This window comes from Vidua chalybeata, chromosome Z (assembly GCF_026979565.1).
Source record: "Vidua chalybeata isolate OUT-0048 chromosome Z, bVidCha1 merged haplotype, whole genome shotgun sequence".
NCBI lineage: Eukaryota > Metazoa > Chordata > Aves > Passeriformes > Viduidae > Vidua > Vidua chalybeata.
The window spans coordinates 28,610,982-28,755,160 of record NC_071570.1 but is presented as its reverse complement, the minus strand read 5'-3'; the positions used below and the strand labels follow the sequence as shown (position 1 = coordinate 28,755,160).

The window sequence follows — 144,179 nt, the reverse complement described above, 5'->3', positions numbered from 1 at the left end:
AGCTATAAATAGGGAAATATATACATAGTCTACTGGACTGGGTGTGCCACAAAGAGAGAAAGCATTATCCAGACTGAAACAGGAAAATTATTATGAAAGAGAAATTAAAGTGAAAAAGTAATTTTTGTTGTTTTATTTCTGAACTGCAGTTATATATTTTTGTTGCTTTTGATTATATAGATTTTTTTAGAATTTTTTTAATATTGATTTGATCTGTTAAGATAGGTAGATTGGACAAAGATTATACTAATAAACACAAAATGTTTTCATAAGCTAAACTTCTTCATCTGAATCCAAGAGTAATACTAAGAAGAGCATTTCTCCAGATAGTTTATTACATTGCCTTGATTTAGGCTGTGCCAAGAGAGATGATAAACAGGCTTCAACTTGATTGAAACACTCTTGCCAGTGTTAACATTTCATGCAAGAAAGCAATGACTGTTTTTACAAATTGGAAAAAAACCCAAATCTCTAAAAATTTGTGGTTTTCATAAGCTACCAAATATAGTTGATTATAAGTTATTCTTTTTAAAAGCCCTCAAGAACCTTTGGTAAATTAAAAAAATAGCAAAAAAAGCACAAGACTGGATAAGAAACCTCTGAATGCTGGTCATATGCTCTGTGTCCTTCTCAATATCCAAGGAATTGACATCTCATGATAATTTAGTTATCTTCCTAAAGCCTTTGCTGCTAAACTTTAATGACTGCATAAGAAATATATATTTTTAGGTCAATAAAATAAAAAACTTGTTGCCTTCCTGGCAGTGGATCTTTAAATAAAGTCTTCAGGTGAGAGTTGAACAAGCAGTTAAAGTGCATTTTTTTTCCTTTTTTTTTTTTCTTTTAATCTTTCCCAAATCCCAGCAAGGGTGTAAATAGGGCTGGAGTATAATTTACACATATTTAGGTAAATCAAAATTCATACTCAGTTTCTTGTAATCATGGGCAAGTTTTCATGTTGTAGGAGCTATTAAACAGAAGTAAACAACCTCTACCTCAGAAAATCCCCAAGGACAAAGTATTAGGGCACAAGAAGTATCATTCCCTGATTGCTTTGCATGTGCTTATATTCCTATTTCAATATTCTTAGCCAAAGAAATTGTTTGCAAGTATTTCCAGTGGACACTGTGCTTTGCAGACCTTCACCTGATTCAGATGGTACGTCACTGCAACTAAACACAAGAGGCCCAGTGAACAAGGTTTCTGGAAAGAGGGCCTGGGACTGTGTGACATCATGAAAAATGTGCTATGCCAGAGTGGATTTTTAGAGGCTGACACTCAGGGTAATAATGGCTGTATGCCCCTGAGTGTAGAAAGGAGGTATTTAAGGATATAAGGGGATGCAAAGCCTGACAGGATTGCTTCGGAGGACGGAGTAGAGCAGAGGGAGCCAACTCTGATGCAACACCTACACTGTGGTTTGGTGGGAATGTTTCCTGAAGATACCTGTCCCCAGAACCAAGAGTAGCTTCATCTTGGACAAGGTCAGTCAAGTAGAGCAAAGGAGGTGAATCAATCTGTCAACTATCTGGAATCCAAGGCTCTTGTTCGCTGCCTGACCCTGTTTATGTAATAATGCAAATGTAGCCAAAGTGACTATTGTGAGTTTTAGTAAGAGCATTTAATTAGCAATTGCATCACACTCTAGCATTGTACAGAAGTACTTAGTGTCATGCAAAATTAAAAAAATATATGTATATATATTTCCTAAAAATCTTTCTAAGAATCACTTTTATAGTGTTTGATTGTATTACTATCAAAACCATTCTCAGTCCTAGCTTGCAAATATATTCTCTAACATCATTCAAGAGCCTTGAAGGGTGTCTCTTTGGAACGTGTTTCCTAGTCTATATTAAACCACATTTTCACTTCTGCTTTAAATTTAGTATTTGACTGTGTTTCTTTAAAGGTTTTTTTATGTGCTCTTCCTGTAAGGGGCTTTGAATGTGCCTCTGAAAACCACTAAACAACAAAGTTGTTGTTGCCATTGCTGCTTGATCTGTCTGGGAGGCCAGTCCCACACAAACCTCCTTCTCTCTCCAGAATGGTGCATATTGTAAATACAACAACAACTTTCAGTTTAGTCAGAGGAGAAAAATGCAGTAGCTTTCTCTTCTTTCAGACCATGAATTAATTTTTTGTTTTGTGTACACTAGTTTCAATAGCTGCACAGTCATTTACATTAACCAAAAGGCTTCAGCTGTAACAAAAAACATGCGGGATGTGGTGAGATGGCTTTTAAAATCTGCCATTTTGGCATTGAACAGAACATTATATTTAGATGTGTTCCCAGCTTTTCATTCATTTTTAAACTTTTCAAGCTCTGCATGTGCTGTAATCCCAGATATTTAGTTGAGAAATTATATTAAAAGGATATTTCAATCATGTAGCAGGAAGATGTGTGTTTCTGTCTGAGTCAGTGAACTCTGACACTTCACACTGTAATAAGTCTAGCTCTATTCATATGACTGAAAAGAAAGTCGGGAAAGACAAACTAAAGGAAGAGGAAAGAACAATATTATTCATATTATATCTGCTCTCCAAATCTAAATCAAAAATTATCTTTCCATTCCATAGGAGTTTTTGAGATATTGCAATATTTTTTCCCATGCTGAAATGGGCGGAAGAATTGAAGTGCAGGAAAATACAAAAAATTAACAGCTAAAAAAAAATAATCCACATCTGGAAAAAGAAGAGGGCAGGCAATTCCAATTGTATTTCATTTGCCAGTCTGATTTTACTGCTTGTTACTGCTCAACTAATTGTTGCCAGCTGTCTTAATGTGTGCTTAGAAGGTAGCAATGTTTTAGCACAAACGATATCTAACAGAGCTATTGGTGACGTTTTTTCAGTTTTTTCAGCTCCAACTCAACTAGGCAATTAAACATGTTTTCAGTATGTTATCTCTTCATGCCAGAAAGGGCTGCAAATCAGAACTTCCCCATGTACTTCTCCGATAATGCAAGTGAAAGCATTTTACACCAAGAAAAACTGCAGCTCTAAGGAGGGCAAAAGAAGATCTCTTTGGACTTTGTGTTTGTGGAGGAAGTGGAATGGATGGATGGAAGGAAGGAATGAAGAGAGGAAGGCAAGTAAACTACAGTTAATGTAGTTTCTCTAATGTGTTAATGTCTGAGGCTGTACATTGGGATGACCTCATGTCTTCCCATTCTCCAGTCAGGTAGAGAGCTTACTTTAAAACTGTGGTCAGGAACAGCCCTATCCAAAATATTTCACAGAAATATAATTGGATATAATTTAGAGATAGAATTTTCAAATAATTTATATTTTCAGAGAACCTCCTTCCAGCACATACAGTCATATCCTGAAGACATGGGCTGTCTCTGTCACAGAATCCAGCATGTGCCAGGGGAGTGGCCCTGCAGGGAAGCTGGACAGCCCCTGCCACAGAGCTTCCATGCTACTAGGAATTTCAGGGCCTAGAGTCTCTTACTTAGAGCCAAAATGTAGAAATCCAGGGCTTCTAGTGTCAGCAGCTATACACCAGCGCAAATGTTTAGACTGCAGCCATGTCCAGCAGTTCTTAAGCCTGTCATGTAGCCTACCACAATTATCACTGGAAGATCCCTTCAGACTTCCAAATTAAAATGCATTAAAATTACTTCTAAAACAAAAAAGAAGAAAAGAGTCAGATAACCTGTACTAAACCACACTTCCTGCATCCCTAATAAAGGCTTTTAGTGAAAAAACTTCCATCATTACTTCTTCTTGACTGATGGGCAGTCTTCCCACGTGTAGTAAAGTTTCCATGCATGTTGTTATTCTTCCATCCTTTTTTGTGGATAGATTTCTAAACCTGAGAGGTTTATCAGCTACTATACTTATGATTCTAGATATTTTTTCAAGTCTGAGTATTGAATATCCAATCATCACTGATCAAATCCTGATAACATAGAGATCTGATTCCTTCATGTATATTGGCTTGGAATGAGAATAAAGCAGAAAAAGTGTATTTACTGTTACAGAGGATACAAAGAAGTGCTGTACTTAGAGGGAAACAGAATTAAAATCTTGAAGAGCAAATAGAATAGAGATGTAAATCACTGCCTCTCAGTACAGCCAGGAAATGCACAAGTATGACTGCTAAAAAAGCCCTAAAGGAAAGTGTTTCCCTTTCACACAAAAAATGCTTATGCCCAGTCAAGGTGAAAAATGAAATCTTGGGAGGGGGGAGGAAAAAAAAAGGAATTGAAAGTTTCAAGTAAAAAGAAATTTCAAGCTAGAGTGGGAATTTTTTTGTTTTATATCTTAGAATTTCCCACGAGAAACAGATTTCACTGAAAAAAAATCTAAAATTCAAAATCAGCTCCCATTTCCCTGTTTGGTCTTCATAGCAAGCCATGCCAGAACTGACCTAAGTGCTGAACCCCAGACTTCTCTAACTGCATGCGCAGTAATCTGTACCAGTTTAAGGTGATTTGTTCCTTTGTTCTGTTTGAAAAGATTCTGTAATTTAAAGCCGTGAGCATGGCTATACTTGGGTTTATGCCAGCATAAACTTCTGTTATATACAACTCTTCTTCCTCCTTGCTTTAGAAAATGAACATATCCCTTCATAGTTTGTGTTTTTACAATGTAAAGCAAACTTGACTATTCTAATGTCTTGCAACTTATAATCTCTTCTTTCTCCTCCGTTCCTCTCCCATTATAATCCAAACTAACCTTTCCTAAATACAACATCCAAGTATGAAACTAATTGTACAAAAGATGTTTCATCATAGAATTATAAAAAGGTGTGGGCTGGAAGGGACAAAGACTACCTGGTTCCAAACCCCCTATCCTGGGCAAGAACACTTTCTATTAGACCTGGTTGCTTAAAGTCCCATCCAGCCTGGCCTTTAACACTTCCAGGGATGGGGCATTCACAACTTCTCTCAACAACCTGTTCCAGTGCCTTGCCATTCTCACAATGAAGAATTTCTTCCTAATATCCAATTTAAACCTACCTCCTTTCAGTTTAAAGCCATTAACTCTTACTGTTTCACCACACTCCCTTTTAAACCGTTCCTCTTCAGCTTTCTTGTAAGCCTCATTTAGAAAGGTTGCTGAGAGGTGTCTCCAAAAATTTTTTTTTTCCAGTCTGAATAAGCCCAAATCCCTCAGTCAGTCTTCATAGGAGAAGGCTCCATCCTTCTGATTATATTCACGCCCTCCTCTGGACCTGGTTCAATTAGTCCATTCCCTTTGTATGTTGAGGGCCTGTTGCATTAAGGTTAAGCAATTTGGCCAGGACATAATCCCCCTTGCATTCCACCTCGTCCTCAGAGATCAAATTGGCTGGGTATGACTAGGCCTAATCTCTGATTATAACCCATTTGGCACTAGAAGTCTCATCATGTTCAGTAAGAGCTTGTGGTATCATAGACTCACAAATGGTGTGATTAACCAGTAAGAAACTTTGGATCCAGTCACTTCAGTAAGAACTTTGCAATCACAGGTTCACAAATACTGTGGTTTATTGCAGCAACAGACATACAGATTCAGCATTGTCATTGCTGAATGCACTAGCTGCAATAGAGCTCTAATAACAATAACACTGTGCTAACCTGGGTGATAGTAACAACCATCCTACTCAGAAGCTTAGGAAGAAGGTGTTTCTCCTTGGGAGGAGGGAGAGGAAGGTAGCCAGTCAGCTGTTGGTAAGGTGATTTTGAGTTTTTCTCCTAACTTAGATAGAAATTTCTACCCATATATACAGCCCAGTCTTATCCCCTCCCTCTCTGTTACATACAGCATGATCTAAGCTGACATTTTGAGTAATATGGTCATACACATGGTAGCATGTACTTCATGCTCACTAGTATTTGCAGGACACATGTTTTAATGCATAAATTCAGGGCAAGAGAAAATGGCCTCAAGCTGCAGCATGGAAAAATTCAGGTTGGACATCAAGAAGAATTTCCACACTTAAGAGGTTGTCAAGCACTGGAACAAAATTTCCATGGAAGTGCTGGAGTCACCATTCCTGGAAGTATTAAAGAAACAGCAGGACATGGCACTTAGTGCTATGGTTTAGTTGGCATGGTGATGATCAGTCAAAAGCCTAGATGGTCTTGGAGGTCTTTTCCAAACCTTAGCCATTCCATGACTCCGCGATTCCAAAAGTTATATTTTTGGTGATGGTGCCCTTCGAAATTCCAATCATGACTGTTGCATTCTGTACAGTTCATCAGAGCCATTGTCCATCCTATCTGCACAGGGCCTTCTCCTTCAGCCATCCCATCCTTTCTTGTGCATTATGAAGCTCTCTCTCTGCAAAGGTAACGTAGCAGGTTCACAGTGTAGGCCATAGGCAGCAAGCCTTGGGCCTTGCTGGATCTTTCACCATCAGCCCACAGGGTATAGTGCTCCAGGTGGGGTCTCACAAGTGATAAGTAGAGGGTCTGACTGTAACAGTATTCCATCTCTGATGGAGGTACTTCTAGTACACACCAGTAGTGTGTTTGCCTTTATTTCTGACTGCATCACATTTCACGCCTATAGCTCCTCTTTACTCAACTTCATACTAAGCTGCTATTTCTCACAAGTCATTTTCAATGGATCTTTTTGTTATACTCACACCTTATAGTCACAGGGTCAAATTCTTCATAATCCAAGTACAAAAAAATTATTTTTCTTCTAAAAATGTGAAGTAGTTTTATCACAGCATTTCTGATGGCATGAGGTGCTAAGAAATTTTAGCGTGGAGTGACTTCCTGTGTTCTGGAAAGTACTCTGCGGCTTTTCCACATACAGAAAATCTTGAACAGTTGTGCCAAAAAAAAGTCTATTGCACATCACATATTTTTTATTACTAGCTGCATATCATTCCTTTGGATCTTTTTGCATCTGAGTCAGCACCAAAAATATCAAGGACATTCTGAAAATATCCAATTTAAACTAACAAGGAATTAAAGGAATTTCAGAAGAATCTCTTGAAGTTTAACTTCCTAAATGTAAAAATCTTACAGTGAATTCACTAAATGTTTGCTTGCTCTTACCATTGATTCTTCATCCTTATTCAGTTCTTTCTGGTGATTGACATGAGACTTGTTAAAAACTTCATGGAATTGCCTTGCCTAGTGCGAAGAAAATTTGGATGTATTACTTCTTCCACATCAAGCAGCACAAACTCTACCATTGCATTTTTAAAACCACAGAACTGTGAGGTCACTTTGCCAAAGGAGAATGACTGCAGTGTTTGTCTAGGTTTCAGAATTGCCCACAGTTAAACAATCTTACTTTAATCACAAAATACCATTCCAACCAAAATGGTACTGCCTAACATTAGGCCTATAAGAATACAGAAAACATAGATGTATTTGGTAAACAGAAAATGAAATTTATGTATTGAAACTTTTTAAATTTTTTGCATTTTTTGCATTTAACTTTTACTACTGGAAGACTGATGATGATTTTTTCACTTCTAAAACTAGAGAGATGGAATGGATTTAGAATTTTTTCCTCATAGAGTAGCATCAGGTGTCTGCACTGGTGAGGCCATACCTTGAGTACTGTGTCCAGCTCTGAGCCCTCACTACAAGGACAGTAAGGTGGTGGAGCCATTGAAGGGTCTGGAGTACAAATCTTATGAGATGGGCTTGAGGGAGCCTGGAGTGAGGGAGGCTCGGTAGTGACCTTATCACTGTCTACAACTGCCTGAAATTGTAGCTGGGAGTCTCTTCTCCTAGGCAACCAGTGACAAGGCAAGAGGACATCACCTCAAGCTGCACCAGAGGAGGTGCTGCTTGTCAGGCTGGACATCAGTAAGAATTTCTTCATGGGAAGGGTTGTTAAACATTGGAATGTGGATCCAAATCCACATTTTGTGCCATCAAAACCGTGGAATTGCCATCCAAATGATGGAGTCCCCATCCCTGGAGGTGATCAAGAAAGAACCAACTGGATGCGGCACTTAGTGCCATGGCCTAGTTAAGAGGGTGGTATCTTTAAAGGTGGGACTTGATAATTCCAGACATCTTTTACAGCCTAAATGATTGTGTTGCCATTGCTAAATGGTTCTGTGATTGTGTTGCCAACCTTGAGTGATCAAAGAAGAAGAAAAAGGAAAAGAGGGGGGGAAAATCCTTATCACATAAAGCTGAAGGTGTTGGTAAAAACAATGAGAATTAAATAAAAATGCATGTTGAGAGCTGCTTATTTACCTAAAGATGTTTGGATTTGCAGTGTTCCTCTTTCATGTCTTGTGCAATAGGCCAGGTTCTGGAGTGGTAATTATTTATGTACATATTTTTTAGTGAAAGATGAGATTATGATGTAGTCATTAGCTCCTTAAGAGACATGTAAAACTGTGAGAACTGTCAAAATGGTGTCCAATTATCATTGATGTGAGGAATTTCTGACATAGAGAGTAGATTCTGGAACATATATTGAGGAACTTCTGACATTTAGTGTAGATTTTTGAAAGTACAGTAACAATTGCCTCTGAAACTTGTAGTGCCAGATTTAGAAAGACATGTACACAAAAATACCTACTAAGTAGAACACTGAGACTGCTATGGAATGTGATGTGGAATTAGAAATTATGTACTAAGTGGTTCAATATGATGCCATGCTTTTCCTCCTAATAGCAGTAAGGTTGTCATGCATATGGGCAACTGAATGGGCTTTAGAAAAATTACCTCAGCTACTGACACAGAATAATTATTTATGGAGGTTAAAAAGCATGACATTGAAGAAAGCAGAGTTTGTAAAACAAGCAGAATAGTCCAACAAAATCCAAAGAGTCATACTATAATAGAGTCACAGTCTAGCTCTTGTCTTCTACATCTCCATGATTTGGTAACTCCAAGATGTATTTCAAGTCATTCAGAAGCATACAAATAAATGAGAACAACTGCCCTCCTGGATAATTATTATTAATTCTGAAATATAATTGATAAAATCATGGACAATGGCAATGTTAAGAAATCATATTCATACTCTGATTTATAGAACCAGGCCACTTTAGATTTAAAAATCAATTCTGTAGCAAGAACTAACTAGAAATATCAGCACAGTCTTCTCAGAGACAAGCTACTGATTAACACTGAGTCCAGGATATTTAAATTATACTGGGTACTGGCACTTTGCCAGTTCAAAACTGTGTCAGTTTCATTGTTGTATATAGCCATTGGACAGGTGGTTATATTAGTCTCACCTGAAAAATGCTTAGAAGTAAAGACAATTCATTGCATGTGTTTCCCTGAATTCTGCCTGAGGCACAGAACAAGGAGCGCCGCACTGGCAAGCTTTTTTCAGCCCTCACCCTCAAACTCATTGACACTAATCAAAGAAGGGCAACAAGGAGACAGATGATCAAAGATGTTCCCAGGCTCCTTCAAACTGATTCGGTTTAGAAACCACTTCAAAGGATGTGGTCAGGAGCACAGCTCTTGGTTTTACATCTGTGGAGCTGCATCTGTGAGGTCTCTCCTTCTCATTTTATCCACTCTGTGCTGGGCTATCTGATGAATATTGAACTTGGCTGCATGGTTTTCTCTTTTACAGAAAAGGCACAATTACATTTTTTCCCCTAAGTACCATCATAAGAATATTCTACCTGGCATTAAATACAACATTCAAAGCACAGAGCCAGCCACTTACAGCAAATAATTTAGAACTTGTAATACTAGAACTTCAAAGGGAATTCCCATCTATTACAATTAATGAATGGGAACCACACTCTTTTGATAACTCAGTGAGGCTATATGTGGTTTTACTCCATAACCTTCCAATTGTATGTAGACTTCTTCATCTAGAATAAAAACCCAGTGAGATAGACTAAATCTCCTATTGCAACTTCACTCTGCAGGGTCTGTTTTGCACACACTCTTTGGATTCTCATAGTCTCTGAAAGACATGGATGCTTAAGGGTTTCAGCTATTTCAAATTCAGCTGAAGTCTGATACAGGTCTTCAGTTGAATGCTAAGCATTTTTGTCGTCTATGAGAAGGGCTGGTCTCAGAAAATTGACAGAGATGGAAAAGAATAAACTGAGATTCATTTATAGAGTTCTATTTTGGTAAAAGGCTGCAAGGATTCTATATTTCACCTTGTTTAGACTAGTTAATTTATAGGATACAGTGATCAAAAAGTAAGGCCTTGGATCACAGGATCATGCTCCACCTTCAGCTGCTGACAGTTTTGTCTGAGCAAGAGCAGCACAGCATGTTACACAGTAACAGCAGATATGTCTGTGAGAGCTGGTCACATTTCTGCATGCATAGACACTAACCAGATCTGTACACACAGAGTGTTTAATTGTCACTTTGCTGCATGGTAACAGCTGATACCACTCAAACCTTCCCCTCCTCTTTTTGGGCATTTCCCTCGAGTGCGCAGAGTCTAATGCAATGGCCAAATACAGCTGAACTGTGTCTAACTCTGGTGTGGGTTAGTGACAATAATATTCAGGATATAAATATCCTAATTCTGGCTTAACCTTGGGCCACCAGACTGCATGACAAGCATGCAGAGAACCAAACATGTGCTTGGAGGACTGTAACTTACAGCTGACACAGTTGACAGGCAATCCCATTCAGAAGGCCCCTAGGGATTCACACATAACTACCGCACTACCCTCTGAAATATTGCTGGCAAGGACTTATTCAATTTTATGACCCCCAGTATTTCTCAGGATGGTTTGCACATCTGTCTTGGCTTTTTTTCCCACCATTGCTTGCCCTTTTTACTGCATGGTACTTTAAACTGTCAGTATTGTCAGTCCTTTAAAAGCCACCTATAACTTGCAGCAGAATACAGGAGCTTTTCACAGGATTAATGACTTGAAAACTGTTAATGAATCTCATTAATAATTAGCTGGAAAGTAATCCTCACATCATTGCCTGATTCCAGAAGAAAAGAGACATCATACTTTGTTTTTTAGTGAGGAAGCTAGGTGAGGGAAAATGGTGAGGGAATTACTTGACTCCACTAATACCTACTGTTCCATCTGACAAGAAATATTGGAAGTACATAGATATTTACGAAGAAGCCTATAGAGTGTCATAACAGGACTTAGAAAATGGATCAATTCTTTTACATCACTCATTTTAGGCACACTAATAGCTATCTCACTCTCACTACAATTGCAGCTGAAAATTTGTAGTAAGGAGGAATATTCTGCAAGTGCTGGAAAGCAAGAACTGTTTTAGCTCTAGAAAAAGCAGCAGATGAAATGCATTGCATTAATATGGCCAACATATGCAAATCAAATTTTACAAATCAAACTAAATATAAATAGTGCTTAAGAAATGGCACACACAGGGACTCTTCACAAGTACTTTTTTAATTCTGGAAACCCCATAAGGACTTGCACAAAAAATACACACTGAATGATTATTAGGAAAAACTCATCTGTCAATGGATTTATTTGCAAAGATCAGGTTTCACTGTCTATCTTACAAATCTACACATTACTTCATCCTGATAATGCCATTATAAGGTTTTATGGTATTGGCCAAGGTTAAATAGCACTCACTTTATTTCAATCTACAAACTGAAGTCAATCAACATGCCTTGATATCACTCCTCCAAATTCTCAATAGAACGAATAATAAAGAAGAGGTAAATCAAACCTAACTACTTTAGCTCCAGCCAGTCTGTCTCCACTCAAAGCATCCATTCAGCTGGGAAGTACATCAAAATTTATAGCACAGACATTTACCGTGAAAGGCTTTAACACTATGAGGAATCCTATACTCGTGCCTTGAAAGCCAATGATATGACACAAAGCCTATATTTGCACTGTCCTAGAGTAGTGCTCAGTAGCTGACTAGAACAGCAAGCAAAAGTCTTTTTTATGCTGTGAATGTTATTTTGTCTGTGTACACTGATACTGGATTTGTTTTCCTCAAAGCTGAAAACAACAGAACATTAGAAATGGTAACAGCTCTAGCCTTTTTTTTCTCTCTCCAACTGAGAGTACAGAATCCCAGAATACTGATGTTGTTCTCCATCAAAAAGTTGGGCAACACATTCCTATGTCCAATATCATGAATGAGTGACACAGAGTAAAAAAATTCTTGCAGAGGGAATATAGAGCAAATCTATTTTCCTAGACAATGAAAGTTCATTAAAATAATTGTAATTGCAAACATTTATATTGCTGGCAACTTCATGATTTAATTCTAAACATTATCAGTGATAATATGAAAGAGATGAGCATCTGAATTACTCTCTTAACATGAAACAATAATCATCTTGTTTGGACAAGCTCTCACAGCTTTAGTGAGAGAAAGATGCTTTAGTGTATCAGAGAGAGCAGAAGTAAACCTCTGTTTCCTCTTTCAACCACAAGTCTAATTGCATTGCATTATCCTCAGGAGAAATATATGTGGCTAAAGCAATGCATAGGACATCTATATTTCACTGTGTTTTTCTTTATGTTTGGACAAGTGGAAATCAGGTGAATTAATTCCACACCAATGTTTCAGATTGGGGTCCAGATGTAGAAGGCAATTGCACAGCTGTTGGAGTGCATCCCCTTTGCAACATTTGTTTTGCTAACAATTTGTATGACAAAGCCTGAATGTAAGTAAGAGGAGTATCTATCCAAGACTCTAGATCCTCTATCCTGTTTACCAAACAGGTAAACAACTTTACATGAATGTATCAGAAATCTTCATCATTCCTGAGTAATCAGCTGTCCTCATTGTTAAACCACAACATCAGCACATAGCATGTTTGACATGTATTGTATGGTTTCACCACAAAGAAATACAATAGTTTTCCACTATCCTAGTCAAAATGGGATATTATGACTGATTATATGACATCTTTCAGTGAGAGAGTTCTAGTTGTATTTATGTTGACCTAGCATTTCACTTGCTTTTCTTCACTATTTATAGGTTCTCTACGTAGAAATGTTTCTTGTTTTGTCAGGGCTTTTTTTTAATAACTAATTTGGTGATAATATTTATCTCTTTACTCTTCCCATCCAGAACAATTCAGCATTTCAAAATCTCCTTGCTTTTTTTGTCTCTAAGTTTACTTCAGCAGATCTTGGAAAGAAAGTTATGCTTAGAACTTAAAAGAGGTACCAGCTGGTAATGGACAGAAAGTTTCAGCTTGAGAGATCATCCTTTCAAAAGGATTTTTTGGCCTATATTTGCTCTGAATAATTCACATTTTCCCTACTCTGGTGCCTTTGTCTTCTCTTGTGTTTGCTAATTGCTGGCCAATGGCTATGCATTCACTTTTCAGGAGGGCTTTTAATCTGACATGACCAAAGCATATTAAAAAAAAAAAACAAGTGAAGAGCTGAAACACAACACTATAAGGCAAGCTACGTGAAGTCAAGCATGGCCTGAGTTGCTAACCCTGAAAGTTTATCTTTTGATACAACTCCATTTCTTTGCTGAAGCAAGTGAGTGGGGGACTGTTTTTTATTCTGTTATAAAGCTGCTAGAGCTGAGAAAAGTAGTAATTTCTTCTTTGCTAGGCATTACAAAATTGGAAGAGAATGATATTGCATGTTTCAGAATTTTCAGCATTTCTTTGGAAAGGGAAAATTCATACTGGATTTCATTCTGAAATGAGATTCCATTTCAGATATTTCAATTCAAACTCCCAACAACAACAGAAGTAACCAAAGCTCTAGTTCTATTCTACGGGACTTGGCAAACCTGAAAACCCTCCTGGACTGCTGATTTCTAGGGCAACACACAGGATAGGAGCTTTCAGGGTGCTAACCCATTAAATCTTAGGTCACAAACCTGAGGATACATTATAGGTATATGCCAAGCATACAGCTGAGCAAATTGGCAAGCCCCTGATAGAAATTTGCCTGACAGCCAATCTTGGCAGTTCTCCTTGCAGGAAGTGTTCTCAGTCTGTCCCAAGATTCTCAGGTTAGTATTTTCTTGTGAGCTGATTTCATGCTATTTAGTTCACATTTTTAACAGAAAATCTATTTGGACATTTCTGAACAGTTCTAGTAAAATTTGTTATTAGGGTTACTAGCAACAGCTGGTAATGGACAGAATGTATAATACATATAATCAGGCATCAGTAACAGCTGGTAATTGTCAGAATATATAATATATATAGTCAGGCATTATTCCCTTTACCTCAGATTCCCATGGTTTTGGTTTTGGTGAATTCATTTTCACTGTAGACAACCTATTAAATCCTGTTACCTGTCATATCCTTTAGTTCACAGTTCTTACTGAGCTTGAGTTCTGAGTCACATCCTTCATATTGCAGCCACTTGCTTGATCTTTCCCAGCCAAAGGTCTTTCTCCTCACTAACCTTCCAGATTAATTCTGCTGCTTCTTGAAAGTACTAACCTCCCTTCCTATTGTGAAGAAGTTTTTATATTTTCTAAGAAAGGAAGATTCACATACAGTGAATTTGGTTTGCTAGAGCAGCTAGTTTTAAACACGCATTGTTCAAGCAATTCTAAAATATATTAAGAGATGCCTAATTAATTAAGATGTAGCTGAAGCTGCCTACTGTGCACTGGGTTATGTAGAACCATGTTCTGAACTGACTAGCATTAATAAAAGGCTGAAGCCCCCTTGGGATAGTAATAAACAATTTCTGATTATCCACAGGATGACAGTGACTGACAGTGGTATGTCCTGATTTTCCACACTAAAGCAGGTTTTCTAGAAATCCTCACCTGACATCAGCAATCTTACCCCATTTGAGTTAAATTTCCCAACACACTTCAACACATGTGAAATAGCAAACATGGATTGCTGTCAGGTCTGCAGTTTTTTCATATGATGCATTTTCTGAGATGAAAACTTGACCTTATTCTCATTCAAACTCCTTCCTATATTAATTCAATAAATATATTGAGTCAATAAATATATTTAAGGCCTTCTGTGCATACCTATTATTTGTCACAGATGACCTCTGAAATGCAGTAAGATTTGCTCAAACATATGCTTCATCAGAGGGTGCACCATATATATCACTTCTGTCTTCTGAAAATATTAACTTGAGATATTTTCAAGGCTACGTGTTATTCTAGATACCGTATTTTGAAGAAACGTGTGAAGAAATTGTGAAGAAATTGTCTCTGTGAAGGAAGCTGGCTAGCCATATGTATTCAGAACATGTATACAAAGCTCGAACACCTGCAACTCAGATACTTAAGGTTTTTCAATAATCCCTTAGTGAATCTGATTCCATGGGGTAAAGCTGAGCTACACTGAGTCCAACTTCCATATGCTGTCTGACAATACTGCTTCAAGAGAAACTCTTCTCACATGTCTTAAATCAACATAGAGAAGAAGCTCCACAGGAATCTGTAAGATCAGAAGAATAATTTGGTGTCACCTTGAATGCTGTCAAGCACAAAGGATGACCAAAATAGATACAGCTCTGTTCCAGTACATTATGGTTACCATATGTGACTTAGGAAGTATATCATATCTCATGACAATGTCTACCAAAGCACAAACAATAGGAACCTTTCCCACCAATATATTATTACAACTCCTGAACTGATTTCTTAGCTGCAACTGCAACCATTGCATGTTCTTACTCCATGAATAATCAAACTCTTGCCTAAATACAGATATTAATTAAAAATGAATCTATAGTTCATTCGTTGTTGGTGCTGGTTTTAATGCTGTTATCTAATAATGGGATTTCAAATACAGGATAGGGATGATGAGTTAACTACATGTGGCAAGGTCTATTGCCAGGTCACAGCCAGGGTGAAACGTTTTGGGGCTACAGTCTGGAGAGACAAAGGTCAGCCAGCAAAGGACATGGTTATACACAGTTGATTAGCCTCCTAGGAAGCAGCCTGCAGCAGCAGAGAAGGAGAAAAAGGGGAAGGGAGTTCCTAGTGAATTTCATAGGGTAAGGTTTGATCTTAAACTGTAATTAAGAGTTTCTAAAAAATTTTTGTTGTTGTTGTTTCATACTATTTCTAAATTAAAAATTTGTTTAAACAGTACTCCTATCTTTCTGTGGCTTTCTAAGAAATTAGTGGCAAAAATCACAGAGAACTATTTTTCCATATGGATAAGAAAATATATGGGATATTACAGGTTTCAGATCATTAGTCTGAAATTTTAGTCTTCCCAAACTGGATATTTACAATTATGATTAAAAAGAGAGGGGAAGTATTGTATAGAAATCATGTCTTCAAGACTTGCTTGTTACAGTGGAGATTCAAAGTGGAGGTCTTCAAAGAAGCAGACTTTATTTTCACCAAAAACGAAAGGTATTAGTAGATTGCAACTAGACTTGTCTTGTAGGCTGAGTTCTGGGGGTGGTTTCTTCGGAGAAGAATGGATGCAGACATTTGCAGAGGAGAATGGATGCAGATCCTAGCAAGAGCAGATGAAGGAACTTGCAGAGATTGTGATTCCCTGAGAGAACCTGAATAATTAGCAGCAACTTTTAGTTAGCATGTAGCAACTTTTATGTTAGAATGCTTTTAGTAAGTATGTAGCACAGATCTGTAGCAAGTCACATCATACTATCATTGCAAGCAGAAGTCTGATAAATGCTGTAGCGCGAAGGCTGTAATGCATCCAGAATCTTGGGAGCCTGCTTGAGCTAACCCTGTACATGGCTGGAGTATAGGCATATCATGCTTGTTGTTCAACTATGCCATTGCCACCAAGTAAAATATAAGGGAACACTTCAGTAAATGCCAGAGTTTGGCATCTACCAAACTAGCACAGCATTGTCAGGAATGGACCACACTCCCAGTACTAAAAGTGATTTCAGCATTTATTGTAATAAAAAAGAAAAGCCTAAAGCAAGGGGGCCTGCGGGCTGAGCAGGAGTGTTCCCATCAAGGATGCTGCAGCGCCGGTGCTGGGTCTTCTGAGCAGTGATGTCCCCAGTGTTCCAGGTGAAGTAGCATGGCTTCAGTGGGTGAGAAGCCCCCTTTTTATCCTGTTTGTTGTCTGTTTGGATTGGTTTCTTTTTGGATCCTTCATTTGCACGAAGGTTTAAGGTGCTTGATTGGCCCATTACAGTTCTGTCCAGTGGGGGGTGATGCACATTATTTAGGTAAAGTATGGTACATTGAGTACCGTATTTCTTACAACTATCCCTTCAAACCCCTTTTACCATAACCAAACTAACAGTACATGCTTAACAACTATCCACTATTTTACAATAGTTTCTAACCTGTTTTTAACAGCATGAAGTATGCTGTAAGAACTGGAAGATAAAAGAAAAGGAGCTGTCTTCATAAAAGTCTGTGTCTTGTCTTGGCATGGGATGAAAACAGGTAGACAGAGGTGCATATTGAAAATTGTTCCCAGCCATGCTGGTACAGACACAGTTGTAGAAAATATCTGCAACTATACCGATAAAATACATTATAATTTTGTTAGGAATATTATTTTATTGCAATTCTGCCTGAAATTAGTGTGCGAGCTTATGAAAGACAAAACACCTCACATATGTAGTCTGCACCCACTTCATAAATACAGGTCCGTTTTACTCAATCCCTTTGAAATTCAGTCTGTTTTTCTGGCTTTAAGTTACCTGTTGCTAAGCAAAGACTTGCGCAAAAACTTCTGTGGTCATCTCAAGTCGTTTGCACATGCTTCCGTAGAAATGTGAAACAAGATCAGAGCCTATTTACAAAACAAAGTGGGGGACATATTTGAAAGATAAGAAGTAAGAACCAAAAAAGATTTTGTTATCTTGCTCACAGACAAGAAAAAGCTGTGAATTATCTGGGGCCTGGTTTAGAGCCCTCAGGCTATAGCAGAGAAAATATAGTTTTCTGTCTGCAAACTGTGAACCTGGACAGAAGAGTAGTACAGAAAAATTCACACAGTTTATGTGAAATGAAAAATAATAGACAAATTTTAGTCAGGTAAGAAAGCCTGATCTCCATGCTTACCTTAAAGGCATTAAGGGCTTCTTATTTACAGATCAGATTGCTCAGGAAAATAATTGCTCACCCTTTAATGACAAACTCAGAGAGATATATTCAATTCTACAGGAATCTTTCAAGGAACAAGAACAGCTGAAGAAAAGGATAAATGAATAACTCTGGTTGGTATTGAACAAGAGCAAAGGTAAGCAGGGGAAGAAGGAAGCAGCATGAAGTAAAGAAAACAGGATGGAGATGTGGTGATCCACAGTGTTTTGAGGAAAAAGTCACCTTGCCCTGTGGCACAGGAAAAAAGGAGCAGCATCTGCAGTGTCTGTCAGCCTTAACTGCCATATTTATGACTATAACACCTGATCAGCAAACTATTTGATTGCAGCTGGATTGGGAAACCAGCTGCCGTTACTGCTGAGATAATCAGCAGTATTCATGTGGTGGCATGTGGCTGAGAACTGGTGAGGTCTGTTCTGAGGCCAGTGGGCAACTGCTAGCTGTTGATAGGAAGCCCGCAAAATGAGAAGTGTTGCTGCAGATACCATCACAGCTGGCACACAGAGAGTTTCCTTCTGTGCTGAGAAGCAGTGCAGTGTGAACTCTGATCACAGCAAAACACCAAAACATCTTGGGGAGTATTGCTTTAGGTTCTGAGTAGCATGCTGCCAAATAGAAAACAAAATTTTAGAGGGAATGACTCAATCCAGAATTCCCTTAGCTTTGGTGGATACACCTGAGGCTAGTTTCAGCTGCAGTTCTGGCTCTGTAGAGGTTTTCATCTTACACATCCAAGCCTGTGATGAAGGCACTTCTTGTAATTTGTACTCTTGAACTACGTGAAGACTGGTTCCGGGGTAATTAAGTCCCATTTAAAACTGTCTGCTTAACTACACTGCATGCAATTAGCATTATCACCTCAACAGCAGTAGGAAAACTCCAGGTCGGGTAAGGTAGTGACTTAAACACATCACTGAACTGAGAATGGAAGACAGTTGCTAGCTCAGGACAGAAGCACTGACAGTGCAATGGCGAATGGTTTTTAGACTCTGTTTTGCAAGTGCCACTGGGTACACTGCCAGCTTGGAAACCCTTGCCATACAAGAGGTACCTGCTCAGCTACATGGATCTGTCACTTGGAGGACAAGTAACTGACATCCAGTATTAGGTTAACATTTGTCCACATAAGAGGATGTCAAGGCGTAATGATGCACATGCTTATCACAAGTGCCTGCTGATAATGGAGAAGTAGTATTATGTCTTTCCCATTCATTTTGGTTTTGTTTTTTGTTTTTTGTTTTTTTTCAGGAGGTGGGCAGAAAGAGAAGGGAACAGGACAGTGTAACTTATGATTTAGATGAAAGTTCACTATTAGGGCATGGTTTTTATTTCCTGAATTGCATCCTGAGTTCTTTACTGGAATTAAAAATATAGAAGAGGTTAGAGAACTTGGGTTATTCTTCAAACGAAGAAACTTTAGTGTACTTGCAATTTTGCTGGCACAATTCCACCATTTTGTCAGCTAAGCCTCTTACTGTGGATTGTATAAAAAAGGAAAGCATTAGAAAAAACTTGACTCTTCATGCATAACAAGAGGTGACTGAGGGGGAGAGAAATTTTTAGGAATGTTAATAATTTATATGTGATATGAAGTGAGGAAGAACACTTTGTATTCCATCCATTTCTGCCTGAACAAGCCTCAAGTTGTCACCCTGCTCTCTGCTAAAATAAATGCTAAGCATTATAATGACCAATGAACTTCATTGCTCAGAGCATTTGTGAAATCCAGTTTTTGGATCCACTGAGAAGTGAAGCTGTATTTGTTTCCCAGAAAAAATTCCAAAGATTTTCACCAAAAGAAGACTCAAAGTCCTACTGTTACTACAATGAAAACAAAGCTAATGAATTTAAGTAGCTGATGAATTGTATTAATAAGTAACCAAAAGATTATAACATTATGACTGGCTTATGTAGTAAGAAACAGTTCATAGTGTTTCTGAAATTCTGCATTTAAAATTACACAGCAGACAAAGAATGGTAAAAAGCTGACAGTACTGAGTTTCTAGAGGTTCATTAACCTGTTCAACAGAAATAAAAATGAGCCAAATATTTGGAAGGAGGAATAGAAATATCAGTGTTGGTATAGAAGTATTATAAGCAAATTGTACTTCGATGCTGGCCTTATTTTATCATTGAAGATCATGTTAAAATGTCATAACATGAAAAAAACTCCAAAGAATTTGGAAATTTCAAGTATAATTTCTTGTAGTTACCTTTCAAAAATTTCTTGTAGCTGGGTAAATTATAGTAGTCAAAATACCTCTTTAATAAGACATATTGAGAAAAGCAGATGAAAACAACATGAATAGAAAACTTTAAACTAGGTTCTCTCTTGGTGAATGTATCTCTGGGCTTTGAAAACTTAAGACCTTCTTCTTTTTTAGGCAATGAACATCTTTGGTGGGTGGTTCTATTGAAAGATCCAAAAGTGTTTCAAAGAACTTTTAATTTGAGTATTAAAAAGATTAAAAATACTTCAGCTCAAACCACTTACAGTTACAGCTTAAAACACCCAAGAATGCAAAGAGACTAACATCTGCGCTAGGGTAAATGTGGTACTTACAAAGAAACTAGCTAAGGGCTCTATACCTGGACTTCACGTCGCTTAATTAGCATTGCCTCTGTCCAGGGACAGAGTAATTGATGTGGATTTGCCTTGTGTCAACAAAGCAATTCATAGGTCCTGCTGCAAGATGGATTCAGTTATGTCCACACAATTTTAAAAGGCTGTTTCTTTTGATTTCAATCAGGAGAAAGAAGATGTGCAAATACTGAATTCAGTTGTACTAAGGGTGGAGGTGTAATAACCTACTTAGCATAGGTTCTCTGCTTTAGCTACATACGCAAAGTTTGCTGCAACTCCCAGTTTAGATAACTTAGGCCCAGATGCCCAGAGCTGGAAGTACTTCACACTCCTAGAGGTGATGAGAACTTATATAAGTATCTGCAATCCATGTTTATTGTCGAGATGCATAGCCACATTCATCCACTTAGCCATGTAGGTCCTGCAGATTCAATCCCAAGTTTTTCATGGGGACTAGATTTGATGTGGCTGTTCTTTAATTATTTATAGATATGCAGGAAGATTAAGCTAATTTTGGACTTTACCTCAGAACGGACTAAGCCAGGGACTCAAGCCATTTGTTGTTACTCATTCATTTGGGCAAGTTAAATGCAATATAAAGTGTGCTAGATAGTGTCTTTTTGTATGCTCTCCAACAGCAATGGCATATATGCCAATGACTTCAGTGGGTGGGAAATGCACCCCAAATCCCCATTTTCCAGTTTCAATTTCTTCAGTTAAATTTGTGAGCTTTACCTAGAAATGAGAACTCAAGTTCTCGTTGCAACTCTTTTTTCCATATAATGGAGATTATATATTTTAAATCCACCACTCAGATTAATATGCAAAGGGAGGATAGATGTATCACACTTTGAAGATAATGAGAGTTGCCTTGCCTTTTACAAACAGGGTTCCAGCTACTGGAAGCAGCCATAACTACAAAGAGATATTTGCTATAGAACACCTTAACTGTTCTGGGAGCAGTTACTTCTGATAGCTGATGCCATATAGGACAGCTCACTGATACAAAAATCATTCCATTTGGGAGGCCAAAGTACCAACAAGACCAACAGGTTTAGTATTGCCAAGGGAATATGCTGCCTTCTGCATCAATTTGCTCTTCTGTTAGTGATATCAGTAAGAGCTCAGTGATGGAAGACCTTTCAAAAGCCTAGAGAGATTGACTTTCAAAAGTTATTTCAGTAAAGTAGAAATGAATTTACTAAATGAAACTAAAGATCTTCTTTTGGAACTTGCTGTTCGCTGACACAAAGGTTTCCAAGTAGTTTGATCCAGAAAAAAAAGATATATGTTAAATAGGAGGTCACACTTGTACCTTCTGTCTTTTAGGGTACGTAAGACAAAAATTATTCCTAGTATAGTGATATAAGACGTGAAGTTTCCTCGCTGACTTATGCTGTGTCAAAACATGCTGATTCAACTAAAACAAGATACTTTATTTGGATTTCATTGTGCTTCTGCAGTTTTCTATTCTAACAATTGGATTTTGTACTAAGCATTTAATATTTACTATTTTCTATTTACAAAAAAAATATCCAGATTATAATAAAGTATCATGACAACACAAAAATTTACACAGTGATAGAAGCAATCATCTGGGGTTTAAGACTTAATTCCACAAGAAATTTAAAGTATTTTACTTTATTTCATTCTACAGTCTGATTCCCACCTCTCTTGATGAGCTGTGCTTCTGGCCTCTGGCCATCATTGTTTCACTGGGGATGTTTCCAAACTCACTTTGAGTCAGCATTTAAAAAGCCATCTTCTTGTTGGTTGCTTAGTACATCTTGTTTTGTCACCTGTTTCTGTAGTGAATAAAACTCTGTAATCTTACAGTTACCCTGTTGCAGAAAGGAACAGGCAAAAGTCCATTTTGGTTTGGAATTGTAAATCTCCATTAATTTAGTTTTTTAGTGCCAGTAAATCATAGGCATTTTTCAAACAGACTTTTTAAATAAGAGCAGCTTCTTTTATAAGTGGTATTTATAGCATCTATCAAAACTATTGAAGTCACATTCTTCCATCTGACAAGCTCAACATTCAATGTGTTCTGAAAACTGAACATATTTTGTAGCAGCTTTCTTCTACAGACTGAAAATGGAAACTCCTGATGATGGAGCCAAGTGGGAAAAAAATCTAAACAGAGCAGTATCTGCTCAAGAAGCAGTAGTAAATCTGAGGCAGAAATACAGCCAGCAGTGTACTGAGATGTACAGTGCTCTGCAGTGGGAGCTGAGATTTAGTGTCCTTCCATTGTATCTGAAAAACATCCTTACCTTTGAAGATGGGGTTGAACAATTCAGGTTAGAGCCAACATCTACTCCTTATGAAGATCCAGCTCTCTATGCACAAGTCCTGAGTGAACATTCTTGGGATTTACCTTCTCTATGCCCTGAAACCTGCCTGGCCTACAACCTGTCCAGTGGGGCACAAGTACAGTTCATCAGTCTCCCAGGTCCAGAGGCTTCATTCTGCTTTACCTATGACCATGCAAGAGGATCACAAAGATCTGATACAATAGAAACTATAAACATATTTAGAAAATCAAATCAAGTTGAGTACACTGATCATTTCACATTTCTGACTTAGAACAGGAAAAATGCAACCAAACAAAAAACGCAGCCTTGGCACAAATTTGGTACTAAGAAAGAGAGTCTTTTATGAGAGGAAGAGAGGCTTTCTCTTTATCCAACATTGAGGCATTAAAAACATCTGTTTATCACTCAGTGATTACTGTATCTGCAATTTGACCTCTTTTTTTTTCCTCCAGAGCCATAAACAGGCTTATAAGACTGAAGTAGCTGTGGGATAGCAATTAGAACATGAAGTATATAACACTCCATAAATGACAGTTCTTGTTCCTTGGTTGAAAGATTTGGATAGACTTAATTGTATGTGCTTGACTGGAACTGGATAAGTATATTTCTTTTAGTTCTCTTTTACTGAAATACTCTTAACACTAGACATTGAGCAGGGAAGTTACATATGACTCCGTACCTGAAATTTGTAATATTCTTTGGAGAAGTTGAAGTATACTGTAGGAATTTTCTTGCTTATATGGCTCTAGAAGCATCTGCCAACGGGATTCTAAATGGTGTTTGCTAAAATGCAGAGCAATGCATGCTGTGAAGAGAGGTGTTTTACACATGTATACCAGTTTAAAGTCAACAAGAGATAAAAAGTAGGGTATATATCTATGCATGCATACAGTTAATATTCAAAAATACCCTTCTAAGTGTTTCAGATGAGAGTACTTTAATTTATTTATAAACCTCATGTACTCTGGAATTTTATTAGTCTGCATTCCACTCCCAGGAACAAGTTCCAAAGAGCTCCAGAAGTACAGAAAAATATGAAGGAGGCTGTTGTTTTGGACTGACCATGGAGGCTATGAAGTCATGCCACTGAATGTGTGGTGCTACCCTCTGAAAGAGGATATGGTGTCAAGTACTGGAGAGAACTGTTCACTTTGCAGATAGAGGCACAATGCAGAAAAACACATATGAGAGAAAGGACCAAAGCAGTTGTTAAAAACTAGGGTCTGAATAAGAGCTACAAGTCACAAAAGTTGGTAGTAAAAGTGGGTGCTAAAAATGTGGGTGCCACATTAAGTGGCATATGTGACCACTTGTATGGATCAAGCCCAATCCCAGTTAAGAACCTAAACATTCTGCCTGCTGCCTCTCTCATCCGTATGCAGAGATCCACCTAACAATTCAAGGACAAAACATGTCATTTTTCTTGGACCTTCTAGACCTATTCGAAATATTAAAAAAAAAAAAAAAAAAAAAAAAAAAAAACAACCAAAAAAAAACCAAAAAAAACAAAACAAAACAAAACTCACAAACAAACAAAACCAAAGCAAAACAAAAAAAACCCACTAAAACAAAAATAAACTCTAAACCAACAATCTCCATTCTGCCACATATCCATGCTTGAATTTTTCTCTAAGACAACTTAAAATTTCCATACCTGCATTTATTCCTCAGTATACAGTCAAAAGAGTACAATGGTAGAATTACTTATCCAATAAAGAAAAAAATAACTATTACTCTTTCTACTTAGCTCAAATTCTCAGGCTAAAGCTTTTCTTTCTTTATTATATATGAAGAGCACTGATGTTTAAACAAACAATCTATAGACCCATTTTTCTGGAGCTATTTATCTCAAAATATTATTCTTCCTTACCTAACTACAAATGTTTTATTCTGAAATTCTCCTTAAGCCATTAATAACCACCTGTTGTGACGGCCAGCAGCTGGCCTGGAGGCATCACAGTCATAGATAGCCCTAACTATAACTCAACCAGTCTATGCCATCAGTGAAAAGAAATAAACATCCCTAGGAAGAAGGCACTGAGAAGCTGGGAGATTCAAATTCAAACAACACCAGCCAATCCCTGACAAGCATGGATGCAGGCAGCTATTGGCCAGTGAGCTGGGTGGTGACCAAAATTTAGCCAATTGGGATTGACTGCAGGATTTTTTTGAAAACCATATAAAAGAGAACTGCAATAAATAAAAATTCACTCTTTCCATGTGAACCACAGAGTGTCATGTTGTGTCCATCTCAACTGTGACAAGTGGTGGTCCTGACATGACTTGGCAGCAGCCTGCTACATGGAGAGTGGGAGATGGAGCCCATGGGAGAGGACGCCTGGAGAGCTGCTGGTGGTGTGTATAGCTGCAAGAGTGCAGACCACTGTAAATAGAAAGTATCCACTGGGGACTTGGGGACCAGAGTCCTGACAGAGGAAAAAGCCGTAGTGCAGGTATGGACCCTCTTTTTATGCAAATGAGGGATAAAATATGATGAACATGCTCTGCAAACCTTACTGTCATGGTGTAAGAACCATGGACTAGGCACAACCACAGATGTCGCTTTTAATGTGCAAACATGGGAGCGGGCTGGTGAACTGATATTTAAGTCAGCCTCCTGAGGTAACAACATGGGTAAAGACATTTTAATGGCCTGGTGGCTGGTGTTGGACACTTTAAAACAGATAAAAGCTGACTGGAGTGTGAAAGCCACAACTGAGGTTCCATGGGCACTGCCCAACAGAACATCCAGCAAGAATGGAGGCGGGGGGAACGATGTGGGGAGTGGATGCCACCTCAGGTGCATGGGCAGAATGGCCAGGCAAGAAGCTGGGGGGGAGGAGTGGCCATTATCCAAGCTCCCTATCCCTGTGGCACCATCCTGCTATGCTGCTGCTGGAGCTCTCCCACCACTGTCATCAGGTGTGCCTGTGTCACACGTGTGTCACACTCACGCTGTGGCCACTCAAGCCATTGCTTTGTTCCAGGCCCCATATCGCCGTTAACCTGCTTGGCCTGGACCTGCCTGTGGCTGATTGGACAGCCCAGCCACCACTTGGCAGGCCCACTCACAGTTTTGGCATGCAAGCAGAAGCCAGAAGCCAAACAGGGGCTGCTAGTGCACAGAGACATGGAACACCACATCCCACTGCGTCCACAGCCAGGGCTCAAAAAGCCTGAGGAATATACCAAGACTGTGCTTTGTGTTGATGCAACTGGTGATCTTCTTCTCACTGATCTACATACCTGTAAAGTCTGGAATCTGGTAACTGGACAAGGGATTATGTCTTTAGGGTGTCATCCAAATAATGTAGTAAATTAAATATTGCAACTACACTATCCTGGTCTTGACAATTTCAACCTCCTATATCAAGCTGTGGAAGATACTCTCAATAACTGTGGAATTGTTGCCATTCCTCTTGGACTTCTTACTTCTCTTTATGTGTCTACACTGCATGAAAATGACCTGTGGTTTTCCAACATCAAGAGAAATTTCCTTCAGAACCAACTCTGGACTTTATTATTCCTACTACAAACAGATGATTCAGGCTGCTTCCATACAGCAAGGTTTACATGGTTTAGTATATGACAATAAAACTGAATCTGAGGACAATTAACATACTTGAAAGAATGAATGCTTAACAGAAGATGTTTCTCAGCATTCTGTTTAGCATTCTTCCAATTCAGCAATGTCTAGTGCCTGTTTACTTTTATATCTACACTTTGTTTGGACTTCAAGCAGTTTAGGTCATTGCTCTGTGTGTAACAAGCTGGCTTCTTAGTAGAAGATGGCTTTCAGGGTTGGCAGCTTGTTGGTGTATTATAAACAAAGTTAGTGAAGCTGAAGTACGCCATTTGAGATACAGAAACAATGGATAACTTGCAGAACCTTCGTAGTGATTTCTTTTCAGAGCCAGAGTAGATCCTATAAACAGTAGAATTCACCATCGCTTTAAGGGAAAACTGGGCACTGCCATTCTTTGCTGTTCAGCTAGCAGCTAGCAGCCATCACATCACACTCAGAACTCATTTACAGCCTACTCAAGAAAGGCACTCATGGCTGTATTCATAGCAACGTTTCTCTTTAGCCTGACTTGGCAATTTAACCAGTTTATAATGATGATACAAGCACTGGCATTATTCATACTGGAATGGACTGAAAATGCGTGAACTCTTCCACTGGACCTGCTGTCCTTGGAATGTGTGCTGTATTTAAGAACCTCTCGGTGGGCATGCTTAAGTCTCTACAATCACATATATGTCTATATATTATGGCTGAATTTATATGTATATATATAATACTTACAGTTTAATTAACTAGAATTCAGTATTCTCTAATGACCACCTCAAAATTATAACCTGGTCATTTCAACATTTTCAAAAGAACTTCTCTTTGTGGGAACTTGAAAAGCATTTCCTGAAAATTTACCACAGTTTAAAATATTTTTGTGCCCAAAGAATCTCAGGTGATGCCATTAAGACAGCATAAAATACCACAAAATACCAGGAGAGCAAACAGACTAGCAATTATCAAATGCATTTTCCTGGTATCCAAATCTGTCTTTTGGTAATGTTAACTCAATAAATAATTACTATACATAAACAAAGTATGGGCTATAACTCTCAAAAAACTTAGAATTTTCTTCAAGGTGTTTTGCTTCATTTGAAGATGTTATGTGTGGGGTACAGAATTTCTATCTTACAGACTGCCTTAAAAATAAGAGATACCACAACCCCACAAAATCAAATCAACCAAGGCACTCCTAATCTATTAGTAATAATTAACAAAGTCTGAAGTTATACTTTCTATCTCAAGGCTTTGTACATATATCCATCCACACAAAACCACTGTAATTACAACTGACATGGGTACAAACTGCATGTGCCTGAATGAGATACTCAGGTGCTCAGCCTGACAGTGTATCCTACACAGTGCAATGTATAAAACTGTCAAGCATGATGACCAATTTACAAACACTAACCAAAGCAAGAGACTAGTCATCTCTCCCTCCCTTTCATCTCCTCACTAAATATGCTACCTCTCCTAAATTTCTGTGCAAGTATTTGAAGGGCAGCAAGTGTGAGCCAGTTGTGAGGGATTAATTGAATTTACAGGGGGATTGCGCTGTGTGCAACATCTCAATTAACTTACTTGTTGAATAGGTAATGGCACTTGACTGTTAAGTTGTCAAGGAGCTTGTTAAATGGATATTGGTACTTATTTAAAGGATATGGTCTATGGTCTGTCTAAATAATTAAGACTCCAAAGTGTGTAGGAACCTAAACAGTATGATAGGCAAGGCTAGATGACAAAACAAGCCCTGCCACCTCATTCAGATACTTTCATCTACTTCATAATACTTGAATTAGACACCATTTTTTTCTCAGATTTGAAAAGCCGTTGACCAAGGTTGTGCAGCTGTGTATACTGCTCAGGACTAGGATTCAAATACCTGATGTGATGGGTTAGCTAGCCTGGAGAGCTCCACAACCAGACACATGCAGTACTGGAAAAACTACTTTCATCTTTGGGTAAGGCAGCTGGCACATACCTGTCACTATTATATCCATGGACCAACAGGAAATTAAGCTAATGCTGTAACAAAAGAAAAAAGCCCTTTCAACACATCGACAGTCAATGTTTGAAAATGGAAAAAATTCATTATTTGCGTTGCTGCTGTTGAATAAAGATGTAAAGTATACTATTGAAAAAACAAAGAAGGGGGAGTGTGGGGATGGTATATACCTGCCATAAAAGCCTTGGATGTTCTTAAAATTCTCAATCTCAATCAACATAACCTAACAAACCCACAGTTATTGGATGTTGTCAACAATTGGAAGACAATTCACCCATTACTACACTTAAACCTGAAGGATCAAACAATTTAAGGACACTACTAGCAAAAGGACATGTAAATTTTAATTATACACCTGGACATGACCTGTAAGACCAAATTGAGACAAGACAGTGAAGTGTTACCTCTTACATTTTTGAATGTTACCTTGGACAGTTTTTTGAACTGACTTGTTTGTAACTTCCTTTAGTTTGAGCAGTTCAGCCATAAATGTGAACAGTGTGCAGCGTACCACCCGGTAAAATGGTGCTCATTTTTGATAGCTCCTGGACACAATTGTAAAAACTTTTGATGGTATGTGGGATATACCAATGGCTGGTAAGGCTAGGCTTGTCAAGTTGGGTGAAGAGCCTCCTTCAAACTAGGCTTATCATTAGTGCGATCATAGTTATTTCACACATTGTGCTGTGTGAAAATTTGTCATCCTGTCTGCAAGGGCCTGGCAGAGGGTGACAGACACTGCCCTTGTATTTAAAAACAAAAAGGGAGAACTGTGACGGCCAACAGCTGGCCTAGAGGCCGCCTCACAGTCATAGGTAGCCCTACCTATAACTCAACCAGTCTATGCTGTTAAGGAAATGAAGTAAACATCCCTAGGAGGAAGACACTGAGAAGCTGGGAGATTCAAATTCAAACAACACCAGCCAATCCCTGACAAGCATGGATGCAGGCAGCTATTGGCCAGTGAGCTGAGTGGTAACCAATATTTAGTCAATGGGGATCAACTGTGAGATTATTTGAAAACCATATAAAAGAGAGCTATAATAAGTAAAAATTCACTGTTGCTGCATGAACCACGGAATGTCATGTCATGTCCATCTCAACTGTGACTTGTGAGTCAAAAAACTTGAGTTCAAGAAATCTGGATGGTTAAGTATTGATCATGGATACCTGTAATTTTAAGAACTCTGTGTAAGAAACCTGACGCTCAGTATGTGGAAAGGCTATTGAAATGTGACAGAGAGTTCAGTGGCCCAATAACCACTATATGGAACAACAGCGCTGGAAAGAAGAGGAGCAGACTTTGCTTTTTGAGCTCATGTCCGCCCACAGAACGCTGTCTGGTTTTTGTTTATCACATGTATAAAGCATTCAGAAAATTTCGCAGGATTTATGATAAATTTCTTGGCACTTGGTGACTTCAAAGTGAATTCACATTAGTTTGTTGTCCATTCTGAATAGCTGTCAGTTCTTGGATACAGTTCCATCTCTTGTAGATACTTGACAGGAGGATGCCTAGAATTCATAAGTAAAAGGTATACTGAATAAAGTGAAATGAGTCGCCTATCTTGGAAATGTTATGCCCAGCACAGAATTCAAATCTGCTGCACAGTTCCATGTTATTGGTAAAGACTGGTCTTGAATTTACTTAGCTGCAAACATATCAAATATCAATTCATCAGACCTCTATTATTGGCAAGGCAATAAAAATCCTGAACTAGGATTTGCACTGAGGAAAGAAGAAAGTGCATCTCCACATCAACAAATTAACTTGTTGGCAATAGAGTGACAGTGATCCAAGACGAGACAGATACCATTTTCTTTCCTGCATTTTACTTTCTGATTAATGAACTTCTGACAGAAAATTAGATAGTACTTTAATTAATTGTATTTTTGCTTTTTCATCAAAAGAAAGCTGTAGGAACACAGGGAAGCTGCCTCCAACAATATAATCAACAAAAAGGAAATAGGAAAGGATTCTCAATAGATTACGTGGTCCGGTATTTTGCTTCAAAGTAGGAGAAACATGATTTCATTGTTTATAACAAATGTTTGTCTTTCATGTTCAATAAAATACATGGTGGGACTTAAAGGAGAATAGCAGAAAGAAATGCTCTTCTCAGATGCTGTCTAAGAACTGAATGAACTCCACTATAAATTTCTATCTTTAGAGATAACTATGTAGTAAAACATTAATCTCATGTCTTAACACTAATTCCTGTCATACTTCTTTGGTCCATTCCCTTCCCATTCAAAATTATTCATTACTGAAGATGTGACTCAGTTTCTCAATTTCTTTGCACTTTTCTTAGCAGAGTTTATGTAATATTCACCTTACAGATGGCTACAGAAATTGACTGACAGAAAAAAACAATTTAAGTTCAAAGGGGAAGAAGTCACAGGGTCCTTTATTTCTGAATCTATTTGTGGAGAGAAGAGGAAGGAAATATTAATGTTATGTAGCTATTGCTAAACCCAGCTTGACATCTTGCTTTGTTGTTGGTGTGTTACTACTTCTAGGAAAACTTCACCCACTGTCCACTATTTTGGGTCTTCTGGTCCTTCTCCCTGGACTCAGAAGATGTAGATTTTCTCCAGTATCTTCTTACATTATTTATTACCTTACATTGTTTAAGTGCTGTAAGTTCATCATTAAGCAAAACAAAACAAAAAAAAAGCTCCATGACTTCTGAAAGACTTTTGAAACCCTCTTAAATTAGCTATGCACATGCAAAGATCTAAAATCAGTTAAAAATTGTGTTGCCTTCCATCAGAAAGCTAACACTCATCTGAGCTGTACTCCCTACAGAATCCAAAAAAAATTGCACTCAATTCTTCTTCTTCATGGACGATTTATATAAGTCCTTGATTTTTTTATACATCTGAAAGCCCACAAACATGTTTATGGTTCAGTATCCAACATGCAGTACTGCAACACTCAAACAGCTCACTGCATACAAAAAGGTTTACCTCTAGTAATAAAACCAAGCATGTCATGATAAGGTCCCCTTGTCATATAACCAGACCAACACAGAATGTGCTAAGCTGTCTGTTTTTTAGAAATACAATACTTTCCATGAACTTTATTTCACCTGTGTTAACACTATTGAAATCAAGTAGCTGACAAATGATCTAATAAGGCACACTTAACTAAGTTCCTTAAAAAATATCACAAATACTGAAGCAAAACCAACAATAAATATCTACAAAAGCTTAAAATTATATGTTCGACCTCCTTTTCCTTCAGAATGATGGCATGGAAAGAATTGTGTTTAAACAAGGAAAAGCTTTGTGATTTTTTCTTTGAAATAGAAATACTATTTAAATCCTTCAGACAAAAAGTAATTTATTCCATGTTGCACATTTAAAATGGTACTATTGGGAGAACTACTCCTACTCTGAGTAAAAGTAAAACCTCATTACTTCTCTAGCATTCAATGAAGCAGAAATAAAACTTTCAATGTGATGATATATGATGCATGTCCAGCTATCACATTTGTATTCACACATCTATACATAGCATACTATTAGCAATTTAACACCATTCCAAATTACTGTGAGTCTCAATGAAGCTGTTTATTTCCAATCTATGACTAAATAATTGGTATAGAAGCCAATGGAATCAGCTTAGATTTGATGAGACCAAAATTTCTTAGTCTTAGCTATTCTGGTAAAAGATCTATTCTCACAAATAAATAGACTGGGAAAAAAAAAAAAAAACAACTTTCACATGGCTAAATTTAATCAGAAGCATAAATAATGTGCCTTAGCTCCCCAGCCAAAGAGGCATCATTAATGATATGACAGATTAAAGACAGGGTATAACAAATTAAAAAAAAATATCCAGTCTTCTAATATTGACCTAGCATATTTTCTTTCCTTCACTTTTTGTGCAGAGGTAAGTGTGTAATTTTTGACAGCCCAAGCCAATATTAATTTTAAAAATTCCCTTCTTTTCTGCAGTGCACAGCCTCACAAAATGGTACCATACCTTTGGAAAATAGGATTAATAAGAGCATATTCAGAGGATGAAAAAGTTCTCTTAACAAAATTGTGTAGGAGTAACTGCTTACCTCAGCAACTGTATGTTGCTGGGAATAGACAAACCAAGGGACTGCCTTTATAAAGGGATTTTAGCTTGCATTTCTTTGAATAAATATGATTCACACTGTATCTGTCCATCTGTAGGAGAATGCCCAAAGATGATCTACGCTTGATGTGCAAATACTAGGTCTATCATTTGCATGCACAAGTGATATGCAGGGACCCATTTTCACTTACATATGTAGAAGATGACATTTGAAAAACTGGCTTCTAGAATCATTCCTTCTGTGAATGTTATGCAGCCATCTGTACAAAAGTAGCAACCAAATACTTTGCCATCAGCAGAGTATTGGCCTTTCAGATATTATTGGTTGAGAGTGGTTTTTTTTGTGCAAACTTCATTTCAAGAGAAAATTGTTTTTTCAACTACTTTTTAAACACAATGTTGGTTTTCAGCTGAATATTTCTACTGTCAACATTGCCAAATTTGATTGATCTGATATATGCTAATGTTCATGTCCTGTGACTTCAGTTTTCTCCACAGTACTATGATCAGGGATTCTTGTAATACATCCTAACAGCTCAGTGAGGGAAATAAGAGTCTGTAGCTTGTGACAGGACCTACAATTTCCATAGCATTTGGGGGGAAAAGGCCCCACCACGTTTATTTTTCTTACTCCACTTCGGAAAGCATAAAAAATTCAACAAGAAAAGAATTTCTCTCTAGTCCATCCAGTGAATCTGAAAATCCAAACTTGCCACATAATGGTACATCATTGTTCTAGGTGGGAATTGTCCCAGGACAAAAGTCCTATTCAGAGAAAGTTTTTGGGACAAATTGTCAAAAAGATTTCTTTGTCTTAAGATCAATATTAAGCCAGCTGCTCAAACCAGGTGCAAACTGGTCAGCACTGTTTTCAATGAAGCCCATTGCCACTTGATCAATGGAGGGGATGGACAAAGTACGCAATGAGGGAGGCATGAAGGGCAAGACATCAGACAATGAGAAGCACATATGGAATCCATGGGTCATGCACTATACAAAATAATCAGTATGTTAAATCTATCAGAGACTACGCTGTTGAGACACTACAGTATGTCCAGTTATAAACATTAAAATACACATGCTGCATGTTAGATTACATCTGACTCAAATAACCTAAAACCAGGTGATAGCCAATGGGAGAACCCATAAAAGAGTCATGAAAACAAGCATGTGGCAAAATTCCACAATCTGCTGAAATAGCATACATGCCAGGACATGTGTTCTGTCTTCACACACTGTGCCAGAGAAGTGAATTAAAAAGTGGAAGTGACTTGTATTCATTATATTACTCTGTGTAAATACTCATTCTGTGTTATCCTTCCTCACTGTTTTATATGAGACCAAGATCATGCGTTCACATGTATATACAGATTGGAGACATGAATAGGATATTTTCAATGAAGTCTTTCAATTTTTTGTTGGGAAAAAGAAGAGGCTTTTAATTTTTCCCTATATCGTTAGAAACAATTTTGCTCTCAGCTGTAAATGCTACTATCTATTGAACCAACTGTAATTTTACCCATGAATCAGAAAAAAACCTCTACACAACACCAACCTACTCAGCCTAAGGGAATGCTCCTGCAAAGTGATAGTTTTCAGAGAGAAATGTTGCATTAGACCTTACTTGCAAAACCTCTATGGAGAGCCAATGTTCCCTTGGGAGAACAATGTCTATGCTCCCTTTAAGAGCAGATATTTGAAATTTGCCAGTTTTTCGCCCTTCGTTCCTTCTCACTTTGCCTGGTTGTTTACAGAGAACAATGATGCAATCTTGTCCCATTTTGATAATGCTTTATTCACCCATCCTACTTTCACAGCATTTGATATACTCTTTCTGATCTGGTGAATTATTTCATTTGATGCAAGACAATAACAAATCAGGATCAAGAAGCCAGCGAACCTGGGATTTTCTTCTGTATATACTTGAAAAATGTATTTTGGTAAATTTGGTCCTCAACAGCAGAACTAGAAACCATTTAGCAGTGCTTTTGTTTTGCTACCAGAAACCATTCTAAGTCAGATTTTAGTGATAAAGGACACCCCATAGGTAACAGCTTCTATGAAGAATATGTTTAAAATCATTTCCCGCTCTTCAGGATGGCATCCATTTCCATAGACATAGAGGTGTACATGGACCATTAGCATCAATGAGTCAAATTAAACTACTAGTGGTCAGATTTTTTCATTTAAAAAAAAGGTAGAATTAGCAAAAAAGAGAGTTTTAAGATTGCCTCTAAAAAAGTCTTTTAATGTATTCTTCTGCTCTTGTCACACTGGGTCTTTGTGGAATGCAGTCACAAATCATTCAGAGCCAGCAGGGAAGCAGAGAAGGAGGAGAATTCCAGATCACATGCAACAGCTGGAAGTAAAAAGCAAAACAAATGTTTCACAGATGAAACATTGGGGTTCTAAGGCCCCCAGAATTAAAATGCTAATTTAAAATTCCATTTTTTAAAATAGTGACTATTTTAATACCCTTTAACAATTGCAAAGAGACTCTTCAGGAATTCACTTATCTTGGAGAGAAGTAGTTATGTCTAGGTCACAGAGATATGTAGTTACTAATCATACATTCTGTGATATCTTGTTTTACCAGTGCAGACTATCCCCAAAGACACGAAATAAGGAAGTCCAAAGTATCTTTTGCTATGTAATTGCAAAATGCTGAGCTAGATTTAAAGTCTCTTGGGATTAGTATTTAACAGCATGGTACAGATACTGAACCTTGTATTTCTTTTATTGTGGTGAAGATCCTTTTCTATTAATGACATTAATCCAGTTTTCTAAGCATGAGAAGCTTACTTTTTGGGAAATCAGGGCAACCAAAACCAGTTTTTCAGTGGCTGATTTCAAGCCTAAGTCTGCATGTGCTGTGCTTTATTCGCACATTACATGAAAAACAATATTCAACTGTAATTTTTTGCTCTTTTGTCTTTATATGCAGTTGAAAATCTATCTACCTCTTCTTTCTAGAGTTCATACCCACTGCACAAGGCTTTAAAGACTCCTCTAGGAGTCTGTGCTGCAAAATTATCCTTCTGTTTGAAGACAGAGCAGCAGCATTTCTTCACAGCAGTGTGGATGCTTAGGGCTCAGTAGCTTCTCCTCTCTTTGGATGAGTTTCACTCCCCTCACAGATGGTTAAAGGATGAAAATTACATGCTTATTATTTTTTTCAGGAATTCCGCCTTATTTCTACAGTGCGTTGATATAAAGGTCAAATTCCATCAGCTTCTGCCAGAGAATTTTCTGAAATATTTTCTTTTCTTTCCAGAACACCAAATTAAGCAGTACACTTGCCTTTAAAATGTTTCATCTTTTGGGGGTTTTGTTGATTTAGTTTCTTCCAAAATAAATGTTACCTTTGTAAACCTTTTGTTGATTTCTTTATTTAGCTCCATTATTTCAGCATTTAGTCTTCAGCAATGGGTTGAGTCCTTTCTTTCATTCTCCAAAGCTCTCAGGAGTGAAAAAGAACATAATGTTCCTGTGGACTGCCCAGGACACATGCTGCACAGCTGTGCCAAATTTGCAGCTGACCAATTGGCCTATGCTGCAAGAAGAGTCATTTTCAAAATTTACAATAGTTTATTTTAATGTGTGCCAGATAGGCCAATTCACTGTGAGAATTCTTTGATTTTATTGATGCTTAGAGACTCATCCAGTTCCCACTGAAGTCAATGGATATCCTTCCAGTCCTTATAGCAGGACTTGGATGAATGTCTAAGCAGGCAGAACTGCTTCCTGTCACCTATTTTGCTCACTGAGACATACAAAAGCTCACCAATCCCCATTCTGTACCATCTTATAATGCCATTGATCCTGGAATTTGAAGGAATTGCATGATCTTTAAAGGTAGTTAGCAAATTCACGGCAGCAACTGATTTAAACTAACAAAATCCCCAGTGATAAGCTTGTCTTGGAAAGAATAAAAATGGCATTATTTTATTTTTTTTTTTCCAAAAATAATGTCCCTTTTCGAGTCCTATGCCCTGCTCAACTGACTATAATGGTTTGTCTGAATAAAGGAAGTACACAAACATGGAAATGTTAGGCATCTGATCTAAAATATAATTATGTGACTTCACTAGCAGAATTTTTAAAAGAGTAGAAGCAGGCATAACTCAACCATAAAATGTTTTGATTAGCATTTTATGTCTGAAACTATTTCAGACTGAATATTTCAGTTTACAGCAGCCTTAAGAAAACTAGAATTTACAGAGATGAAATCATAATCTGGAAGACTCCAAATCCAGATGACATTTGAGTCTGAAGCCAATAATAGCATTTCCTCTGCAGTGTAAAATCAACAGGGCAGTAGCAATGTTCATATACTTACTTGTATATTAGTTTACAAGTATAAAAACCATGTATACTCTACATGCTCTGATGCCATTTTCTGGTGCATGCAAACAGAAAGAACAACTAGACTGTTCAGGGCTTTTTTGCACCAATCTAGAAAGTTATTGGAATAAGACTCCTAAAAACAAAAAGAGAGAAAGTTGCCTATTGTAAGTACAAAGGTAAATGACTTGTCAAAAGTGAATCTAAATTATTGTGACATATCAAGAAAGGTGTTTAGTGGGGAAGTCTACAGGAATGTAAATGCTACCTTCATAAAAGAGTGGGAGAACCACTTGCAATGCTATTACTCAAGGCGCTTGAGAATATCTATATGCAACAATTTTGGTATGAAGAGCATCAAGTAGAATTATAATGGGGCATTTCCATTCCCACTTTCACTACAATCTAACATAGTTGAAAGCACATTGTTTGAAAAAGTACAAAACATTTTTCTACATTTCTGTAAAAAAATGAAATTCTATGAAATCGGTAAAGAGAAACACTAAATTTAAAGCCAAACAAATATAGAAGTAGTCATGTTAGACCGAAAGAAGAAAGGAAGAATGGACTTCCCTCCAAAAACAAGAAAGGGAAGAATAAAAATCTATGCCACTGCAAATGTTAAAATTTGATAGTTTTCTTACTAAAATGACTTTAATTTCCAGTTGTATTATTTTCCAAAGAGAAAACAAAGTCAGTCATAAAGAGCTGACAGGATCATGTGGGACAGGTTGACCCTGGCTGGATGACAGGTACCACTCTATCACTCCTCTCCACAACTGGAAAGGGGAGAGAAAATATAACAAAAGGCTCATGGGGTAAGAACTGAAAGAGATCACAAACAGATTACTGTCATAGGCAAAACAGGTTTGACTTGGGGAAATTAAATGAATTTATTACCAATCAAATTCACAGCAGAATAATGAGAAGTAAAATAAATCTTAAAAACACCTTTCCCCACCCCTTCCTGCTTCCTGGGATCTACCTCCTCCCCTCCAGTGGTGCAGGGAGATGGAGAATGGGGGTTAAGATCAGTTCATCTCAGATTGTTTCTGATGCTTCTCAGGGAGAGGAGTCCTTCCCCTGCTCCTGCATCGGGTCCCTCCACAGGAGACAGTTCTCCACAAACCTCTCCAGTGTGAGTCATTGTCATGGGCTGCAGGTCTTCATGAAGGTGCAGTCCTTCAGGAACAGCTGGCTCCAGTGTTCATGGCTAACAGGGTCACAGCTACCAGCAAACCTGCTGCTGTGTGGGCTCCTCTATCCACAGGATCTGCCAGGAGCCTGTTGCAGCACAGGCTTCCCACAGGGTCACAGCCTTCTTTTTAGTATTCATCTGCTCCAGTGTAGGTCTCTCCAGGGGCTGCAGTTGGATCTCTGCATCCTCAGGGACCTCTATGGACTGCAGGGGCACAGCTTCCTCACCACAGTCTCACAACAGGCTGCAGGGGAACCTCAGGTCTGGCACCTGCAGCACCTTCTGTCCCTCTTTCACCAACCTTGATGTCTGCAGGGTTGCTCCTCTTACCTATTCTAACTCTCCTCTTCTCTGAGCCCAATTACATCTGCACTGTTACTTCTCTTTTGCTTCTTAAGTATGATATCACAGAGGCATTACAAACTCCTATGGCTGGTTTGGCCTTGGCCACCAGTGGGTCCATCACACTCCTCTTTGCAGCTCTTGCTGCATCGCAAACAAAAGAAGAAACTGTAACGAGAAGGACCAAGAAACTACTTTTCATGAGTTGTTGTATCTGGGGATCTACAAAGTCAGATTTTGTCACTACAGGAGGGATGCAAAGATATGAAAAGAATGGAAATCTGCCTCAGCTACTGGAGTTAGTGCAGTGGCTGGCTAAGATAGCACTCACCACTTATTCATACTAAAACGTCATTAAGAAGGTTTGAGTGGACAGAAGTTTCACAATCCTAGGTGCTATATAAGCACAAAGAAAGGTATCCTCTTATTGGGGCAGGAATTTTAAGGTAGAATGAGTGCTCTGAAAATGTGAGGTGCAAGAGAAGAACAGAGACACAGCAGCTAGATCACACCAAAGAAAGATGCTGAGAAACAGTTCTTTAGTTGTTGCTTCTGCCTTAGAAAATAATGGCCACTTTTCTTATTGGAATTCCAATTGTAATAGAATTTTTAGTCTCATTTTCTAAATGGGCTTAGCAGCACATTTAGTCATTTCAGTTCTTGTCTGAACAAAAGAGTGACTTGTACAGGTGAAGTCATCATACTTGTACATCATGAAAATGGCAGAGTGTGAAAATGATGTAGGTAGTATGGATGAGTATGCATCTGCATAAGGGGCAAGTCATGTCATTTTTCTTGGGTTTTGCTAGGAAGATTTGCTTACTATTTCTTTACTGACTACTATATCATCAACAGTAGTAAAAAAATACCTTGAGGGGTATTTCTTTAAATTAATTAATCTCTATATGCTGTGATTCACTGAGTGAGATAGGTAGTAGATCCAATATCAATGACTTTTAATTATTTCTTGGAAGTACACATATGAAGAATGTTCCTGGACTACACATCTGACCAACAGAGCTGAGACTGCTGGAGATGACCAGGACTTTATTCTTTATTCTGCCTACCTTCAACTTAAGGTATTGCAGCAGGCAGTGCTGGTGATGAGGGCAGAACACTAATTGCCCCTGCAATCACCAGGTCTGATTTTCAATCACATTGATGAACTTTTCAATGGAAGCATGAACCTAAGAGTAGGGCACAGGGAAATGGCCCCAGAATACAAAAAGACAACCACCTCTTTTGAAATCCTAATTAAAGTAGCAATGACGCTTATATTGGTCATTAAGTCACCTTTTTGAGAATGTTGATTAAAAATGAGCCAAATTGCTCTTTTAGCTTGTTTGTAACAATGGACTTTTGTGTCGTATAACAGAAGCAATTAATATTCAATTAATAAATAAATGGTTTAGAACTGAAATAATACTCTGTTTCATATTGGCTAACAATTTGCTTAGAGAGTTCTTGATAAGGATCATAGATACAGAAGAGGAAATTGTTACTAGATCCTTGTTCAATTATTTTTACTTTCAACATTGCCTCAATAATATTCACAGACTGCCCACTGAAGAATTCCAACTCTCTTTCTCAGAGATAAGCATACCAACACTCAAGATGTTCTCATAAAAGATTAAAATTCCCTCCCATATCAACAACAAATTAGTCATTCATTTTCACATTCTTGCACACTGGAATCAGAAAAAATAAATTATTAACTACTGATCCATTTACAAGAGCAACTATTTTAGTTAATTGCTTATTTGAGGATGCCTTATAAACAAATGAGAAAATGCACTGTAAATTTTAGCACTCAATTACATAAAGTGGATTCTACCAGGAACGATGTTAGGGAGATTTGGGGAATAATTCTTCAAAGGAATAACTCTCAATATAAAAAAGATTTGCTGAAGACTTAGTTTTCCTACCTAATAGTATAAAAATGGATCAAAGTGTTTAGGATACTATTTCTGTGGTATTTAGTGCTTATAGGTATTTTCTTACCTCCTGTAGTGGCGAGTACTTTTATTTGTAGATACAGGAATATGTTTACATGCATTTGTGATTATTTAATAGGTCTATGTGGTAATTTATAGGTAATAAATTACCTGTGTGGTAATTCTCTAATAAAATTCTATTAAATCTTGCCTACTGACTAGATGAATAATTATGCCAGGAATATTTAACACTTTAATTCATAACATTCCAGAAAGGGAATCCTTTAAATAGATTTGTCTGTATTGTTTTACTATCAATAAACTCAAATACATAAATAAAATAATGGCTTCAATAAATATGTGCTGGTTCACCTCAGGTGAGAACCTACAAGTAAGCTTTGATGGGACTCAACACAAGGACATGGGACTATGAGGTTTGATTCCTTTGTGGGGCAAGATATGACAATAATTTTCTAAGGAGTAAAACAACTTTTCACACAGGTAAAGTAGGTCCTGAAATGATAAGGAATGTTCAGTGGAATGTACTCCATCCAGATTTATCACGCAAGGTAGTGGACATATGTAAATATATGTAAATATATGTAAATATGTAAATAGAATCAGCTAGCAATTTTCTGGCATGACAGAGGGCTTCACCTGCTTCTTAGGGGTTTAGATCTATGAATTAAAAACTGTATTGGAACATTAAAGTTGGAGAATGTTCTTTTTTCTTTCTTACACATGAAACAAGGTCCTAACGGACTGAATTAGTGATGCCTCACAGTACCCCATCAGGATCTTGTTCACCTCTTCTGCAGATGAGAAGACTCTAGCATATAAGCAGTAGCCAAGTGAGTTGGACATGATGGACTGCAAGCACAGAACTTAAAGCTTTCTCCTCAGATTATAATAAAAATAAAGGCTGGTGAGACATTAGGACTGTTGAATTGGAAAAGCTGTAGACCTGCTAACTGAGGGCTATGTGCTGTGAGCACATGTGGGAAGAATGAATTGGCAGACTTACTCTACTGCTATATGCTAAAGTTATTATGCAAAGTGTGAACTCACTGGTCAAAGACCAGGCTCTGTAGAATCCTAGCAGGTTTCTCAGCATTGCACTACTCTTCTCCATTGGGTCTGTGCATTTCTTGATGCATTATGGAACAGAAGTAACTGCCACTAGCTGGAATCTGACTGCAGGGAAAGCACTAAGACTCAGGCTTTTCATTATGGAAGTCCCCAACTTGATCTTAAGCCTGACTATCCAGTCCTAGCAACAACCCTGAGGGATACCATGCTTCCCTGCCCTGCCACACAGCAACACTGAATCAAGGTCAAGGTGTGCAAGCCAACAGAGGGAGAATGAAGCCACAAAGAGAAGCAGCACTCCAACAGTACTGAGCACAGAAGTGGGCACTGGTTGATCTAAGCCTTTTACCTGCCTCTCATCATACAACTCTCCAGAGTGGGCCTCTTTTTGCAACATCTGTTCAAAGATAAGCATAGCAGGGGCTTGGATCCCACTCATACATCTAACTACAGGATATAATCCAACAAAAATTAAGAGCTATGGATCACATATATTTCTGTGAAGACACCCCTGCAACAAAGCTACTATAGAGGTCTCTTTCATCTCATTCGGAATTTGCGAAAGAAAATTTTTTTCTTTTTCTATAAGCACATTGGCCTCATCACCAGCATAAGCTGACTTAATGAGATGTCCTTTGACAGAGACAGTCATGGCAACAAACTGAATATCCTACTGTCTTCATGGAAGAAGGGTGAACTCTTAGAGAAATACTGAGGCTTCAAAATTAATACTCCTATTGAAAGAGACGTCTATCTCAGCCTACCTTCAAAAATTGCCTCCCCTTCTTGCCAAGGCTCACTGAGATTCCATGGAGTGGCCATAAAAATGAAATTAGCACTGTGCAGAAAACAAATTCACCAGGCTGAATGGAATTACTTAATTCCCATTTAATTTTTACATTAATGTATGGGACTCTGATACATAGATGATTCAGCCTGACCCTGTTCCTACTACAAGTAGTGGAAGCAAATTAAGGTTGCATTGTATGAAAGCAGAGAATTGAAATGTTCTTTTAAAAATTCAGTACATATGACACTGTCCAGCTTGAAATAAAGGCAGACTCCCAGCTCACAGAAAAGACTATAGCTCCTTGTAGACTATAAGCTCCTTGACTTTTCTTTTGAAGAAGGTTTCTTCCTGCTCCCTTCTCCATCACAGAAATGCTATTCTAGCATACTTTGCAACATTTTGCAAACCATTAGCAACAACACATGCACACACACAGAGAAAAAATAGGGGAAGCTTTCAGTAAAACTGAGATATTTGATGGTGAAGTCAACAGGCCCCATATTTCCCCAGCTCTCCTGATTTTAACACTGTAGAGCAGTACATGAAACACTATACACAGTGTTCACTCAGACCTCCCTCTGTCTCTCTCTACTCAAAGAAGAAATGCTCTCCAAGGACAACTGCTTGCAACATTTTTTTCAGAGAACAATATCCCACATTTATCCCTGTACCTCAGTTTTCCTGTGGACCTGTATGAGCCACAGTTTTGCTCTCCATCTTCTTCCATTTTCTTTCCATTTTGAGAGATCATTGTGGCTACACTAAGGCACATAATTTGAGCAAGGCACACCACGGGCTCACTCATATTGGAGATTCTCTGTGTGGCACTTTAGTTGTGAATCTATTAAGGCATCTGTGTTGAGTGAGCACTGTGAAAAGACAACTCTGCAGAGATACTGGCCCTCCTTGGACCACCATTTTCTACTTCCTGGCCTCCCAGAAAAAAATATATACTGTAGTCCTCAGGTGCTGTGGCTCGATTTGAGACAAGAGATTATCTTCCCACAGTTCAGACCCTTGTCAGTAATTCAATTCAGACTCATGCAAGAATAGCCACAGTTTCAGAACATGTCACACTGTTTTAATAGCACTTCCTCTCATCATCTTCCAAGAAAATGTTTTGCTGCAGCAGCAGTTCTTCTGTCCTGCATTTAACCATGATATTTCCTATGGTTACCTCACCATATCCCTTTGTTCCCACAGCCTATACATTTTACATCGTTTTTCCTAAACTCAAGCCATCAGCATTTCTGCTTCTTTTAAGACTTTCGAGTACGACTCATAAATGTCAGTATTTTTCTGTGTCACATTTTATGGTGGATACTGTCTCAATCCACTTCTTTACTGAGTTCAGCCAGTTCTTACATCCTCAAGGCTATCACAAGATCCCTCTGAGATCTGACGATATGACACAGTTGACACAAGTTCCCAAAATTGCTTTGCTTTAGAAAGCTATGTTTAAGAAAACAGGCCAGAGAGCAGTAGTGTCTCTTAAGAGGCTGGTGACCCTACCATAAGCTCCAGTTGCATCACGTGGAGGGAGTACGTTTCAGCAGAAAGCTGCATGAATACATTGCCCTTTGTAACATAGTTTCTGCTTCAGGCAGCCGGCACACTCAAACAAGGATGGAGAGAGCAACAACATAACTCATTTTCATCATGATTTGCAGAGGATTATGGTGTCTTTGCAGCAGACATTGATTTTTGTTTGCCATCTAAACCTATCCTTGTTCAAAACCAACAAATCAAACAAACCCCATACACCAGTAACAAATACTGCTGGAGACTACATGGCTCTGTTCAAGGTTCATTTTCCTGTCTTGTGAAGGTTATCAAGAGGTGCTTTTTTTTCCCAAATGCATTCTGTTTCCAAAGTCACAGGGAAGTGAAATACTTGTTTTCATATGAAACACGCAACAGCAATGTACAAATTGGTGGGTAATGGGTAGAAACTACCATCCTTATCTTTGAATTTACATTCTTTTTCTTAGACCCAAAACCTTGCTTTAAAACTCTGGTTTGCTCTCCCTCCCCCAAGGCTCCGCCTGCTTTTCTTTGTGGCTTAACAGATAAAGTCAGAACAGGAGGAGGTTTCACCACTTTCACTGCATGTAAAAAACATTAAATAATTCTGTTATTCTGAGGCTTGCTGATAGTATGAAAATGACAACTGAACACCAAGGATAGCATTGTCTTTTTCTGCTAGTAACTGAGGGTTTCTCTGGTTGGGTTTTTCAGTTTAGTAAATTCCTGGTGCAATTGTCTTGATATGAGCCTTTCAGAAAAAATGTTCTTTTCCCTAATTTTTTACAATTTAAACATTTATTTAAACATTTATTCCATTTATATTGAAATATATTAGCTCCCATGCATTTTAAAATCCTATTTTTATCTCATTAAAATATTTCCTAGTAGTACATACCAAATAAATACTCTTCTAGACATGTTACATATAATATATTCACTCTACTACACTCCAAGCCAAAATGAAAGAAATTAAAATTTCATAGAATCACTGACTCACAGAATAATTTAGGTTGGAAATGACCACTGGGGGCTATTCAGTCCATTCTTTGTAATTTGCTCCAAGCATGGCTAGCTTCAAATTTAGATCGTGAAAACAGAAAAAAATTACAAACACTATTTGTTCTTATAATTGCTTATTTTACAGTGACATTATTTTAATAGCTTTGTGACATTTTTACATAAGACATATATTTTTTTAGTACAGCAGCTATGCTGTTGCCATAAAATGATACAAATGCCCTACTCAGATGGCAGGCATAAATAATGATTAGTTATATGTGCATATGTGTTGGTTGGTATGCATGTGCACTGAGGAGACCCATGATGAATCATCCTGTCCTATAGCTGAAAGGTAGGACTGAAAATCTTCTGTTTGCTGTTCCTTTGGAAGAGGACTAGGTATGAATAATAAAGGCAATTTGCTGCCATGCATTTTCCCACAAAAAAGTGAAAGGCAAATGTTCACAGCCTTCTCAACTAACTGAGATTTAAGGAAGCCTGACTTTCTAAGGTGCAGCTCATGGCTCCTGCATTATCATTTTGAGCTTGCTCAAAGGACAGCTGTCATGTTGTGTGATAGTATTTGCAATAAAAAGCTTGACATTTTGGTCTGTACCCTTAGTTAGCAGTAGAATGCATTGATATATCTAATTAATCACACTTCAAATTTCTCTCATAATTAAAAAATATGATAGCTCTGACCCATCAGTTTAAACACCAAGAAATCATGTATTTATTGCTGCAACAAAACAAACACACAAACCAACCAACCAAAACTCTCCCAAAAACCAAAAAAAAAAAAAACCACCCAAAAAAAACCAAAAAAACAACCCACCCAACCAACCAAACAAAAAAACCACCTCCTTTCCTAGTCCAGGAAGCAAGAGGATGCTAAATACATTTTTCTTTTGGCCCTGAACTCCTACTAGCATCACAGGATGAGCTCTAAATTTGTATTTGCTTCCTAGCACTGTAATTGCTGAATATGTCATTTTAGATGCATTTTATGTAGGAGCAACAGCACATGTTCCTGCCTGGCAGAATCTGGATTATTCATGCACATATTGCAGTGGGTTTCACAGGCTCTACAAAAACATATCTAAATTGGCAAGCTTTCTGATGCTTGGTCTTGCATCTTATCCACTTTGAAAGAGAAGGGAGTGTACCACCTATCAAATATCCATACTGAGATGTACTGTGATGAGTGACTCCTCTGAATAATTGATTTAAGAGGCCAGGATATCTCAGAAAATTGTAACAATATGGATGTTATTGGAAGAAACTACACAACCCTTACTCTGTAAAAACTGATAAAAAATGACTAAATGGTCTCAACCTAAGTTGAGCATCATCCTTTTCTGAGTTTATTTCTGCAGAATTAAAATTTCCCTGAGATCAGTGTCAATACTGAAAACTACAAATAGCATTTTTAGGAAAACAGTCTCAATAGAAAATGCAGCTACAAATGACCCTGGATATTTAGATACATTATTACACATGGAGGTCTTATTATTCCTAGCTGTCTTACTCAGACAGAGCTGAAATGTCGGTATAGGTGTCGGTGCAAAAATGATACAGTGCCCAAGAAAACTCCTAAAATTTTTGTTCACTCTGCATCACTTCTTGTCTACACAGAAGACATGAGTTTTATATGGCTGTCAAACCTGACTTTTCTATCATTGAGCATACAAGCACTGAAAGAGCAGAGGAGGAATTACTCATAGATTTCATAAAAAGCAGAATCTTTGTTTATGTAATTTTATATGGTTGAAAGATAAACACAGATGTTGCATTTGCAGATATTATATTTATAATATTATTTTATCAATTATGCTGTGCTTCAGACATGGAAAAACACTGTATATTTATATTTCTTAATTCTTACAGATTTTTAAAAAATTCTTGACAAAATGCATATTTTCGTACATTTAGTCAAAATTATGAGACTAAAGAAAAAAAATAAATAAAAAGTCAATTTTCAGATAACTGAAAGTAGTTTGGGTTTTTTTAAGCAAAATATTTTGAAGACTTTTCATAAACATAAAGTATTTCTAGCTGTGAATAGCACACAAAAATCTTATTTTCCACTACTTTTGTGTTCTAAAAATGTGATCTAAAGCAGACTGGTGAAAATCCTTGGTAAAAGATCATATTGCAGAAGCAAGGCCCTATTTCTTTTACAGCTGCAGTCATCTGTCTTTCAGATATCAGGTGGGAGCAGGGGGAGCATATTTGGGCCGCTTCAGTTCTCATTGGAAAATTTACTTAAGAGAAAGTATATATAAGGGTTTGTGCCTCCTTCTCATAATTTATATATATGTCCACTTACAGAATCGCAGAAGCCCTCCAGTGGCCACCTCTCTTTGGCTGAGTCAGGACAACCAGTGTCTCAGCCAGGCAGATATTTGACTACCTTCCCAAAAAACATTTAATGACAGAGATTCCATTGCCTCCTCAGGTGCCTTGTATCTTGAAGAGTGGAAAACAGCCTTAGATGTCAACCATGACATGAATATAAAGCAGAAATGTCTAAGGCAGATTTGTCTGATTAGCTGAGATATCAAAACTTATTGCTGATGTCAGAGTTTTGGCCAGAGAGAAACCATTCTATCCTTCCCACAGAACAGAAATAAATTCAAACCAAATCACATTGTGATGCCCAGCATGATTAGCATGCTGCTAATCAGCTTCCTTCCAGTTTTAAAATGAAAGTTGTCAGGCTTACTTCTCTGATTCGTAACGAGATAGCAGGTTTTGCTTCTTTATTTCCTGAATTTCTCTTATTTTTAGCTCATTCTTTTCCCTTACATGCTAGAAAGCTTTTAAGCAGTGAAGGAACTTGCTTTTCAGGCTGCTGTTTTGACTTCTGAAACACACTTAAAGCTACATTTCTGAAGAGCAATGTTTCTTTGTCCTGGCTATGATAGGAAAACAACACCATTCCCAGTCTTTGATGCTTGTCCTTCTTGTGATCCATTGTATTTATTTTGCATTTAATGGATGTCTACAATAACTATGGATAGTTTTTCCTGTTGTTTTCGTGAATCCCTTTGTAAAATTCCTTTGGGAATTATTTACATGAGTCATTTAGCAATGTGTGCTAGTAGAACAGTAAAACTACACTGTATGAAATAATTTTCATCTTTGGAAGTAAAATGGATATATGCATTGATTCTCCTCCAATTCCTTCCCTGAAATCAGCTGCCTGAAAACCCCATTGCTGCAGGATGGTATGATAATATGTCATAAATCACAGGACCCTCTTCTGAACTTAGTAAATGTGCCATTAGCATTCATCATACCTAAGGTATATTGCAATAAAACTCCTCTGTACAGTCTCTTCCACCTTTGTCTATCTGTCCCAGGAGATCAGATTCAGCACTGATAAAATCATAGAATTATTTAGATTGGAAAAGATGCTTAGGATCATTGAGTCCAACCATGAACTTAACACTGTCCCTTAATCTAGGCATCTTACTTTACAAATGGATTTGCCTTGACATCCTATAAGAAACAGAAGGGAATTTTCCTGCTTAAAATGTGCCAGTAAAGAAAAAAAATAAGTTAGTTGAAGTGGAAGAGATCCTATACTCTCAAAACTCTGCTTTCCCCATAAATCCTCTGATGAGCATACTTTTTCCTCTCAGTTTCCATACTTTAAGATTTCCTTTGTAAGATCTAGCTTAACTTTTTTCCTAGAGGAAAGGGAGCTTCCAGTGTAGATCCTCTCCAGTGCTGCATGACCTTTACCACAGAAAGCTTACACAGACATACGATGCAAAGGCTCATATCATCCAGCTGCTACTAGTACTGAAAAAAGGACCTGCTCACTTTTTTATTGCATTGTCCTAAGCAGCTTCTAGCAGAAATGCTCAAAAGGTCTCCTGACAGATGGAGACTACAGTTGTCTTAGCAAAAACATGTGTGTGTGGCCTGTACCTTGATGATTCTGCCCTCTTATCCATATTTTACCCTTCTGTCTTCTGCTTTTCACTGACCATTGCCTTGAAAATCCCTCCTATTTACACGCTGCCTCAATGACTTAACCTTTCAATTTCTCAAGAATATCCTTCTCAACAAACCTAGAACTAATCAAACACATTCATTAAAGCCCACTGAAATCTGAATATACAAAAGCTTTATGCAGTCCTTAAGACTCTCTGAAAAGTACCTGATAGAAGGAACACGGTTTTCAATTTGTGCGTTGTCCTTTTTGTCTCCTGGGTACTGCTTTGCAACATGCCTAGGGCAAACCTTGTTGTATAACTTTCACCTACCAAGATTAAACATAGGAAATTATTCCTGGAAACACTGGGATACTGCTGGGATCTATGGGGAAAGAGGTGTGAAAGAGCTGGGGTGACCTTGAGACTGAAATCACAATAGGCATGACAGCAAAGCCAGCAAGGGGGGCATTAAAGTTACATGCTGCTATTGCCTACTTTTTCTCTTTTGGGTCCCTTTCTTTCTTTGACTGACAGAGAAAGCAGCAAGATGCTCCAGGTGAAATCAAAAGTCAAGTTCAGGGAAGAAAACTTGTCAAAAAAGCAGAGACCCACATGCCCTGAAGGGGCAGAGGGGAAGCAAGGAGGTGATCCTGGAACTTCCCCTGGAGACTTTTCCCTCCACTGATGGATACCATGCCAGCAGGGAGGGAGACAGACATCGACTGCATTTCACCTGTGGGACAAGTCTAGTCTCACCAGCTGGGAAATACTACTTGAGAGATCCTTAGTTCCCCTAAATACCCATTGGTAGCCCAGGACTGGCATTCCAACCTGCCAGTCTGCCTAATCCCCTCCAAAATCTATGCTGTTTTTGCCTTCAGCAATAGCAAATGCCAGAGACAGCAGTCTGGACAGAAGAAATGAAACATTATTTCTTAATTCTGCTTCTGCCTGCATTTTCAATTCCACAAACCTGCCCCCTCCACTCCCCATCACCACCCCCCCCAAAAAAAAACCCTGTAAAATCTGACATTTTCCTCAAAATTTTTACTGTTCACTATTTAAATTATAGCAATGATTTTACTTGTGTACAAACAGCAGTCTCTTCTCCAAAATAAGTATCAATTTAAAAAGTAAATGTTGTGTGTCTTTAGGTTGCCAGATAGACTGCTGAAGGCATTTTTACCATCTTCCTGGACCTTCAAGTATACAGCCTTGCAGGGCTATTTCACACCCTTATGATCTTATTTGACCCCATTATGGGGTCAAATCCACGCCGTCACCAAGCAGTCCCGCGGCGGGAGCCCCAGAGAGTCGATCGAAGGAGGACAACCGGCTGTACTGCACGGCCCTGCTCCACACACAGCCGGACATCTACGGCCCACGGTGGCTGGTTTTGTTCTGGACTTCACCAACTTCACATTTCACCAATGTGACACACCTCGTTAATACGGGGAGGGGGGGGGGCGAGAAGGAAAAGAGAGGAGGAAAATCCCCAACGAGGAACTAGGCAGAAGCACGTGCTCCTCTCGCTGCTGCCGCCCAGCCTGACCTGGTCTCCTCGGGCTGAGGGCGGCGCCCGAGGCTTGCAGGCATCTCTGGGTGCCGCGCCCGAGGACGGCGACCCAAACGCTGCAGGCCACGGCGGGAAGCTGCAGGAAGGCCAGCGGCGCCCGAGCCCCGGCAGATTGTGCCGAGGCCCCAGCTGAGCGTAGGGCGGGCGGTGCCGCCGTCAGTCAGCGGTAGCGAAAGGCGGTGCCTGAGCGGGTTGGCGGAGGGACCGGGGGCGGGGCGGGGGCAGAGCCGGCGGCGGGCACGGCACCGCCGAGGCGCTGAGGCGGCGAGCGCGGTCGGGAGCGCGGCGCGACGGGCGCACGACGGAGAGCGGGGCGTCGCGGCGGCAGCTGCTGCCCGGCAGTGGGAGGGAGGTGGTGACAGCTCCGCTGCTCTTGCTACTCCTGCTGCAGCTGCTGCCGCCGCTGCTGTCGCAGAGGTAAAGCGAGTCCCGCTGCATCCGCTGCAGCTGGTGCTGCCCCTCGAGCGGCTGCCGGGGCACGGGAGCGGGGCGGGAGGGGACGGTGCGGGGCCGTGCCACCGCTCGGAGCCCGGGCACCGGCCGCTCCTGCGGGGTGACAGTCCGAGCGGCAGCGCCGCCCCGCGCAACTTTTTCGCCCGTGCCGGGGAGGGCCGTCCGCTGCGGCCGAGGCCGAGTCCCAGGATGGTGCAGCCTCTCCCCTCGCGGCCGGGGGCGGCTCGGCCCGGCGCTTCCTGGACGGGCAGGGCGAGCGGCGCGCCGCGGCCACCGCGGGGCTGCCCGGGAGCCCCCGCCCCGAGTGGCGTGGAGAGCCAGGCTGGTGCCCGCCCCGGGATACAGCCCAGAGGGCGGCGGAAGGGTGTCCATAGGGAGCTCTGGCGCGGGAGCTGTCGGCGCGGCGTCCTCTGTGCCCGGGGCTCCGGCATCGTCCCCGCGCTGCCGGGGAGCGCCGGCTCGGTGCAGCCCTGCCCCGGCGGTGGAGGGACTGCAACCCCCTGGGCACTGGCCCCCGGAGAGCGGCTGCTCTGCGGCGGGGACTGCATGTCGGCGCAGGGCTCCGGAGTGGTTAACCTGCCGGCCTCTTCAACGAGACGGAAGTTCAGACTGTACTGCTTTCCTAAATTTTTTAATTATCACCGGCCTTCGTCCATAGTTTGCAGCCTTTATAAGATCTTTGAGATGTTTCAGAATGAGATATGGTGTACAGTGCTTAGACTACTTATATTTGGATTCGTCCAAAGACTTGTGATAGAATCTTCACAGATTCAAAATTGCAGACTGGGAGCGGTATAAAGTTATTACTTCGTGGTACATCACGAACCTCACTTTCTTGCAGAAAATAGTGTTCTAATGTGGTACTTGGTGGTTTCCACTTGGAGAGCATATTTCAGAGAAAGCTGTAGTTTGAGTCACAGGTGTGTAGACACCTAGTGGGGAGAAGACTTGGTCTCCAAGCAAATTTCCCTGCTTATCCCTCAATTCTCATTTCAGTGTCCCCTTGAGTGTGTTAGTCAGCTCTTCAATCTATCAAGCTTATCCTGCAGTGGAAGGGAGCTTGTGTTAGGCACTATTTCTCGAGGGATTTTCGGAATTAGTATTAGAGAGATTGCAGTGCAAGGAAATATGGTTATTAAATTTGTTAATATAAAGGTGAAGAAAATCTTTGCGTCATGTCCTAGGCACCCTGTACCAGAAACCAGCCCACCCTTCTGGTATCACTGTGCATGTATATTCAGTGTAGAAGTTTTTATTCTCCAGCACCAAAGGCATGATAGCTTGTGTGGGAGGAAACCCTTGGGTACCAGTGAAGTGGGAGCCAGACGTCATTTTTAACAGGGGAAGAAGGGGAGGGTGAAGGGAAAGATTTCACGTCCCCTTCTTTTTCCACCTTAATTTTTAGGAATGTCTTGAGTTTTTTTCTGATGAATTTTCAGTTTTATCCCTACTGAAATGCTCAGCGTAGACCATTCTGCTGAGAGACCAGAATTCTGCCTGAACTCAGGAATCTTTTTAGTGGCATCATGCTCTTAGACAGTAAATAAAAAACAAATGAAAATTTATTCTCTTACAATACTTCTTCCTCCTTTTCCGTTTGACCAGCCAAATGGAAATCCAGTAATAAAATAATCTCAAATATAAGAGTATTTCTACCCTGACGTGTTTGGTTTGTTTGTTTTAATCTATTTAAGATGGTGTCCAAGCTATATATTTTAGGACCAGTCAGCTTAAGTCAGTTTGAGTCAAAATACCTGAATGTAGAGGCTGTATAATTTCAGTTGGAGTAAAGAGAATATTTTTATATAGGATCTTAACCAAGCACTCTAAGAGGGCATTTTGGATACACTGTGGCATTATTGGGCAGGCGTGGAAAACTGGTGTTTGTCCCTGTGTTAGATCTATCTGCAAGTTTCTTGAACTCTGAGTCTTAGTTCATCCCTGAACTTGACACATAGTAACAATAGAAAAAGGCGTAAATCCAAGGAGTTCAGAATGGCTGACTCACAGGAGTGTCTCCAGGTACATGAACCATAGATCAGGAGGTCAGATGCTGGGTACTCTGTACTGAGGGTGGTGCTGATAAGTGTGTATAAAGAGGTACTGTAGCTCTGAGCCCCAGGGAAACTGGATCTAAGGAAACTTTGCTACCATAACTTCATTGAGTTTTTCCAACGGTTTGAGTTTTTAAAATATGCTTTAAACTTGTCATAAGAAGTTGTACTACAACATTTCCAGTTCTGTATTTTCAAGAGATGCATAAGAGACAGAAGTACTCATTTTAAATAGATGGCCATAAAATTGCTATCATATGTTTAAAAATAAAAGATCAGAGGAGTAGGTCAAGTCAGTTGAATTATGCAGTGTTTAGAAGACTTCATTTGCTGCCAAAATGCCCATAGGCAGTAGGAGTTAAATAAGTAGTTGTAGCAGAGCACTTGTTGAACCCTCCTTAAAAAGAAAATAAATATTTCAGAGTATTTAAAGTAGTCAAAGTGGTAATTTTGTAGCAGGCTTTGCTGTGTGCATAGTTGGTTTTGATTGGAAAACATTTCTATTAATCATAACACTTGGATCAAAACTGTTTAAGTGCATTTTTTTCTCTTGCTACATGAAACAGGAGAAATCCATGCTTTCATATGGCTTTTCTGCTATTTAGTTGATACACCGATACTTTTACTTTTTTCCCCAGTTTTTGTTGGTAGACTTTTCTCTTGTTGAAGATGTAAAATTAAATATCGGTGAAACTATTCATGCTAATTACAAAGTCTGTGATATTTGGTAGCATCAGATAGGCAACATAGTTTGTTTTTTCAGAAGTGCCTGCAGAAATTTCTAATTAAAACTTTGGTGGGAGCTGGATGCCTAATTCACGTGGATAGATTTGCAAGTTGTTAAATCCTTATGTGCAAGCTTTTTGAAATAGGAAGTCTATTTCAGGATCACATAATTCTTTCCTACAACAAAAACTGGTTGCAAGGGATGATGAGGAAGTTCTTCAAGAACTTAACAAAATTTTCTTCTGTGTTCTGTCACTAGAGATGTTGTGCAACATGCTGCAGGGACCTGATGGGCTGAAGAGGAGCCACAGACAAATTAGGGATCAGGTTCATTCACTGGCACAGAAAGCCCATATGCATTCTTATAAACACTTCTTAGCTTCTCAGTTAGTCACATTTCAAAGGACTTGATGACTGAGGCATTAGAAAAAATGGTGTGGAAAAGAGCTGTCAGATGTTCCCTGTTCCAGCCCTGTCTACTGATGTCTCTTTACAGTGTAAAAAGGGAGTGTTTCACAAAAAAAAAAAATGGAGCTTTCTCCATTACATTCTCTCAATATACATTGAATACATAATACATAGTCAATATTTACCTGCTGGTATTACATAGCTCTCTCAAGTCTTTTATTCAGATGTAGTTTAGGACTTTCAGTGCAGCTTTGTGTAGTTAGTGCTTTCTGGTTTCCAGTATAGCATTTCAAATTATGATTTGGCTTGTCTTTTTAAGTAGATGAAAATGAGTAACAGTTGAAATAATATTTAGAAAGTTTTCACTGTTCTATATGTCTTCAAGCAACTGTTCTCTAAATAGATTTGGGTTTTAGTCATATATATGGTTGGGCAACCTTGAGCTAAAAGTTCAGGCCTGTGTTCTCTTGCCTTTAATGTAATTTAAGCATGCACCCTGATATTTTACTCCTGCTAGGGCTGCTTAGGTGGTCTGGGTGTGCCTGTTTCAGTTGCTGATTGTTTTTCTAATATTATACCATAAACACATTAAAAGACATCTGGAAAATGGGGGAGTGGTAAAGTCCCTCTTTTAAAAAGAAAAAGGGGAAATATGGTAGTCATCAAGTACAAGCTCTTTTGAGTCTTTGGTTCTTCAACAGATTACAAGAAGACACATTCCTCCAAATGGTTTTGAAGTACAGGCTTTAGGATGGGGATTGTTGCCCATCCTCACCCTTGTCATAAACAAGAGGAGACTGGATACCCCTGTGGTCAATGCTAATTGCAGTAAGCTCTTCCTCTGTCTTGTGCAGAAGGGGTGTGGCTGTCTGGCTTCAGGGAGATAATATATAAAATCTTGCTGCCAGGTTAGATACTGTACTAGAGGAATAGCTCCAGCCCTCTCACTCTGAGACTTTTCAGTAGCCGTAAGTCACAGAGGAGGAAGCGTGCCTCATACTGCAGGGGTTCAAATTTGGTTCAAGTAATTTGACACATATCCTTTATAAAAATGCAAACACTAGTTGGAGGTATTTTTGTGCTCTTGCTTGATTTTATTGTCACATAGGATTCTTGTGTGGGACACAGTCTTTGCCAGAGTTGCAGAAAGCTTAAGTCATAGGTAGAATACCAAGTTCACAATCATCAAAATAATGTGAAATGATTTCATCAGATTTCTCTTCTCTTTCCAGGAAAAGCATGTGTGCAGAGTTTGGTGGCAGGATATTTAAGGTATGTGGGCAGTCTGTGGCAAATACATCTGAAGAAAGAGTGACCAGCTAAAGAGTCAGCTGAACTTGTGTATGGAGACAAAGAAGTGCTGGGAAGCCCAGAAAAAGAACTAATTGGAAGAATATTGCTAGACACAGAAGAATTGGAACACTTAACTTCTGCAACAGACAGTGACTAAGAATAAATACATTGGTAAAAACATCAGCAGTGAAAAGGCAGACTGTCATTTTTCATTCTCTGTTGGATTTTATTACTTAAGAGACATTTTTATCATCCCATTTAATTCATCTTGAATTTATCTGTACATAAAACTATAACTGGACAATTGCATTTTAATACTGTTTAGTAACACTTTTGAATGTTAAGTCATTTGCCAAGATGAGTGCTGAGGGATATCAATACAGAGCTTTATATGACTACAAAAAAGAGCGAGAAGAAGATATTGACTTGCACTTAGGAGATATATTAACTGTGAATAAAGGTACCTTACTAGCACTTGGATTCAGTGAAGGGGAAGAAGCAAAGCCTGAGGAAATTGGTTGGTTGAATGGCTTTAATGAAACCACAGGGGAGAGGGGGGATTTCCCAGGAACTTATGTAGAGTACATTGGAAGAAAAAAAATATCTCCCCCCACTCCAAAGCCTCGTCCTCCTCGGCCTCTTCCAGTAGCACCAAGTCCTGCAAAAGCTGAATCAGAGAGTGAGCAACAAGGTCAGTATTCAGAAGGTGCATGGTTTCAGGTATTTTTGTTTCACAGTTTTGTCTGAGTATACTTTCATGTGTGTAGCACCTGCTGGTCAGCTTTTTTAGTGTACAGCTTATTTCAGTCAATTAAGAATTGTTTCTACATGGTAATGTTTAGCTCACACTCTTTGTAGTTTAGTGTGATTTGTCTCAGGCACAGGGACCAGTGACTTACTGTGAGGTACATCTCACAGGTCAGAAAGTATGTTTCTAATTCTCCACTGTAAAAACTTAAGTGGAAAATGAGACGGTTAACATTTATTTTAGGTTTCTAAGAAACTGATGGAAATATTTTCTTTTGTGGTTCATCAAACTCACTATTGAGAAAGTTCTCAGTGAGTCCAATACTATGCATTCTAGATGTTTTTACCACAAATCTCTTGCTAGCAGCAAAATATATATTCTGGTCATGGGGACATGCACCTGTGACATTAAAGGTAAAAATGAATATTTTAAAATTAACAATGAAATTATAATAAAGAGAAATTCAGATTTATCATTTCAGGGGTATGACATGCAGTAGAAAAAGATAGCCTTATATAAAAAAAGGTTAAACAGAGGAAATACCTTCCTAAGTTGCTTTTTAACCTGTATTTGCAACAGTATGTTAGGCACAACTCAGAATTTTATCGGAGCTCTTCTGTTAAGAAACAAGTCTTGTCTTTTATAATTGGAAAAGCTTTGGGGTAAAAAACCAAAAGAAACAAAAAAAAACCCTCTTCCTCGAAGTGATTTTGTCTCTTTTACCTACTTACATTCAGATAGTTGGGTTTTGCAGATCAATAAGCCAAGTACATTTAGAATAGACTTTACAGCTTATTGGAGAAGTCTAGAGTGGCTTGTATTTCTTCAACTTCTAATACTTCATAAATTCTCTGGGTTTCTAACTGTAAATAATAAGAGTTGTAGTATGTGGTCATGACTTTCACAGTGACACCATAATAATGAATAGTATCATCACACTGCCTGCACAGAAATGTTTTCAGCATCTCTTGCAAATTTGTGGTATCAGTTTATCAACTTTCATCCCTCTGTGCATATTATAAGTTTATATTCAGCTCTGCTGATAACCAGCAAAGATAAGGGCAGAAATATACAAAAATGTATGTGGCAACTAAGTTAACCTGGTGGAAGCATTTCTTGGTTGGTGGGGACTTAATAAAGAACGAATCTGCACTGGTTTATATAGCAGTATTCTGAAGCACTGTAGCAAGTGTTGCTTACAAGTCTGCAGTGCCTAGATGTAAATCATTGTTAGGATGAAGTTGAGGGCAGATGAGGCTGTAGGGACATTTTAAGTTATACCATCCCTATCTCTGAAGTCCTTGAACTCTTAACTGCTAGTCATTAGAGCCTCATGTTTTCTCTTTCAGTGGCATAGTTCTGAAAATGGAGTATTTCCTTTTTAAAGAAAAACTATTACATCTTTTATAATTCCTTGTATTGGATATTAATTATGCTGCTCAGGTGACACTGGCTCTTTTCTTAACCCACCTGTGGAGATAGTTATCACCATCCTATGTAACTGCAGAAGAAATGTGGTTTTTTGGATAGACACCTCAATGCTGACAAGTCATTTTGAGCAGCGGAGAGTGGAAAGAAAATCCCATTCTTTACATGTGTATGCTGTGGTGAAGCAACCAGCATCCTAACTTTGATGTTTATTAGTTTAAAAAGTAGCACTTTGTAACTTCTTTGGTTTCTGTACACATGCTTGCTTGATGCTTCTGTTCACAGCACCATGCTGTGAGCTGGCCACAACACTGCACTGGGAAGTCCTGGTGTTAATCTTGTATTTCCAACCCTGCGCCAGGACTGTGTTTGTAACAGACATTTATGGGAATTTCAGCTGCTGGGAGTTACTTTGGGAAATTCTGCTGCAGATTGGGGGGGGGGGGGGGGGGCTCTGCTTATATGTAACCTCCTATGTGAGATTTATTGCCTTTAGACAAAGTACTATGTACATGAAATGTGTTTATTTTTAATACTGTGGGACTCTGGGAATTGGAAACAAGAAAATGTTCTGATTCAACTGGGAATTTTCATCTCAAAGCCTGCACACATAATCCTGCTGTGCTCTAAAATGTTTAAGAATCAGCTTGCAGTCCAACCTTGTTTTCTTCTGATCAAAAAAAAAAAAAAAAAAAAAAAGAAAAAAGGAGTTCCCATAACTGGTTTTGAATTAAAGATTTTAAGCTTCATACAAGAGGCTAGACACTTCCATAATGCCCTAAGACCAGGGATTAGACTCTTCTGAATGAAAATTTGAACTTCAGGCTTAATTACTGTTAAAATAAAGTATGCTTTCCTAAAAGAAATTAGGAAAAGTAATTATAAGTAGTCTCTTTACAGATCTTTTTTTCTAAAGAGATTTAAGGCAGAGAGTGCTTTGAATCTTAGAAACAGATTTAGAAATGTACTGAAAGAATATTATAAAAATCAAAATGAAGGTGAAATTTTTAAGTTAACAGAATGCTACAAAAATTAGGGTAAAACCAAAGGTGAGGTTAGAAATATAGTTCAGATAAAGAACAATGTAGCAATATATGTTTGGCTTTCAGGTGGCTTCACTATTTCTATGTATGTTATTTGGGGCAGGGAATAGTACAGTTAACATTGTCCAGCAGCCAATGTAATGGGCAGTAGGCCAAAAGATTCTTGCCAAGATGATAGTTCTCTCTACACCCTTAGAATGTATTTCAAATAAATTAATGTGTAGTGTGAAGCTTGCCTGACCAAATGCATTCAAGTTTACATTTTCACTATGTGATTAATTGAAAGTACTGTGGATTAAAATGACAAATTAATGGGGAACTGTAACTTAAGACTTCTTAAACGTACCTCATTTATTTGTAATCTGTAAACTTTTTTAATTCTGTAAAGAGTCAATTCTGTATGTACTCCTGTTGCGTATATGTTGAATAAGAGTATCAGAAACTTGCGGTTTCAAAGAATATATATGCATAATCAAAGAAGTTCCTTTAATTTGCCATATACTTTTTTTTTTAATACTTTCAATACTCTTTAATACTTAATTATTCACTCTGAATGGTTTTTTCCCTTGGCTTTATTAAGCCTGATGACTTGCTCATCAATGTCCAGATTGCTTTGTATTAGATCTAATTTGCAGTATTTAAGTACAATGCTGCCATACTCACAATGGCGTATTACTCACACACAAATAATCATAGACATCTGAACACACTTTGCAGTCAATGAGGTTGGTGACATGGGCAGAGCTGCTCATCAGGCCTGTGTCTTATGCAATCAGTCTTAGAAACAGGGAGCTTCCTAAATGTTAAAAGCCAATCTGAAAACAAAACCCCCCTTGCTGGTGGTCTTAAGTTCCATTAAAACACTTAACTCTTTCCCCGTATTTTTATTTTATTCATCACTTATTCATTTATTTAAGTTTGTTGAACCATTGGTGAAGACAACAATTGGCATTCCTTGGCTGAAATTTTAGGACTGTTACATTTTGCCTGTCTTCCCCTTGTCTTTGTCAATAAAACACTGTATTTAGTAGATTTTTGGGGGATTTTTTTAAAATTGCATCTGAAAGGATATGAAAAGAAAAGAGAAACAAAGGCCCCAAGAAGTCTCTTGAAGCTTCCAGTCTCAGGCCTGATGCAATGTCAGAGCTATGGCAAGGCAGATGTAATTTCTGTCACTGTTGAGAGGTTCCAAGTGACCCAGCATGCCAAATTAAAAAAATCCCACCAGGCAAGGGTGCCTGGCTGGGAAGATTGAGGTACTTACAACAGTGGAGACACAGCATAGGGTCCTCTTTATTCCCCCCATTAGATATCTGAGGTTTATATGAAGCAGTAAATATTTTACATGACTGGGGTTTTTTCTCTTGGAATTTTTTTTTTTTTAATTGAAGCTGCATTAGGCTGGTTCTTCTCGCTTAGCCCAACTCTTTGCAAATGGAAAATGCATAAGCTGTACAAAGTCCAGATACGTTTTTCAAACGTTAATTCAACTCATTTGATACGGTCATATACATTTAGTGTTGATTCATACAGTATCATTTCCCTACCTGCTTTGTGAAGGCTGATCTTAAGCAGGCTTTGGAGCATAAAGCTTTGATTGATGGACTGAAATACTTACAGATTTAACTTGGAATGCTAAATTCTCAGTTTGAAATGAAGATCAGATTACAGAAGGGCAGACCAGACCTTTATATGAATAATTTGTCTGTTTTGATGTTTTGGCACTTCCTGCAACTTCCTGTGTAACTTAAAAGGGTTGTTTATGTTGACACTTTGTACTATTTCAGCTGACTTTGGGCCTAAAAATAATCTGAAGCTCTTCCTTCTTGTGATGAAGCTATAAAACAGATTTTTTTTTTTTTTTTTTAAGAAAAAGCCCAAACTTTTTTTCACTCTTGTCCTAGAACAGATACAGATCAGCAAGTTACACAAAGATAATGACACGTAACGTTTGGAAACCCTTTCCTTTCAGCAACCAGTTTATGCAATATCTGATAGAGCTCCAAACTGACAGAGGGCATAAAACCTTTTGAGCATGGTTTAACTGAATGTGTTGTAGGATCTGTTCCTTTAATTTTGCTGTAAAGCCAGTGTAGCAATCCATTTGTGAAAATTCTTCAGATTTGTGTATTGAGGGACATTACAGTGAGTGAAATGCAGTGAACCTGGAGCCTCCATTACCTAGAAAACAGTCATCTTGCCTGATTTAGGAAATGGAAAAAGGAAATTATAGGATGAAGTGATGAGTCACTATCTCATGACAAATACAAATGGTAAATATATTTACCATTCAAATCAGAGCCCTTGAATTCTTTCTTTTTAGAACCAGTCTAAGCCTTTGCCCTTCTGCAGTTGTCAGAACTGCGTTGCAGTCATTTTCATGTCAGTTGAGTTTGACTTGCACTGAGAAATAGGGCAAGTTCCTGTCATAAAGCCTTGCCGGCTACTTGAGATAGTATTTCTAGGTAAATTTCTAGCTGCCAGGTAAGTGCATGCATCTGAAAACAGAGTCCTTGCCAACTGCTTTATCACTGATGATGGCAAAGATTTTTGCAAGCTCCACTGAAGTGAGATAGAGCATTTTTTTCACAGCGATAGTATCAGGGTTGATAATAACTAAAAAAGCCTTTGTAAGCACCACAGGAAGGGATAGGATTTGCAAGTAGGAGTACAAACTGCACATGAGTAAAGGGCCTGGGCAAGTTCATGGTTGATGCGTGGCCCCACCTGCTGGTACAGGAGAAAGGAAGCAAGAGGAAGGAAGGACCTTTAAACGCGGCGTCTTCCATGTTGCATTTTAATCCTCACAGGATAAAAATTAAAGTGAGAGAGAAAGCTTTTTAAAATAACACTTGAATTGAAAAATAGATATTCCTGTCAAAAATATATCACTTGGGGTACACAGAACCCACTTTTAATCCTCAAAGGTGATCTTAGACTGAAAAGGCATGTGTAACTGAAGTAAATCTCTTTTCCCTGACTGTATCAATCTTATTAATCTAATAAAAAATTTTAAAGCCTTATTTTACACATTTTTGCATTAAGAAGCTGAAATAATAAGACTCTCCTATTTTGATGCTGTAACAAATATTTATCTGTTTTGTATCCTACTGATTTTATTATGCCTTTCTATGATTACAGCTATGGCACTATGCTGAGTGACTTTGATTATGTTTTCTTAGCCTTCTGTTATAATGATTAAGTCTGCTGATACCTTTGCTGACATGAAAGCTGGGGCAGATGTAAAGCATGGCAAAGGTGAATTAGGCTACATCTCTTATTGGAATCATCTTGGTCCTGCAGCTGTGATCCAGGAACATCTGAAAAAAAAACCTTCACTGGTTAGCAAGTAGTACTTCCTTAGGCTTGCATGTGATAACATCAGTTTGTGAGTTTTTGCAATACATGGTACTAACTGTTTGCCAAGAATGGATCATTCAGCATCCTGAGCACATAACCATGCCCACTTAAATAGTTGTGTGGTGCTATATATGCATCCAGATTCTCTTGTGTGAAAGAACACAGGTCTATAACTGCAGCTGGCTGTGCACTGTTTCACATCTGCGTCTTACCAAACCCGCTCTCCATGATGAACACCCATGAAATCAATCTGAAGTCTAGAATACAAAGAACTTCTTTATTTTCATAGCTAAGAATGACAAAGGGAATTACACAATATTGAAGACATGGTTATTTTAACTGGAGAAGGATATTAAGTCCTGAGAATACTTTGGTAAGAATCTAAGTACTTGAGAGAACTTAGAGAGAATTTCTGGCTTTAAAAGAAAAAACAATAGTAACTCTAGTTAATAGTTGCTAACTTTTGTTCATGCCTTCAGCAAAATACATGTCTAAAATGCAATTCTATTTTATGATGGTTTCATTAAGAGAAGGTGCCTGTGTGGATTTTTTGTTGGGGTTTTGATGTTTATTTGCTTTCTTTTTTCCACTGTGTTGTAGAAATGCCTGCATCCTTGGACATTGCCTGAAATCTTTTCATAAAGTGTTAGCAGGTGTAACCTTTTGTACTAATGTGACTGCTTTTTGTTCAGTCTTTTATAAATGCTGTATGCCACAGTCCACAATAATAGCACCTATATTTTGTTCTTTATTTTCACATATTGATCCTCTTTATAAAATACTTTGTATGTATTAAAAATTATATTTAATCTGATGGCTTTTCAGGTAACAAGAGCCTCAAGGCAGATTTTTTAAAACCCACTACTGCCCTGATCCAAGGAAAGATGTGATTGCATGTGGTTTATACACTTCAAAAATATCTTTTGAGACTATCTTATACTTCAAAATTTCTGTGTAAACTATGACATGAATGATGAAAAATGTCTTTAACAGTTCAGTTAGCTGTCAGATAACTTTCTTGTACGATCCACTAAGTCTGTTTGTATATGCTCCTCATCATTTCCTATGTTGTTATTTATCATTTGCTATGTTTGCTATTTCCCAGAGTTCAGTAGCTGAGATAATTTCTTCACTGGACATTATGGATGTTGAGGGCAAGAAGTAAGATCTGCCTGGTCTAAACATGCCAGTTTCCATCTGTGCTGGCAAATCACTTGGTAGCATCTGGGACAGGAAGATGCTCCTCCAGAAGGGAGACCTCTTGCAGGAATGTCAGTTACTTTGAGTCCATTCAGGATTCAGCTATTGTATCTTTCCAGTAAAATAGATGGGGTTGATTTTTCACAGAGGTTTTTTGCCTTTTTTTCTTTTTATTGTCTATGTTTAAAAAAAACAAAGTTAACTCTGCTTTCCTTGAATGTTTGCATGCTTCTCTGCAAAACACATGCACATTTAATGTTGTAAAGGTAGTGGCAAAAAGCCAAATTATTCCACTGAAGCACATTAGATTGGTATAATTCAACTGGTCTCTACCTTGGTCTTTCTCCTCTCTGGGGTTGTATTTGCTGGATGCAGCATGTTTGAACACTCCAATTCCATAGCCTCCTGCTCACCACCTGGGAAGGAAGGAAGCATAGTGCAACCTGAGATCTGTAGTCTGAGAGGGAATGCACCTCTGAGCTGGTTTTTGCTGGGATAGAGTTACCACAACAACCTAGCACAAGGCATGGCTGCACCAGGTTTGTATGTCTTGTTTACAGATATAACAGTGGAATTTGTTTGTTGGGATTAGGAGAGAAAACTTAAGTGATATCTTAAGTTTCTATTTCTATTTCTTCCAAGATCTCTTCATCCTGCTTGGATAACATTGGTAGATAGCAGATTAGATGGAGGACTACTCTTGGCAAAGAAACTTTTAAATGGTACACTGCAAATCAATGTTTCAAAGCATGTTACAGCTTCTCCAGCAGTCTCTCTCAAAGAGAAGCCTCTTAGTTTGTGAGGTTACTTTTTTATTTCCCAGTCCTCTTCCTCAGCTCTTTTTTGCTGAAGGTAGATGAAGGCACTTAAATTAGGGAATTAATGAAAGAAACTGCTAATTACGCATCATGATAGATAAGGCTGCACAGCTGTATGTGGTTTCATTATCTCTCTACCCAGGAACATTCCAGAAATAAGCAGTTAAGGGGAAAAAAATTCAGTCTTTTTCCTATTTGCACGTGGTTTTCAACACTGTGAGCACACATTCCAGTCCTCTAGTGTTATTTTTTCATGCAAATTTCATTGCAATTTTTTGTGTGCTGCACTTGATGGAGGGAGCAGGAAAATGTCTCTTGTGTTTTTGACCTTACCCTTGAATTGTCTCCTTGCCAAGACACAGCTGCTTGGCACAGGTGAGAAGCAGCAGAGACCGTGGCAAAACACTCCATTTCCTGCTTTGCTCTTGGCTTACTGGCACATGCATGAGAGACATCTGCCCTGATGTGGTCTGCAAAGAGCTGTGAGGTGCCAGGACACCATGGGGTGCAGCGAGGTGTGATCTGTTCCGTGGCCTTTCAGTCTCTGCTGGTACATGGGTGTTCTGTGAAGGCTTATTTTAGGTACTTTGGAGTAAAATCTGTACAGATGTTTAAGTACAATTTAAAATATATTCTGGCCAGTCCAAATCTACTAAATTGCTCTGAAGCCAGAATAGTGTATCTAGTCAGTAGCTTAAATAAGCAATTTTCTTAATAAGAAAAAGATTAAGGGAGGCTTTTTTGCTCCAGTGCAAGCCAGTTCTAGGCATAAAAAATTTTCTAGTCATCCTTGTAATCTGGCCTGGGAAATTGATAGAATTTTAAGGAATACATTCTAGACAGCAAGTAGCAAAAATTTTTTCTGAAATAACAGAAAATAGGACCTCTGTTCATTGAATGAGGGCTTCTTAAGGGCACAGAGTGATGAATGTTTGAATTGTCTTTGCTGTATTTATAGTTAATTACTGTTGGTTGAAAGATTAGTGTGCGTTCCCTGCAACTTCCATGTTTTTCTGACTACCTCTTGGTTCAAACTTAGTGCTTACAACTCTAAAAACTTTCTGGTACCTGTGTAAACTGCAGTCCCCTACATGAAATAAGAGATTTTCACAATCCCATTATTGTCAGGATTTGGGGATAATATTAAACCACTGGTTGAACAATGTTTAGTACAGAGCAACTAGCATAAAATCTTGCTTCTTAGCAAGGTGAGTCTCATCTATTTTTGATATTAAAACCTTCACTGAAAAAGCTAGTGGGCTGCTGGTGCCTTTCAGAGTGATTTAGGATGCAGGACTTAGAGTTGCATGAACAGTATAGCAAAAAAGGGGAAGACAGTTACCAACTGTTATGCTTTTTCTCCAGATGTTTCCTCTAAGACAAATATGTAGGGTTTTATTATGACACAGTAAGAACATGCCAATTAGATGAGAATGGGGGGTTTTTTTGTTTTTTGTTTTTTTTTTTGTTTTGTTTTGTTTTGTTTTTTTTTTTTTTTTAAATTCTCAATGTCTGTTTGAACTAAACAGCCAGTCAATCAAATACGGTGGTAAATTGTCTAGTAGTTTGGATGGAACATGCCCATGCTTGTTAATGTGAGCTGCTCTCTTCTAAGTAGAGTATTAAAATGCTTTCTTCAAAACCCTTTTGGATGCAAACTAAAAATAAAGTTATTGTAAATTTTATTGATGTTCTTAAAATTGCTAGACACGATTGAGATTTTTTTTTCTTTACTTCAAGAACTTGTTCATACGAGAAGCCATAGGTTACGATTCTACTTTCTCTTAAATTGGTGACAAAACCCATCTCAACTTCAGAAGGAACAGGATCAGACCTATAGTCAAGATTTAGCAGCATTGGGAAAAATCCCATAGTTCTTATTCTTAGTTCTGTTTGGCAAAATTCACAATATTTTTAGGGTTGGGAGCGCAAATCTTATATCTTTTTGGAAGAGATTCCAGTATAACAGAATCATAGCATATGAATGTGCATTAAATACTACACCATAAACACTGGCATAAAGAACAGAGTTGACTGTCCTTTCATAAATTTTGAATATATGTGAGGGAAACTCTGTTGTGAGCATCTCTTCTGAGGTCCTGGGCTAATGCAGAGCATGTAATTTCACCCTGTTATTCCTGTTTTGAGCTCCTAACTTCTAGATGAATTTAAAGCCTGTTACTAATTAGTCCAAACTGCTTCCTTTAGTACATATTTAGTGTATATTGCTTAACTTTTTATCCCTTTAATGTCCATTACATGGTAAGAATTGTGAATTTAGTTGTAAAATGTTTTCATTTGGGAAACTACATATACTTAGCTGTATTTGGTGATGACAGTATGGAAACTACTTTCATCAGGTTATTTTCTTTCAATATATTCAGAACTCTTCACTGATACATGTTAAAAATTTGCTCTAGGCTGATAGATACTTTGACAGGGCTGATATTTTCCTTAGGGCTGCCTGTTTGGGTTACTAATGTGACAGTAATAGGGGTTTCTTATAATTGAGGAAGTGATATGGTGACAGTTTTATTTATATATTCTGTTACTGTAACAAATTATTTTATTTAGAATAAATACAGAGTTTTATCACCTTGATATATGTGTGTATTGACAGTAAGCTTCACGCTAACAGTAGAACATTAAGGTTTCAAAACTGCATCTAAATCTTGTGTTTATACATAGAAGTACGACTTCTTTCAGTGTATACCATCTGATAGAATTTTTTTTTTTAGTGATATAGTTGTCCCACCCTTTCCACTTATTCTTGCTTTGTGTTTTTCAAGATCTTCACTGAATTAAAATTGCTTCATTGAGATTGATCAGTTTGTGGTATTAAGCCACCTGTTCTTCACAGCCTTCAGCCTTCTCTCTGGAAACAGGTTTTTTCATTGATACCTCTGCTCTTTCATGACATGACATGACATGACAAATTAGTATTTCATAGAACTTCCTAACTTCATAATAACAAGTACTAAGTTGTGAGCAAAGCTGCTATCATTGCTCCTATAAGGAATAAGGTAAACAAAACAGACAATTAAAATAACCAACCAAGCAAACAACCTAGTGCTTTAAGATAGTCTAAGGTTAATCTCTTCATCATAGGGGGGCCATGTAGATTTCACTTCAAAAAGGTGATCCTAGGGAGTAACTTTTTAAAACTCTAAGCATATGAGAACTGTAGCAGTTACATTTCATTTAGATAAATAAAGCCAGGAACCAGAAATGGATTAGGTTTGACTCTGTAAATCTTTATTTGTCCCAAGGAGTGAGTACCATATTCTCACTCTGTGTCTGGCTTCAGTTAATATGTTTTGGATGTCCAAAACAATTCCTTGCAGAACAAATCTTCCTGGCATACCTCTTCCTGCACCAGCTGGAATCCAAATATAAGCATCAAAATCAAAATAATTACTAGAATGTGAGTGCACAGATTCAACAAATATGGTAACATAATTTAGTGTTAGCTTCCTTGTTTCATGATTTTGTAAATCCAGAGTTTCAAATTCTCAGTATTTTGTTGTACATGTTAAACATGTCTCTCAATAGAATGTTTCAGTGACACATGTTTTAAGCACCTCTTACTTTAGGATTTTATGGTGCATCTCTATTCATTTTGAGGGGCTTTTGTTGTATCATAGTTGTGATTCACAGTACAGGAAGTTTTGCAAATGGTGACATTACATAGTAAATGACCATTCTTGAAACTTGATTTTTGTTCTTCTAATACTAATCAATAATTTACTTCCTTGAAAGATGCTTTTGCTCCCATCTTTATCTTGCCATGTAATAAACTGCAAACTTAATCAAGAGGTGCAGCAACACAATTTTATCCTAGTATGACAAAGTTCAAAGTTTTTCCTGGGTTACTCTATTGCTAGCATCATACATTAGATTCCTCTTTCAGAAAACACTAGTTTAGAAAGTGGAAGTCAAGACATCAAGTGTGGATGATAGATGAATAATGGGGGAAGTATGAAAAATACTCTTGACACCTGGAATGGTTATTCATTAACTTTCTAGACACACTAGAAACGTGGAAAGCGTGTTCTGCCATGGAGGAATCTGTGCTGTCCTGCAGGAGACCTCTCTGCCAAACTGGAGAAATTGAAGGATATACTTACTCCGTATGAAATTTTCTCTTCTTACTCCATATGAAGTTTTCTACACAAAAACCTTTGTGTTTTTAAGTTTTTCATTTTTCATATCTTTAGATGCTAATATGGAAATTGCAGGGTCATTGAGTTTGAGTGTACAAACAAGACAGAGAACTCTGGAGAGCCATGGCATTTGATCTTTGAAAACTATGTATGAATGCATGCTCCTCTGAAAACCCCAGATTGCAAAAATCATTTGTAGTGGGCTAGAGAGGTATTTGACAGATTATGTGCAAGTACATACATGTGTGTTTCATTATTTGATTGCCTTAGGAGACTGGTGTTTAAGTTGGCAGATTTACTTACTAAAGCAAAGCTCTTTGGTTGGCGGGATTACAGAATGCCTGAAGGAGAGAGTCCAAATGCTGAGAGCAAAAGAGAGGGAACGTGTAATGTGCAGAAAGCATGGGGAAGCTATAAAGCCAGCAGGAAAAAATAGACTTGAATATGGTTCCAATTTGTTCTGTTGGGCTCAAGTTGATACCCATGCAGAAGTAAAAACATGAAATTCTCTTATTTCAAGTATCAAGTTAATGTTCTGGAAAATACTGTGCTTTCTATCATGCTAAGTATTATTTGGTTACCTATTTGCAGCTTGTCAGAAATCTTTAATCCATGCTTATTTTCTGTTTTCTATAAAAAACATCACAGCTTGTATTGGATATTTACAGAGCACTGTCAGACTGTGACATAAGTGGCCACTATACTAGGCTATGAAACTTTGTTCTTGTCTTTATTAGCATGACTCAAAACTGCACTATTGCCTCCCAGTATATGTTAAATTTCTGCATTTAATTTTGTGATATGTAATTTGTAGCTATTCTGGGAAAAAAATAAAATAAACCCCCAACCCAGTCTTTAGACACACAAGTTTAGAACAAAACTATCTTGCAACATTTTGTAATCAGCAGACAAACAAGTTGAGTATGTGTAGCTAGAGAAGTCTACACCTGTGGCCTTGCACTTTCTTGATGTCTTGCTCCTCAACCTCAGGCAACATAGATTAGCATTTTGACTTGGTCCTTTGCGTTGCTCACGCCTACCTGAATGCCATTATAGAATAACCAGCCACCTTGTTCTGTCTCCTAAGCCTTACTTCTCAGTTTGAGAGAAGGTTTGAAATATGGGAAGCTGACAGGTGAAAAGCAGACTGATGTACTGAAACAAGAAAAAGAGAAGCAGAAGGGCTGGCTCCCCTGAGAGGTCAAGAAATATGCTATTTGAAAAAACCCAAACCACCAAAAAAGCAAAAATAAATGGGAATTTCCCTTTAAATAAGGCCACAGTTTAGATGATTGCTCATACTGATATGTCTAAATTATTTTAGAGGCTACTAGTGGCACATTTACCATGAAGGACTAGAATCCTTTGAGAGGTAATAGGTCCTGCAATAAATAGGTACCTGGTGGTAGCATAGCAGAGCTTAGGTGAGTTTTACCAGCTGTCTGCTGCCATTTTTGAGGAGTTTTATCTTGTAAAATCCTCAGTAAAGTTCTCTGAAGTTGCCACATCTGAGCTATTTAGGAGACAAGTTTTTCCAGCTTCATGCAGGCAGTTCATGTGAACTGTGCTTAAAAACAAGGAGTCATATGCATTTTAGAAAAATCAGGTCAGTCTAAAATTAATGTATTCCTCTTTTTCTTGTTCTCACAGCACAGAACTGGTTCTTCTGGAATGATTTTCCTTCTGGGAGTCAAGTGAGATACCCTTTTTCTTTCTGGCGTGGCTGACATTCAAATAGATAGATAGATAAATAAATAAATCTGAAAAGGCAAATGAAATGAGGAAAAGGTGTTCCCTTCTGCTAGGGCCAGATAAAGGTAACTGGTTCTTTCTTCTGGGAAGATGACCAAGGGATTCCTTTGGAGCACAATAATGAAAAGACCATAAATGCAAGACTTCCTTTCTTTCCTCTCTCTCTCTCTCTCTCTCTCTCTTTCTCTTTCTCTCTCTCCCCCGCAACCCCTACACCACCCCACACACAGCAGGATAGCAGGAAAATAAGCAGGCTATACCTGGCATTTTGGCAGAACAGTCAATTCTCAGTCCTTGCTGGCCAATGTGGAAGAAGGCTTACTCCAGTCAGCCAGCAGCCTTTCAGCCTCTCAATCCCTCACCCATTTCTTAGTGAGTCATAGCTAGAAGGCCTTTTCACATGTTTGATCACATCTTGCACAAGTCAGGAACATATTTTTACTCCTTTATTGCATGCCATAAGCAACATTCCAAGTCAACTGAGTGATTTTTGCTTCAAGCTCTGTGGAAATGGAGATAAATATATAGATAGATAGTGCCACTATATTTTCAGATATGTATGGGTTAGAGGAGCAGGAGCAGGATGATGGAAAAACTGATTTGGATGTTTTATGTGTGTGACCTCTAGAAGAGCTATACACTAGCAATACTTAAATATTCATAACATTAGTTTTTCTTGTCATTCTCATGACAAGTTTACTCATGCACTTAGTAGTCCTCTAAGTTCAGAGATAGCATTGATCCTGTTACCCATGAATTTTCTACAAGGAAGCTAGAGAATGTCTACAGCATATTCTGCTGTGATGGAGTAGGTCAGTGAAGGGCAGCTGCTGAGTAGCAGAAGTAAGAAATGGAAGCAATGGATCAGAATGCTTCTTGCTCATCTTGGGTCTTTGTAGAGGACCTAAAAAGAGCTTCTGCTTCCCTCATTTATTTAATGAAAGAGCTGTTTTTATTTGATTCATGTGAGCTAAAGATAATAAAGAACATGTTGTCAGTTCTTAACCAGATTTATGTTTTTTCTAATTTTGTCCTTCTGTAGCTTACACCTTCCAAGATCACTTACAAAATACTTCTTTCAGTTATTTGATCCTATTCTGCTCAGTTTCACTCTTTTACAATACACCACTGGTTTTCAAGAGTGAGACATTTTTCTTTGTTTTAGACCACAAAACACTCTATCACTGTAAGGTTACAAAAGGATTTCTTGGATTTGAAGTGTTTGGATTTTATTAGAGAGGCTTTGTTTCTTATTTTTGGTCTCTTTGCAAATGAATGCTCCCACTGCAAACTGAAATCCTGTTCCATACCTTCTTACCCTGACTTCAGTTAATCTTTGGCTTCCAGATGGTGATGTAAAAACAGCCAGTTTTTCATGAACACCATAATTTTCAATTTTCTTATACACTTCCTATAAACAGGTTTTACATTTTATGAATTTCATAACACAGTGTGCTGGTCAGTACACAAACGAAGGTTTTTTGCCACTAGAGTTAGTTAACCAGTTGGGACCCTGGCGGCTCTCTAAAGGTTCATGAAATTCATTCATCTCCTTAAGTGCTAAGGTCTGAATTAAAGCTACCTCATCAGAGGAGTGTGAACAAACAATGATTTATGAAAGAGAGATCTTTAGGTTCATGCATTAAATACATGTACTTGATACATCCTTTTTGTTTAGGATCTTGGTATTGTGAAATATATTGGAATAAGAAAATAACACTAATATTGCTATGCAGAGAAATCTCCACATTAGGGATTTCTAATCTCTATCATATCATATCATATCATATCATATCATATCATATCATATCATATCATACCATGGGTCAAAAAATCTTATTACATATAGACTTAGAGTTTTCTTCTTCATCTGAAGGTAAAGAGGATGGTGGGATTACCTCTCTGTAGATTCAGTCCAGGTTTTTCCTAATAATATTGTTTCTGTATCTATGTCAGATCACCCAATGTTTTAATGGCTCTAAGGATTAACCCAGTTTAACTTTCTTATAAGATTGTCTTTCAGCATTGCTGTATTCTGTTGCTACAGCTACAGCTCTAAGCTTTTCATTTTTTCTTTTTTTTTTTTTTTTTAGAGGAGGAAACATGTTTGATTTGAAATACATTATTTTTTTAATAAAAGTCGTGGTGCTGGAGAGCTGTTGCCACTGTTTGCATTTTTTTCTGGGTGACTGCTATACACTCATTATTTTTAACTTTCTGTGTACTTACAAATGTTTCCCATAATTCCCAAAAGATGAAGGAGCAATGTTGACTTTTATCTGTCAGCAGCTTCTGCCAGTTCTTTTATGTAAATCTTCCAGATCTAAACAACTTGACTTCTCAAGTATAGTAATACGCATTATCTTTTTCTTGCAGCTGTGAAGAGCCTATTCTTTTCTTCTAGATTTCTTGTCTGTGGATAGTTTGACAGGGATTTGTTTGCATTCTTCTCCCATTAGTTTCTCTACAGCAAAAAGGTAACAAAACAAAGCTTCTTTCAGAGCAAAACAACATACTGCCCTGAATTTTTATGTGTTATGATTATTGAATAAAAAGTGAATGCTTTAAAATCTGCTCTTCTCAAGCAGAGATACTATCACAAACCAGTGTTTGCCTTGCATAAGAAACTTTATGTTACTGGAAAAAAGGAAACAGCAATAAGGAACAAGCATCCTTTAGAGATGGAACAGGTCATTCTCAATAGAGAATGAGCAGATGCTGCTGGAGCACTGTTTCTAACCATCACCATTTATATGTGGAAAGGGAATTGAGGTTAGTAATCTTTGTAGTAATCTTTTGTAGGATAGCACCAGACTACTCAGAAGAAAATACATGTTACTGCTTCTTAAATTAAAATGGTTCCAGCACATGAACTTGCTCTATCTATGAAGATAGATACCTCTATTTTATCTGGTAGAGGTCATTGAAATAATCTCACAATGACTTTCCACTGGTTGGCCAGAACCAAAACTTTCAAGTGCCTCTTGAGATGGACTTCAGCATTCCTTCCCTTAAAAGATAGGCAACTGCCTCTTTCCTATGTTTCAAATGTTTCCAGGAAAAACCAAATATGTATTTCCTCTCCCTCTTTCTAGGAAGAACTCAAAAACAAATTGTGGACCAAAGTACTTTTACATGGGAAGCCATTCTGAGATGAGATTATAGAAGATTCAGGTTTGAAGAGGAAAGTAAACAAGAGAATATAAGCCTACTGCATGACCATGTGTCCTTGTACAATCTAGATAATATTCCAGGTACTAAAGTATTCAGTTCTTCAGCTGAGTTTTATCCCTTGAGAGCTCTGGTCTTTGTGCACTGAAATGGGCAGTGTAATTTCATGGGGAAAATTCAATGTCATTATATGAAAAGAGACGAAAGCATGCACGAAATTGCACATGCAGCCTTAGTTCTTTGTGGTCTTAAGTTTTGAGTGCTTGACCTTGGTGGTGGTCTCGATGCTCTTGCAATATAGTTTTTTAATGTGTCTGTGTAGTATAGCAGGCATCAGAGGGAGCTTTGCTGCTCATTCTTTATTGAGTGACTGTAGCAAAAATACCTTGTAAACATATTAGCATACGTCTAGTCACTTTACAATAAATTATATTTTTAGTGAATTTTCACTCTTGCTTTATTAAAAAAAAAGTCTAGAGTGCAGAAGTTAATAGAAATCATGGCATAAATATCCTTGGGAACAATGAGGTAGTTTGTGGGAAGGCAGCTGGCAACAGTTCTAAGGGAATGCTTAGTTAATTATAATGCCAGTGAGGGAGGTTTTGTTTTGAGAACTATCAAAATTTTGTCTAATAAGGACTTCTATGTACCACCACTAAAATCTGGATGTTTAATGGCAATAATAACACTGAAACACCAGGAACTTGATAAGTAAGTCACAAGTTGCAGCTGCCAGTGGAATGTGCTGTTTGTCCTCATGCCAGCACTATCCACACTACACTTGAACATTCAGTGGTATATATTTACCTTCTTGATAGCATGTATGGTTTCATGTCAAACCACTGCCAGAAGCTGAAATTGTCATTTAGTGTCTCTGAGGGGAACTGAACAGGCTGAGTTACTCAAATTCTTGCAGATCTCAGCTCTTTTCTAACCCTGGAACAGCAATCCTGAAGGAAGGGGAGGGAATATAACAAGCCTCACTTCATGAAAAAGGCAGTTTTGCACTTTATTGGTTCACCCTTGGTTGACCCTGTTGTATTCCTTCCTTTCTGTCATCTGTCGTCATCTTCTTGTATGTGGTGATGCAATAACTTGGTACCTACATCACAGCTTACCTCTCTGCTAGTATCTCTCTGACTGAAAACTGCTGGCAGGGAACCTGCAGATGTCAACAAGACATGAAAAACAGGTGTTGGCTTATTAAAATATTTTTTTTTTCTCAGTCACTGGAATCATGCAATGAAATCTATGCTAGTTTGTTCTATTTAGAGACATTAACCTGTCCTTCCATTTAAAGTGATGCTCATAGGGAATGTGAGAACACTACTACTGCTGTGCTTCTGCATGTCACACAGGGCTTGTGTCAGGTTGATCCCTGAGAGTGAAGAGTAAGAAAGTTTGCCACTCCTGAGAAAAGCATGAGAAGCCTCAAGCTGTGCCAGTGCTCCAGACCACTTGAGGGAGGTGAGATGTGCCTCTCCTGGAAGCCAGCAATGTCAAAGTCCCAGTGCTAGCCTGCTTGGTTTTCAGCTCCAGCTAAGTCTATCCTGACCCAGACTCTATTCTCCTCAGCTTTTTGAGTGCCTCCTCTACTTAGAAGCAGAAAGACATCTTTTAGTACGTTCTTGCTTATTTCTTATTTTTTTCTTTCTGTTTATCTCACAGATCCTTGAAAGAAGAGTTGAATAAGCAGGTGGTCTTCCCATCTCTTCCTTGCTTTTTGGGGGAGGGAATTTCTTTTGAAGAACTGTGTATGCATTATGTATGGCATTACACAGTGTACTTCATGCCAGAACATTTTACTTAGTTAATGATTTTTTTTCCTCAGAATAGTACTGCTCATGTTTTCTAATCATGCTAATAATAGTTGTAAATAGTTGCAGCCATTAAATTCAACTCTGTTTGGAAAAAGAGTATTGCAAAAGCTCACCCATAGAGGGAAGCAGAATACTGTCTTAACTACAGGCTGCTTTTAAAAAATTATCCATGCTTCAGATGAAGCCAACAAAGAACATCTGTTGTCTTAATTATAGCTTCTATTTCTAAGAAGTATGTTCTGTAGCAAATGAGAAAAATGTCTGACAGCTCATAATTAATAAAGTTATTAAGGTTTAATCTGATAGAATATTATGTACAGAGTTTCTTTCCAGTACAGACATTATCACTTCCCTTTCAACTGATGATAGAAACAGGTCTTTATGAAATATTAAATTAATAAGTGTGAAACATGATTATCAGCCACTACTGAAAGTATTAAACTCTTATAAAGGAATATAGTTCTCTATACTATGTTGCTTTGTGGTTTTGTTTTTCTGTTTATCTCTGCAACTAAACTTTCCTCAAGCCGGACACAATCTCTTTGTTCTTTCTTACCCTACTTTCATTTTGCTTTGTCTTAGTTGATTAATGCAGCAGCTTTAGGACAATTTTTGTGACAGAGAAGGGTAAAAAGATCCTATATTTCTTTCAGAGAATTGGTATCTTATTGAGTAGGACTTTCAACATCTAATCAGAGCTTTTTTCTGCCTAGTCCTGCCATCTATTGTTTACTAATTATTTTCTTGTACTAATCTGTATTTACCAGGGCTTGTTTCACCCTTTTTCACATAGTTGCCCCGTGTTCTTTTTAGCCCTGAGAGTGCAGCTGGCACAACTTCATAAACTGGGATGAAGAGAGGAATTAGTTCTCCTGGCCCTCAAAATTCCCTGCATAGTCACCATGCACATGATACTTTATCAACCAGAGCATTGCTTGCATGTGTGCTGATAACCCTGGGAAGCATCTAGGCAAAGTAGGTCTCAGTTACAGCATTGATTTATGCAGGTAACTTTGTGGTTTTGTCATATGTATAATTAGGACAAATGAAGCAACATTCAGTTTTTATTCTGATCCTCTTAGATTTAGTGGGTTAGACTATGAATGGTCCCATCTTAATATACGTGTGTTTGTCCTTGTGAAAAAAATGACTGCCTTATTCTATTAAGTGTCACAATATTATGGTAAGTTTTGTACATTTTTCTATAAAAGTTGGTTTGAGATCCCTTTTTCAACTGTATAGGCTATGTTGTTAGTACCTACTTAACACGGAGGAATCTGGAGATGTTGGCTTTGTTTTGGGCAGTAAACTGGGACTGACAAGTCATGCTCATGAGAGCTGCTGCTGTCATCCTTTTGATATAAGCCCCTTGGATAAGTTGTTGTCACTCAGTGTTACTGATGTAGGATCACACCAGAACTGTGAATGCTTTACAAAGATATTTGAGGTCTGAAAGTGTATTGCCAGGATACTGTTTTGCCATGAGGGTTAAATGTTGCCATTGTTGCCCTTGAAAGGCTTTATTCAGTTCTGCTTTATTCAGGTGTTCCATCACTGAAGACAGAGTAAAAAGAGAAATGACAGCAGATGTAATAAATTATTTTCTCAGTACAGATCTGTATATCCTGGCTGAAATCTTCAGTGTTCTGTTAACAGGAAACATGTAAATCAAGGTACTACTTTGTCCTCCAGTTCATACCCGATACATGTTAGCCAGTGGAAGAAGCAGACTGTACTGGGTAAATAATATTCAAGGATTATAAAATAGTAGTATTTTCATTCAGCTTTCCAGTTGTACCCCAGTAATTTAAAGTCACCAGCAGGCATTATTTCTATATTTCTTTTCATAGCTCTGGGGTCATTCATATTACAATAAATCCTGAGTCTCAGACATTTTTTTGCCTCCATAATAAATGGACTTTTTCTGAGCCCAAAGGCTGATAGTGTTGATGGGCATGACCATTTCTTTTTCTAGTGCTGCAATACTCTTTACCTGTCTTCAGTTCTCCTGAATCTAGTCTTCTTTACTGCCAAGGCTTCTGTGATAGTCTGAGTCTGCAACCTGCCTGACTGATGACATCTCACAAAAGTAAAAGCCAAGTAATAGTTGGCAGACTTATCAAGCCACTTGTAATGATGTGTCAAATTCATGGAAGCTTAAATCTCTTTTATATTTTTCCATGAATGGTGTTTTGTTTTAATAGCTTTCTAATGGAACCAGTACTAGAGAAAGTGGTTGAGCCCTGAATAGCTCTTCCTCCTGACACTTTAAATGTTGCTTTCCACCTCTTGTAACATTTAACTATAGCCAAACTAAATAATCTCAATAGGGTTAAGAAGAGATAGTCTCTACGAACAGTTGCAGCTGAATTTACTATCTGTTACAGTGCTTGATTTATTTGAGACACACAGTAACACTGACTTTCTCTTCACTCTCGCCTTTTTGTCTTTCATCTTTGCCCAGTGAAAACCTTTTGCTAATGGCAGTAAGGCAGTTCTGAACATTGTTATTTTGGTAAATACTGTTAGGTTATCTGAAAATGCAAATGTCAAGGCAAATGTCTTCAAATCTCAGGGTGAGTTGCTCTTTGGTATTTAATAGTAATACCAGACTTACCTTTTGTGTTGGTCTGACACTGAACCCAAAGCACTGATCTCTATGGAAAATTTCTCCAGAGTTAGAGTTTAGGTGGTTTTTTTTGTTTTGTTTTGTTTTTTTGTTTTTTTTTTTGTTTTTTTTTTTTTGGTTTGTTTTTTTTTTTTTTGTTTTTTGTTTGGTTTTTTTTTTTTTTTTTTTTTTTTTTTTTTTTAGTCTTTCATACTGTTGTACTGAAAGTTTTTGCAGGAACTCACTATTTTTTAGACTATTAAGAAACATTCAGTGGATCACAGAATTCCCTCTCACTAAGAGTTAAGAGGTTTTTGTCAGTAAGACTTCTTTCACTCTGATGTATTGTGAGTCTCATGTGGCCTTCTCCAGCTGATTACAACAGGTGCTGAGAGGACTGTGATGGCTGAGGCTCAGTATCTGTACCAGCTGCCACCATAGGGCCAGGAGAAAAGCTTCAGGTTGTGCCATCATCTATGTGATGATGTACCTCCTAGTGCTTTCTACTTTTCCAGGGTCTGAAATTGTATTTCCACAGGCATGACTTTTGGTGTGTCCCCAGCACAATCTCCTCAAGCTCTGCTGTCTCTAATGTGGGAGTCACTAGCAGCCAGCACCCTGGAGGAGTACATGGAACAGCTCAATACATACCACTGCCTGAAAGGCCCTGCAGGACTGCCTAACTGCCCTCATTTTCAACACATTGTATACTGATAAGGTGTTGAATTCAGATATTATGGATCCTTATTGAAATTCAGATTCTGTTTCAAGGAAGATGGGTGATAATAGTGGAACATTGTTTGAATTCCATTTCCCACAAGTAGTAGAGTACATAACTGCTGAAATAATAGTATTTCAATGAAGAAAGTAAGCTCCTGTGTTCCCCAGAATTTTCAATAGCAAGCATGGGTGTTCAACTATGTAGGACCCCTCCACAGTGTCCACAGCTGGTAATGCATTATACTGATGGTGCCACTGGTTTAAGTATTTTAGGTGCTTGAGCAGCCATAATTCCTTTACAGTTTGTTGGCTAATCTTGTTGGAGCATTATCACAACTTGCATGACCATGATCCTTACCTTGGCATTTCTTCTTCTGCATTAATTAATATGCTTATGTTTAATATAGCTGATTTAAGTACTGGTATAACCTTTCATGTCTGGGGTTATTGTATGACTTCCAAACAAGGACCTGTGAAAAGCTACAGAAAATCATTATGTTAGTGGATACAGTTGTATGCATAAAGAGTATATCTGCATGCACCATAAGTGTTATGATCATCTTAAGACCTGAGCTCTCAAATGGTAGACTTTTATATAGAGCTGTGTTGACATCAAAAGTGCAAAATGTGTGTACAAACATTAATGCCATTTCTGGATAAATAAGAACATTCATGGAGTAATCTTAACTCAAAGTTAAATTCAAGTAGAGTAGTATATGGTTCCTGTAAACATTTAGAAATGAAACTCCCTTTCATTATATGTACTGTACACTTTAATGGATTTTATTATATGTTTTTTAATTTCATTCTTCTTCTAGCAGTAATGAAAGATATGTCTCAGAATCATCTGAAGCCAGCTTTAAATTTCCATTTGTCATTGCCAGGTACTAAGTCTATATCTTTTTACTGAGAACCCTTCCAAAGGTGCAGCTGTGTGCTGGTTTCATCTTGCACTTTGTAGCTGTGCTGGCAACCCTTGAATGTAAGGTATGCTCTCATCTCCCACACATTGCCATTGCCTTAGAGCTGTTCAGTCCTGTCTGTAAACAGGAAGAAGGAAGAGTTTGCAGATTGGAGAGAACCCTTGATTTGTGGTTCATCTCTTTGATTCTCACTGTGGCAAGGTAAAAATAGAGCTAGTGGAAAACCCAGCTTTTATCAAGTGTCATCAGAAGCTTCCTTACTATCTGGAGACCCACTCCTAGACCTAGAAAGAAGACAGTTTTGAGAACCATTATATTTTGGAGACTCTGAGATTAAGGGAAAAAAAAAAAAAAAAGAACAAACAGAGGCATTTGGGGGAAAATGAAGGTTGCATGTGAGGGTTTTTTCAGTTGTCTTTTACTAAAACTGACCTATCTAAAAAGTCTTCCTTTCCTACTGCAAATCTTAACATGCATGCTGGTACATGTAAGCTAGACTGCTTTTAATCAGGACTTCTTTAATCATAACTTGTATTCTAGCTCTTGGAGTAAAATTTTTTTTTCAAAAATTAGGTGCAGTTTTCTTCAGTTTAGCTGCTGAGATTTCCTCTCAGCATTTTGAAACTGGAGCACACTGTTCCCAAATTGGGCTGTCTTCTCTATAAATATAATCAAGTGACTTCAGTTCTTTGGGTACTGTTAATTTTTTGGGGGTCTTTTTTCTGACTATATATGTCTTGTGAAGCCTTTTGCCTTTAAATTAATGTAATTTTCTATTTTGTGCAAAAGTTGGGAAATTTTAAGCAAAAGTCAGTGTGATGTTATGTGTTAATTATATTGAAGCTGACACAGTGAGTAGGAAATCCTAGAACAGGTTGGAGGTTAAATGATTTTAATTTGTTCATGCTGTCTTCAACATGCTGATGAAGTGAATGTTTTTCTTCTACATTGCTGAGCATGTAACTGTGTGACTTAGATATTTTATTCTGTAACTTTGGAGTTGCTGGTAACTGCAGGTTTTGGACCTGCCTTTATGTGTCTTTCTGTCGTTTGTGTCTTTTTGCTGTAGAGCTTAAAAGAGAGATTAATATCCTGAGTTTCCAGTCAAATACACAAGTATTTTACAGACTATATATTTATGGAAGGGATTGTCATTCACTTCTCATGTCATATCTAAAAGTTCAGCAATGTCTTTGGCTATATAAGTTTCCAGTTTTGGAAAGGATTGGGATAAAGAGAGGAAGAGACATCAGAAATCCTCTGAACACCTAAAATGCATATTTTAGGCTAGCAGAGAAGTTTTGTAAACTCTTCATTTTAAGCAATGTGGCATTTTGTTTGCATACACATGTCTTGTAGATATATTACAGATTTTGTGTAAATATAAAGGGAAAGGTGTCGCTTCCCAAAGGCTTTCAATAAGTAAGAATATTACTGATTGATGAATACTCTACAACAAAGATATTTGTAACAGATTATGATACAAACCTGGTTTTAATAAAGTTAAGATGAAAAGCATGGAGCACCAAAAAGGCTGCAAGAAGAGGTCCTCTCTGCTGAGGTAATTTAAGTAAAGTCTACAGAGACAAACTGTTTTCTGTATTGTCTTGTCTTCACCTTGCAAGGGGCTTCTTCCCCTTACACTGGCTTCTCCTCTTTGCTTTCCTTGGACTCCATCCCTTGTGTAGAAAGTCTACATCAGTGGAAATTAGAATTATTTTTCTAAATATACCTTGTTGATAGGTATTTGTTGATGTCTTGCCATCATTTCAAGGCACAATTTGGTTAATGGAAGAAAGCACTGTGCTGCTCAGTAGCCTAGATGAGCCATCCCTGAACTGCCAAGCTGTCACTTGATGAGGTTCAACTGTCTGTTAGTTTTGACTTCCATCCTCTGTCTCTATTTATCCTTCTTTGTCTTTTTCCTCTGTTTCAGTTTAGGCTGCAGACTGTGGCTGCATGCTGCCTCCATCTGGAATTAGGAAATTAGCATCTTTGTTCAGAGATGTTGCTCAGCAATTTTGTTGATGTAATGAAAGAGGGAAGAATTTAATGTAACTAGCTGCCTCAGGGACCAGAAAGTTACTTTCATAGGTAAAAATATGTAAACTCTGTTCTTAAAACCTGCTCTTCCTCTGCTACCATATAAGGGATCCATTTTAAGCCCTTAACATTCTCTTGACTCGTACTGTTTTTAAATTTGTGCTGGTTTTAACTGGGGTAAAAGTAATTTTATTAATAGTAGCTATCATTGGGCTCCATTTCAGATTCATGCTGGAAACAGTGCTAATAGCACAGGAATGTTTTAATTATTGCTGAGTGGGGTTTATACAGTGTGAAGACCTTTCCCACTTCAGACCCCACCTCACAAGTGAGGAGACAGGGAGTGCACAAGAAGTTGAGATGGGACACAGCCAGGACAGCTGACCACAACTGACACAGAGGCATTCCATACCACAGAGCACTGTGCTCAGCAGTAAATCTGGGGGAAGAATAAGAAAGTGGGAGATGTACAAAGTGATGGTGTTTGCCTTCCCAAGTTGTCATTACCCACTGATGACACCTTGCTCTCCTGGAGGTGGCTGAACATCTGCGTGCCCATGGGAAGTACTGAATTAATACCTTTATTTGCTTTGCTTTTGTGTGTGGCTTTTGCTTTACCTATTAAATTATGTAAACCTCAATCCATCAATTTTCTCACTTTTACCCTTCTGACTCTCACTCCTCTCCACCAGAGGAGAGTGCCTTAGCAGTTGTGTGGGACATGATTGCTGGCTGGGGTTAAAGCACAGCAAAATTGTTTGCATTTTTATGAAGTTAATTCAAAATAGGGTGAATTACCAGCCAAAATTGTCTGCTCTCTCTTTCTCTGTTGATATATATTCTTTTTCAGTTTATTTTTTCTTTTTAATCTCAAAGTTTTTATTTAAAAACTCTTTCTGGGTTTTTTTTTTCTCCTTCTACTTAGTTATCATCATAATTTTGTTTCAGTCTTCTGAAAATAGGGGTGGAGGGTGTGCATATATGTATTTATACATACACATCCATACATCTTTGTGTATGTGTGTTCAAGAATTGCTCTCTGTCCATGGTGAGTTTAATTGAGCAGAGATCACCATTGCTTAGGCAAATGGCAATTTTTGCTTCAATAATTAATTTTTGTTTATCAATCATAATCCATCAAACTATGCCAGATGGTTCTGGCAGTAGTTTAATATCTTTATGTAAACATTTTTGTTTCCAAGTGTTAAAGGTCCACTCTAAAACTTTTGAATTATTCTTTTGGCAAAAATTGTGTACTTAGAGATAGACCTTTCCTCACAGAGCCAGAACATGCCTTTAAGAGTATGTTCTCTCCATGAAGAAACCAGATTGCATGAAAACTGACTTTATATAAAACCTGTGTGCAGTTTTGTTTGAATCTGCAAAGTGTCCCTTTCCAATTATACTGTTATTTATTCCTAACCAGTCCATATAGAAAAGAAAGTTTTTGCTTCAAGTAAACAATACTGTTAATAGTATGATACTTGAAAATTGAAATGCACAGAAGTTACTGGGCTTGTGTAAGAGTGTGAAATACTTGTTTCTACTGCTGTTTGAGGCCTTTTTAAATCTGTTTTACCCAGAGGATCAGGCACTCACAGACACTTGTGCACAGTGTATGTAAATATCTGAGACAGAAAGATTTTTTTCTTTCCTTACTTGCACTGTATTTCTCCACATCAATAGACTGCAAACTTTTATTGTGTTTTCTTCTCCTAGGTAATATGGAGAGTGAATCTAGGACTGAGGTCCCTGAAAGAAAATGCTACAAAAAATGCAATTGTCATAATTTTTATTCCATTTTTGATTAAGTATGGAGTTTTCTCATATAGCCCTGACAACTGGGATCTTTGTTCTGTGATTAAAAATTAACTAGTTGCATTACATGTCTTGATTTTCATAAAGGTAATTGCATTCATCTGCACCTTGGCTTATTTTTCTTTTTTTTTTCCAGCTTTTTTACTTTCAGACCTTACAGAGCAGTTCACACCTCCTGATGTTGCTCCTCCAATTCTTGTCAAGATAGTAGAGACAATTGAAAAGAAAGGTAGGCTGAAGAATGATTTACCAAAGTGTTCTGTTGCTTATGTGAACCAAGACTGCAGAACTGGATCCAGAGCTGGCATGTCCTCTTTCTAGAGCTGATAATGCATTGCATTACTTAACATCCAAAATAATCTCCTTTAAAGTTTGTTGCACTGGTTTTTGCTCATTAGAGGCTGTTTGGAGTGTAGGAGCAAAACCAAAGCTTACCTCAAATGGCATTTAATAATTAATGTAAGTATTATTGGAAGGTAAGGGAGAAGGGTTTGGTATTGTTTTGTGTTTTCTAGTGAAGCACATTTAGTTGGTTATGTAAATGCCAACATAACATTGAATTAATGTAACATTGAATTAATGACACAGGGAGAAAAGTAATGTTTTGCCCCAAAGCAGGGGAAAAAAAGAAAAGAATAAAATACGAAAAGGTTTCAAGAACTGGTTTTATTCTTCAGGAGCCAATTCTTTATTGCTGCTCTATAGTGAGCCAGACAGTGTTATTTTTATGGGTTTTTTTCCCTCACCTGGTTTCCTGTGCTGATATCTCTCCATCCTTTTGAGGCTTTCCTCCATCTTTTAAGATGTCATACTTCTTTTGCCCTATTTATATCTTCCTGGCACCTCCTCTGATGTGTCTTTCATAGTCCTGGTGAGGTAAGGAGCAGCTCTGTGAGTCCTGCTCATTTAGCGGCCTTAAGCTGGGGAATAAGAGCAAAATTTGTATTCTGATGAGAATCAAGCTGCTGTCCTTGGGGACATGGTTCTAACATACTTCTCTGGCACTTTAAAAGAGTGTAAGCCTTTCCTAAAAGAGTAGGAGCTTGCTGATATCAATGTGAAGGGCCAGTATTTAGCACAAGTGTGCATAAGGAGCTGCTGCTTTCAGGGGACACCACTGATACTGTTAAATCATCAGTGCTGTGCATATAGTATCTTTCCTTGTGTCTTCTCTATTTTCACTGGTGTAGGAAAGTTGTAAACAATATCTTTCATGTGAAAACACTTCACTGATATATTTTCTAACAATTCAGGTGAATTATTAGACACATTATGCAATACATGCAGATATTTTCTCTGACACCATTGTGAATGTGTTTCTTAGTCCTGGCCTTTTACAGTTGGCCAGTGGACAGTTCTACAGAATATGTGGGACTACTGGCATCTCTGATCTTCTTTGGCCATCTCTTTCTGCAGACACAGCAGGTTGAGTGTACAAAGAGGTGTTTTACAGCCTTAAAAAACAATCACATTCTGTAGTGTGTGGTAGGTGAAAGAATGTTTCTAGTTTATACTGTAAGTACTTATTGAACAAAACAGAAATATGTTGCATCAGGGCAACAGTCACCGAAATATTAATGTTGTCCTGAACATGTCCTGTCGATTTTGTTTTGAAGGTCTGGAGTACTCAACTTTGTATGGAACACAAGGCTCAAGCAGCGCAGTGGAATTAAGACAAATTTTTGAATGTGGTAAGTACAATTCTCTTCCTTAAAGCACTGGACAGATTTTGTGGTCAGACCACTCTCATTCATATGTGCTGGTTCTCGATAATATACTATTAAAAAGACATATATAAATAAAAAAGTTTTCTAACTTTTACACTTGATATGAAAAGTATTTTTCACTTTTACAAGTTGCCTTTTTTCATGGCTCCACTGTACATTTTTTTTTCTAAGAGTATTTATTTTAATCTCTTGTTGTCTTGCTTTTTCAAAAACTGACAGCCTAGCTGTACTGAGAAAAATGAGATGTTTTGTTCAGAATCAAGGTAAAAATACATTAGTCCTGAAAGGCTGCAGGTTATTATTTTGTAAACAAATGGCCAGTTGTTTACATACAGTTCTGTGGTGCATTTTTTTGGTCCAGTAGGCGGGGTGTCAATAGCAGCCCATTATGTACCTGCTACAGAGTGATACTGCAGAGAAAGAGACAATTAATTTAATATTGTAGGCTGCATTCTCAGACAGTAAAACGCAACTACACCACATACCCGTTCAAGTTTCCTGGAATATATTTCCTCTTCTTTTTTTGGTATACTTAATTTCTCCCTCAGGCCAGAATATACTGGCATGGCAGCACTGTTTCAGTATAAGAGTAGGAGGAGAGTTTGACCATAACTTGGCAAGCTGGGGTGCAATGTGTGGTGTGAGCATCCATTTGCCTAAAAGAGTGCAAATATACAAGGGGTAGAAAATGAAAATGGTTACATGCCTTGTTGCTAAAGGGTCAAAGAAAGAAAACTCACTCAGTAATTTAGTCTCCTTATCTTTAATAACTGCAAACATTAACAAAGCAAATAAGTGATGATACTCTGAGTTGTCTGTTTTTTCAAAGTAAAAGAGCATCCTGTCCTATGCTGATTGTGGTAGGAGTGAAGAAGTGTATCTGTACAAGCAGGGAGAGAAGAGAGGTGCTAGCAGCTTTATGATAGCAGTCACCTCTTTAGTGTTGCATTTATGTTTTCCAGTCCGCATAAATACAGATTTTTGGTGGCACCAATATGATTGCATCTCTTGATTTATCTGAAGCCTTTCTTAAGTCTCTAAACTGAGCTATAATTTTATGAAGGGTTTATCTGTCGCTTGAGATTAAAAACTCATGGTTTACATGTATTCCTACTTAAAATGTAGTTAGGTTTGAGTAACAGAAACAGAATTTTTCCCTTTGGTAACAGTGTCTCTTTCTGACTTCTCTTTAACATAGGATTAGGATCTTCAGGACAGAGCTGGTGCAGTGAGTATCTAGGTGCAGGGATAGAGACAGATCTGATTTCCTCTGCCTGCTCTCCTTGAATTAGCAGAATGCTAATTCAGAGGGCAAAGTCAGCTTTGGTCTCAAAGTTGTGAACTTGCATTTCTGTGCTGTTCTCCTAGTGGTTAAAATGCTCTCCATTTTTTAATTGGATAACTGTATGTTAGCATCAACACAATACTATCTAGCTCCAAAATCAAAGCTGATTTACATCTTGTTAGCTCAGCAGATGAAAGAGTTTAGGTCTGTTTATGATATTACACCCAGAGAGTTGCAGAGTGAGTATATTCTTATTCATGTATTCATTATAGTAATTTGGGACATACTTCAGAGAAATGGTCAACACTGAAGATGCATGATTTAACTTGGCTTATGAAATAAAAAGCAGTCAGTAAGAAGCAAAAGTAATAAAAGCTATTTCTTTAAGAATTTGTGGATTCTCTGACACATAATTGCTCTTGCAGAAATCATTCCCACACTTCAAGTTTTATATCATCTAAGACATTTATGATGCTTTTTCTCTCATGTCTGAGAAGGTTTGAGCTCATACTGCAAGCTTTTTGTTGCAGAAAACAAAGGAGGTGGAGGAGCACTAAGTTTCTCACTATCCCCTCTTGGCTGCCTTATTTCACAGTATTGGTAGACACACCATTTACTTGAGTCCTCTACCGTACTGTTCCCTTTGTATAAAGTAGACAAACAGATTCAATAGTTATTTTACCAAGAACCTTGCTAGATAGGTTGATCAGTATTAATGCCTCTAAATTATTGTACAAAATATGGATGTTTTTGTATACACTTAGGACTTTACTGTGCCAGAGTTTCATGTTATAGGATGAACCTAACCTTGCTTTCACTAAATAAGGATTTCTGTATTTTCCTATTTTTATTTTTGCTGCCGATATTCTTTGCTCTAACACTAACAAGTAGTCCTTTATGTGACGCTCCCAAACCTTATCCCGAGTCATAACTATCCTGGAAGGGTATCAAGTTTTACAAGATAAATCTCAACAGCTGCATAAAACAGCAAGCAAACAGTTCTGCACATGTATATTTGTTTCGACTTACTTACATAAATATTTGCAGACTTGGATTCCCAAGATGTTAATCAAACTTTTAGTCATAATAGAAGTAGAGAAGCCGCATTTGGCCAAACCTTTGATTAATACTTACTTCTTACACAAAATATTTACACATAAAACAGAGACCTGTAAAAATATTCCGATGTTCCTTAACATTGCCAATATGCAGCAAGTCACTACCATTACTCTGAGTTCAGCCCTCAACTGTATGTGACAGAAGACAGTTATGGAAACTATTTGGTTCATCAGATGCCAAGGGACTAGGCATGGTGTTGAACTCTGTGTGTTCTTCATCTCAAAGATGTTTCTTGGTGTCTTACATTCTTATGAATTGTTCCCCATAAACCAGATATAAGTTAGCAATTTTGGCTTGTTATAAGCTTGTATATTTTTTCCACTTTCTGAAGTCTAAAAAGCATGTTGCTCTTTATCTTTAGATGCCTCTTCGTTAGATTTAGAGACTTTTGATATTCACACTTTGTCAGATGCCCTCAAGAGGTATATCCTGGACCTGCCGAATCCCATCATTCCAGCAGCTGTTTACAGTGATATGATTTCTCTAGCTCAAGGTATGATTATTGCATTATTTCAAATGTCAAACAAAAAGGCTTTTATTAGAATTCTGGATATCTGGTGGTTCAGCTGTCACCCACAGAACAGCAAAAATTCTACACAACCTGGTAGCATCTCAGAAGTCATAAATGTACCTTTACCCTTTCCTATGAATGCTGTTTCAGTTCAGATCTAGACATTATTTGCATTATTGGGTTACTTATTTAGGCAAACAATATAAAATACAAGGGATCACAGTTGTCTTCATTTTAATAACTAGAATTACTATAGAAGAACTGGGGGAAAAAATCAAGGACTTAACTGTATACAGAAAGCTAATTTTTAACTTTTTATCAGTGCTGACAAAGCAAATGTATTAGAGGTCATGTAGTGCTGTGTTACATTGGAGTTGCAGATTATAAAGTGAGAAATACATGCATGTGAGATTCGTCATCTACAGTGGTCATTTCAAACAAGTACAGCTTATAGGTTTTAAGCACATGGGCCAAGTATTCTATTATATATCTCAGGACAGGATATTTTTACTGGAAACCTTCAAAGTTAGAACAGCACCTGTGAGACTTATCTAGTGCATCTCAGAATTACCCAATCATGTGTGACGCTAAACACAAAACAGACTTCTACCAGTACACTCTGAACACATTGTGGTTTTTACCAAAATGCATATCTGTTTCCATTTGACTTTTAAATACTTGTTCTTTACTCTTCTCTGAGCATTTCTCTTATTTTAAAAGAAGAAGGGTATCTTTTGGTTCTAATGAAGGACAGAATTTTTTTTTTTCTGTAAAATTGGTGTTTCTAAAGGAGTCACATATAGTTTCATTTTCCTTGAATGTTCCTGTGCTGGTTTCTAGAACTATTTATCTGTTTGCTTGCAGAAGTGCAGAGCTCAGAGGAATATGCTCAGTTGCTGAAGAAACTGATCAGATCTCCAAATATACCTCCTCAGTATTGGCTCACACTCCAGTATTTGCTCAAACATTTCCTCAGAGTTTGTCAAGCCTCCAGCAAAAATCTCTTGAATGCAAGGTCTCTGGCTGAAATTTTCAGCCCTCTGCTTTTCAAATTCCAGACAGCAAGGTATGTGGATCATCTTTACGATATTTTGTACTGTAAATATGAATTAGTTATATGCAAAATAAGATTAACTAAATAATTTTCTGACCTTATTTTTGATGTAAGGGCATTGTAGTAAATTCTTTCAATTTTTTTTAGTAATTTAAAATAAACTTTTGTATTTATCCTAGTTCTTACTGCCTAATCCATCTCTTGCAGCTCTGATAATACAGAACACCACATAAAAATCCTAGAGGTTTTAATCACAAGTGAATGGAACGAGAGACAGCCCGTACCAGGTAAAAAATATTTTTAATTTAAAAAGTTATATGTTCTCTTAAATATTAAAATTAAACTTAATGACAGTAAATGCTTGCAGTTTTTCTATTTAAATCAAACTTAATGCGAAACAAAAGTGCACAATTACAGAGCTAAGCACAAGTTGTTTGTGTGTTTTATAGTGGTGCGCAATGTTTATTTTATAAGAAATAGTATTTTTCATTAAAATCATTTTAGTGCTAATAATCTGTAGCCTTAGGACTTTTGTTCTCTTTCAATAAATGGGAAATAGAATTTTGTGAGTTTTTAAGACCTGTAAACAAGTAGAATGCATATTATACAGAGGTGAGGGGGCTAATTCTCAGGGTTTTATTGAGCTCTCAATTTACTCCCAGGCAAATTTTCTTAGATTTGCTATACCCTATGGAGACATTATTTATATATATGTGTTTTTTAATACAGATACACAAAATATTTATTTATCAATATCAATACATAATATGAAAAATATTAAGAGCCCATCCAGGAAAGTTAGTTCCTACTTGTATTGCTTCTGTAAGTTAACATCTAATTAAGTCAACAAATAGTGAAGCACATCTCTAATTTATGCAAAATCCCTGGGTTTGAATCAAGTATTCAGTAGAAGCAAGGCAGAGTTGCTAATTATGTGCAAAGGAAATTATTAATGCAGAGAACTTTACATATTAGTTTAAAGCAATTCCTTTCACAGCTTATTAACAGAGAATAACCTAACAAAGGAAAGGGTGAATAGAACATTGGACATTCTATATCTTTCCCATTTCTGTAGTCAAGTGACAAAATAAAGTTCAAGGCAGTAGGATTTGTAGGGTTACTTAAGATCTGAAGAGCTAGAACACAGCAGAAAAGTGCTTTATTTGCTGTATTTCAGGTAGGCACATTGTGTAATCCTCTTCATCAGCTAATGAAGATTAATTTTAAATGGCTAGAATTTTTGTTCCTAATGCTCTGTTTGAAAGGCTTTTCTAATCTTACCAGTTTTGTTAGTTAGGAAACTTTCCCTAACATTTTGTGTACATCTGTTTTCAGCTTGCTATTTAGTTTTGTTCAATTTTGGTGAAGTAGTTAACAGGGATTTCCAAAACTGCTGTGCATTTTTCTGCCTTTTGTGCTTTGTAACAACTAGGAGAGTCCAAACTTACAGTATTTGTCCTGTTTTACTAAGAATCAGCAAATAGCTGCTAATTTAGAATTATTGTCTTTGTCACATGTTGCAAGCCTTAAAAAGCAAAACAGATTCTAATAGTCTGATGCTAGTAGCATTTTTTGTAGTTACACGTTTGCAAATGATTTGGAATATGTACATATATGTCTAGAAGCACTGATTGGGAGATTACAAAGGTAAGGTTAATAGTTTCTTCAGTTTCAAAGCAAGAATTTTAAAAGTTTCATTTAAGAGATCACTTGGTTGCTTATCTGCCCAAGTTGCTTCATGTGAGGAAAGTAAAAAAGTGAAAGGTGTTGATGTTAGAACTACTAATGAGGACAAGGAATCTAGTCATTTTGAGAGTGTCATTAGGGTGCTTGAAGAAATGCCTTTGTATCCATCAGATTTATATGATTTGACACTACATTAATAATTATAATGGAACACCTGATTGTTTTTAATATTACTTCTGCATTAATTAATATAGCATGATGCAATAGTTTACTTTGACAGTTCTTCTAGGATTTTTCATGTGATCTGTTACAAAAATAGAACTTCTTCCCTGTGCATTTAAGTCCGTCATGTCTAGTAGAATGTTTTTTAGTAGAACTTTGCACATGTGCTAATGTGCTGGAAAAAAACCTCAGATACAAATTTTCAGGCTTTCTGGTGTCTGGTTAGCTAGTCTCTGCCCTCAGGCCTGTAAAGAATTTGAATAATTTTCTAAAGTTGAATCTTACTAATATGTTCTGTAAGTTTGCAGGATTAGGCCATGAGTCCATTTCCAGTCAATATCATTCAGTGACCTGAACATCTGGAGTGGTCTGTTTTTATTGTTCTCATAGAACTATAAAAAGCACTCTAAGATGTGTTTTTCAGAATTGTCATCTTTAAGATTATTGCTTTTAGTGGCTTGATTTTCCAAAAAGACTGCTTAGATAGACTGTAATAGAAAGAAAATCCCAATAAAATATACCTTATTTATCATGGAAGTATTTTGAGAATTACAATCTTAAATAGAACTTTACAAGTTGAGAATTTGAGAGGTCTTAAGCAGAAAGAAGTTTACTTATTGAAAATAATGTCATGACAAATAAGTGATAACAGGGAAGCCAGTGCTACCAGGTTTCTTCTCTTTTTCGCAGACTGGAGTGATAGCTTTCTTCCTTCTTAATTCTTTTTGTTAAGATGAGAACATTCCGTCTAAATCAAGCTGTGCATGTTCTAGTAGTATATTATGAAGTATATAAAAACCTTAAATGTAGTGTTAAGAGATAACCAATCTGAATAGCAGGCAGATCTTTGCATAGCTATGGGGTTTTTCCTTACCACATCACCCACTAATTACACTTCTTACCTGAAAACAGTAGAAAATAAGGAGCTGGACCTTACTGTATTGTAAAATTAGTGTCTTAAATTAGGCATCTTCAGTTGCACATCTTTTAGCTAGAGTGATGGTTCTTGATGTCATAGCACAAAAGGTAGAGTTACTCCTCAGCCATTACTTGACTTACTGCAGAAGTCTGCAATAAAAATGTAAAATATATGTAAAATATATAAAAAATAGTATAAAATATATGTAAAATATATGGATTGGGGTATTTTGTCTGTCATGGTGTTCCTCCACAAACTATAGATTCTAGTTTGTGGATTAAAATAGTGCTTAGTCCTACACAAAAATACTAAAGTTAACAATACCTATTAATAGAATCATAGAATTTTGCGTAGCAGATGAAGACAAAGTAATGTTGCAGGAGAAATAAGGCTGGAAAGAATTAGATCAATTTTCTGGTTCATGTCTCATTCTTCAACTTTGTCAGGAGAGACAAAAAATGGTGTTGGTGGGCAAGGTAGGTGGTTTTTTTATCCCATCTGAACATCCCAGCTTCATGTACAACTGCACATACTTTAAAATATAGAGTACAGTAAGAAACAAAGTACGAGTCTCTAAATGTGCTATCCAAACCAGAAAATATTATTAGAAGAAAATATCATAATTGTAACAGATTTTAGCAAATAGCACTGCTCAGGTCTCACAGAATCTCACACATCATACAGACTTGTGAAGGTAAATAGTGGAAAATAGGCTATATTAGGCTATATTTGTAGATATAGAAGATTGGGGTAGGTTTTCAGTTAATTGTCAAGGATCTTAAAGGCTCCTGGTTTTTCTTCCTGGAGGTAGCGGGCCCTGGATGAAGATCCCAAAGCTTGCCCATAGTAGTAAGCTGCAGTAAGTGCTCAGAGCAACAGGATCTGTTTGGCACCTGTAGCTGCAAAGGCAGGCCAGACAGAGAAAGTTGGAAAGTAATTTTGGGTGGGGGGTTTAGGGAGCTAGGGGTCCTTTCTGGAGCTGGGGTGTGTGAGAATAATGTCTGTCTAAGGAAGGCAAAGAGGAAGTGGGATGTGGCGAGAGAGCAAGGGGATGTGGGGAGCTCATAGCAGTGCTGGTGAAGAGCAGAAGAGGAGCTACAGCAAAGAGCTGCCTTGTATCAATGAATCAAAGCCTCCAATAGCCTATGCACTGACTAGAGCTGAGCTGCTTTGTCTGGGCTGTCTATCCCAGTTTACCGTTGTTTCCAAGGCTTATATTGTAAATAACAGCTCATTGTAAATAACAGCTGAGACTGAAATACTGCAGCCAGAAGAAGTAGTTTTTATTACTCAGAGCATCATATGTAAGAATGAGTGAGGTAATAAAGCTGCCTTATATATAACTGCTCACTTGTTGGGGATAAGGTGAAAGTGCTGGTAGAATTGCCAAGGTGCAGAAACTTTGCTTTTAGGTACAAAAAATATTTGCAAGAGTGGTGGCATAACAGCTAGAGCAGGGCAATGTAAAGGCTGATCCAGTTCCTCTTGGAATTTGATTCCTCCTCAGAGATACCCTGTGTTGTTGCAGGCATTAGCCTAAGACCACAGTCCTGTCGGAAGTGTCCTGGGGACATAAACATATGTGTAGGAATGCTATCAGTTGTCAGAACTTATCTGCATCATGTCAGAGTCTAGGCTGGGCTGCCATCAGCGCCGAGTGGGGTTTGGAGCATGCAGAAGGCTGCGAGTGCCAGGGACAGCAGATGCGGTGCCCACGGCAGGAGGGGGACCGTGTGCATCTGTGTCCTACCCAGCAGAGGGCTCCCCTTCTAAGCTAATAAAAGTTATGCTTTATCCCTGACCTAACGGAAACCACAATGCTTGCCTAACCACTGTACTTTGGAATGCTGTATCCTTGGTTTAAGTTTTCACACAAGCCAGTGCTTTATATTTCTCAATACCTAATTGCAAGAATTTGATAAAAGTGAAACAATACATACAACATTATTAGCGTTTTTACAGATTGTTATGTCCATGTGCAGGTACATATGTGTAAAACACATGGAAGCATGTCAAATCTGGTAAATTATTTTCCTGCTTCAGACATAATGTTTTAGAAAAAAATGTGCTATGTTAATAGAAGAACACTGTGAGTATAACTGCAAGGAATAGTAGACTGCAAACTAAATGGGCACCACTCAAGATTTTGAAATTTAGATAAAAAGACAAGACTTGGCAATATTTGAAAACACACATGTGTACATGCCAGTATCTCTTTCGACAAGACACTTGTATCTCTCCTGCAGGATAATGAGGAACTCATTATCTCTGTGTGGGTATCTGTGCTTTGTTAATTGATAAAAAAGTTCAGTGAACCAAGTTGGTATCGTCTTTTCTCCTCTGACTATATACATCTGTGTTGTGGTCCTAAAAACCAAGAAATGTTCTCAACTCCTTCTGTAATTTTAACAGTAAAGAAGTATATCAAGTACAGTCTGAAGCTGAATTAGTTCCGAAGCACAAGTTTCCATCTACACTTGAAGTAGGCTCTACCTTTATGACTCTGCTGATTTAAATTATATTTTGAACTGACAATTGTTCAAGTAGGCAGAGGCTAAAACTAGGGAAGCAAGGGATTGTTATAGGTAAAGCTAGCCAATCAAGTGCAAAACATCAAAATGTACTGCAGGTTTCAAAATGTACTGAGATTTCATTTCAGGTGCAAGTGGTGTTTCACAGCATAGGAGGATTTTGGTATGTGAAGTATTAAGGAGGCAAAAACTTTTCAATACTATTGAAATACTATTTGATACCTTAAGGAGCAACAAGCAGATCTCAAAGAAATTCTCAGTGTTTTTATTAGAAATTCTCACTGTTTACAAGAAGTGAGAGGAAAATATTAGTCCTCTCCTCCCCTTTTCTTAATGTGTCTGCTTCTTCTTTTACTTTGAATTTATTTCCTTGTAAAAGTTTAATTGGCAAAGAAGATAACCTCTGTAGGCAGAGGGAAGTAGGCTCTTTGGTTGTTGCTCTGTTCTTTTAGTAAGTTTGATCTCCATCAAACACTAAGGCAAGGAAAATAGATTTAACCTAAGCTCCTCCCTTTCTGTACAGTTCCTTTTCCCACCTGCCTGCCCAAGAAATGAACAATCCTGATATACTGAAAACCACCATGGGTACAGACAGATTTTTTAAAAAATATTTTTAGTATATAGGAAATAAAAAGTCTCACAGCCTCAGACTAAGGGTCTTGAAGCATCTATATTTGTGATCCAACATGAGCATGTACAAGGTGATGCTGTGCTTGCCAGCAGGCTATTTTGTTTGCACAAGGCTGCTTCTAGAAATGTAGCTCTTTTCAGGGAAAATATTTATTCTATTTTTTTTTTTTTTGCAGTTAGCTACTTCCTGTATTTGGCTGTTCATGGTGCTTTTCTCATCTTCAATGCTGAATGCAGCAGACAGTGATAGGGACTATTTTAAGGCTTCTTACAATGGTCTTCTCATTTACTTAGCTAAAATGAAAAAGTTAGCTCTGCATTGGCCACTTGTTAGTTGATGACAACTTTTACTTTGAATCTGGCTCCCATCCCCCAACTGAAATTCCTGGCTCAGCAAATATTTGAACCTACCCAAGTTAATAATGAAACTGAGATCTTTATCTGAGAGAGACGTGCAAGCTACTGAGGGTGGTGTTTTTTTTGTTTTTTTTTTTTTTTTTCACAGTACTGAAGTCAGGTTCACTTTTTAATGATGAACCAGAGTAAGTGGATACCTTCTGCACAGCACAGAGTAAGTTTAAGCAGTTGAGAGAGAAGGCTTGGATTTTCTCACTGCAAGTTACAACTCTTTTAGGGAGTTTTATGGAACATTGGTTGGAAAGCAGAGCAATCTCTTTTTCTTCATTGCTTCAGATAAACTTCCTAGTAAATGGAGGTTTTAGGGTTTATTTTTAAGCAAGATTTTTATGAGAGGAAACCAATATTGGATTGTATTTTCGACTGTTTTACAAGAGCGATCATTTGCAATGCATAATTTACAAAGTAAGTGATTTTGAATTTCTATGTTTTTTTCATCATCTTGTGGAAGTATTATACTGTAACTGATTACCAGGAAGAGCTTTAAGATACATGAATTCAAGTCAAGTACTTCAGTACCTCTCCAGGTTATATATGAAATGGGTAATAGCCTATCTGCCTCCTCTGTATTTTCTTACCTGCAGGCTAGTCTAGTCTGAGCTGAGCGCTAACCTGATTGTACAAGTTTGCTCAGTCCTAGATTTGGCCACCAGTGAAACTCTAGGGAAGTAATTTTTCCTGAAAGTCTTTATTCAATGGAATGAAAAGAAATTACTGATCCCATATGAGACCTAAAAGCAGCAATGCCGTTTTTGTAGGAAATCTTTGTAAGTGAATTTAAGTAATCACCTTGGCAAGTTAATTGTTTGGGTAGCAGGTGGGCTAAACCCCAAAGTTTAGTGTTTAGGCTTGTGTCTGGGGTGATTTTAAGTATCCTATTTCATTTTGGAAATTAAAAGAATCTTTAGAGCATATCTATCTCAACAGGAAGGGAAAGGTCTACTTCAAAATGAAGCTTTGTAATGTACAAAGCAAATTAGCTTGCATCTTTTTGTATATGTTTGTATTCCAGACATGTTCTTGTATATTGATGCTTGCTGAAAGGGGTAACCTGCTCAGGGGCACAGACAGTGTTGGCGAGAGGGGGGCGAGCAGGGGCAACATATTTGGAAATATAATAAATTGTGTTAATTTTTTTAAATGAGTATTTGTGAGATAGAGCGCATTTCAGCTGTTCCACAATTTCTTAAGATGTAAGGCACAGATAGTTGCTACAGCTAGTCTTCATTGTAGTTATTTTTCGTCTCTGGTTTTCTCCCCCCATAGATTATAGTGAGTATATTGCTTTACATAGCATTCTGCTCTGAAGCTAATAGTCTATTCTGTCCATGTTTCTTCCAAGAGGTCAGAGAGAGTTACAGTCAGTGATGGGGGGAGTTAAGATGGGATATTTATAAATGGTTGGAAGATGCTGCTGACGTAAAGTCAAGGGGCAAAGGAGACACTGTCAAGAGACTCTTGCTTTTAAAAACAATTAACTTGATAAATATATCAATGAGAATAGGGAAGAGAAACTGTGTGAAAAGGCAGACTAAATCTTATTGTAGCCTCACAGCTTTTTTTATGTTCAGCAAAACCATTTTTGATGATCTTGCTCAGTTATGACTTTCTTCCATTGTTTGAGTGAATCAGCTGAATGTAAGATTACAATATTTGAGGTTTAGATTTAAAAATTAATTAATATAGATTGATTTGAATAGTGTTTTATTACATAATGGTAAGAGAGAAAGACATCACTGCAGTAAGCACGTTTATATTGTAATATAAACTCTATCAGACCTATGTGCCCATAAAAATAGTAGAAATATGCAGAGTTTAAAACCATAATCCATATTTCATTATGTGGATATATACATGTCTCTGTCTATTTGTGTAAAATGAGTGTGTAATAGATATACACACACAGTCATGCTTTTCTTTAATGCATCTCTAATATGTGCAGTAGTTATAGAAGCCTTTTAAATCTTTTTGAATGGCAAACTTCAGGCATTCAAGCAGGAGAATGCACCTGAGATGTGACCAACTTGCTTCTGAAGGGAGCTGCCCTGTGTGTGAGTGTGGTGTGTGCCTGTGTCTAAGAGCTACGTGCTGCAGCATATCAGCCTTTTGTCATCCTGCCAGAATTGGACTGTACCATGCTGCAAAGTCAGGAAAATGAACCAGGAATATGGGCAAGGAGAGTCCACTTGCTCCTTTTGTGTGTAATACCAGTTTTATATTGCAATTCTGCTAAATGTAGATTCTTCCCAAAACTGAAATGGTTTTAAGATTAATGTAGAACAAAATGAGAAAGCAGGAGTGGTTTGGTGACATTATTTTGATGTGATTGGCTGAGGATTATGATGTAATAGGTTACAGTGCAGCCCCTTATAGGTTTTAAAATGAATTCCAAGACACCATTACAAAGACAGCCTGACTCTTTTCTCGTATCTGAGCTTACTCAGTGAAACTCATACAAATGTACAATACTGTTTGGAATATGGAAGAACTGGATATAGAATATCCTAAGACAGATATAAATTGTGGCACAGACTTGATGTTTTACATAGAAATGGATCCACCAGGTAAAACTGCAGTCTTATTATAGAAGACTTAATTAATTTTGGTCTTTACAATAGCTGCTGAAAAATTCTTACTGGATATGTAGGATTTCTTTACTTCGTTATTGATACAAATAGTTTTCCTTTTTTCATAAATTAGAATAAAATTGTGGATTAGTGCATGGTTGTACTAATTAGAATCTTAACATAATAAAATACCTGATTGCTTACTTAATTGAATTTGTACTGAATTGACCTGTTTCTATTTTGATTTTATTATGTTAGATGTCCTGCTATTTTATAATGTAAAAATTGTATTTCTTTTATTACTATTTTTGTTCTCTCTGTTTCACGCTGTGCCTAAAAGGAGATGCTGTAGTAACACTCATATTTCCTGAAACAGTGATTCCAAATCATTGGCTTGGATTGTTTAAGGAAAAAACATTTTTAAAATCTAGCATTACTAATTGAATGCCTGTTGTAGCATCATTTTTTCATATCATATGAAAGTATTACGCTATCCTGATATTCCTTGCAACTTTAAAAACATTGTCTTTTCAGCCTGGTCATAATATACAGGACAGGAATGATGTACTTACTGGAGAACTGAAAGAGCTGAGTTGATTTTTAATCCTGATCCAGTGTAGTCCCCCTCGTTACTAAGTCAGTGCTGCAGTATCTTCTCTGGCACCCACTGTATACATATGCAGCTTTGACATTGAAAAAGGGGCGGGGGGGGGTGTTTTTCTAATCAGTCCTGGCATTTGGAACAGAATTTATTCTGTAGGATACTAAGATTAACACAAGGGATATTTAGGTCACAGATGGGTTTCTTAAACTGGTGGGTTTGTTTTTTTTTTTTGTTTTCTTGCAAATCATTGCACATAATGCTGAGGATCACAAAAGGATCACCCTGATTCTTCTTCAAATATACTGTATTGCTATGGGTTTGCATCTTTTATTACTCAACATCTAGGTAAGAAAACAGCAAAATTCCTCTAAGATAGATAGATAAAAAGGAGGATAAAAAAAAGTGGCATGTTTTATTACTTGTGTTCACCCAAAGATGGTGAAGGAAGGTAAAAGCAAACTTCAGATTTTTTTTCTCAAATGCTTTCTTCACAGGGGCAGGAGTTGAGCATGGTGTTATATTTTCCTTAAAATATATTCTTGCAAGATAACATCATTTTTTGAAACAGTAAAACTTTATTTTGAATTGTTTGTTTTCAAATTTCTTGATTCCTGCAGTGTCTTTTAGACTCTGTTAATGGTGGACAACTCTATTTGGTTACTAGTTATTTTTTTTAACACACTCAGAATTATAAAATTTATGTAATAATGTGTAATTTCAAGGAATATATGGTCATGTTTTCAGTGAGTTACAACTTTTCTTCCCCCCTTTAATTTGCAGCACTGCCTCCTAAGCCACCGAAACCTAATACCGTAACTAACAATAGCATGAATAACAACATGTCATTACAAGACGCTGAATGGTACTGGGGGGATATCTCAAGGTAAATCACCTCAAGACATGTATTTCTTATGTTTGGCTTTGTGCTATTCTTGCTGCACTATTCTGAGTATATGTATTAGGCTTTGAGTGTAGAAAATTCACAGTTGTAAGAGCAATTTTATGATAGTTTCCACCATAAATATATTACAGTTGGTTTTATTCCAAATATGACTAAAAAGTTACTGGCAGTCACTTAGAATGTAGTATGCAAAATTGTTCTGTTACTTTAAGACTTATATGAAATGCTAGCATGAAAAGATAGCACTAAGAAAGAATTTTGTTCTTGTCTTTCCTTCAGAACCTCAGCTGTAGGCACCATAGTCAGCAAGTCAGATTAACAAGTGCCATATATTAGCAACATTTTTATCTGTACTATATATAGCTATATTAGACCAGCACTGGCTGCTCCAGTTGCATAGGCTTGTATGAACAAGCAGAAAGAGCTTTGCATGAATAATAATTTTGTCCAGTAGTGAGAGCACAGAGTATGCCATTTTTTATCCCACTTGCTCTCTAACAATATCAAATAAGGTAATATACAGTTGTGTTAATATGGAGACATAGAAGGCTTCTAAAACACACCTATTTCAAAGCATTTGAATTTGAATTTAGAGCACTGTGGAAAAATAAATGTGTGAGAACTGATTGAAATGATTGGCTACTTTTGCTTTCATTTTAGAGAAGAAGTAAATGAGAAGCTTCGAGACACAGCTGATGGTACCTTTTTGGTACGAGATGCTTCAACCAAAATGCATGGGGACTACACACTGACACTGAGGTAAGACTAGTTACACTGGGTCTCTAATACTTGGCAGTAAAATGCAATAACAGCTCTTTATGAGTGTATTCTTCAGGAAAGAGTACTTGAAGCATGCCTAACTTTTCAATATATTTTATTTGCAGGAAAGGAGGAAATAACAAATTAATCAAAATTTTTCACCGAGATGGAAAATACGGCTTTTCTGACCCATTAACATTCAACTCTGTGGTCGAGCTAATAAACCACTACCGGAATGAATCTCTAGCCCAGTATAATCCTAAACTGGATGTAAAATTACTCTATCCAGTATCTAAGTACCAGCAGGTAATTTAGCTTATTTTCTTTGCGTTTCACTTAAATACAGAGAAATTCTTGCCAAACTTGCCAAACATGATGAAGAACTTCAGCTCTGTTACTGTTTGAAAAAATCATGTGGGTACAAAATCTGATATTTTTGTTTAAAACCAACTCCATGCTTTGCATGTAAATATTTAAAACTTTAAATAATGCAGATATACTGTTAGGAAATAAACACCTTAATAATTATCCCACTCAATGGTGAAATATGTAGTTTTCATTATAAAGCTAAACACTTGCAATGCAAAATTCCTTTTTGTCTTTAATATCTCATTTGCATATTATGCCTTTAGTGTATCTCCATATTGGTGAAAGAGGAATCACATTTCCATGTAATTATCTAAGCATTTTTAAGCAGTTTTATCCAGAGAAGCTGTGCAGTATAATTGTTTCCTTACAGAATATCTTTCTTTCTGCTCATCGTTCCAGGATCAAGTTGTAAAAGAGGATAGCATTGAAGCAGTAGGAAAGAAATTACATGAATATAATACCCAGTTCCAAGAAAAAAGCAGAGAATATGACAGACTCTATGAAGACTACACAAGAACATCTCAGGTAAGCTGGATTTGAACCAAAGGGAGAATGGAAGTCTTTGCAGATTTTATTGTGAAGAATATTATTGTGAATTCATACTGTTATCTTCCTACTCCTCTCTTCCACCACCACTGCATTGCCCTGATGTGCTTGCTCAGAATAGTGCAATTTCTTACTCATGTTTGAACAGACACCACCTGTAAACTAAGCCACCCTCTGCCCAAGTCTTACAGCTCCATCCAAAGCAACTACATAACTGTCTTAATTTACCACCACTTCTGCATACTGACCTCATCAAGCTGAGTTACAGTTTTCAAGGCACATTTTTAGGGAAGTATTGCATTTTATTTTGAATTTTTGACAGGTCTGGTTTACCTATGCAGGATAAAGAGATGATGTGTGTAGATAAAATGCAGGAATGAAAATCTGCCTCTTTCAGCTTAATTAATTATTAGCTATGCCTTGAAGTGCCACTGAAAGTCCAGCTTTAAAGTCCCAGTATCAAGACTGCTTCTTAAAGTGTGCAGGAACTACACCTAAAAAGAATTGAAGAAAATTGGAGAATTGCTGCCAACTTGAACTAATGACTTAAGACTTGGCTACCAACTAGGTATGTAGGGGCAGGAGGGTAAACTAGATAACCTCCTGAGACCTGTCAAGGCCTCCTTTATTTCAGAAAGCCAGGTGTGCCTCTAACAACTCATATTCATACAAAGGGCAAAGTGCACTGCCATAAGGTTCTAAGCATCAATTTATTTATACAAAGCAAAGATTGTAACTGATTCTTTTTTTAGCAGTTCTATTTCTTGATAAACCTCATAATGGAAATCTTATGGTAACCTTTTGCACAGGCCTGTTGTCTCTATGCCATGAGGCTCAGCAGACAGAACATGTTTTGGTAAAGGGATATTGAAAGGAGACTCTTCTACAATGTACTGAAGTGTTTCTGTAACACAAGCCAATAAATCTTCCCCTTTATCTGATAACAACTGTAATAACAATTATTTTATTTTCAGGAAATTCAAATGAAAAGAACAGCCATTGAGGCATTTAATGAAACAATAAAAATATTTGAAGAGCAGTGCCAAACACAAGAAAGATACAGTAAGGAATACATTGAAAAATTTAAACGGGAAGGAAATGAAAAAGAAATACAAAGGTCAGTATTTGATTTTGAATATCAAATTGTATGATTTTTGAAAAAACAAACAATGCCAAGTATAGGTCTGCCTAAAATTTAAGCAAGATTACAAGTTTTATATTGTTCAGTTGTAAGCTAAGAAGCCTCAAATACGGTAGACGTGAACTGGCAAAATGTATAACTACATCTAGAGAAATAATCTGTTCTCTTAGGGGTCTACACCTCTAAATAGCAGACTATAAAGTTATGAATAAGAAATCAGAGTGTAACTTACCACATTGTTCCATCTAGAATCATGCACAACTATGAAAAACTGAAGTCTCGGATAAGTGAAATTGTGGACAGCAGGCGTAGATTAGAAGAAGACTTAAAAAAGCAAGCAGCTGAATATAGAGAGATAGACAAGCGTATGAACAGCATTAAGCCAGACCTCATACAGCTGAGGAAGACAAGAGATCAGTACTTGATGTGAGTATCATGAATTAACAAATTTTGAGTTGTTTGGTTTTTAATGGTATCCAGCTTTTGTGAATAAAAATTAATTTCATTTGCAATTATTGTTCAGGTGGCTGACTCAAAAAGGCGTTCGGCAAAAGAAGCTAAATGAATGGCTTGGAAATGAAAATGCAGAAGAGTAAGTATTGAGAGATTTAGATATTTCTGGTGTTTCAAATCACCTAACTACAGAAGTGAGATAAGGCATATTTAAGTCTTGGACCACACAGAGGAAATCTCAAGCCTAGGTCTTCAGTAACAATACATACTATTAAGACATGACAGCCTACATAATGCAAGTATTAGAAAGGATGCTGTCTCTACTCTCCTCCTTTTTTCAGGGAAGTGCATAATCAAGTTACTGTAGCAAAGAACTGAAATGTAACCTGTGTCTTTTTTCTTACCAGCAAAATTAAGTTCTTAAGGTGTTAGTATTTTAGAGAGATGTCATACAATGGATAAATTATTCAGAAGGTCTCTTAGGCATGAGCAGGCTTTTTCCATATCTCAACTGTGGGTACCATGATGCTATCCAGTACAGGGGTACCCCATCATTGTGTCACATTGGTGTTGGAGATGATAAATTTGTATGTGCTGAGGAATATCCTCTGGTTTTATGGTCTGTTTTGTTTTTCTGGAAAATAGCAGGGTAGTATTCTGTCATTTCAAACAGTTTAGTTTACTGTAGGTTCTTACAGAGGCTAGGCTGATGAATACATTTCATTTCATTCCTGGGGAAAAAGGTAAAAAGTGCTTGGGTTGTATAAACATAGACCAAATATTTGAAGTGCAGTAACAGTGAAAAATGAACAAATAGAAAAATCAAAATTGTCTCAGTAGTATTTGTATCAACATTTTCTGCCTATGTAGTTTCTTGTGCATCCCTTTTATGCTGCCTGGTTGAATATAATGTGAAAGCAGCAGACTGACAATGACTATAGTGCATTCTGCCTTGCATTCTGGCCTTGTCCATATCTATTTTAGTTTGGCTTGGTTTATTATTAACAAATAAATTCCTACTGTTATCCTGGAAATTGTGCTTATCACTGTGGTAGAAGCAGGAGATAAAAATGACATACATATTTTAAAGTCATGTTGGTCTCTCAGTCTTAGCACAACTCAAAGATGAGATGTTGTAAAATATGTAGGCACCTGTTCCCACTAGTGTTCCTACCACTTAAACAGTAGACAAAGAATACTCTGTGGGTTTAGTGTATCACCAAAATAGTAAGTGAAACTGTTTGAAGAAAATCTTCATTTTTCTCTCACTTTGATACTCCTTGCTCCAAGTCTGGTAACTGCTGAAAAATTAAACTTTTAGAATATGGCTTTTCTTCTGAAGTTGTATTGCAGAAAAAAATCCCCCAATATAATAAGCAGGATGAAAAACAAGAATTGCTTTCTCTAGATGCTGTTTGGAAATAGAGCCACTACTGAATGTATATGAATGTCATGCAGGTCAAAAGAGTGATGGGATAAGGGACCTGGAGATAGTGTTATCTGAAAAAAAAATAACCTTTTCTCTTCTGAAAAATTGAATTCTGTGTGCGATTGCTGATTTCTGTAGGCTACTTTGAGAATCTTCAGAAAAACAGAACCATGGATTAGTGAGAAGTCATCTTTTCTTAGACCAAGGAAAACTAATTAAAAGCCCATTACAGAGAGAATAAATGCATTAGCCTAACACAGACTTATTGCAAGCTGAACAGGAGAGGCAGGGCCAACTACTGCAGGCTGTTGTGGGATTGGGGAGCTCTGGAACTGCAGAATTCCAAGGTGATATCCACACAGCTGAACCTGATGCTTCTTTTTTCATGGTGGGCTTTAGCTCAGAAGGTTCTCTGTAACTCTGAATCAACTTTATAGTTGGTGGCTGATTTAGCAGAGAAGCATGTATTGCATGCTATTTTCATAATCTCCTTATAAGGGACAGGAAGGAGAGAGAGAGAGAGAGAGAGAGATAGAAAGAGAGAAAGCACTCTTGCACCTTTTCACAAAGCCATTCTCCTATAAATAATTAATGCCTCCCTGTGCAACTGCTCAGAGATTCTCTAGGCAGCAGCTGTAGTTGATACATTGCATGATTTTTCACTGCTGACCAAGTGTTCTAATCTTTGGAAATGAAGCTGACTCAGAGGGTACTGATTTTGTTGGACTGGCTATTAACCAAAACAGTGAGCAATAGCAGAAGTACTAAAGTGCTCACAGCATATTCTGAAAAATAACACATCATCTTTTTATATTCTTCCTAAAATTTACATGAGTGTTCTTCAAAGAAACAAGAAACAGAGCTTATATTTTACTTTTATCCAGTGGTTTAAATGGTGCAGTATTACTTAGTTTAAATCCCTAGTTTTACCAAGGAGGCATCCTGCTAACCACTGTAATATGGAAGACTACTTAATTAGTGGATTTTGTTCTGTGTTTCACAAACACATTTTTTCTTTCCAACAGCCAATACTCTATGGTAGAAGATGATGAGGACTTGCCTCATCATGATGAGAGAACATGGAATGTGGGAAATATCAATAGAAGCCAAGCTGAAAATCTGCTGCGGGGAAAACGAGATGGAACATTCCTTGTTCGAGAGAGCAGCAAACAAGGCTGCTATGCCTGCTCTGTTGTGTATGTACCCTAACTTGTGAATGATATAACCAACATGCAAGGGCCTACCCTCAGCTGGGGGCAGATAGTCACTTGAATAGGCACAATTACTCCTGGACCTTTAAACTTAGAAGCAGGTCAAGGCATCCTGAGACCATTCTTATTGCTGCTCCATTTCCTACAAAGCTCCAACCTGTGCCACTCCCACAGAGGAGTCTCACTCAGAAGGGAAACCAAAACATGTGTGCTCTCCTTTCTGTGCAGCTGCTAAGTTCTGCCTATCTCATTCCTCCCTAATCTAGAATGACATTCACAAATTTGGACTAAACACAGGTTTTCACCATTATCCCACCACAAAACAGAGGAATTCTATGTACTGACTAGCATCTTAAGATATGTTGCTAATACCTTATTTTCTATCTCAATTGTACGGTACTGTAAAACTAAAAACTGTTTGTGTTTGTTTTTGTTTTTGTTTTTTTAGGGTGGATGGTGAAGTAAAGCACTGTGTGATAAACAAAACACCTACTGGGTATGGATTTGCAGAGCCATATAACTTGTACAACTCGCTCAAAGAACTGGTGCTACATTACCAGCACACGTCACTTGTGCAGCACAATGACTCTCTCAATGTCACGCTAGCCTACCCAGTATATGCACAGCAGAGGCGATGAAGATTGTAATCCTCTGGGTTGTTTGTTGGTTTTTTTAAAGAAAGGATTTGGCAACATTGAGGCCTCTGGAGAGAAAAGGCTCCTTTCAGCTTTACTCAAGAATTTGCAGTATCAAAGCTATTTGTCTTCAGATGGGATTAAAGATTTCCTTCACAACTGCAGTGGGAGAGCTCACAGTGTTATGCTGTGAATGTATGTTTGTAATCTGAAGTGCTTTTTTTTTTTTTTTTTTTTTTTTAATTATCAAAGAAAAACACAAGAGAAAAATCCAAACCTGATCTCCCTGCAGGCACATAGAGGCCTTTAAGCATGGTGCTTGTTTACGACCACTTCTGAAGCTTTACCAGCTCGAACATTGGATTATCTGGACACAAGGTATAAGAGGTCTGTGTCATTCAGTTATTGGAATTTTGTGGTCACAGTCTGACTTGGAATGGTGTTGCTGCACTCAGTGGATCCAGACATACAGCATTGTGGTTCTCTTTTGGTTTCTGGTGAATGATATGTAGCAGAGTGGCACTTTCATTTCTAAGGGACACTTTAAAAGGACTTCAGTTACAGCATGTTGTTCAGAATAATTGTAATAGCAAAGTGCCAGGAAGTGTTTTGTTTAGATGATTAAAAATCCTGTTTTAAGAATATATTTAAGACTGAAGAAAATAGGATTTTCAATGGCATACAGTGTATAATAATGTACATAGTACTGGATGACTTAACTGTCATTGATGGAAACTGTCAATATCAAACTGCTTTGTTTTTTCCTTTTCTGTTTGGTGAAAGCTGAATTTTTAGACTATGCTATGCAATACTGAATTTTCTTTAGGCTGTAGTCTTCTCTCAAGCATATCTACAGATAAAGCTTGTTTTCCTTGTTTTTTTTTCTTCATTTTTTAAAATTTCTTTTCCCTAAGGATATTTTTCCAGGTGATTACTTTTTGTTAATAATTTTCTTGTTTGTTTTTTTTTTTTTTTTTGTTTTGGTTTGGTTTTTGTTTTGTTTTGTTTTGTTTTGTTTTAATGTACAATGAGCCAGCAAGAGTTGGCTTGAAAATTTAAACTATGAGATATTTTACAATTTTCATTGTAGAGAATATTGAGCTACTAGCTCAAAGTTTAAAAAGTTCATAATTTTTTTTTTTACTAAATACTTTGTTGGGCAGTGCCTGATAAGCGTCAAAGCTGCTTAAGTCAATAAAATTATATAAACATTATAAAATATCACTGAGTCCAACAGTACTGTTTCAGAGATATCTTTAGAATATGGTACCATGCTACATTTGCTTCTTGAAGCATTTTGAACTTCTATCATGATTGTCTTTATATGTAGAAGACAAGAAAAATAGTATATCCTTCTTTGATAGTGACTGCAGAAACGAATGGGGATATTTTGCTACTGCAGTGTAGAGTGTAGATAGTTTGGATCTCAGAATGAATCCACCTTCACAGTAAATAAATGACTTCTTGACCTCCGGTGACAGAATTTTTGTCAGTCTGTAAAGGTATTTTCATTTCACATGAAGGAAGTTTCTCTAATCTGTTGCCTAGGTTTGTTTTTTGTATTAGTATTGTGGAAAAAAAAAAAGCTTCCACCTCTACTGAGAACATTTGGATACAATATAGAACTAATTAAGACTGGAAGATATCTTTTTTTTTAATTATTAGGCTATGATATGTATTTTCGAAAGTCTGTAGGCTGAGGCAGTATCAAAGCGAACACTTCCATAATTTCAGGGCACCATAGACTTACAAAATCATGTTTCAATTAAGGGAAACAAATACATAAATCTCACTAAAACAGAGTTACCTGTAATTCTGAGATAGTTCAATTCTTTGCAGTGCTTATCTATTGTCCTGACCATTGAGGAAATTCACACATTGCAAATCAATAAAGTAGTGATATTCAGAGAAATCTTGAAAAATATTTGACTAAGTGAATTTATGAAGTTATTCTCCCCCCAAGATGCAAAAGATAAGATCTATTACTATTAAAGAGAGTTGCACACACAATCAAAAGAATGAGACCCATGGAGTTCTCTCATAATAGCTCTGGTTAGAGATCCTTGTGTTTTATTTCTAAGTAAGCAGTGCTTTATAAGCCATTGGAAATAATAGTAAAAATTTGCCAATCTCCAATAATCTTTATATTATCTTTTCATTTTCACATTGTTACTTTAGTTCTGAGGCTGTAAGGCTTTTGATTTTATTTTGACTTTGTGGTCTATTTTTTTTTTGCGGGGGTGGGTTGTCTTTGCTTTCCTATAGGTGTGTTTTCTTACTAGAATTTATATCAGGAAACAAGATCCAGCAAATATTGTTTCATGATAGCCATCACTTAGAAAATTATTCTGAATATTTTTCCTGAATAGAAGTTTAGTCTTCATGCCTTCCTTTTCTCATTCCACACTTTTTTCAGGCCTATAGGACCATGTGAATCTGTTATGCTAATAACTGGTTTATACTACAAGAAACATCAACAATTACTCTAGCATGCCAGTTATACTACTGGGCTTGAAGTTACAGATTAGTTCAATATACAGCAGTTTAACGCTTATAGCAATCCAAGATATTCTTCAGACATATATTAATTTCTGAATGGTAAATATTTTAAGAGTAAAATCTTATTTTTTCTCTGTAGGCAAAATATATGTAATCTGAAATGATGTTTCACGTAGCATTTGTCAAGAAATTTCATCATAGTTAAAGCATTTGGATCTAATTTTCCTCTTATTAAGAAAACCCCCTGCTATGTCAGTGGGCCATATCCTTAGCATGCCCAGCCCAGTATGGAATATAATTCATTCCTGTGTGCTGCGCAACTTCTCTTTGTGTGTGGCTGTAGCAGAAAAAAAATAGTGTGTGTGCAGACTTGACACTTGCTTTCCTTGCACAAGCAACAATGAGAAATAAGCCCTATGTTGTAAGGATGAGTGCTTAGGGCTTCTTAAGGGGATGTTCTGCCTACACAGGGCCTGTGCAATTTGCAGGGATCATTTACGCCCTCAAATTGGCATGAGTGGGTTTTCTTTGGTACTTACTTATTGTGTGGCCTCTGCATTTCTCTCCTCCTTAATGCACAGAGCCAAGTCCTGCCAAAGACCCTATTCACTGCAGAGTTGTTTGTCTTTAATGTACCATATTGTTCACTCCAGTTTTGATCTGATCTCAGACTACTATATACAGAAAAAAAAAGCGTGGGGATATATCTGAAGAAACACAGTGTTTTTCTGTATTTCTATTGATGCATCATTTTTTTCATCACATATAATAAATGAATGGGCTTTATTCTGTTACTTTTTTTTTCTTTTTTTGATTTACATAACTTTTTGTTTTATTTTAAATCCTGAGTTACGCTGCACTGCAGCATCTCTTTCACAATGCCTTTGAAAGGCATGACACATAGCAAAGAGAACCAAAACTCACAGGCAAAATTAAGAGTATCTGATTTAATTCAGTTGAAATATTAATTTGCAGGTTGGGATGCATATCTGTGCATACTCATACACACTTGCTGTGTTTATGTATGAACAGTTCCCAATATAGATGCATTTTTAGATGAATTTAGTAAGTGATATCATTAACTTTGTTTAAAGACGCACACATGCACACTAGACCTTTGTGGGTGCAGCATGTTTCCAGATACAGTTAGAAAACTGAGTTTCTGTGTTGTTGGATAGTTTCTTTTTAAAAAAAAAATAAAAAAAAAAAAGGAAAAAAAAAATAGCTTGTCTGTATGGTTCCGTTATCTTGTCAAGCAATCTGTAAAACCAAATCTTCAGATTTTCTATTTGGTGTCAACTGTTCTGTAGTGAAAAAATGGCTTTGTCTTGTAATTGGCAATGAAATAATAATGCTTGGGAAAGCATTCAGATGCTTCTAATGGGGAAAACTGCCGATTTTCACACAGTGCTTTTGCTATGCATGGTATAAAGTTGGGAAAGTGAATCTTGATACTGTTTTTTTCAGGGTCACTTTAGAAATGGGCAGCGCAAAGCATAATGCCTCCCATGGGACAAGGTTACAAAGTGCAACATTTTATGTAGAGTCATGTTCTGTTTACTGCAGTTGAGACTAAACTGTAGGAGTTGGTAAGGTTACATTGCACTTGTCCTGATGAGATTGCATTAGCTGCCCAAGATGCTGCTATTTTTTTTTATTCTTGTTTTTTGAAAATAAAGCTCTGTTCTGTTACATGTCTTTAAAACATTAAGATTACTTTGTTTTAAAGTTGTCGTTGAGGAGGTGGAGGGTAAAGCAGATTGTAAATTGCCTTTACAAGGCAACAGTGAAAACATGCCTCCTTAAAATTTTGTTCAAGCTGTAGAGTTGATGGAGCTGTGTCTTGGTTTTGAGTTGCTTTAAAAATTGTAATAAGTCTTTAAACAGAATAAAGGTTGTTTTGAAACTGCAGTTCAGTTGTTGAGGCTTCAATAAGGACTGTGATAGCTATTTACCAGCATCCTTGCCTAACTCTTCCTGTTTATATGTAGCCGCCTTTGAAAATGATACTCAAATGCTCTTATTATTAGAGGAACTAGGGAGCAAATCATTTCAGCTGACTCACAGCCATTTTGTGTCTTGAACTGAATGAGGTAGTTGAGTAGCTCCAAAATAATCTCATGTCAAACAGTGACAAAATGACAGTTTTGCTCATCTCATAATATTGCAAAAACAGTACAAATACTCATGGTCTGTGATCTGTCTCTTGCAGTGCAGATAAAGTTATAATTCTTCTGAAAAGAGTGTGAGTTTTGTCACTGATTTCCATGAACCCAGACTGTCAGCATTTGCAACTGAAAGTCATTTACCAGCTTCCTGTCTGCATCTAATTGTGAAACCCAGCATAAGACTGAAGAAAAGAGAGGAAGTATGGGAGGTGAGGGGATTTGGTAAGGGCAATTGTGAATATTGTTTGCTTCCCCTCATTATTGGTATATGGTCTCTGACTTCTTCAAGTTCATTCATATCTTGCTCCAAGAGAGTTCCTCCAGGGAAGTCAGCCAGGTACCCTGGAAGAAGAAAGAGATTCCTATTCCCATTCTGTCCATGGTTTGCATTCTAAAATTTGTTTACATATTTCTCTCACTAATGTGGAAATACCCTGGACTGAGATATTCAGCACAGATTTGAACAATTTTTAACACACAAGATTGTCACTGGCCCTTAGAGATTCTTACAAGAAACTTAGACTGACAGCTATTACTGTATTTTTAGCCTGCTTAATAACAAGTGGGGCTAGACCTCCAGCACTTGCATCTGTTGCAGTTTTTCTCAGAAGACTGATTATTTCATACTGACACTGAGTTTATCTCACTCCGATGTTGGGGTCCATAAAGGCTTCTGCAGCCACAAAGTTGTCATTGAAAAATAAGTTGGGGTAGGTGGTGAATCATCTATCATCATCTATTGGAGAGAAATTAAGACTGATGGATCATAATCCAGAAAAATCTATGGACTGGCAGATTTCCTGCCAGTATCATACATTGTATAGAAATCATTTGGCAGACTAGAAAAGTAATTTGCAAAAATGCCATTCTATTTTTACTGTCTGCAGACAAATACTCCCCCATTCTCCCTCTCTGCTTTCTTGCTAAACTTTGATGGTCACAGAATCATAGGAAAACTGCTTAAATCTTTTTTTTTGTGCAGATACAAATGGGTGTGATATTTTTAAAGGCCTGGGAATGCTCATGGGTTGGGAATCTTTCTCCCAAAGTTGCTTGATTCATGCAAAGTTGTGTGCAAGTAACTTCACACAAATCCCTTTATTTGAGCTGTGAAGCCAAAAAGGGGAGGGAAGTTTTGAAACTCACTGTTGCTATTTCCATGGCTCTGAATGGACCAACAGGTGCTCCCAGGGCTGCAGCTGAGCACAGAAGGGCAGGGGCAAGGAGAGCACTTCTTCTGAAGCCCTGGGCCACCTATCACTGTTCATAACGGCCCTCTCAGCTGTCATGGGGGAAGAGCCGCTCTTGATCATATGGACTCTTTTGAAGTGATTGCCATTAGGATACACCTAACATATACCACAGGGGTCCCATTCCCCCATTTAGAGGGTGCAAACTGAGGAAATAGAAAACAGCAGGGACTTGCCAGCATCCCTGACTGGAAAGAAGGCTAAAAATAAGTGGTTTTGCTTTCTCTGCTGGACAGCTTGCAAGGGAAGGAGGTCAGACATGCTTCCAGACAGATGTGGGCTGTGTAAGAGGCACCAGGCCTTCCCTATTGCCTGTGGTACAACAAAAAAGCAGGAGCTGTGGGAACACCATATGGCTCTGGTGTCTCTTTTAATCTCTTTGAGGACCTATGTCCTCAAACACATAGACCACCAAAAAGAGAAATTCTGTTGGGATCTTCTAGATAAATGGATATTAATTGATCGGCCACTATTTAAACTTTGGATAATCTTTGCAGGACAAACCTTTTGACCTCTGATCAAGCAATGAGATAACTAGAAATGCCCTTGTTTGAAAAAGTGGGCTTTTATCCATGGCTATTCCAGGGCTTGTTTTCTGCCAGAATGGCATTGCAAGGACACCACTTGTGCCATTCTGTCCTCTACAAAGAAATTACCTTTGCATACTAAAAATGGAGGCATTTAGGGCTACTGATTTAAATGTGCAAATATTTACAGGAGTAAAATTTAACAGGGAGCATATAAAAGGATATAAAGCCTATCATTCTTAGGTCTTTGAACAAAAAATACTGACAAAAGTGGACATGAACATAGTTAATTCAGATGATGATTTCACTGTCCTGTGTCTGGTATTCCTAACTCATTAGAAGTCCATAGCCTGAGAAGAAAGATAATGAATTCATACCTGAGAGCATTTCATCCTCTATAATGTCTGTTTTCTACATGGTTTACTTTTTTTCCCCCCAAATCTTGTGCTTAGTATAAAATAAATACTGCTGGAATCATAATTTTTGCGTTTTTGTTCATGTTGTAATTGGTGGAAGTCCTCCAGCAGTCATCCATGGGGTGTTAGGTGAAACAGACACACTGAGAGTCAATGTTTCGAGTCAATTCCGCAGGAATTGTGTGTCTTGTTTGTGTGACAGAGTCATCCATTACCCCTGCCTGCACAGTACCCATGGCAGTGGATCATAAAGGTGATGGCTTTCATGGGCCTGTCACTGCACTCACAGCAATGAGCAATAAGCTTTACCTATCTAAAAGGTAGAACAACTCTTAATAGCCTGTTTGTTGTAAGGCTGAATGGGAGTAGAGACCTCATAGAGCATGATGTGGAAATACAAGAGGAATGCAAATCAGCAGGTGTCAGAACTGGAGCCAGACTGGGAGCAAAGGTGAGAGGAGCAGCTTTGCACCTCTTACTGCAGACTGAGCAAGCACCTCTCACCCAGACTGCACCATCCAGTTGCCTTCCACCCTGCCTGTGAAATCCATGCAAGGATGGCCTTGGGTAAAGGCTGTCACTTTAGAACATCAGCTTTTTGCATTCTCATGCAATTTGAAGCTCTTCGTTGTTTCAGAAAGACAGTGAGATTGAACATTTAGAGGTGGGATTAATTTGATCTAATTTTAGGCACATAAAGAAAGGTTTGTCATCAAAGCTGTCTGGCAAAACTCTTCAGAGAGAGCCAGGCAATTTCCCAGAGTGATTCACCCCACCTACCTCAGGCACGATTCCTGGGATGCAGTGACTCACTCTATGGAATTGTTCCATTGACTCGAAGGAAAGCACAGGAAAACAGCTTGTGCTAGATGTGCACCTTTAATGTGGCTAAGGTTAGACAAACTCAGTCTATTCCCTGCTGATAGGCAGTTCAGTTTTAGTCTTTCCAGTAGCAACTGCACTGTCTTCTGCTCTTAGGCATAATGATAAAGGACAATTAATTTTGCTCTGGAATTTCAATTGGTTTATAGAACTTGGGTTTTTCATAATAATTGCAAGGGTGACAGGTTCAAAGAGATGCTGGCCCGTATCTTCCTTGGAGATGTAATGCTGGACTCCACACAGAGGAATCCAGACAAGCAGTAATGATACTACCACCTCCTCTGACTGCTTCAGGGCAAACCCTGGCACTTCCTCAGACCTGGCTTATCAGTACCTCCCAACTGCATGGCTTTGTGAGGGCTATAGATCTGTTTTTTAAGGAATAATTTGGTCTCTTGCCAGCCATGTGGTCACTGAAATGACATGGCTAAAGAAGATGCTGCTGTTTTTTCCAAGTAAGATCAGTTTGTTAGTCACCACATCTATATTTCCTTTCTTTTTCAGGGGAAATCTAGGGAACTTGACTTTCTTTCCTTACAGTTGGTTCATAGCCAAGACCAGAGGGTGGGGTATTGTGATAGTAAAACTAAGATAGGAAAGACTTCAGTCAAATTACCTCCCAGTCAGACTGAGTTCTATCTCAGGGCAAGAGAACTGTGTGAAATCCCCCAGGCATCTACTACATAAAAATTCAAGATGGCAGGTCCTATGGTGGTTTTTGGGTACATGAGTGTGTGCATACCTACTCCAGTCAAACCAAATCTTTCAGAGCAGAGTGTTCTACTGGGAAGAGTCTGCAGACAGCCTGGGGAGTTTCCCCATCCAATGAAATGGAAGATCAGGCCTTGACTAGCTTCAGTGGCCAGAGCAGATCCAGTGTCAGGTCAAAGGCAGGAGCGTTTTGGGGAGAAGCTTTAGAAGTCTTGAGAAGAAAGAAGACAAGCTGCTATGCAAACAGCCTGTTGCTCTACTGATAAGAGGCGATGTAAACAAGAAAGCCAGAGATTGACAAACAACCCTTGAGCACTAGGATTTCTCAGGATACGTCAGTAAAATCCTCAGAGTGGGTTAACAGCATTGCACCTCTTTATGGTAGACACTGCAGATTTGTGGGCAAGCGCATATTGCTTCTAGGTGAAAACAGACTGACCTAGTTAATGAGTGAATTTGTACAGCCACTGTCCTGCAGGGCTGTGAGTATTTCAGACAGAATGGGAGGACAAACTGATTTAAAGAAAAAAAAAAAAAGGCCACCTGTATACAAATACACACAATTAAATTACATTGATATTTCAAAATGTCTTGATCTTCATTAGTAATAATAGTGTTACTAAAACTGAAATCTTGTCATGGCCTGTCAAATTTGCACTGTAATCTTCACAAGCACGGATGAACTAGGTCTTGTCCATGGTTCTCCAGTGGAAAAAATGCCTCTTATCTGGCTGGGCCACGTACTTCCAGCAGGGTGTGGCCAGAGACCAGACACAATTTGCCTGTGTGCCCTTCTGACAGCTGTATGAGGCAACTCCTGAGTAATCCTGACTCCAAATGGCCATTTCCAGAATATGGGAGCAGACAGGGAGCAAAGGGTACTATTAACATTTTGATTGTAAGAATTTTCCTTATGGTGTCAAATACCGAAGAACACATCCTCTATTAAGATGTTTGAAGAGAGCTCCTTTTACTCGGGAAGGCGGTTAGCTGTGGCAATTACATAAACAAGTTCTCCCTTATTTTTGCTATACCAGTGTATATGCACGTGCTCCCTTCAACATTTCTCTGTTGGAGACACAGTGACTGTAATGTCCATGACCTAAGGCTCACCTGACATTTCTTAGTGGAATACACCCGATAACATAACCTCAGGTCTGAAGACAAGGTAACTTACAGAAAATATGTTCAGTTTAGCCAGGCCATGCCAATGAATAGTCTTCCTTTCAAAATGCCACTCTTCCCAAATTTCTGAAATTCAAGTATCTTTTGAAATTAGCATAAAATTGAGGAAAAGCCTCTGGGGAAGCCAAAGAAATCCATGTCAATGCCTCAGTAACTATGAAGAAGTAACTATGCTGCCCAAGTTTCATATGTTGCTGTAGGGGTTTTCCAGAACAGACACCTATGGATAGATCCTTGATAGATCCTATTCCTATAGTACATATTTGTTTGAGGTGAGGATTTTTCCTTTTTTGTTTTCTTTCTCTTAAGGCATTTTCTCCCATTTTTTGCTAAAAAATAACAATCAGTACTTAGGAGAAAGAAAAGAAGTAACTGTGGAGAAGGGGAAAGAGTGCAGCTGGCTTTACTATAGTAGCTGAGGGACATTCTCCTGGAAAGGGCAGAGATACCACAAGATTGGGGCTGGGGGAAAGGGCTGGGCACAGCTCCTAGCTCTGTCTTGCTCTCTCAGCATTCAGGGGTAAAAGAGGCTGTGGTCACTGTCAGAAAAAATCGCCACCACTGCGGGATTCTGTCTCCTGCTGCCTCCTACCATGAGTGGAACTCTGCTCATAAGAGCGGCCATTGCACTGGGACTTTATTAATGCCCTACCTCACCAGACAGGGGACCCTCTGCTATCTGCTTGGGTGCCTCCAGGCACCCTGGGATCCCTGAGCCCCTTCCCCCCTCCAAGGGAACCTCCCCCTGCCATGTTCAGGAGCCAGGCTGCCACTGCCCAGCCCACTGCTCCAAGTTTTTTTTTCCCACTACACTGTAGCCCCCCACCCAGTGCCTGACAAGACCTCCTTTGGTTCCAGCTACAGCTGCAGAGTTTCTGATATATCTCGTCTACTACTCCAGGACTTTCCTCATTCCTGCCATTCCAGCTGCTGCTCCGAGGTCCCTGCTACAACTTATTACACTATCCAGAGGGGTACCTGGATTGGCTGCCCCTGGGAATTTGTAAAGAAAACCTTTTTTCCATCCTTTCCTGTCTGGGCCGAGCCGCCATTACCGTGTGGTCCCTGAGCCCGCGCCACAGCGGCCCCTGCAGCCGCAGGGGAATCACCGCACCCCATGCCTGGCCGGGAGCCAGCAGCGCCCCTGCTGGCTGTGACCGGAACTGCACCGAAGGGGAAACTGATTAAGCTGCAGGGAGGAGACTTGATTGGGTTTTCTGATTGTGTTTGTTGTTATTGTTTGTTTGCCTTGTTATGCACATACATACCAGTAAACATACATTCCTTTTCCATATTTTTGCCTGAAAGCCCTGTAATTTCAAATTTACAATAATTTGGATGGAAGGGGGTCATATTCTCCATTCCAAGGGAGGTTCCTGCCTTCCTTGGTGGACGCTTATCTTTCAAACCATGACTATTTATTACTTCTAGATCAGATCTGATATATTGATCTCCAGTCAAAAAACAAGGGCTGTGTTCTTTTTGACTTTTCTCAAATTTTAGTGTTCTGGCCACTGATCGGGAAACCACCTGAAGCAGCCAAAGCTACTCCCACCCATGCACCAAGGTTGTTTTCTGTGGCAACAGAGCTGTGAGGGAAGGTGGTGGCTAACTTATGCCCTAATAAGAAGTCAGGATGCATGTGAGAAACAAGCCTGATCCAGAAACAAAAAAAAAAATATACTCTCCCATCTGGTAATACACATGTAGCCCTTAACTGGTGTGTGTTCATGCCCAATTCAACATGTATTTCTTCTTTGAACTGACATCTTCAGAGTCTCAGCACATAATTCACATCTGAAGTTTATCTACATTTTCACCTCTAAGGCTTCTGATGCAAACCTAGCTCTGGAGCTCTGAGCACTAGCTCCCACTGTGAGAGAAGGACCACAAGACATGAAAAAACAAGTTTTCTTCCATTATTTTCCTGAGCTACCCATTTGCAGTGAATTATATTCCTGGTGGATCTTCCTGAATACAAGCAGAAGGGTCAAGGCACAAAGATATGTCCAGGTGTACACACAGTCTTCTAAAACCTTGGACTGACTTATCTTTTTGATTTTGCTCTGCAGATAATTGAGGATAAAGTTTTCCAGCCCAACATCCTTATCAATTCAAAGTTATTTGTTAGTGCTGATGCATTTGATAATCCAAGGTTATATGCCTGTGTCATATAAATGACATATTTTGTAGCAAGATGTGGTCATTGTCTGTCCTTTCCTAGAAACTAATTTAGTCATGAACCTTGAAAGACCCTAGGAAGGAAAGGCTCAGTGTGCACAAATTAGAGTTGATCAAGAAACATTCTTCCATGGAAATTCTTATTTTAAAACCCTCACTTATTTCATATGAAATCCTCAAAAGAGTTATGAATTTAGCAGAACTCCTTTACAGATCACAGAATCACAGAATATTCTGAGTTGAAAGGGATTCACAAGGATCATCAAGTCCAACTCTGAAGTGAATGGCCCATATGGAGGTTCAAAACTAAAAGCTGGACTTCATTTGCTATCTAATAAAGCCTCTTAGCCAACAGTGACCATCCTAGTAATCACTTAGCACATGTGAGATCTAGGAGAGTATTCAGTGAGCAGAGGCTGAAGTCAGAGAGAAGATGCTCTAGGGGAATGCTTTATGCAATTTGCACCACACTACAGAAATAGTTTCAATTCATTGGTGGTTTTTACCCCACCAATAAAATAAAATAAATAAAAATGTTCCTTTGGATAAAGAAAACTGATTACAATGTCTGGTTATTTTGTCACTCAGCAGATAAAAGGGAAGATTGAATTCACATCCCTGCTTCAATGACTACTGCATGTCTAGAGCAAGAAAACTAGGCAGGCTTTGGGTAGATATGGGTAATTGTATAGTTATAAAGGTGTGATGTTTTTCTGTACGCAGTTTGAGTTATTTGGTTTTTACTGGGTATTACAGATCAAGAAGTGATATCTGGATCAGAACTATTTTTAGATCAATATCCACATTTTAAGGCTTAATTTGTCTGCAATGTGAGTCTGGCTTTGGATGCCAAAGTATCAAAGTCTGGGAGATTTTTCGACCATGAGAAACCATCTCATGCAATCGTAGAAACAACAGACCTTCTGCTTTGGACATATATAACTTAAAAACAGAGCAGGAAACCAAACCTAGCTAGATTTGAGTATAACACAGAAACCTGACTGGACTGGTATATTCATAATTATATCTTATCCATTCAGAAAACAATGGTTTGGCTCCATTGTACTGAAAAACTCAATGCTGCCTAGTCTTTTCGATCAGAAACACAAACATTTGAACATAGCAATAAAGGCCAATGAATGCATTAGAATCTCTTATGGCTGCATAGAAGACTAACCATAAAGCATAACTAACTATTACATTGATTGGAAACACAAGTTAGAAAAGACCCTTTGTTTCAGACCCCTTCCCTAAAGACTACTCCAATCACAACAGAAATTGGTGTGAACTAGAAATGGACAAATATACATGATGGAGCTGCATGTGCAAAAAATCTCTTTAGGTTCACTGATTCCATATAATCCCAGCACAAAATGTCTCCCCAGAATGATCTACCCTATAGGTAGATCTGGCTGCCATTCAGGTCACTATTTTTGGTGTTAAATTGAAGTGATTAATTAGCCCTGCCTACCTGCTACACAGAATATTTTTAAATAGTTTCTGCTTTCTTTACCAACATTTTTAATTGTGGCTGAAATAAAACCACTGGTCAGGCTTCCCAGTCTTGAAAACATGCATAGTCTGTTAAGGAGAAACTCTTCTTCTATCACTTCCACAGGAGCAGTATCAAAGTGCAAAAATTATGAGTGAGTGATAAAATTGCATCAGGGGTATTAATTTTAAAAAGTTTAGCAGAAGGAAAGTCTCATTAAAACTTTACTCAGACAATCCCTTTCACAAATTATTGGAGGAGCACTTGTTCAAATGCTGTTCAACCAGCAAAATTGTGATCATATCCATTAGGCTATTTATTTGACAACTTTTTCAATAATTTATCTAGATCTGATGATACTGCTTTTGTAAGTGCTTTTGTAAATTATCTGTTTCACCTAATTTTTCTGCCACAAATTCCTGTGGACTGCTTTTGTACTAGTGTCATAGAAACCTTTGCCCCTTCTGTGCCTGACTGATTGCAGCTACTGCACCTGAATAATATTTGCAATGGAGAACTTGTCTTTCCCATTTAGAAAGCTTGACTCTTCTTACAGGTGATCAAGTTTCTTAATTTCTTTGTCCTTTGAATCTAAACTATAAATTGTGTTTATACATTGTTCACACAAGGTGGATTTTGTCCTTTTAAGTTCTTCTGCATGTTCATCTCCCTGTCTGAAAAACAAACTAGTGGGAGTGAGGGAGAGAGTGCAAATTGAGAGTCTGATCAGATGCTTGTCTCACCCAGTCATTAGGAGCCCCACTCTTTCAGGATGGGGCAAGCAGTTGGTATAAGAGCAAATTTCAGGGGGTGGTGAGAACATTTTCTTTTGGTGGTTACCTTATTTTGGAGGGTTCAGCATTTTCTGTCTCTTGTTTCGTTGTGGAGATAACTGGGGTGGGGTGTGGGGAGGAAGTGGTTTTTTTCATTAGTCATAAAGGCAAAGGGAGGTGTACCTTTCCTCTTCTAAAACGGCAATGCTTCTAAAAGCTGCTTGGTTTTGGTTGTGCTTATTTGTTTGTTTAGTTTGGTTTTTTTGTGGGTTTTTTGTAGGTGTTTATTCAGGCACATAGGACAAATGAATAGGTAAATGTCACTGCTAGAGCCCTCCCTGGCACCATGACGACAATCAGCCTGAAGATTGTCGTACAGACCCACCTATTTTTTCTTGGGCTGACCATGGAACTTCACACTTCAGTGTTGCCTTATCAAACTTGAACCTGTGAGAAAGCCCTTATATAGAACCCGCCCCAAAGAGGCTCAGTTCATAAGTTGGTAAACAACTCAGCTGTTTCAAAGACAGCGGGAGTCTTTGACTACGTATGGTTGTTGTCTTCTTTGTCAAGAAGAAAAGCAGATGAAAAAGTTAGCAAAAGTAGAGATAGCATGACAAATATGGTCAAAGGTGTGGCATAGCTTCACTGAAAGAGGACATAAGTTTGACTAGGGTCCTCTAGCTCAGCAAAGAAGCTGATGAGGAGGTGTGATAGGTACAACCACTTCTGAAAGACAGAGAAAAGGCAAATAGAAAATTTAGTTACTGCTTCTTAGAACACAAGGTACAATGGCATCAAACAAACTTAACAAATGGTAAACTTAAAACACTCAAATACAAATAATATACAGATGAACTGTGAAATTCTTTAGCCTGGGAAACCATGAATACTGAGGGGTGAATAGACAAATTCATTGCAGTCAAATACAGCCAGACAACTGCATGAAAAACTACTGCTACAATAACAGGTAGTAAAATCTGTAGGCTGCAGGTAGAATTGAAGGAATGATAAACCATAGAAGCTAATTTACATGAAAAACTACTGCTACAATAACAGGTAGTAAAATCTGTAGGCTGCAGGTAGAATTGAAGGAATGATAAACCATAGAAGCTAATTTACAGGGACTAATCAAGTATATAATAAAAAGATATTGAAATCATTCAGACCTGGATGCCAAATTTTTGAAGGTTTTGGGAGTTAGACCCTATATAGCATCACCTGTGATTATCAGCTCCACATAGTTCTACATTCAGAAATGTCAGGTCTTGTTATGCTTTGCCTTTTTTCCAGAATTTAATAGAAGTTCTGGAAAAATCTGTAGGAAAGCCATCTCTACAAGACTGTGAGACGTGAGACTCACTTTCAATCTCTGGAGTGTGCAGTACCATAACTACATGTACTAAAATCACTCCACATACTTGTTAACATAAAGAAATAAGGCAATATTATTATTTCATTCTTATGACCTTTTGCTTCAAGGGTAAATACAATCTTAAATTCTAACACTTCTCAGCTTTTGCAGAGGCATTCTAAGAGGCTCAGTTTTAAACAAGATGGAACATGTTCACAGCTGAAATCTAAATGGGTTCTGCATCCCTGTTGAAATGTTCTGCTTAAATGTTTGATCCTTAATGCAGTCTACACTCTGCCCACAGCAAATGTTCCTCCCAGCTGCTGTTCTTCCCATTAACAGGAAGGGGAAGAAGAATTAAGGTACTACTCTATCCTAACATGTTGAAGCAAAGAGTTCATTAGATGCCATCCAATATGGATTGGACTAGAATACATTTAGTATTTGCCTGCCCATATATTCAGAACTCATGCTGCATGAAAATAACATTTACTTGGTTAGAAACATTTTCCTGATAATTTAGTCCTTTAAATTTTCAGTCATTCAAACAAGGTTTCCTCCTCCTTTCCATTCTTGAAAACACTCATCAAGTAGGATAAATAAGAGGATTTTTTTTCATTATTTTCCTATGTTTAGCTGTAAGGGGAAGTTTTGTCTTGAAGTGAAAGGAAATAAAACAAAAGCCCTAGGATCATACTGGATTAAACCTGAATTATCATAGCTTAGTCACAGAGTTTCCACCTGATGAATTTCTAAATTTTTATTCCCTTCTGCCCTCTGTCTCCTTTGTTACTCTTCATTAGTTGAACAAGTATGAGGAAAATAGAATCTCTTTCTACTTCCACACACTGCAGGTACAAAAAAAACCAAAACAAGCCCAAAAACCAAAATGAACAAAAAAACTATAACAAAGAGATTAAACTAAAAAAAACCCTCATTTAGATAAAGCTAAAAAAAAAAAAGTAACAACTTTCAGATTAACACAGTGACAAGCCAATTTTTCCCTCCAGCTTTTTAGATACTAGTACAAAGTTATATTATCCTGAATAATTTTCAAGGCAGATATTGCAATTCCTCCTGTTCAGTGGAATGCAGATACACCTGGAATTCATTCCAGGCATGAGACGAAGCTCTGTCAGAGGACCCACTGTGCTACATGAGCCTGCTAAACTCTGTCTATCCCTTGATTCCTCAGTCTCACCCAGTAGCCTTAGAGCCACCATACTTCGGTTTTGGCCTTACGTTAATAGAAGTTAATTGGGAGGACACTTTTCTGTCAGACCAGGCTGCTTGGGAAAGCTTGATGACTCTCATTAGCCTGTCTCCTTTCATCTAGATGACTCTGGGAAGGCTACATAATTCACCTAAAATATTTGGGTACTAAAAATTTACTCACCCCTCCCTGGGAGTATGGGCGGGTTCTTTCCTGCTCAGATTCTTTCTTTTTCCCTCTGTTTTGTTTTTCTTGTGGCCATCTGACTACTGCACTGACTAACACAGCATATTAGGCAAGCAGAATTCATGTGAGTGTGTATTAAATTACCCAGTGCAAGCTTGTTATTGCAATTGGTCACATTTCTTCTTTTCTCTGTTTTAGCAGAGCCTTATCTCTTAGCTTTCTGCCACAAGCTTCTTTGAAGTGGGGAGGAAAGGCATGAGAGAACACTCAATCCATAGAAAATTAAAAGTAAAAAATTTGATACACACATGAAAAGTAAAAAAAGCCTCTTAAAAGAAGCATTATGGTCAGACTCTGTGTCTGCAGAGCTTCCACTTTCCATGTCTGAGAGAAATGACCAAAAACACAGTACTTCTAGAAGAGTGTTGTGATATTACAATCATACACCATGATTAGCAAAGCAATATCATTACCAGACTCCACCATTACCAGTCTCTTTTGTGGGACTTATTCCTCTCTGTGGAAATAATCAAACATTCACTGGCCCAGAGCAATGATAGGCAATTAGGAGGTATATGATGGCACAATAACTAGATGTCTCATTGGGGGTATAGGAGACAAGGTTCAAGCTCCTTCTCTAGCACCCATTTAATAATTTATAAGCCCTAGTAGACAGTATTTATGCACTTTAATAATACGAACAAGAGTTTTCATTTGGAAAAGTCTTATTTCAAGTACGTGGCTGCATCATGGTGAGAGTACTCCACTATGTTGTGGACAAGCTGCTTTTTGATTTTTTAAACTGACTCAGGGACAGAAGCTCATTAGCAATTAGCCATTCTAGTGAGCAGAAAACTGTTCTCCCTTCACTTGGGTTTTCCCCCACCAAACAACAATGCCACTCCTGTGGCAAGAACAAAGCATCCCAGCTGGTAGGTTTGCTCATGTCACCTTTTTTTCTGGAATATATAAGGAAGTTGTTATAGGTGAGTAATGTAACAGTTGGCTCTCACAATTAAGAGATAGATATTAGGTGGAAGTTTAAATGAATAGTGATGTTATGGTAATATATCCTCCCACAGTCCCCTTTCCCCTTCCCTTTGTAGTAGCCTCAGTAGTCAGGATATTTGGAGAAGGCTGGCTTGTCTCCAGGAGGCATGGCGTAACAACACCTGACCTACAATGAAGATGTAAGAAAGTGATCTGCACCAATGGACGGCAGAGAAGGAGTTGACTGACAAAACTTTGGGAGGGGCTAAGGGTATAAAAGGCAGAGCATCTGTTTTGTAGATGAGCATGTGGCTGGTAGTCACAGGGGTGGGGTGGGGCTCGGTTCGGCTCCCAGTGCTGTCATTTTTCCTTATTTAGTCCTTTTGTTGTATTTTTTGTTACGGTTTAATAGACCTTTTAAAATTTTAAAAGTGAACAGTCATTTCTCACAAAGTCAAGAACTGTTGTAAATGGATTTTGAAGTCCTCTGAAATGGGCTTTATTTCTGGGAGCAATTCAGCAGTGTGGCATCATCTCGACTTGTTCAGGGAAAACAAACCCAAGAGAAAACATTCAAGCCATTACAAGCTCTGGGTCAGAGTGGAGGGGTCAAGAGCTCTGTCCCCAGTACTAAGGCCTGTGGAGTAGACTTTGTTACAAATCAGCTTAGCTGGGAAAAAAAACATCAGTTTTTTGAGGATTACTGAGAGAAGAGCTAACAGCAGGATAATTTGATTAGAGACATGGAATTAGGTGAAGGAGTGGCTTAAAATAAACTGCTTAGATATTTTAAAGCTATAACTAATAGGAGAAACTGAAAGAGTGTTCTAGATTATTTTTGTGTTAGATTTTTGAAGAAAGCACTCAAGCAGATTTGCTGGTGGCAAAGGCTGTGTTGAGGCGGACATCATGTGAGTATGAGCACAAGACACCAGGCACGGGTACAATACCACAAAGGGCTGCTGCAGGAGTCTCTCTCATGGGAAAGGGCCTTGGCTGGCTATGCCTTAGGAAATGCTCTGTAAACATGGATTATTATTCCAGTTTGGACTAGGAATTTTTCTTAGTTTTAATAATGTATTATGCTTGCAGTTTATCTCAAACAGAAACTGAAACACTGATACAGCAAGCCCTATCAGCTGTCAAAAAAACCTCTGGGAGGCACAAAATCAGTATTATACTTGGAATGGGCTTGCAGCAATACCTATACTAGGCAATCTGCCACCATTATAACGGCACAGAAATTTAAAAAACAATAATAATTTTTTAAAAGATCACCAAAAAGGGAGAGCAAAAAAGGCAGTCAAATTGTCCCAGTAAGTGATCAGAGAATAGTTACTGTGGTTACTGTGCCCCAGGCCTCAGTAACCCCCGAATAAGTATTTAAGTTTTAGTGTAATGAGGCAGGGAGTAAGTTAAGTTTTGAGAAGAACTCATTTGAGCAGTGGAGAGCCTTTTGCCAGAGTAGTCCTGCCACACCAGGCAAGTCAGATGCCCAAAACTGCAAGGCCCTGCCAGGCCCTCAGTTTTCCAGCTCTGCTTCTTACTTTTACAGGGATGAAACTGGGACCATGCACAAGGTGTTGACATTCCAGCTTCTCCCTGCCCTCCTCCATGGGCCCCTGGCTCTTCACAGCCCTGCTTTGTTTCTCTGACAGTGAAATTCTCTGTGGCAATTGTTCTCCTGATTTGTGCATGGAATCAATTCCTTCAGAGGACAAGAACAAGGTGTCCATGTGCATGTGATGGGCACCATCACCATGCTCATTGTTAGACCACTGCTAGTTGCTGTTCAGCTGTTGTTACACCACGCCAAAGTCAGGCTATGCTGCAGGTGGGGCTTAGGTTTGTAGCAGTGCTCTCCTTTTGAAAAGAAAAGCATTAGCAATTCCAAAATTTTAAATCATGGTAGTTGCAGTGGGCAGGGGAATTCTGAAACTCAGAATATTCAGAAAGGTAACAGCACCAGGGAAAGGTAAGCCATGCTTCGCTTGGGATCCTGATCTCTGCTTGACCTGCTGTAAAGCAGCCCTGACCATGAGTTACTTCCAGCACAAATGAGGGGTGATTAGAACAGTTAAAAGCCCCCTCTTGTAGTTTTTTTAAAACACTCTTGGAGGCTGGGTGGTGGGAGAGAGTGGAGAGGGAGGAACCCTGCACCAAGAACCTTGCAGTGCAAGGACTTAGAGAATAGAGGTTCATTGCATTTCTCTCTCAGGAAAAATGCACAGTCATAATCACATAAAATTCTGCACTTTAGACACTTCATTTGCAATAGAGCATCTCTTCAAGGAAGACAAAAATTGAGAATATGGCATAAGCCATGATGACCTCCTGAGCCATTATAACTAAGGAATAGACCTAATTCCGTTCTGGGATAAATCATGAATTGATCTTCTATTTACATCCTCTTTTTAAAAACAGCAGTGTGGTTGTGAAATGACAGCCATGAAATGACTGTCTCATGGATGGTAATTGTGTTGCTGTTTCTGCATTTCATTTGTCCCTTCCCAGCCCCCTGCCCTGTGCCTTGGATGCCAACACAGAGCAGCCAGCACCGTGTCCTGCCCTGTGGCTGCAGCCACCTGTGGTTTGGAGCAGCTCTAATCATCAAGTGGTTAGATTGAACTGGGGAGACACACTGTGTAGGAAGGAGCTTGAGGATGTGGCAGCTTTCCATGCTTGAGAGTGTCAATTTGCTGCAGGGGTGGCGAGCAACGCCGTGTCCCCAGTGCAGCAGGAAAGCTTCCCGTGCCTCCTTCATGCTCCGACTGTGGTGGCGACGAGGCGATGGTGTGACTGAATTTGCAGTGAGCCCTCTGAGCTCAGGTGCACGCCAGCACTGCTGGCCAGCATTCCTTGCAGGCTCTGCACTCACAGGGGGCGTCTGGAAACCATCCAAGCAACTCCTGTTCCTGCAACCAGGGTCAGCGCTAACTGGGCCTGGCTTTTTGAAGCCCTGTGTTAGTGCTCCTGTGTCCATAAACCGAGGTGGCAGTCAGCTGCAACACAGAGCATGGCTTAATTGGCAAGGAATACCTTCTCATCAGAGGGTGAGGGCTGTGTGCCCTTCCTCCTGAGCCCCCTTGCAGCAGGTAGGCCAAGGGAAGGCACTCTGTCCAGGCACGAGGGCTGGCCAGCTCAGAGCGAGGACAGCCCTGCCTTTCCTTTTGGCTGTAGGACATTATGGGCACAGATGCTATGTGAGCACCCAAACAGAGGCACCAAACAGGATTGCATTGCCCGACACATCCTCCAAGTGCAGAGGAAGCCCCAGATAAGCCAGACACAGAGTGAAGACCCAGAGAAGGATGCAGCTGGAGGCACGACAGGGACTGGCAGGAGTGCCGGGGCGGCACTGCCAGTCTGTGCAGCTGCAGGAGCTGCAGAGTGGGGCCAAAGAGCTCCGTTTTCTCTTTAGCCTCACAAAGGAAAGCTTCAGTTTGAAGGATAATCAGTGAACTTTATATTGCCCCTTTCCCGCAAGTGTTCAAAGCCAGTCTAAATGGGGCTTTGAGCAACCTGGTCTACTGAAAGTTGTCGTTGACTATGGCAGGGGAGCTGCAACAGGATATTTTTTAGGATCCTTTCTAATCCCAACCGTTCTATGACTTTATGATCCTAAATCCTTTGACAACTGAGGTGTGATTCTTAGTTTGGTTTTGAAATCAGAAAGCAGGAAGCAAACCCCTGCACAAGTTTACTTCCATCAAGCTGCTATATGCTTTAGGACCAATAGGAAAATATGTATCATGTGTAAAGCAAGCAAGCAAAACAGAGCTATCTGATTTACCCTGACTATTAAGTCAGATGAATGTCATTTATCACAGGTCAGCAATAAGGGAGAGGTATCTTTGATCATGAGTGTTTCATTCTTTAGGAGTAGAAAAGGTGCAGCTATGTTAACTTATGGTGATTGAAAAGCCCAGTGCAGTACACAGATGAAACTTTCAAATATTTTAGTAACTCTCTTATATCTTGTAGCTTTTTTGTGGGCTCTCATATCACTCTTTGAATATCATTGGAAAGTTGCTAGAGGAGTTAGATAGTGAACCTTTATGTACATCTATCTGCATACATACATATCAGTGACACTTAGTCTCTTGGAACATATTTATGCCTATATTGTTTCTTGGTTTTATTTATACTACATTAAGAACAAAGTGAAGTTTGAAGGTGTACAATTAATTGTAGCCTACACCACCCTCCCAACCAAATATGAACACCTAACAAATTTTTGAGCATGTTAGCCTGCAACTTAACATAGCAGTCTTTAAACTGCATTATTTGCATTGCTTGAGCTAATAGGAATGAAAAATATTACCTTTTAGCATGCTGAAACAGGATCTCTGGTGAAGCAGGAACAGAGTTCAAAATTAAAGGATAAACTTATGTTGGAGATTGATTTTTCTGCCCAACAAAATAATCAGGCCAGATCCTGAAGGTTTGTGAATAACTGAAGGTTTTGATCATAACTGTCATATAGATGTGGTGCAAAAACTACTTGCTCTTTGCTCTACCCAGTGAGATTTCTAGTCCTGAACTTATATCATATCCTTAGATAACCAGTGAAGTGTGGCACACTTTATAGTGCTGCAGTGAAGAAGACTTTGGAAAACTTGTTTCGTAGCTGGCATGCGTAGGATCACCATGGTTGGATGGGACTTCAATCACACACTCTCTGTCCAGCCAAGTCCAGCTCTCTATTACACAGAGCCAAACTGCTGCATTGTCTCAAGACTGCATCTGAGCCTAAATGAAGAGGTGTTGATCAGTGAGGTTATAGATATTTCAGCCTCTGCCCACCAGCAGGTTATCACTTCTCTACCAGCACTGCCCTGGGTTCTGATTTTCAGTGAGCCTATTGATTCAGTCCTCTCAGAGAAGAGATGCTGAGCACCTACTGATCCTTTTAACTTCTTGGGATTCAAAGACTTTTGTCACCACTAGGAATTACACAACAGCTGGCAAGGTGTAAAAGAGGAAACACTCAATATTTCTCTGTTACACCTCTGCTAAGAGCTGCACATAATTTCAGGCCATGTACAGGTTTAATGTACAATTGGTTATTCAAAACCATGGCTAGTTTTCAGAAACCCTTCACTACATATTTGTCAGCTCTCTGCTCACTCACTGCACTCAGAAATTATCATCCTCAATACAGATGCTTCCACTTGACATTTCTTCTCAAAGATGCAAAAACTTGTCTTTATTAGACACTTCAAAGCTGTAACTCCTTGAGGTTGTTTCCCATTATATCTAGAATAATGTGGATGAAAAAAGAGATGTTGAAAGCTGCTTGTCTATTATGGCAATCTGTTCTACAGGCCTCATTAGGCCTTGGGTGTACTGATCCTCACTAAAACATCAAGCTGAAATACTTGAAATAATTTCTAACTGTAGACCATTGCTCTACAACTGTGCAGACAAGATTGTTTTGTATTCTTGGCTTTCTCTTGCCACATCCAGACTCCAACTTGACCCCATGAGAATGACAGCCCATAGCTACACAGAAATGAAAGACTCAGAGACACTTCTAACAACTTTTTAATGTAAGATCTTCATTATTTTTGTAATGGAAAAGAGCTGTAATCCTACTGTTCATTACATAATTTCCCTATCCCTTGGAAGTCTTAAACAATAGACAGACACCTGATAGCCTGCCTTATCTCCTGGAAATCTGGAGAGAAGCAACACCTCCTCATGGACAATTTGGAGATTATTAAATGCTTCTCTACAATATTTAGCAGAATAATAATTAAAATAATAATTCTTCCCTTCATCTTCAGCTTCAGAAATGGCCTCAAACGCAATAAGCAGTAAGCATTAATCCTTAAAATATCCTCTCAGTGAAGCCAATAGTGCAAGTATTGCTCCCTCCTATATCACCACCCTGCCTCCACCTATTGCTTTTCCTCTCTGATCCTCATCCACTGAGGAAATAATCTGAAGGGCTGAGACAGGTACTGGGAGAACCGGCTCACTGAGGACGTGATTTAGGCTTGAAGATTAGGAGCAGAAAAGCCTCCAGAAATGTTGAAGATTATTTCTATGTACATTTTCACATGACTATACTTAGCTTATTTCCCACTTTCTAATTTTCTCTTTAACACACCCTGGCAACTTGTACATTTGATTGCTTTATTTTGTAGCTGTAGCAGATCTGAAACACCTAGTTCCTGTAGGCAGGAACAATCACTGGGTAGCTCAGTGCCATTTCTGATCTGTACTCTTTATTTCAAGTTTCTTAAGACTTCATGCCTCTTAACTGCTGCTATAGAGGATACTTGATATTCCTAGGGAGCCTCTTACCCTGCACTAGACATGGGACTAGGCTGTGCACTTGAAGGCTGTGCACTTACGGTTTAACTTCTAATTGGTACTGGAACCATCAAAACTGGGACAACCCCAAAACTCTTTGAAGCAACAGAACAATTTTTAGTCTTCTGGAGTGTAAAACTTGTAAATGGGAAAGTTGGAATCTGCTAAGATTGAGCTAATGCAAAGTCAGAAACATCATGTTTGATTTACTTAGAAAGACATATATACTTTAAAGCTAGGTCTTTCTATACTAATTTGTCTTCATTAATCTTCAGGAGTATCCCACAACTGCAAGTTTTTCACTTTCTTGATGGTATAAATCTGTGAGAAAGTAGAACAGGATGAAATACATTCAACAATTAAAGTTCAGCTCTTAAAGACATTTTATGCATATGGTTAACTAAGTGCAACAAACTCTCTTTTGAATACATGTACATATTTGTCAAAATCAAACGTAGACTTGTAAGATTATGATCTAATTTATCTACTCTAGTATAAACACAGTCACTACATCAGCAAATCTCCTTTATGTAGTTTCACCAGACTGCATTGTGACAGAATCTGGGCTGCTTCTTAAAAGAACCAAGAGGGTTACAAATCGCTGAAATGGAGTTAGCTGCCAGAAAAACCATCTATGCCATATAGGATACTCTGCATGCAGGTGATCCTGATCGTCTTTTCTCCTTTGATGTGGTAGTATCAATGTCTTAATTTGCAGTTTAGGGGAAAGATGGGAGTTCATAGATCAGACATCCAGAACGAGACAGTCAGAACTGGAAGGTCAAACATTAAGTGAAACAGTAAACATTTGTACAGGGAGTCCACACACACCAGACATCCCAGTTCTGAAATACCCTCTTCCTGTTTAGATTGCATAGAAATACAACACAGTGCAAATTAACACTTCTTTTAGATAAAATAACCCTCCTCTGAGAGCAGAGATACTGTGTCAAGTGTTAGATGTTTAGAGTTCAAATGTTCATCCCAAAACTTACCACGGTTTTCAATCTCCAAATTTGTTTGCACCATAGATACGGATTTAATTAGTCTTTGCTTTTTGTGCTGAAGATAAAATGCTAATCAGAAAGAAGCTAGTTTTACCATCAGTTGAGGATTAGGTCATTACCTGGCACATCCCTGAGCTCTGTTACTACCTAGGTCCATGGGTTTCATCATTGTCAGGGGATTTGTTATGGCTCATTCCTACACCACAGCACCACTTCAAATACTGATTTCACAACCATTAGTTAGAGCTGAAGAGCAGAGCCTGAAGAAACCCCATACAGCCTGATAGGTGTTACACACAGAGATGTAAAAGAGCAAGAACACAGAGAAACCTGCATTTGTCCTGTCATGTGGGTAGCAGCTGTGAGATATAACCAAGACCAGACAAAAATTGTGATACTGGGCATTACCTTGAACTCCAAGAAATTAAATTTCTCCTTCTCATGTACCTCTTTTTTTTTAGCTGAATGCTTTCATTCAGTGCTTTCATTCAAGCATTTAGAAAATTTGCCTCAGAAATAACCTAACAAAAACTTTGCCTCTTGTTCTACTGTTCAATTAAAGTAGCAGCTATCCATCTCCAAAATCTTGAAGTTGCGGCTTTTTAGTCCCCACCTTTGCTGTCTAACTGCAATGCCTGTAGCAAAGTTTCAGATGCAGGATGGGGTACACTGTTCAGTTGAAGGGCTTTGTCACCCATTTGACCAAGCAGCTTTTTCAGTAATTTGTTCCACTTGGATAGTAAAAGCTAAGATAAAAGTAGCATTTATAACTCATTGCATCACCAACCACAGCAAGAGGCCCCAATAACAGTCACCTAGCTCAGGGAGAACTGCAATCCCAAATGTAAATCAGTTAAATGAGAAAGGCTGGCATCTAATGGTAGATAAAATTATTTGACATTGACAAGGTCACAATTGCCTGTCTGTTTTTAAAAGATATTGCTATCAAATTTAAAAGATGTAAAAGGTCAAGTGTACCATTTTAGGAAATACAAGGTTAAAGGAAGCACCAGAGAAGGAGATTTAGCTGCATGCTCCTTAGGTAATAATATTCATAGACTATTCTTCCATTAAGTACAGATCCAGTGAGAAAGGATAATACTTGTTTGTTTTTTTCTTGCAACTGTCTTTCTCTACTGCATAGACTCCACAAGCTATAATCCAGATTCAAGTAGAGAAACTTGTCATACTTCTGATGGGATCACAATTTTATAGACCCAGTAAACTCCTGGTTATTGGGAGCAAAGTTTAGAAATTTCTCACTGGGGATGGGTCAGCTGTGGAAATCTTTTTGCCTTGACACCTTGAAGTTTGGTTTGAACCATTATTAGACAACAATACCTATGTCATATTTCAAGTGCAAAACTCAACTGGCCTCTTACCAAGGAATTAAAGCAGTTGTAAAAATAGTCAGACAGGAGTGGGGAAGCAGAAGATTATTCCCTTACATATTCCACTTTTCCGTGTGAAATGGGAAGCTTAAAACGTGTCTATAGATATATTTCCTTTGAATTAGATAAAAATTTAAGGTGCTTTTCATTGATTCTCACACAACATGGTTTCCAACACAGGATTTTATTTGTGATCTTTTATTTTGTTTCATTGATATGAAGATTCAAAATTGTCCATGCAGTTCACGTTTGTTCTATTCAAGTCATGAACAAGGAAACAGTGTAGCTGTACCTGTGAATGAATTAGGCCATCAGTGGAAGAAAAACTGTTTCCTTATCAGACATATGTTAGGGACAGTATGATCACCTGATTAACAATACTGTCCTCTGCAAAATGACTTAAACATTTTTTCTTTTAGCTTGCTAGCATGTTGTATAGTTATCTGGCTGGATCTCTGCTGACAGACTGTGTGCTGAACATGGAGACTGCTAGACTGCTTCAGCACTGTCCATTAGGGTCAGGCTACTGGGCAATCAGACAGTTTCTAACAAACCTGTGAGCCCAGCCCAGTCTTCAATGGTGACTTGAATCCATTCCCACTAGTGTTGGACATCAGGTCTTTATAAAATGGTAGCTGTTCTCAGAACAATGCTGATCGCAGAGCCTCCACTGATTTGCTTGAGATGCATTGTATGCTCACAGTTGAGTGGGAACAAGCTGTCAGAGCACAATAAGCAAAATAATAAGCAGGACACAGTTTAGACACTTTCAAAAGACCCTATTCCAAAACATGTGGCCCTTCTTTTTAACTAGAATCCCTCAATTGAAACAGCTAAGTAAAAAACAATATTTTAAAAATCATATTACAACAGGTAAAAGAAAACTATTTTTAAAAATCTACACACCAAGTAGAAAGTAAACAGTTTTACCAATAAAAGAGAAATATATGTGAGTTCTGCAGTGTTACACAATTGCCATTGATTTAAATGAAAATTTTCAGGTACTTTGCTAATGGTCATCTACAGAAAATCCTGAGACAAAGAGTTGTAGATGTATCTCTCAGTGAAAAAGTTGCTTTGTCCTGAAGTCTTGCGTTGTTGCTCTGCATAACAAAACTTCAGAATATGAAATGACCAGACTTGTAGATATCTGTAGTCTCATGAAGTGGGCACAGCTTTTCTTAGGAACACTGCCTTGAACCAGAAATGTCTCCATGAAGTACAACAAGGGCTTGTGACAGCAGCTCTTTCCTTTTCCTTCAAAAAATCCTGAGACTCCTTTACATAACAAACACATTTCATATAAGCAAAGCAATCTACTATGTATTGGCTTCTATTTTTCTGTAACAATAACCAAAAGAGCTGCATGAGGCAAAAGAAGGAATTGTTCTGGCTTTGTCTCGTTCTAAACAGATACAAAAACATTGCCATGAAAATCATCCCTCAGTGGCTGATAAAAATAGAACTGCAATTTATGCTCCCAAATACTACCTTTATCTTAAGGCTCTTAAGGAGCATTTTCAGTAATAATGGCTGATTTAGATGGATTCCCAGGGTGCTGGATCATTGCCAATGACATTAATGGTTTAAGGCTCCCTGAATTTTGATTGATTGCTGTGATCTGCAGAAACTATTTCAGGACATAGATTTATTGTTATTAAACCTATAAAATGGTGTCAGGGTCAAAGCAAGTTGATGATTTGTGTTGCAATGCAAACATAGCGCAGGGGAAGATGAAATCTTTTAATAAATGTGAAATTTGTGAGAGAACAATGTTTCATCTTCTTTGAAGAATCAGGGGCCAGCCAATTCAGATTGCAGCAGCAGGACAGTGTATTTAGGCTAAGGCTACACTGCAAAAATTATTCTTCAACAGCACGCTGATTCCATTGAGTGCTATTCCACACAGTGATTGAGGTATTTCACTTTTACAAAGTTAAAATGTGCTCATCTCCCCTTCCTCATTCTCTGTTTATATAATCTGATATTATATTCTTTATTTTGCTAAATATTGTGGTCCTAAATCCATCTAATAGCACGCAACATTTCAAAGATGGTTAAATTTTTCCCCCATAGGCTCATAGCTAGATAAAAGGGAGATAAACTATACTCTAACACCTCCAGAACATAATGGGAAAGGCCATAACTGAATCTAGAGATCACTGGGGGTTTTCTTCTGTTTAAATGGGTGCTTATAAGCAGAATCAGAGCAGATGACTTCTTGTAAAAAGGAGAAACAGGACTATAACAAAGGAATTCACAACATTGCATAATGTAAAAATATCCTCATTTGCTTTTCCCCTTGGGACTGGATTACAAAATGTTGTCAGATTGAGGACTAGTAGTACAACCAAGGAGAATGAGAGAAGCAGATACTCTCAAAAATGAGGTGGCACGTGGTTTTGCAGTAGTCCAGCCTGCATGCTGATGGGTTAATGGTTCTTTATGTAACTGAATAACTTCAGGCAAAAGTTCATTTTCTGCAGTTGACAGGATAGCCGCTGAAACACTGAGAAGTCCACAAAATCTGATAATTCATTTATTCTGGTGGTTCTGATCAGCTAATGACTTGGATGAGAGATTACCATTAAGCTCCAAAAATCATGACATTTATTTCATGCTGGCACTGTTTAACTTCATTTTGTCCTATTGTGTATAAAACCATTATCATCTCACTAACAATTTACTATATAATTGTTGTGAACATGATCCACTAACATCAACAAGATGCAAAACCAGAATTGAAAAGCCATCTTTATCCCTGTAAGTTTACAGAAGTAACTTAAAAAGCAGAAATACCTAAAAAAATTGGATTCAGGAAAAAACAAGCAAAGTGCTTGGTCTTTTTAGTTCTACAGTAGATTGTGAGGTGTTGTAAATATTTGTAACTTCTATGTTTTCTGTCATTATACAGTGTTCACTGGAGTTGAGGCAGGATATTGGAGGAGAGGGAGAGAAGAGGCATAGTCAGGGCAAAGTGCACAAATGCCGCTGCAACAGGATTTAGATGTGACCAAAAGCCAGTACCTGCACAGCATATAAGCAACTACCTAAAACAGAAGCTATTTCTGGAATTGTAGCTGCTGAATAAGAAGCCCTTGAAGATTAAACTGTATTTGATAATGAGGATCACAGATGAGGAGTGGAGAGAGGATAGGAAGGGTACTCATGTGTGGATGGGACTAAGAGGAACCTTTTGCACTGGTTCCTGTGGTTGAGAGGTAGCAAGAAATATAAACCTGTTGAAAATGGCCATAGGTACTCTCAATCCCTGTTCACTAAAAAATGTTATACAAAACTGACAGTTTCATTAATACCTCAAGTTTTTTTTATTTTAAATGATAAAATTCTTCTGAAACAAATTTTTTCCCAGTTTTCATAGTTAGTCTAGTATCTATTACATCATTTGTAGCAGTCTGTTTAGAGTGTGTCTTTCATGCTCCAAAAAAGTCAATTTAAACTGCTTCATACAAAGGCAATGAAATACTTTATTTGTGCCAAGCCATATATACAAGGTGCTGAATTCATTCAATATTCTGTAATATCACTGGAGTCAGGCTGGAGCCCTTGGTAAGGATAGTGCTCAGGAATACATGAAGATGACAAGCAGTCTGTCTGTAACAGTTCAGTCCTGCATCTTTGGCCACTTTTGGGAGTTATGTCCATAAAAATTTCAAATGGAGAAGTAACACTACTGGGTATCTCTTTAGTGAGAATGTCCCCAGAAAATGCAGTCAGTCCTATGACCATTGCTGAAAATGTGCTAGCAGTCCAGGGTTGGAGAGCTGAGGGAACAGTTCTGGTTCCTTTCACAGAGAATCTGAGCAAGAATTTGGGGATAAGCTTCCTCAGTGGCAGCAAGTAATATGTCCACATTTTTCTTCAGAATACAAAAAAACTTAATTATCCCATGTAGATAATAATGCAATGTAGTTCTGAAATTAGGATTAATTAGAAGAAATAAACACTCTGTGTCAAAACAAAACAGAACAATATAATAATTTAATGATTTTGCCCTTTTCCCATATTCTTCATTGTTTCTGACAATCTCTTTTTGTGTATTTATGTGCTCAACTTTCATGGTACTCTTTGGTGGATTTTTGGGGCAATGTAAGGAAAGGTCTTACTGACTATTGTATGTTAGGACTTGATGATCTTAGCAGTCTTTTCCAAACTTTATAATTCCATTATTCTCGGTATTGGCTGAAAGACAACTGAGAAGCTGTTCATTTAAAGCTGAGTCCTGTATCAGGCAGTCTTTCCAAAATGAGATGTCATGTTTGAGACCATACTACAGACCAAGGAGCTGGATGCAGCAATGGTCAGAGGCCAAGGACATTTGTATAGACACAGCAGCAGCTGAGAGACTCAGGACACAGACATCCATCAAAACATGTGGAAACACATAAGGTCTCTTTAGGAGCTATATATAATCAGTTCACAGGATGGGTATAGTCACTGACCAGCCAGGTGGACAAGCTTAATTTAAAAATTGCTTGTAAACAAAGATAAAGCTGCTAAATAGGGAGGAGCTGATCAAATGTATCACTAACCTGAGTCTGAGGCTATGCTGACTTTTAACGGGCTCTTTCATAAGTTGTTTTGAACAGTAAAAAGTAAAGGGGCGGAGGTTTGGAGACAAGTGTGAAAAGCACAATAAATAATCTAGTGAAGTTAGAGTGTAGAAAGGTAAACAAACTGATAGAGCATTTTTTCTGTAGAATTGTTTTAAAATAATTACTTATTCAAATGGTAGAGTGTGAGCACTATAAAAGTCTTTGGAAGTCTAAGCTTGATTTTTGGCTTGGTTTTCTAAAGTAATGAAGATTATGTTGTTGGTCTGCTGTCTCTTCAGTATGTTTTGAGTAGATTGGTTAATTTCTACCACCTTTAAAAAGGCAGAGAGTTAAACCTGAGCTGATTTTGTGTTTGTTTGGGGTTTTTTTCAGTTAAGACCTTTAATATACTAGAATATATAGATTATCTTAGAATATTATACTGGTCTTCACTCCTTTATAACAGAAAGAAACAGATATACACATCTAAGAGAGTGTGTGATTCTCCAGTTATGCTTGTATAGAGCTATATGCATATATAAACTATTGAGGTTTAAATTATCTTAAAACGGCAACCTATGTTTATAATTACAACTATATAACGATACAGCTTTTTCATAACAAATTTAAATATTAGCATGATCTGATAAATGCTAAAACATTTCAACAGGCTCCAGGTAGCTGAAAGACTAGATGGAATTTTCTAGAAGGTTGTGTCTTCATTTTCTGTGTTCCCCAGTGCTATGCTGAAGCTTTGCAGAGCTTATCTGTGTTTTTCACTCACTGCATTACTTCTTATCATATTATGGGGACATAATAATTTCTGCATCTGAACAAGCAAAACATTAAATCCCCTCACTTTGGTGTTATTTCATCTCACTGCATTACAGCCAGAAGAAGGGATTTACTCACATTTGCAGATGATCTTAGTAGCAGAGTGTGGAACAGACACCAGATCTTTTGAGTCACAACCCAACTAAAACTATCTTGGCAATCTAGCTCAATGCAAAAACGGTACAGCCCTGCTGATAAGATTACTGATGAATGTTTGGAAGCAAAAGGTAATATTTGGAAAACTGAACAGCATTTCCAAGGTTACATTCCTGAGCTCATAAGCAGAAAAGTCAAAGTAATAGGGCTGCAATTATATCTTTTTAAGGAGATGATCCCACACCCACATCCACCATAGTCTGATAGCTGTGATTTCTGAGCAGGGCCATCACTGGTGCCACCTCCCAGCAGGACCACTCCACACTGAACCACATCAGTCTGGAGACACTGCACCATAGAGGAATTAGAACTGGGCTGGTCTCGGGGAAAAGAGACAGCACTGGAAACAGCTCCTGGGATCCTGAGATCCAGGGATAAGCAGGACTCTCTGTAAGTAGCCAACTCTCTCTTCAAAAGACCCAAAGGATTTCCTGGAAAAAAACCACTTGACTTCCAAAACTGAGTCAAGCAAAAACACCTTCAACTTTGCCATACCTCACTCTTCTGTATGCCTTCTTTGATGTTTTGGTGGATTAATTTCAGGTCATTAGAAGAAAGCAAGAACTTATGTCTGAGAATTTTCTGAGAAAGGGACCTGTCATAGGTTCTCAGAATCATGTGCAAGGCACAAGTGCAGAGTGACCTAGTGGGCCACGAGCAGCCTCACTTTGTAGCACAGAACCCACTGCAGGATACCCCTTCCCCACAGGAGTGGACCTGAAGTCCATGGCAAAGAAGTTCACGCTCTCCTAAACCATAAGAGACACCACCATCTAGGTCTGAAGGTAAGTACTGCACCTGAGTATTAAGGGAAAAGAAAGCCCATAAGGGTGAGCATCAGCCTTCCTCCCTGCAGTACTGGACTCCCTGCACTTTCCTCCTAAGACAGCTGGGAGACAAGTGACTGGGAAATCACTGCTGGCCCATGAAACAATAAGTATTTAACTGAACAATGGGCATAGAGCCAGGAGTGGGGAAGTGGAAGCTGAGAAGCAGAGGAGTTATCATCAGCCACCCACCCTCATCTCTTGTACATGAAGAATCTTTGTTACCAGACTTAAAATAGCACAGGTGGTGTGGGGAGCTACATATTCAATTCTGCAGTGAGTGTGGGGTACAACAACAAAGGAGGCCAATGTACAGGAGAGCTGTAATAATGGGAGGAGGATTAACATGAGCTATGCAGGCTGAAAGGCCACATAGAGAGCCTCAAGTACAAACTGGATCTGAAGGGGTGTTCTTGGGGGAGCTGTCCCTCACAGACATATAGGCAGGTCTAGCAGGCTAGAGGCAGTTAGCCATGGCAATCAGACCAAGAGCAAAGTTTTGTCTTCCCTTTCTCAGAAGCAGCAGACTGCTCTGGGTGGCCTGGCTTTCCAGGCAAAAGCTGTTTGATTTGCTATGATCTCACTTTATTGCGAAGTTAGATGGGGCAGAAAGTAAAGCTTTCCTAAACAGTTTGAAGAGGAAATGAATTTTAATGCTGCACTTCTTTTTTTTTTTTTAAACCAACCTTGCTCTGACTGATTCCTAGCACCAAAGGTAAGGCTCTCCCAGGACAGCAGTTCTTTTTCTGTGCAGTATCTTACGTTAAATAAATTAGCCAGCAGTTCCTGCTTTCCTTTGCTGGACTGAAAGGACACCATCACTTAACAGCTCTCTTCAGTTCAGATCAACCTTGCAAAAACATCTCACCTTTGTCAGTAAAGATACATCTGCTTTACTTTGTCTAAACTCAGAGTTTTCTGAGTAAAGTTCAAGGAGAGTTGAACTGGGTCTATTCAAGCCAAAGTGAGATACAGACTTTTAATTGTACAGGTAAGCAACTGACAAGGTTTCTTATAAAGGGTCAGAGCTAGTCATGTGGTTGTTTCAGAGGCACATCTGAATTATATCTTTGTGTAATGTAATCTTTGTCAAATGCCCTTGGGCAGGAAGCCACTGTAATCAAGTTGACTAATTTACCTTGTCCGTTTATCAAAATGCCTTACCTAAGTAACCAGTTCTGAATTTACCTGTGAGGTCTGTGAAGAAATACAAAGTGGGCTACTGTCGCCTTCTGATGAGAAGGCGGGCGACCTGGTTTCAAGACACAGCACGGCAACCCGGCCTCACCCGGGTCACTCGGGCCACAGACATGCACAGACACCAATGTGGTGGATGGTCAAATGGCGTTTATTATCTTATCTCATGGGGTTAAATAGTCAAGGGGGCTTCACTACGTCAGAAGGGGATGGTGGGTCTGGCTAGGGTTAGTAAGGAGTGGAAAACTACTGAGTTTAGGAGGGGCTGCATGCTTTAGGGGTAATTGATTAACTATAGCAGGAAGAAGGGGGGAAGGGTCTAGCTTTCCGTCACATCCCGAGATCTTCCGTTCGCCTGTCCCTATCTACCACATCTCCCCCCCCCTTTTTTACTAATGAATGAGGTAGTTATAAACATAGGCACTAAGGTGAGGTATAAAGTTGTAATGTGATAAGGGAAAAGGGTTTTTTGGTAAACCTGAGTAATCTTCGCAAGGGAAGTTTAGAGAACTTCTGCGACTGGCAGTGTCCTCTGTTTTTGGTTCACAGCATTTGTTGCCGGCCTATGAACAGGATGTTGGCCCGTTCTAGGTGAGCTTGAATGAATGAGACCAGCCTGTTTAGTAGGCAAGGTCCGAATGTGAAGGTTAAAAGCAGTATCGCTAGCGGACCTACTAGGGTGGAAATTAGAGTGGTGAGCCATGGTGATTGATTGAACCAGGACTCGAACCAGCTCTGTTGGCTTTCCCTGTCTTTCTTTCTTTGAGCAAGTCTATCTCGGAGTTCTGCCATGGAGTCTTTAATGACTCCTGTGTGGTCCGCGTAGAAGCAGCATTCCTCCTTCAAAGCGGCTGCATGAACAAGAGGTCCAGTCCCCGCCTGTTCTGTAAGACCACTTCTGAAAGCAAGGAAACTGATTTCTCTAGAAAGGAGATGGATTTCTTGATCCTCTGCAGGTCCTCATCGATGGTCATTTGCAGCTGAGCAAGCCCTTGGTGTCGGGTCGCGAGGGCCGAGACACCTGTGGCTGTGCCAGCTGCTCCCAGGCCGAGCAGCATTGCGATAGTCACTCCCGTTATTATTTCTCTTTTGTGGAGTCGGCCGGGCTCCTCAAAGATGTGGTACACCTCCTCGTCTGAGTGGTACAGAACCCTAGGAACAATTAGAACTTGGACACAGAAATCGGTAGCGTCATTGAATTTGGCAAGGAACACGCAAGGACTTACCCCAGATTTCTGACAAACCCACATCCCAGATGCGGATGGGACCGCCCACTTGTTGATCTTTCTGTTGGGCTTGACGACTTCGGTGCAGAGGTTGCCTTTCTGCTTCGCCAAGGCTGCACTGCCAAAGCATTTGCCCCGGCCTGTGACTTGACTCAGGGTGATTCCCCTACGGGGTGTGTCCCATCTGCACTGGTGAGGGGCTTCGGCTGTGGAGTAACTGAAGGGGGTGTCTAGAGCGACTCCCTCGTAGAAAGGAGGTTTGACATCGTAACAAAGCCAGCAAGAATTGGTTAGGTTTGGGTTGGATTCATTCAAGGATAGAAAGGTAGCCTCTAGCATGCGGAAGATTGGGTCTGAGTCCGACTTGGCTAAGCGGCCTATTTGGAAGGCATCTGCATGGCCGGTCAGGATATCGGTGGCCTTTGTGGGTAGTGGTTTGGGATGGGTAACGTTTCCCCCTTTTAGCACGTCCTTAATAACCATATTGGGTCCTACCGGTCGGGGTGCCGGTGGTTGGAGCCTGATAATTCGCACGTTCACCCACTCTTTTGGCGCCTTGAGGACTACCGTCCATGTTCTGCCTGTGGCCCAACTAGGGTGTTCTGGCTGCAGGACCGTCATGTTATAGTCTGTGCACTTCCGATATTTGGGTTGTGTATGATAGTTGCTATAGACCCCTCCCTTGAAGGCGGGCTTTTTACAGCCGGTAGGTGCCCAGGTGAACTGCAAGAATCTATTGGGCTCTTGTGGTTCCCACCCTTCTCCCGATGGTCTGGCATCTGTGACAATGGTTTCACAGCCCCAGTGCCCGCAATATCCCCACCCCGGGTAGTTACAGTACTTCTTCCCAGGGTTGGAGGTTGGGCACCAGTAGGACAGGTACATGTACATGATGTGCGGGTGATGGGGTCGTAGTTTTGGTCGTCCTGGAAACAGGTCGGTGATATGGAACACAAAGGATGGGGTGCCTGCCGTGGTGATTTCTTTGAACACCTTGTCACTTGAAAGATGCTGCATGACCCACCTGAATGGCTGGTGGGGGTGATAGTCTGGGTTGACTCGCCCCTCGGCGATGAGCCCTAATAGCAAGATCACACAATGCCACCGTTGCTGTCTGGGTCTCACTGGTGTAGGATTCTTGGGTGCTGTCTGGCGTTTTGGTGGTTCATCGCTTTTCTCTGGAACCGGGATGTACGCGTCACAGGGACGACCCACGAGCATGTCCTGTAAGGAGAAACTCGCAATTCTCGTTAGTCCCCTGGGTTGTGGCTGTATTGAAAAGAAGCAGTCCTTGATGTCCAGCACTGTGCATGGCTGCCCTTTGGGGTTTACCAGATTATATATCCTTTGCTGATTCCCCTCTGGCCTGGTGATCCTAACCGGGAAAGCTTTTACTGCCCCGGAAGGAGCCCATTTTGCACAAGCTATCTTTATTCTAGCCCAGTCGGTAAACTGGGCTGGTTCGCGTTGTGATTGCCTTTCGATGTGGCTTAAGGCTTTATTCGGTTTTGTTTCAAACTGCGTCAGCTCCGCTTTTTCCGTTTCTGAGTCCCCGTCAGCGTCCGTCAGCTCTCCCGAGCTGTCGGAACTGGTGGAGCTCGACTCAGAGCCGGAAGTCGAGTGCCAGCGCGTTTCCGGGTCCCGGTGCCTTTTCGTGTGGCTCCAGCCCCGTCCCTCCCCCTCCCTTCGGGGGTGGTGCCGTTCCCGCCCCCTGGGCTTGCCCTGCCGCCCGCAGCGGGAGGTCTCTCCCTTAGATGGTAGCAACTTTGAGCATGGCTCCTGATTGGGCATGCGCTCTCCGCCGCCCCCCTCCTCCTCCTTTCCTCGCGGATGCGCACTAGCGAGAATCCGGGTATTCGGGGTCTTCCCGCAGGGAGCATGCGCGCCCCGCCCATCCTCTCGGTCATCAGCGCCATGTTCGCCAGGGTAGGGCGGGGGTGCTGCCGGTGTCTCCTCCCGAGCCGTGTTTCCCGCATCTCTGGCTTCCCTCGCCAATTTCTCCCAAAAGGACTGCGCGCGCTGCTGCGCCCCCGGCGCTGAGTCGCCGATTCGCGGTGAAGGGACGGACGGGGAGTCTGCGAGTTTTTCGGGAAGCCCCGCGGGGGGGGTTGGGCTCGGGCACGGGGAGGGGGGGGACGCGCCCGATCCCTCCGGGTCCCCGCTCCCGGGTACCTCGCTGTCGGGGGCGGTTTGCGTTGCCGCTCCTACCCCCAGTTTGGGTGTGGCTAATAAACATGCACTTGCCACGCTCCATGTTTCTTGTTCCTCTAACGCCTCGCGCAGAGCCCGCTCGACTTTTCCCCAAGCCTTGAGGCTTTTCCCGCTGCCTGAGGTTTTTGTTTCCTCGGCTAATGCGGCCGTACATCTCCCCCACACCTCCGGGTGTAATATATCCACGGGACGTTCAATCGTCCCCAGCTCGAGGAGTCTCGCAATAGCGAGGTAAAAATCCTTGAGCTTACACTTAATTCCCCACTGCTTATAAATCGAACTCACGACCTTCGCGATGGCCTCCATGTGGATCGCTGGTCCGGGGACGTCTCCCCCGCCTAGAATCGGCTTGGCCGTTCTGGCCGTTGTCTCTCGTCCAGGAGATTCCCGCTGCCCGAGGGTTTCTCTTTTCCCTTTCCACTCTCGGGTTTCGGCACCATATGTCACCTTCTGATGAGAAGGCGGGCGACCTGGTTTCAAGACACAGCACGGCGACCCGGCCTCACCCGGATCACTCGGGCCACAGACATGCACAGACACCAATGTGGTGGATGGTCAAATGGCATTTATTATCTTATCTCATAGGGTTAAATAGTCAAGGGGGCTTCACTATGTCAGAAGGGGATGGTGGGTCTGGCTAGGGTTAGTAAGGAGTGGAAAACTACTGAGTTTAGGAGGGGCTGCATGCTTTAGGGGTAATTGATTAACTATAGCAGGAAGAAGGGGGAAGGGTCTAGCTTTCCGTCACATCCCGAGATCTTCCGTTCGCCTGTCCCTATCTACCACAGGCTACAAAGATAAACAGACTTTTTAATCATCCAGGTGGAAAGAGTAATTCATGGTTAATAACTTATCCAGTTAAATCATCCTGTTTGTCTGCTTCCAGAATATCCATAATGAGACCACAGCTCCGCCTCACTTATTCTGTTTGCATTTTCCCAATGTATGTTGCAAAACTATACTCAGTGACCTGCTCCCTTCCTCCTCCTGCCAGGAGACTCTTCTTTGTAAGATCCTTAAATAGCTCTTCTTTCCCCAAGACTCTGCATCTTACGTCCCCAGCAACTCCCCTTTTCTCACTGAAATCCTCAGTCTCCTTTTCGGACTAATATTGGGGATGCACAGATTGTCATTTGTGTATATTTCACCAACAGGAAAAATGTTGCTG

General features: G+C 38.7%; 1 protein-coding gene across 2 annotated transcripts; it reads left to right on the top strand.

Moving 5' to 3' along the window:
• Positions 1–50,513: 50,513 nt before the first annotated feature.
• PIK3R1 (phosphoinositide-3-kinase regulatory subunit 1) lies at positions 50,514–109,868 on the top strand. Of its 2 annotated transcripts, XM_053931528.1 has the most exons (16): positions 50,514–50,610; positions 55,067–55,818; positions 82,879–82,971; positions 84,359–84,433; positions 87,235–87,366; positions 88,249–88,450; positions 88,646–88,725; positions 98,795–98,897; positions 99,576–99,674; positions 99,800–99,980; positions 100,443–100,568; positions 101,564–101,706; positions 101,980–102,156; positions 102,254–102,322; positions 104,638–104,808; positions 105,272–109,868. In XM_053931528.1, exons 2-16 carry the CDS (start codon positions 55,485–55,487, stop codon positions 105,459–105,461), a joined length of 2,175 nt encoding a protein of 724 aa, XP_053787503.1. In that variant the 5' UTR covers positions 50,514–50,610; positions 55,067–55,484; the 3' UTR covers positions 105,462–109,868. The 2 variants fall into 2 exon arrangements, with proteins under 2 accessions (XP_053787503.1, XP_053787504.1); XM_053931529.1 differs by lacking the exons at positions 50,514–50,610; positions 55,067–55,818 and adding an exon at positions 72,834–72,893.
• Positions 109,869–144,179: the final 34,311 nt, after the last annotated feature.

Excerpts from the sequence above, each read along its gene's own strand:
- PIK3R1 (XM_053931528.1), top strand. The coding sequence starts at position 55,485 with ATGAGTGCTGAGGGATATCAATACAGAGCTTTATATGACTACAAAAAA. Across the intron at positions 82,972-84,358 it reads AGAGACAATTGAAAAGAAAG|GTCTGGAGTACTCAACTTTG; the intron begins GTAGGCTGAAGA and ends TTTGTTTTGAAG. Across the intron at positions 88,451-88,645 it reads TTCAAATTCCAGACAGCAAG|CTCTGATAATACAGAACACC; the intron begins GTATGTGGATCA and ends CATCTCTTGCAG.